Source organism: Vigna angularis, chromosome 9, assembly GCF_016808095.1.
Source record: "Vigna angularis cultivar LongXiaoDou No.4 chromosome 9, ASM1680809v1, whole genome shotgun sequence".
NCBI lineage: Eukaryota > Viridiplantae > Streptophyta > Magnoliopsida > Fabales > Fabaceae > Vigna > Vigna angularis.
The window spans coordinates 3,732,931-3,877,109 of NC_068978.1; the positions used below are offsets into that span (position 1 = coordinate 3,732,931).

Consider the following 144,179-nt stretch of genomic DNA (forward strand, 5'->3'; position numbering starts at 1 on the left):
ACAAAATGCCTCTTAACTATAAAATAAAAAAATAAAATAAACATATTAAATATGTTTAATTTTATAAAAGTGTAACATCGTTATGTACGGTACTTTAATTTAAGAAGGTAGAGATAGAGAACACGGATACCCCGTGTTTTTTTTAATAGCCCGTTGTTGGGTCCACTAATAATAATGTTATCCTATCTGTTTTTATGTTTTTTATGCATTATCTTTTTTTTCTTTTTTTTTTCATGTACCATCTATTATCAAAATCTAATATATAAGAAAGTAATATGCTTCTTGTATTGCTTTTTATAATATTATATATTCGTCTCTATATTTATTTTTTAATTTTACTTTTCAAATAATTTGTTTATATAAAAATATATTTTATCAGTTTTACATTGTGTTTTTTTAATTTAACTATATTTTTAAAATTTTATTATTTTTTAATTATAAAATTATCTTCAAAATATATAAAAACTATTTAGAATAAAATTATAAAAATATATTTATATTTAAATTTAAAATTATAATAATAATAATTTTATTATCATAAAAAAGTAAGTAAACCCTTTTCACTTGTTTATTATTGAAAATATAAGGACGGGTAAATATTATCAAAAGAAAAAAATTGAAAAAATATAATAGATAAGTCTCTTAAAATTACATTAAAAATAAAAATAAATAAATAATTTTCTCAATTTAAACAGAAATAACTTTATAAGACTAATGTAAAGAAGCAGATTCACCAAATTAAATATATTATATGTAACAAATTAACAAAATTTTGCAAAAAAAATTAAACTTAAAAATAATGTTATTAGTTTATAATGAAAGAAATACACGTTTAATGTATTTTTATTAGAGTCTATTCCAGCTCATGCAACTGAGACCATAGACGCGCAAAACGGGACCCGCAGAAACGCGGAAATACATATTTGAAAATAATTAATATCTGTTTTATTTTTCCCGAATGTATTCCTTATTTTCCATTTGTTTTTATGCTTTAGTTTTTAAAAATAAATCGTATTTTTCATTTTCCGAAAATTTAATTGATTCTTCTTAAATATAGATTGTTTAATATATATCTCTCCTCAGTCATTGAAAATTAGTTAGTATCAAATGTAACATTTTACACAATTTAAACACGAATCATTACATATTCAATAAACTATACCAGTTAACAAAAGAAAGTATATAAAAATATTTGAAATTATAAGTCAAATTTTTATATGCACAACACTAACATAAAAAAATATAATTATAAGTCAAGTTTTTATGTACACAACATTAATATAAAAATATGTATGCATATATAAAATGTATTTTCAAAACAATCAAAAGAAACTCCACTATATCATTATTTGTTCACACCAATTAAGTAATCATTTCAAAGAACAGAAACAAACAAAACATAAAAGGGTAAAGCTAATATTATAAAAAAATCAAATCATGCAATTATAAATCATCATAAAACACAACCAAAACAAACCTAAATATATAGATAAAGTTTGGACTTGATCATCCGAATACATGTATTATTGTCGAGGTATGGCAGGTTATGCACTTGTGGTGGTCTCAACTGTTTTGTAAAGTCATTGCAAATGAGTTTTACCTTACCACACACAAAGTTAGTCTGTTAATGCCTTAAGCCAAGGTAAACCCCCTATACTAGGACCTCCTGCCACCACATGTCTCACCCTTCTGTACTTGAGTGTTGATGGTCATTAAATTGTCTGGATAACCCCAAAGTTAAGCTCCTACAATAATACATACAGTACTTGAAACAACCAGCAAGAATTTATTCTTGGAATTCTCTTCACATCAAAGTTCGTCATATTCATAGTCTCGTTTATATCTCAATATACAGTGAAATAGATAGACAAACATAAAATTACTAAGACAACTCAGAGTCACAAGAAAATAATTGAAAGAAACCTCACTCATGATTTGAAACCAGGCTCTTAGGATTGTGCGAGAAACCTTTCTCAACCAACGAGGGAACTTTTCATCCAATGAATACGAAAATAGAGAGTTCTCTAAGCCTAATGAGAGCTCTCACATACCCTTACAACATCTAACCACATTCATTACTGACTCACCCAACAACCATAGGCTCGCCCAGTTCTTGCAAAAATAGTGGGTTTTGTTCGCGAGCGAGTCTGCACAAATCTACACACAGTAGTTCTACATAATTAGGCTTAGCCAACTTTGAATTTCTAACTCCTCATACCTTCAATGTACACACAACCTAAAGTTGATATCTTAGACACTATATTTAATCTACCAGCATGTTTATAACTAAACTTAGACACTACTATGGTTATTTTAACATGAATTCAGACTTACCAAATAAAAAATCACCATTTAAAAGCTCACCACCCAAACCTACATATTCAACCAATCGTCAATCTCACAATTTATCAAGCATAAATTCATACTCCTTAACATGAAAATTAAATCAATTATTAGTTTCCCTTACTCGATGGAAAGCTCAAACAACTCCAAAACGCAAACAATCCTTGTCTCGATTAAGATAACTATAGTTGTACCTATAGAGTACAAAATTATGATCAAGGTAAGTCTTTAGGACTACTATCGACAATAAACTAAAAGGGAAGATCGCACATGCAGCAAGACTAACTTGCATGCGTCTTAAAACTGCTAAACAAATGGAAAAGGAGTAGAAATTAATTTACCCTATAAAAAAACTGATCAAATAAAGTTGAGATCCCATTGCTATGATCACCTACATACTTCTTAATTATCAAAAAGATAACTCAGAAGTTAAAAAGCTTAGAGATAAAGGAAGAAAATCTAGAGAATTTTTTTTTGAGAGATTTACATGTTTTAATTTCATTAATTTTATTTACAAGTATATACATATTTTAATTTGATTAATTTTATTTAAATTCTAAACATATAATTTAATAGTAGTAATTGTTATGTATATTTATTAAAAAAGTATATTGACATATTATTAGTTTTGAGAGAAATTTTTTATTCTTTATTTTCTATTTTAAAAATTAAATTTTTAACAATTAATTTAAAATTAATTACATATTAATGTTAATTTAAGGAAATAGAACTTTTGTAAAGATGGATTTAGTCATAGGGTGGGTTTATTTTTTAAAGATGGATTTCGGAAAATAAATTTAAGGAGGTTTAGGAGAAAAAAACTAAAAGTAAAATTGTTTTGATTAAGACAAAAATGATAAAAATGAAAGATTTTAAGATGAAAATATTAAATAATATGATGAATTTAATAAATAAAAATTATTTTAATTGATAAAAATAAAAAAATATATTATTATTTATATTGTTATTTTATTATTTTATTAAAAATTAACTTTATTTAAAAATAAAACTATTACACTTTTTTTTTCAAATCTCGACGTTATTGAAGAGAAAGTTAACTAAAACCTTTTTTTTGATTTGCATAGCTATTTTATTTTATTTCGTGCACTTTATCTCTAAACAGTAAATAAATATTTACTATAAATGCGTCATACATTTATTATTTATACATTATAGATAAGTTCACACTAAGAAGAAAATATTAATTATACATTATAAATTGAAAGGATTAATTATTTTGGGACAAATTAGAAATAATAAAATGGTAGATAATTTTGGGATAGAGACAGTAATAATATTAGCGAACTGTACGTTTAATGTTATTAATATTAATTGATATAATTATAAATATAAAATACTAGTATTAATTAAAATACATTATTTAGTCGACATTGACTTGTGTATAACTTAGTGATAGTCTTTTTATATCTAAATAAAGTGGTTCATGATTCAAATTTTGATGATGTCATCTTGAGTGTGAAACAAATTTTATTTATTGAAAAAAAATAATAATTAAATTAATTCGTAGAAAATACAATGATTAGAATATTTATCGACAAATACGTAGAACATACGTGAATAACGTAGAAAAGCACACACCGTAGATGGTTTGTACTGTACATACATTGAAAATGGCGTAAGAAGAAAGGAATATTTGAAGCATTGCTTATCACGTGCTTGTTTGCGAAGGAGTCACGACACGAGTCTCGAGGAAACGTGATTCAGCCGCTCACGTGGACCCCACACACGCGCTTCTGGTTGTCGGCACGCAATACCACTCTCCTCACGTTGTTACCTAACCCACTTAGTCAAACTTTACTTTTACTTACTAAAGAAAGAGTATCTTGGGACAAGAGATTAATTAATTTTAATTTAAACATGTTTTTAATTGTTAAACTTCAACTTGAATTTCGTTTCAATTTTAAATTTTAATATCTTTAATTTTCAAAATTTTTAAAAAAATATATATAAATATTTTAATTTAATAATTTAAATTTTTAATATTTTAAACAATATTTTATATTAATATTATATAAAATAGTATAAAATTTAAATGACAATTTAAAATATGTTTAATAGGTTAAAAAAATTCAATTATATTACATAATTTTATAATATTTTTAATTTATTTACCGTATTATATCAAAGTTTTCATAATGATTGAATGATCAATATTTCTAAAATAATGATTTTTTCAAACTTAGAGGAGATGATAATGGATTGGGTCGAACACATATATTGTTTATCCGCAATCCAATCTGAAAAAGAAAATTCACCTCTTATTTGATCCCTACTTGTACGAATACCTGCTTAAAAAATATTTGTAGATATTTTAAAATTCGCGGATATCCATGTATACCCGCGAATACTCGCAAATATTCAAAAATATATATTTTTATAAATTCTTAACACAAAATTTTAAAAAATATATAAAGTATAATATAAATTTAATTTAATTTTATATAATATAAATTAGTTTTGATTAAATTTCACTTAATAAAATATAAATTTAATTTTTATTTTAAACTTTTATAGATATAGGATATCTGCGAGTACAAAATATAATACATGTATCTGACCCGTTGATAAGGAGATATTAAAATACTCACTACCAATAACCTACAAATAATAAATATCCACAAGTATTAACTATCCGTCACGAATTTTATCTATAAATATTTACAGGCACAAATTTTTTTTTTCATCCAAGTTCACTGATCGGTCAACTATAATAACATTCCTTTTGATTTAGAAAAATTAGTTCTTCTAAAAATATCGACCGTTCAATCATTGTGGAAATATTGACAGAACCATTTTATGAAATAATTAATTGTTTAATTTCTTTTACTTTTTTTTCGGTTTAATTTGTTTATTTTTTCATCAAAATAAAAATTATGAGTGAGTAAACTAACTTAAATCTCATTGTTTGTCTAACTCCAAAATATATTTATGTGTGTACGGTTGTAGACCTGGCTTTAAATGGCTGGAACCATTCAGCAACTATTCAATTTAAACTCGTCTTACACGTGACATATTTAATTTACGATATATAGGTGCAAACAAAAAACCGATTTAAATAATGACTTATTTTAGATCATTGTCAAATAATTACATCTTCACCCAACTCCTAAACTACTTTATTCTTTAATTTACTAGAATAAAGTAATTTAACATATATTATTAGAATAACATAATTTAATTTCAAGTTCAAATCACACTCATGATCTAAGACTTTTAGAGCCGATTTCTTATTTCTTTTTTAAATTATTTATAAAGTGAAATTTATATTTAATATACTAGGATTTGATTATATTTTTAATAGATGTATAATGTTGAATAAAATAAAAAGAGACACCAAGAAAATGTGAGTAACCTTTAAACTAACGACAATTTCTCCTAACTCTAATGTGGGTCTCTTTGTTGGAAACAACCACTTTCTGGTTCATGTGTTTTGGTTCTGAACAACTTGCAAGGTTTGGAAAAACGTAATTGAAAAGTCTTATCAACATGTGCATAATATCATAAGATACATATGTGTAATTTCTCCAATGCCAAGTCATTTTTCAACCACTTTCCCACCACTCAAATTTAGGAAACAAATAAATGCATGTCCACAAAACTTTACTCTCATTATTTTAATATCTCATCTACAAAATTCCTCTTTTATACCATTTCTATTCTTTTCTTCTTTCTACAATATGTATTTATTTATTTTTTCCTTTTTTTAAGGTTATTAAGATAATTCTTAATATTTTACTAATAAAAGAAGTGTTAGTGAGAAACTTAGAAAGTGAGAGTGATTAATCATAATAATAATTATTAATATTTTCTATTCTGGTTTGATTTGTTCGCTAAACGTTTTGTATTTATATATGATATTTGAATTGAATATATTAAAAAATTTAGTATAATTTCATAATAATATGTTTGATCTGTGAATTAGGCACCTCAAGAGTAAGTTAGGACTTTCATAATTTTGTCTAATTTTTAAATCATTTCTTAGATGAACACAAAACTTGTGATAGGAGAAATTGACTTAAAGTATTATTAGAGATTAATAATTTATTATTTGAGCATAGTCAAGCTCCATTAGTCTAAGTTATGTTTATGGCATTCAAAATTTGAAACTTGTGTTGTTTTAGATTCACCGTAAATTCTCATTTAAGTTCTCATCACTTAAGATTTTAATTTACATCATTTAAGTACTTAGCTAAGTCAAGATATGTCTACTATAAACTATACTATTTAATACACAAATTTTAATAATGATTCATATATCATCTTATATTTGTTAAATAAATTGTTATACATTTCATTTATATATATTACAATAAATACTGTAATCTTATTCATATACATTCCAATTCAAATCATATTTCATCATTCATCATACAAAATTTACATCAAACATTATTTACATCGTTATTAATCATGTAAACTATCACTACTTGCTTATCAAATTTGTGATCAATAACTGTATTCTTAACATAAAAATAAATTTTAATTCACCATTCATGACATTATTTGATAAAGATAATTTTTTTTAGTGAAATATAAATTAGTTTGACTTTTTAAAACAATTAAAATTATATTGCTTAAAATCTAGAAGTTTTCGTTCAACCACTACTTTTGCTCATTCTTAAATATATATTTAAATTTGCTCAAACGCAGTTATGCTAGTTGAGTCAAAGGGCTTTTCACCCAATAATTTATAGTCTCCAATAAATAAAATTCTATATTTTTCACTTAATTGAATTTCTTCCAAAAAATAAAACGGTCACCTAATGTCTAAAACTCTTAGATTTTTAAATAAAATAAAATATGAATATTTCATTAATTTTGTTAAGAAGTTTATAAATAGAAAAACTCAACCATTCAAACTTCATTACACATAAACGGTTCTTTCTACAATTAAATTTTCTCTACTTTCGCTCTAAAATGCTTAGTGAAACCATTAAAGAGGAAAAGTATCTTTTAGGTCAATTTTTTTATTTAAAATAAGTTTTTATTTATCAGTTTCTTTTTACACGTTAGTAATTTGCATGCTTGGAGATATTTGTTCGTGTGGAGTTTTAGAAATAAAGATACTTATTTAGTGATGATTGTAAAGACCTGAAAAATGGACCAAGAGCAGTTGAGTCTTATGTTGAGGCAGCCAGGCCCATAAAACTAAGAATATCATGACCTTAGAAGGGACTTTTCAAAATCTGAGTTCATTAGTCAACTTTTCCTTCTTTCTCTAGAACTCTTATTTTCCCTAACCATGCTTTGTCTTCTTTCTACCATTCCCTCACATTCAGCCATTGCATGTTGGATTAGGTGGTGCTCAAGTGACCGCGGTGCAGTGAGTTTCGCAACCATCCGATTAGATTTTTCTTCTTCAGAGGGGTTTGGTCGGGTCCTTGCTGTGTGAGGCATTGTTAGAGCATTCTAGTGGGTTGTACTGCTCAACTCCAAGGTAAGGGGAGCTAGAATACTTCTTTGAATTGCTTGCATGAAGTGTATGTATATTGGATTCTGAATTGGTGCACTGTTTGGAGTTGTATTTTTGTGTTTTGAGTATGTTGTAATGTATGTGTTGATATGTGAAATCCATGAAACTGTGTTGAGCTGTTTGGAATTGATTTGGATGGGTTTGAATTGCTATAATTAACCAATTGGAAGTGATTTAAGTGTGAAATCTGGTATATTTTTGGTTGGATAGAAATTTGGAGTTTTGTGATTTTAGGTCACTTTGAGAGGAAGTGAGGTAGTGATTTTGGGCATTTGAGGTCTAAAGCGCAACTGGGTTGTTGGGGCAGTCTTAGCTAGTGTATTATGACTTGTTTGAGTCACTAAATTGATCAAAATAGGTGCAAAGCAGTAGGATTTGGTTTTGGATCCCTAAGTTGGGAAAATTGGTGTTTTAGAGTTGAAATTGAGTCTTAATCACTTTAGAATGGTAGTAGGAATGTTTAGAATCATTTAGATAAGTTTAATTAAGTATAAAACAAGAATTAAGGGTGATAGAAGTTAGTAAAAATGGTTATGTTAGGTGTTGTTCATAATTCTGCATAAATTCTGCAGAATTATGCAGTTTCGCCGAGAGTGAACGGATAATCGTTCGGCCATGCGCTGTTGAGCGTTCGGTCTTAGTGGGTGGTCTTGGTAGCGTTTGGTCTTAGTGGGTGGTCTTAAGTAGTGTGCGGTCTTAGTGCTCAGTCTTAGGTAGCGTTCGGTTTTGATAGTGCTCGGTCTCAGGTAGCGTTATGTCTCTTAGGTAGCGTTCGGTCTCTTACGTAGCGTTTGGTCTCTTAGGTAGCGTTCGGTATTGATAGTGCTCGGTCTTGGGTAGCGTTCGGTCTCTCAAGTAGCGTTCGGTCGTAGTAGCGTTCGGTCTTAGTGGGTGGTCTTAAGTAGCGTTCGGTCTCTAAGGTAGCGTTCGATCTTAGGTAGCGTTCGCTCTTGATATTGCTCGGTCTTAGGTAGCGTTTGGTCTCTCTTAGTGAGCGATCCTGACTAGTGTTCGGTCACTTCTTCAGTCTTACCTCTTATGGACCGTTCGATCCTGTCTTTGGGAAGAGAGATACCGTTCTGTCTCCACCATTCATAGGGTGTTCGGTCTTGCTCATTATGTGTTGATGTTTTTTGTTCGGCCTATATTCCTATTTATTCCAGTATGCTATTTTAATTAATTGTTCCAGTTGCTTTAAGGTCTTATGTGTGCATTATCATGTTGGTGTTAAAGTTTAAAGTATTAGTATTGGACGTAATTCCATGATCCTCAAGGGGGATACATGGTGGTGCCCTTTCAGTGTGTTTAGAATGATTTGCATGGTAGCTCAGTCTTGGAGGTTTTCCTGACGCTCCAATGGTCTTTCATTCTCAAGTAGAGAGGATTGATCCATGTAGTGAGGAGTAGCAGGAGATCCTAGTCTTGGATGCTACCAGTATGGCCCAAGGTGAGTGATAACGGACTAACTTCGTGAGTGTGGTAGGGTGAAACCCATTGGCAATGGCTTTGCAAAGCAGTAGAAGCCACCACGAGTGCATAACCCGCCATAGCTCGACAATCATTCTAAGTCCGGACGAGTCAAGTTTAAGTGCAACAGGTCATGTGGGTGTAGTGTATTGTATCTGTCTTTGATTACATATTGTCTGTGACTGTTATAACATGATTTTTATATCTAGCTCACCCTTGCTTGTGTGTTTGTGTTTGTTTGTATATGCTTTCTTTTACAATGTTTATCCACTTGGATGTGAGCAGAGATGGACGAGGTGCCTCTGGAACAGGCTTTGGAGGGAGACGATGCTGCTGCTTAGTCTCCTTAGGATTCTCTTAGTATTTCTTGTATTTTGAATTACTATTTAGTTGTTGAGGATTTTCTCGGTGATTCCTATCCTTCTGAAATACTCTATTTGCATTTAAATTTTAAATCATGTCTCATTTTGGGATGACTGTAAGCTTAACTACCTTATTTATAGTCTACTTGTCCTCTTTTATATAAATGTGGATTTATTATATTATATTTTACAATAAATACATTTAGTTTAACAATTTAGATTTTCAGGATTCAACAAATTCGTATCGGATGCTGAATTTTATAAAAGAAAAACTGTCTGAGAATTTCACAAAAGTATTTGCAGATAAAGTTTAGGTTATTTTACAACGTTTTGTTTAGTATCAATACATTAATTTAAATCTTTAATTTCTTTCACACTTAAACTTATTCAACTAACATACTATTTACAGATGTTAACAAGTTTTGGCTTACGTTATAGAAGAAGATATTTTCTTTATTTTTGGACTACCAAATAATATCAAGTGGTTGATACTTTAAAAATATCCTACTTACCCTCCTTCTTCATGTGAAAAAATAAAGATAAATGTAATTTATTAAACTTGTCACTTTCTTTTATTTGAAACCAAATATATATATATATATATATATATATATATATATATATATATATATATTCATTTATATTTTTACTTTCCATTTTTTTTCGTTTCAATAAAATAATATAAATGCAAACACAATTAAAATATACTATATACATTTAAAATTATCGTGTATTATGCTTTAAATATACACATTTTATTGAATTTGCAACAATTATTTAAAAATTTATACTTTAAACTAATCAAGAGTATAAAAACTATTATTGAACTTAAAAAATGTATTTCTGCATATTAATATCTGTAAATTGAAAAATCCATTGAAATTTTAATTTAATAATAGCATTCACAATTTTAAACAGAGAAAAAAAAAACAAAATAACGAACGCTCCATTAATCTTTCTTTTATCTTATCCATTTATTTTACTGGTAATTTCATATTTTTTATAAGTAGAAATTAAATTTTAGTTCTTACTTGTATTTTGTTTAAATTGAAGGAGAGTGAAAAACCAAACAAAAAACAAAAAATGTCTAATCACTCTTTTAATTTAGTTTTACTGTTCTTATCACAAATTATTAATTTAAAATGATGGTTCACATGTATTTGTTATTCTTTTATAATAGATTTTGTTACTATTATACCCAATACTCAATATTTAACTGTTTCACTATGTGTAATTTAAATACTCTTTCTTTATTTCAGCCACCAAAATTATTGTAAAAAATAAAATTATAACAAAACTTTCGTCTTTAAAACAAATAATTTTTAAAAAAATTATTTAAATTACGTTTGATATTGACTCGTAACTTATTCGTCGCACAAATAATTATATATCAATATAATTAAATGCTTCAGTTTAACAAACTAATATTTCCTATTCCTCTTCCATTATGCTAAAGTAATCATTATTAAACCTAAAATATTAGTCACGTTTTAATCGCAGATGATCGAAGTCTCTAGATAATAGGATATTACGAAGTGGGAGGCGTTCCGTGTAAGTTGAATTTTATCCATCTTTTTTCAATGCATTTATATATTCACATTTTACGAGACTTATAAATAATTATTAATCGAGAAAATCAATTATTAAAAGACCAAGATTAAATTATAAAATCACAAGTCTCATTAAAAAAATGAGACATTTTTAATCAATTTCATCACTACTTCTTCGATATGAACCAATTTTATAATTATTCTCTAATGTGTCAATTATAATAATATCTTAGAGAATGCATAACAGAATAGTAAATTTCCGAATGCTATAAGTTTGATTGAAGGAGCTACTACTATACTTAAGTAAACAATTTATTTTTAAATATCCGTTTAATATGGTTTAATCGTTTAAAACTTAAATAGTTGATTTTATTTTGTTGAACTTAAGAAACTGACAACAAATAATCTATTTATAATACATTTAATCGATTCATACCTTTTTAAAATTACATTAAGACGTCAAATATTACTCTTAAATTATTGTTTTTTTTTAACTCCAAATTTATGATTTTATTTTTAAAAAATGTTGTTTGTGGAGACAAAAATTAGGTTTAAAAAATAAATTCTCATTGTCCAGGAAATTAAAATCCTTTCTTTTATTCCTCAACCGAAAAGACTGAAAAAGTGGTTTTGAAGACGAATTATCGCTCTTCTTAGACTACAGCTTGTTGTGACACGTATAATATTTTTATATCTTTTGAGAGTCGATATCAAGTCTAATTCAAATATATTTTTCTTTTTCAATTCTTTTAGTCATCTTTTAAATTCTAAACCGTGATGAAAGCTTTTAAATGGACAATATTTCAAATTTAGTAATTAATCATAACAATATTATATAAATGACTTTGAAATAATAATATAAAAAAAATTATTGAAAATGAAATACTATCTTGAAGTAACTAATTGGAAGTTAATTCATGATAATTAATTGGAAGTCAATTCATGACGAGCTTCCACTACATATAAAATTAAAATAAATGCTATAAGATTAAAATAATATAATAAAATGTTGCTTATATGTTTTGAATTGAAGTATAATTGATGATAAGATTTGGAAATATGTTCAGTCTAATTAGTTTGTTTTTAATCTATATTCCTGTGTTGTTTTTTAATCTATATTATATTCCTGTGTTGATATGTGATTGAGTTTTATATATTATTATCGCATTGTAGGTTTTAAAACTTAAAACTTTATAATATGATATTTAGGTCGAACGGTTAGCATTCAAGACCGATAAAGCTATTTATTATAGTAGCGTTCGTTAACCTAGTCAAACCGAGATAATGCTTGTCAACCAAGTCAAACTGCGACAGCGCTCGTTAACTATATGTTATACTTAGTAGAGATCGAACAGTATATACTCAACACCGTTCGGGCACCATTGTGGCCAACCAGGACAAACGGTTCCATTAAAGCTGGGCCACAATTGGCCCAACGCTTATATTATTATTGAGCCTGATGTCCAGGCAGATGATGAAATAATCAAAGATATATGATTAAGGATCTTGATAGACAGTTTATGAGCAACCAACCAGAGTTTAAGGGAAGTCTGTTTATATTTTATTGGACTTCTGTCATTTTAGGGTCCATGAAATAACTTATAAATATGGGATCAAGGCCAACAGTTAGGTAGGTTCCATTCACATTCTACTCACATTATATGCACTCTTCATTGCGTCCAAATACTCAACAGTTACAACAATTCACTGAATATTCTATTGTGAGCAGACGTTAAAAAAGTTAATGATTTTGTTTTATATATTTCAAGTTATTGAGTGAAGATGTATTAAAATATGTAAAAATATATTTTTCATATCAAATTCTTGTATGTACTAATTAAGCTTTTATACATGTATAAAATCAAAAATACTTCAACTATATTAATTTTTGCTATTGGAAAAAATATGTAATCTATTTCCTATTACCTTCTTTACAACCTAAACAATTTACCAATTATGATGTTTCATATCTTTGCAACTTTCTCATTTTTCTTATTAATAACATTATTCCATTCTAAGTTAACTAAATCTTGGTACACACTGTTAGAAACAAATACTAAATTATAAATGCAATATTTGACTTGAAATTTTTTTAGTTATAATGTAATTACTCATAGGAGATCTAATAGTACTAATGAAATCAAGATCATAAATAAACTTAATGATACTTTTAATGACTCATATGGACAACACTTTGTTAGGTTGGGTTTTTTAGGGAACAATATTTAAATTTTATCAAATTTTTAAATAATAAATTTGAATTTTGTAAAAAATAAATACAAAGTAAGTAATATTTTTATTATAAATGTATTAGATAAAAAAATCACATCATTTAATTATCCAATAAATTAAATTGCAAAAATAATAGAGTATAAAAACTTTGGAAATATAACTCATTAATATTATTTATATTATTTTTTGAAAAATATTAATAAACAAAAATTTTCACGCTTTTAAAAAAATATTTATTTTTTAATCTGATTTAATCAATAATATATATATATATATATATATATATATATATATATTTCGATTTGTGTTATATAGAGATAAGTAGCGTATTTAAAAAAATTACATTAATAAAAGTTAAATTGATTTTATTTTAAAAAATATTGATCGAATTCATTAAAAAATTATGCAAAATTCAAATGAATGATAATCTTAAATATAAAAACCAAATCCTTTTAATTTTAAAAAGATAAATAATCATATTATTATACTAGAAACTAAACCAGAGAATGTGATGGAAAAGTGCTACAGACGACTCTAGAATACTTTTTTTCTCTCTCTTAGGTTAGAATAGACTTTTCACAAACCACTTAGTTTAAAGCAAAGACAGAGTTAAACAGTCTGAACAAATTCGTGCTTTTCCCCCACAAAAAACACGTGCTTCAAACAAAAAATTTAAAATTATCATGACGATTATTATTATTATTATAAATCTGAATTTTGAAAATTAAAAAAAATAATTAGGAAGATAAAGACCACATGGTCTCACCCTCTTTCTCAGACCATAGCAGATTCAAGGAACATGCTTGGAAAACTGCCAACCCCGTCCATATTCCCCTTCTCAAACCTCTTCCTTTCGACTACGAACTGAACAAGGATCATCCACCACCCAAAAGAGATCACCTTTACAAACATTCGTCCACTTTCACAGCTTTTCTTGTGAAAATTTCTTGTTGGGCATCTCTTCAAAATGTCAAGTTTCCCCAACACAGTGTCGGAAGGCCGGAGGTTTGGCAAGGCGCCGGAAAAATCCTCTTTTTCTCAGACTTGCAGTCTCTTGAGCCAGTTCTTGAAGGAGAAACGAGCTTCTGGTGATTCCACCCTTGGAATGGGTGGGAAAATGGAACCTAAAGGTATAATCTTTCTTCCTCACGGAATCCTGTTTTGTTACTACTGTTCTTAGCCTGGGTCTGTAAGATTTTATCACCTGGTGTGTTTCCCATCCAATTTTTGTTGTGAGTAGCTTCTCTGTCACAATTGATGGTTTGGTTTGGGAAAATATTTAGCTTAATTGCGTGGAAATAGGTAGAAAGTGTGTGAAATTGCTTGTGATGAGAATTGCTGATGGGGGTGTTGTTTGTTTGGATTTGGAAATTCCAGCTAGTACGAAGGATTTGTTTGGCAGCCTGCAAAACTCAGATGGGGCTTTGAAACTAAGCGCTTCTGCCATGGATTTTCTTCCCCAGCTTGTGGAAAACCCCTGCATTAAGAAGCCTAATCTTAGGTGTGTGCTACAATTTTTGTTCTGTTCATTTTTTTTCGGAATTCTAAGCCATAAGGGATGGATTGGGATGAAAAAGTGGGTTTATTTTTGTTTTTATTTTCTGGGAAATAGTTTAGGGAATGTTCAAAAATAAAAAAATGACCCCAACAGTTTGAGCCTTGTGAAATTACCTGTATACCCATGCTTCCACCAAGTATTCACACAGAAAATTGTAGGAGACACCATGCGCTTGGTTTGGTGATGCCTTTTATATCTTGAAGGGTATGCAAGAATAAATGAACCAATATTTGTGAGGATCTAAATCATCTCTAGGTGATGACGATCTCTGTCATGCAGAATATGTGCTTTTTATGAAAAACAAGTGTATGCAGCTTGAAGTTTTTGGACCATTAGCTTGTGACTAGAATCATGCGGCTGAAAATTGAAGTCTTTATCCCCAATTGTACTAGATCTGTTTAATTTATGGGCATGTGTGTGTTACATCATGATTACTTCATCACATCTGCTAAATTTGTTCGGGTTCATGTACTGATAAAGTTCCTATTATGATTCTCGTACTGTAGATCAGCGGTTCCTGAATCTCCTCAAATGACAATATTCTATGCTGGAAAAATGTTGGTATTCGATGCTTTTCCTCCGGAGAAGGCAACAGAGGTGATGAAGTTGGCCACCAAGCTGGCGTTGGACAGTTCCGGCGGCGAAGAAACTCCCCCGAGTGCTCCGGTTACCACCAAAGAATTGGCTGAGACCAAAGTGCCTCAGACAAACACCTCAGAAGCCCCTAAGCCAGGAAGCCAAGGGGTTGGTTCAGGTCAGTGTCCCCCATCTGTCATGTGAACAAAGGAACCTCTAACGCATGTTCAAAGTTCAGACACTAATTCTAGCTACAACTTATTTTGTCTAAACAGATATGAGGTATCCAAGAAGAGCTTCACTTCTAAAATTTCTTGAGAAAAGAAAAGAAAGGTAATTTAGCTGTTTTCTGTTTCCTACTTTTAATCATTGAAAATGATGATCTGTGCCTTATGATATTGGTTAAAGAAGTGAAAAAGTATGAAGTTTTGATTTCAAAACCAAAAGAACTTATTTTGGAAGGTGATTACTTGAAAATTAGTATAAAACTGGTGAATTCTGGGTATGGCCCTTTATTCATTTGGGTAATTTTTTTTGAAGGTTTTTGTGTTAATAATAATGATTGAATGTTGAAACTTTGTAGGGTTAATGCGAGAGGGCCTTATCAAGTGAACAATCAGAAACCAGAGGGAAACAGTTCAGGTGGTGATCCTGAAGATCAGTCTTCTAAACAGTTTGACCTTAACTTGTAGATGTTTACTTCATCACGAACTTAGGATATACAGGCTCTGGTCAACCAAAAGCACCTAACTACATCAAAGATTGCTGAGGCCTTCATACGAATTTATCATATAATATTATATATATTTGTATGTATTATTATTATTATATTATTTAATCACCTAGGTCCTCTTCTGTGGACCAAACCAGAGATAAATTTTAGATTGATTAGCTTAAGAATGTTTAAAGTTACTACTGAATGCATGATTTTGATAACTTTCGATGATTACAAAGTCGTTTCTACACCTGACCCTGTCTGCATAATTTCATGTGTGGTTGTATCCTACGGGTAAAAATCTTGATTTTTTCATTCCGTCTCTATTTTTTAATTTATTTAAAAGATTATTATTATCATAATTCATCGTGACTCACGGGCCAAATATATAAACTCCATGGTCGGAGTTTGAAAAAAAAAACATTTTTATTTTTATTATTATTTTAGTGTACATGGTTTTCACTGTTGAAAAGCAAGTTCTGGTATGAAGTGATGGATGGTAATAATAAGAAAAAATGAGTTGCGTGAGACAATAATGCAACGTGAAAAATGCGGATAGACACCGACTAAGAAAAATGCAAGTGGTTGTGTTGTGTTTGTCGGTATTATGGTTGGAATGAGGAATAGCACTAACACTCAAACCTTTTCCCCATATGCCTATCCTCTTTTATGCTACTCCAGGGACCAAGCTTCTATCATATATACTATTTTTAGGTACCTCACCCAACAAATTGTTGTTTATTCTCCTATTTTACATTTCTACTTTTTTTTCTTTCAATTTTTTTCTAAGTACAGCTTATTTTCAAGTTTTGTAAAATAATTTACAATAGATATTTTAGATTTGTTATCATCACAGTGAATAGATATTTTAGATCCATGTAATGTAAAATATCATTGTTGGTCTCTCTCCTCCGTAAAGGAAAAATCGGACAAAAGCATGATGCAATTTTGTTCTTAAAATTATCAAAATGTATAATTTTAAGAATGAAAAACGTGTGTAATTTTTGTATGATTTTAAGAAAGTCGTGTTAAGACGAATTTGAATTATTAAATTGATATAACTTTAATTAAAAATAAAAAAAAATTACATTGAATTCATACTAAATTTATATGATTTTAGTTTATATTATAATATACTGAAATTGTATTAAGTCGATACAATTTCAAATTATAACAAGTTTTACAACACACAGAGGTTGTACCAAGTTGCCATCACTTTTCAGAATGAAGTTATACAAAATTGACCCAAATTGTCTTTTCTTGTAAATATTTTTTAAATCTTCATCATTTTGGTAAATTTGAAAAGAAAATTGCACTACTTTTGTGCTTTTGTCAGAAAAATCAGCCGGTAATTATAAAGACATTAAGATGATATATAGACATATTTTTATGCATTGTATTATTATTAAAGGAATTTTAGGTTTTGTTTAATCTTATAAGTAATGTAAGGTTTATATTCATTTATATGTTATAAATTGATTTTTTTTAAATATGAGACTAAATATTAACAAGAATAAATAAAATAATAAACTTAATTAACAAGAATTTCTAGATTGTATTCACTTGAACATAATTTATTATTCAAAAGCAACGATGCAAATAAATTACAAATTTAAATCATGTTTATTATTCAAAAGGAACGATGCAAATGAATTACAAATTTAAATCATGTTTGTTTGAAGTGATTTGGAAAGAATAAAAATCACTAAATAGTACGATCCATTTTTCTTTTATGAACCACTAAAGTGCTTGTATTTGAAGAAAATTGACAAAAATTGTTATCTTTACCCTCATCTAAAGTGTATTTAATTGATTCCATCTTGTAGTAAATTTGGAATTGATTCCAACATGGAGGTAATCAATTCCATTTGCGATTAGAATTAATTATAGCATTAACATACCTGATTCTACATCTTGCATAAGACTTTACTTGAATAAAATATTTTTTAACTTATTTTTTTCTATTCCTTAAAATATTTTTTACCAATAAATATGTTTTTTATAAATATCATTTTATATTGTTATTACTAATAAAAATTTGATAATCATAATTTTTATTCACTAAAACGTTTTTTTTATCTATAATCAAATCTTACAGAAATTTTACGTTCAAATTCATTTCAATCACAATGAATTCTTTCAAAAATACAAAACACAATTTACTTTCAATCCATAAACTCTCACATCGTCAAATCATCTTCGGACACACTCTTACTAATATTATAATTTGTAACTCACATGCCATATTAAAATATAAATTTAACTCTTATTCAATTTTAAAAGCTTACAAAGTCAGACTTGTACATCCCTCTTATATATACTGGAAATTAACTTTATTTTTAATATATTAGAGACGTCAGTACTTTTAATTAATTAGCTATTAATTCTAGGATTTTATAATTGTCGTGGGTACTGCTACAATTATGACCTAAGAGTCAAACTAAAAATACAGTGTGTAGGCACGGGAATAAATCGAAATAATTCCGTACAATGCGAAATTATTAAAATGAATATTTTATTAGCTTTTGAGAAAGAAACATTCACAAGCGTCCACGTTTGACCACATTGCATCTTATTTCACACTCTTTCAAACGCTAAACACTCTTATGTTATGCTAATTTATTATTCAATTTCACGTCTTTTTTATTTTAATAATGTTATCTTTTGTATTGGACTTTTCTTTTTGGTGGCACCTTAGCATTAGATGTGAAAGAAAGAAATAAAGAGTTCAGAAAAAAGAGAAAGAAAATAAAAGTAATACCGAGCGCAAGCATCACATGATTTTTTTTTCCTTATTAATTAATCTTAAGGTTTTTAATCCGTAAATTACGGTATCTTTTACCGTACTTCAGAATTACTCCAGAAATTGTAAGGGTAACGAGTAAAAGATTTAATTCCGTTTTAATTAAAAAAAATTGAGACGTTATATATATATATATATATATATATATAGGGTTTGTTAAGATACGTACGTAGTTTTGTTTAGTTGGTACATTTTAGCAAGATGTATCGAATTTTAGATAACAAAAATACTCTTATATTATTTATTAAGAATATTTGAATAATTTTTATTTTTAAAAATTAAAAAATCAAGAAACCCTCAAACACTTACTCATCTCTCTCTCATCCCTCATTCCTATCAATCATTTCTCTTTCATCTCTCTCACTCTGATAATCTCTCTATATCCCCTACAGTAGCTTTAATATATATGAAGCTATTATATTATAATTTTATTATAAAAATATACTTAACATCATATAATATTGTTCAACCATCCATATAGGTAACATCTCAACAACAAAGAGGTATCTCTATACATGCATTTTCACATGCTAACATGAATGAGGTGATCATTAGAAAATAATAAAATAAACAAAAAAAAAACATATAAGAATGATAAGCTAATGTGCATAAGAATTTTTATACAATGAAAATAAAATTAATCTCACATACATAGTCAATCATACAAATCATTGGTAAAGACAAGCATACCATATACAATGACTTAAGCAAGACTCAATTATCCGATACAAGAATTGATGTGAAATATCAAGTACACTTGTGGTAATCTCTATTGCTCTACATAACCATTTCAATTAATTTCGCTCTACCACACAAGGTTGGTCCATTAACATATTTGGCCAAGATAAATCTCCTAGACCTCTTGCACTCTCACCACATACCACATTTTTCTATACCCGAGCTTGAATGATTATTGGAGCGACAAGATAACCTCCAATATCTAAACTCTCACATCAATGCGTACATTAACAAAACCAAATCCTAATCCTCCTCAGATAAATACCAATCATCCTTAATAACTTATAAGATCATATTAAACATACAAATCATTAAACATGGAAGATTTAAATCCCCTATTAATCCAGCTTAGTGAGATTATCCACTAGCTCAGCAAGTAATGCTTGAAAGCATACTCACCCAATGACTGGATATATTGTCTAGCGATTAGACATCTTGCCTAGTGACACAAGCATTGGAACTCATAGAGATTAAATAACTCATAATTTTCCCAACGAAGAGTTGTCATGTTCAACGACAACCAAGTCAGTGACTTTGGAGTCGCTTAGCAAGAATATCCACGCCCAACAACTGCCAAGTCAATGGCTCTCTGGCATTAGCTTTGCCCTACGACACAGTTTTGCCCCTAGAGAGTCTGCATAGTTCTGTAGATTTATGCTATTTTATGCTACCGATTCAACCTATACCACGTATAAAGTTCAAAATACACCAAATACAAATTATTACACCACATTCATAGGCTCAAATAATCACATTTGCAATACCATATAAACAATATTATCAAATTTCATTATACAACCTAATCATGCAATTTGAGGATTTAACCCCAATTTATCAAGTAAAATTCATCATACACTCAACCATTTAGGAAAATCATAGTACAATGATACAATTAGTAATTTCAACATATATATATAACTTAAAACAGTTTCATTATCTTCCCTTACCCGTGACTCCACTCAAACGACTTTAAAAATACCAAAATGTCTCAAACTTCACATGATGTTTTATTTACACATAAAAACATTACAACAATGATTATGACATACCATCATGACTAATGATCAACATATACTCTCATAAAAGACCAAATGAACATATGCAAGTGAAAAAAGGCTCACATACAACAAAAAAATATTTGACCCTAGAGAAATGGGTAAAATATCAACTTACTTTATTAGAGATTTTAATCCGTCATCCTTGAACAAGTCAAGACTTTTATTTTCAAACAAATGAACAAAGAGGACTCCTATAAAGAAATCAAAAAATTATAGAAAAATGATTTATATAAAAATTGTGTGTTTTATAATAATGAAACAAGTTCATAAAAATATTTATTTATACTAATTAGTCTTTTAATATTAAAATAATAAAGTTTTGTTATTTTTAAACTATTATTAATTTTAAAATAGCATTTTTTAAGTTTATACAAATTGTATAAAAGAAAATAGATTTTAATGTATTGTATTACATTAAATAAATAAAATAATTTTAATTAAATAATATGAAAATTTCAATTACTCTTTCGTTATATTGTAAATCATTACATTTGTATGTCTTAAAATTGAAATATAAATACAAGCTGTTTATTACAATTACTGGAATCGAAAAAACATTTAACATGAATATGTTCACTAGTACAAAAATCGCGTACAACATTAAATATTTTTGGCATTTAACTACGTATTCTCGAACGACGTCATATCAGGAGACCTTAAATTGACATCGAATTTAAAAAATAAATCAATTTTTTTTTTGTTTTTTTAACTAATTGTGATCTTTTTTACAACTTAGGAGACCTGAAAAACATAAAAAAAATTTCAGTTTTTTGGTATTTTATAAAGCAATAACTTTTAACAATTCGACATTAAATTAAGGTCGAATTTTGTCAATATACAACGTTAATCAGTTTTTTTTTGTTTTTTTTAATTAATTGTGATCGTTTTTTACAACTCTACGACACGTGAAAAGCATTAAAAAATTCAGATTTTGGTATTTTATAAAGCAAGAACTATGAACGTGTAGTGTAGTATCAACAACAAACAATAATAACCAACAACAAACTAGTTCAATCAAACAACAACAACAAACTAGTTCAATCAAACAACAACAAACAAGTTCAACAAAAAAAACAACAAACAAGTTCAACAAAAAAAAAACAAAAAACAAGTTGAACAAATAAGTTCTTCAAAACGAAAATGAAAACTAACATTCAAAAGGTGGGTTCGTCGGAATAAAGTGTTGTCACCAGTGACAGAGAAAGCATAATGTGCCTATGAAGGACAAGAACATGAAAATAATCGGTTAAAATAAACGAAAATCATACATAAAGTAATTAATTAACATACATTTGTATCAAATGAAAGAAAAATTACATATGATGGTCGTCAAACTTCATTCGAGTAAAGTTTGAGAAGGGAACAGGGTCTCGAGCGCTAAGATAAAGTAAATAAATTTTCAATCTCCCGCTCAAATTTTTATTGAATTCACTAACGTGTGACATTATACGTTGTTTTTGTACTAGTTACTATCAATATTCGTTTATCACGTTTTAATTTGTAAATATGTATAAAAATTAAGAACATTAAGCTTTATTGTTCCAGTTTTTAGCTTAAAACTTGTTAGATTTTATGTCTTGACTAATAGAAGTTCACATGACTGTACACTATAACATGTGTGGTGTGGCTATATTCTTGAGTGGGTGTTTCAATGGAAATGGGAGAGTGGATAAGGGCTTTTTTTTTATCGATATATTTGTGGAGACACTCATCAACGAAGTCATGGAAAAATCAATTCAGTAGTCTTATTTACATCAACAAACCTATAAAGGAAACAATACGAGAAAATAGTAGTACTTTCCATTCTATATAAATACTAAATATTAATGGGAGTTGAGTTAAAATCACATAAGTAATTAATTTTATAAGATAATATTTTCAAACTAAAATCTTTAAGGTTGAATTTGTAGTTATTGTTTTACTTTCTCAATTTTTAGACTCAAATTTAGATTAGTAAAACAGGCAACAAAAAAAGAGAGCAAGGAGCTTGAGGAAGATTTGTATTATGCTATACCTCATAGTTTCAATCTTTCGCTTTGTAAATTTTGGTTCAATTTTAGTTTCAAAACTTGTTTTAGTTATGGAATGGATGTTATAAATTCATTAGGTATTGAGTGTTTTAATATTTGTTTCTATTGTCATTCCTCTTTTATTTTAGGTTAAGTGGTGAGAATATAAATAAAAGATGTCCTGATGTCAAATATTCCATAAATTTAATAATAAATACACAATCAATTCAATCACCTACTTCATTATCTCAAATTTATATTTATAAATTTTGAAATAAATTTCATAATATCAACAATTTAATGACGGTTTAACTATTAATAATTATATTTTGATGTAAACTAATCACCTTCAAACTTAATTTATTGATTAAAAACGATCATTTAATCTATAAGATCGAGTCATTCGGTCTTTGAGTAGTTAAATAGATGTTTTTCACTATAATACAAACCTACTTTTTATTTTATTTTATTTTGGTAATCACTTTTGCCATGACAATCTTTACAGACATATTGTGATGATTAGGTAGTATTAAATTTTGATATATAAAGAATCAAAATAGAAAAATAATTAAAAATAAAATTAATACGATGAACATGTTATATATAGATTACGAGCATAGTTAAATGTTTTAAAACATTAGACCTTGTCGTCCTCTGTTGCCAGCTGTAGCACTAATGTTAAGCAGAACTGGTGCTGCCTAACTCGATTATTCCAAAGAAAAAGGGGAAATTTTCACTGTTTTCATTTTCATTTTCGCATAAACGTTGAAAAGACATGAAAAATGTGAGTTAACAAATCTTGTAAAAATAATTTATGGATCAAATGCATAATATTGTGGAATAACTTACAGATTTACTTAAAATTGTCTAGCACACAAATAATATATAAAAAACTGAGTATAATCACAAGTACTATAAATAATAAAAGGTACCCAGAATAACAAGAAGAAAAACAAGTATACATATGTAAGATTTTAATAACTTTCTTGTGACACAGTGAAAATTCCTGTCTCAAATATGACTCTAGCAATTTTTTATCCAAAATCTTAAGATCATGAATTAACAGATTTTCATCTTTATATGATGCTTCACTTTTCATTGTGAGATTTAGACTCACATTTGAATTCCCACTAATTTTCTCCCTCAAGACTGAGTTTTTTCCACATTGGTACACACCCTTTCCAACGAATATTCTTTGTTAGGAAGACTTTCGATATAGAAATCATTGTACTCATTTGAGTCTAACTTAATCACATAAGGATTGATATCAATTTTTACAAAAACTTTAAAAAATGCTTTCCTAAATGAAGAGATATTTAAACGAAAAAATATTTAAACGGTGTTTACTCTATGTTCTTACAAAATATAAGACTATTAAGTAAGGAAAATGTCTTTTTAACAATTTTTTTACAACAACTATGAGAAAATTCGTGATTGATGTGTTTCAAATATAATGACCAATGAAATAGTGACACATAATCAATTGTCAAAAAATTGTTAAGAAAAGTTGTTAACATATTATATTCTATTAAGTAAGTAAGTGTTGTAAAATGATATATAATAATAAAAAAAAGGAAAAAGACTTGTCTGGCTGCGAGTAGCAGACATGAATTTGAACATTGAATATAATGAAAAGAAGAAGAAGGAATATTTGAAGTTTGGCTTTAGGGAGGTGGCTAATGGTAGATGGTGTAAAATGACATCATGGTCATATAAACATTTAATGATTCTGTTTGGTTAATATTTTAGTTAGGACAAATGCGACAAATGTTTGTTTGTTTTTTCCTTCGAAGACCATGTTATTATGCTCCAATACCATCTAAATCAATCACACATATCTTGAAATTACTAATATTTCTACCATGAAAAGAATAAGTACTCATTGGAATTAGATGGCTGAGGGGAGAAAGAATTCCCATATTTTAAAAAAAATAATGATACTTTGATAACATTTTTTTGATAATATTTTAATATCATTTACGTGTCATTCTGTGATTGGTTCAAAATTACTCCACAATCAATAATAATAATCATACACACCAACCAATCAGAGAATGACACGCAGATGATATTAAAATGTTGTCAAAAAAATGTTGTAATAGTATTATTATCCTTTTAAAAATTCGAAATAACCAAAATTTCATATGTATAATATAGAAAGAAAGAAAATATTAATAACATTCTATCAATACTTAAATTAATAAAGATGTCGTTTCACAAATTTTTACAAGATTGAAGTTTCAAATTTGTTTTAAAATTTGGAAACAAAACTCATGTTTGGAATGAAGGAATATATGTAGCAGCTGGAATGTACAGGCATGGAATTAAGAAAAAAAAAACTAATGTTTGAATTTTGTAAAAATAATAATGTAAAAAAAAAACTTATCACAATGTACTATATTCGCTGCTTAGTCTCAGTCTCTTTTGTTAAATTTGTGATGCATTAGGTGGGAAAAAGAAAAGGTTTTAAGGTATCAAATAGCTATTTTTAATTTGTAAGTTTTACATGGTAGTTAAAAAAAACTTAATTAAAATTTAAGCTTTTTATCAATTTCTATATTTTTAATGAACTTTTTATTAATTTTTTAATATATTAAATATCTAAATTTTATATTTTTAATATATTTATCATTATTTAATTTTTCTTATTAAATAGTATGACTATTATTTTATTTTTATTTAAATTATTTGCATTGAAAGAATATGGAATGATTCTTTAGGCATTTCTTTCAATTCTCTTTTGCAAATCCAATGATAAGCAAAATCCTACCACGATAGTATGGATATTGTTCCATTAAAAACTGACAAAATTATGAACAAATAAGCACTATGCATTCTACTTTATTGTTAACATCAATCGATATCTACTTCAAAAAATCTGCAATCACTTGTGTTGTATCTTGTCGAGTTGGGTTAGAGCATTCTGAACCACAGATTATCATATTAGAATATTGGTTTAAATCATTTCTGAATTTTTAATATGTTTTTTATTTTGAGTGTGTATTATTTTTTTCTCTTTAAATTAGATATTTTGTAAATATTTAATTATGTTAAAACTTCTTGTGAAATATTTGGTTTATTTTCTTTTATTTGTGTTTTCTGTTCATATTTTATTTATTTTTCAATTTTAGTAATTTTCTTATTCCATAGTCAGTACACAAATATGGACTTTATAGTAAAATTGGCGTAATTGAGTTGCAAGTGAATCGTTAATGGAAATGCAACATTGTTTTATTTGTTTTAAGAAACCAAATAATGTATGACATATGTGTGAGAAGTGATGTGGCAATTATGACATGGTAATCTGTTACCCTTACCCTTGTCTGAGGCAATGTATATATCACATATAAAAAAGAAAGTACTAAAATAAAAAAAAAATTATATATAAGAAATATGAAAAGAAAAACTAATAATTATAAAGAGTAGTTGTTCTAACATAATTAAACATTTAATAAAATAAGAAAATTGATTTATATAACATCCCATAAATACAGTAATAAACCATACAAATAGAATAATCACATTAATTAACATATCTATTCAGTCTTACACTAAAGCTAAAATACGCTCGTGACCGAACGGCCTTACAAGAAGCGAGTTACAAAATAACGAGATGTACAATAAGCTAACCTGACCGAACGGTTTACAAAGCAAAAAATATCGAACGGTTAAATCAAGAAAAAAAAAGGAAAGTGGTCATTCTAAGACAACTCGCTAAAATAACTAAACTAAACAATTAACCGAACGGACTACTGTTCGGCCTTCACTTCTACATCAACGAGGTTCTCTTCCTCTAAAATTCCTTCTTCCAGCGTCTCCTCCAGTAACGCATCACCATCTGCTCACATCCACACGGATGATCATTGCAAAGACAAGACGGACGTACAGATACAGAACAACACAATGAAAAACGCAGGGTAAGCTTATTTAATTTAATTCAAGTAATAACATGCATTTCTCAACATATCAAACATATCAAATATATTCCAATATACAATTCAATCAATTCCTGATACTAGACTGACTGTCCGGACTGTATGAATTCTGTGTAGTTACGACGTTCGTGCACCCGGATGGTGTAGTAACTGGAAATCCTCATCAGCTGCCACCCGAGGTTAGTCCGTTCCATCCAAAGTACCTCTAAGGACTAGGACCTCCTGCCGTTCCCACACATGACATACTTCCCTCTACTTGAGGATGAGTACTCACGGAACATCAGGATGAATCGCCAGCTAAGCTTTGTCCACATTCATACTTTACAAATTCCAACTTTCATCCAAGAGTCGTTCCTCCCTGGAACGCTCGTTCAAAATCCACAATCGTTTATTCATCTCATATACTGTTCATCATTTATAATCTTTCAATTTGATATCATTTTCGTCATCCATTTCAAGTGCATAAAATAACGAACGTTCAGCCCTCTTCATAACGAGGACGAACATGAGGAACGAGACCGAGAAATCCCCCGTTCCAGAACAGAATAAAACCGACTGCAATAACACCGTATATGACGAACGTTATTTACCACTTGAGTCAGTTGAATGAACTGACTCTCGTAAGTTCAGATCAATACTCAAAGAATAGTTTAAGTACAGAGGCTCTAGGCCGGATCCAATGGATATAGGCCCCTTAAGACGATTAAAGAACCATACTTAGATTAATTCAATTACAGAAACCGACTGCCAGTCAATGACCGAACACGGTAAAAGGATTTACTGAATTTGGACGAACGCTATTTCCACAAGTTTAATAATTAAAGACGAGTACGAGCGTTCGGTATAAGACCGAGCGCCACTCATAACGAACGCTTTGGGTCGAAACCCATCACTGATTTGAACTCGTGATAGAAATATTAATATTAATTAAATATAACACGGGATGGTGAAGAGAGGGTTTAAGAATGACTAAGTGTCCATATATATGTTTACAAGTTTCTCAATTCCTCACATAACACTCAGGCCATCTACGCTTGGCCGAACGCTCAAACGTAGAACTATTATAAAAGGGCGTTCGTCCTCAACTAGAATTCTTCCCAAATGAAAGAATTCAATTTCAAAGAAGTTTACTTAGAAATCACCGAACGGTCAAGGACCGTTCAATGACGAACGTTCATTATCATAGGGAATTTATATTCAAAGTTTCATTTACATTAAACTCATTTCTCAGCATAAAATTTCATATTTTCAAATACTCATATCATAGCATATTTCATAATTCTCATACATCAGCTCATAATCATAACCATATACCAAAAATCAAATATCACAAATTCATGCTTCATACAACTCACAGAACGTCCATACAGCACAATACAAACATACGAATTAAATTGAATAAGCTTCCCTTACCTGGATCAGTGAGTGAACGTCCTAAACGTAAGATTTTGGGTTCGCCCGTCTACAGCTTTCTACCCTCAAAGATCACTTAACTCTTGCAACTAAATCTAACCACATAAAAAATCAAGAATAACTTAGACTATATCCCTGCATGCAACCAGAACTTGGTTTTGCATGTAACCCAAGAACGAACGACTAAGGGAAGAAACTTACCACCTCAAACTTGAAACTTGTTCGGTTTAAGAGGAAGCTTGGGACGCCGGGAATGCTCCTACGGTGCTTGAACGATGATCGGAGCAGAGAAGAGTGAGTTACAGTAGAGAGAGAAGGGGAATTTCTAGAGAGAAGGAGGAGGAAATGGAAAGTCAGAGTTTGGAAGGAGAAGGTGCATGCAGAAGAGAGTGGGCAGGGTTTTTCAGAAATCATGTTTGTTTACCCCACGTCCAAACGGTCGTGCACTCTCCTGTTGACACCTGCACTCCACTAACTGATTTCCGAATCTTCCATTATTGACACCTGGCGTTAGTGCGTCAGAGTTGAGTGCGTTTTTAATGCATATGAGCAGGGTTTTGGGGTGCATTTAATGGGATTAAACAGGTGGGGTTTGGGTGCATTTAACGAGGCCTAACAATTTATGTATCTAATGTTATATATTTAAGTATTTTTAAGTTGAAATATTATGATATAATTTAGAGAATTAAATATGTTTTTTTTCACTTTAAAGTGAAATTAATTTTTTTTTGTTTAAATTTTTCCTACAATTTAATTTTCAAACTTTAAAAATTAATAAATATAATTATATTAACTTAACTACATTACATTTTATTTATGCATCTTTTAAGTTATTTATAATATTTTATATTTTTCAGCTCAAATACTCATATGCAATATTATTTACCATGTAAAAAAAAATAATAACATCGTCATATTAAAAAATCTAATCCATTTATTTATAAAGTTTAAAATCTAAAATATATCAAAATTTTAAATAAAAACAAATTTTAATTTTGTGAATAAATTTATAAACTACCATCATATTTAATCCTAACACTTAAAAATAGGGTAATTCAATTTCAGTGTTTCCTACACTAACAAAACATTCAACCATATGGCAAAAAATATATTCATTATTATGATATAAGTTATATAAGTTATGGAACCAAAAGATAAATATAAAAATATCTTAGTAAATAAATCTACATAATATTAAGGATAAAATATAAATAAAATTAAATATATTTTTATCCTATGAACTTTTATGTAATATTAAATTGCATCTGTGTTATAAATTTTGAAAACCTCAAACATTGTTAATCAATGGATAAAGCTCTCATTATTTACTAATATTAAGAATTTATTATATTTTTGCTTAATATCAATTTTGGTTCCTTTATTAGTTAGTTTTGTTCAAAATGATCCTATTTTTTTTAATGTTCCAAATGGTTTATTCTTTTGTAAAAATTGTTCAATTTGGTCTCTTCTACTTACAGCGTTTAAAATGATATCGGCGTAAAGTCCATAGCCAATATTAAATCAGCTATTTAGTTTTGAAATATGTGACTGTGATGAGACAATGTTAAAAGTTTTTATTTTACTTTTTATATTTTTATTTTTATTTTATTTTTAATAGATTATCATGTTCTTCTTGTTAAACACATCCTCACACCCAAACCACCACTGAAAACTCCAAACCAAATCACAATAGGAAAACCACAATGATCATCCTCTAAACAAAAAGTTTTCACAATCCTAAATCAAAACCCTAGTTCCAAATCGTGAGATAAAAATAGGTAGAGAAGAATAAAGAACATAAACCCCAAATAACATAACCCAATAGTTCAATCCTGATTCGAATAGCTAATTCTATCCAAGCCCTTGCAGCCGGGAAGATGCTGAAAGACGAGATCCTCACATCTTGAAACGTCGCGCCTACCCCTAGAAACTCGCATCGAAGACACTGAAGCACCAACTATCACGAAGAAAGCGCTGCACTTGAACCATTGGAAAACGCCTCTTATTCCTTGCAAAAACAAACCCATGACAGAAAAGGAGAAGGGAGCTTGCCCTTTCAGCCAATCACAACTCCTAATCAGAAAAGGAGAAGACGAAACCTCCTACCTAGCCACTGTTCCTTGCATGACGACGAGTCTCACCCAAAACGCCCAATGCAACGTCCTCATCCTCCTTGTGCCACTAGGATTTGCGAGTTCGAACCAAGATAAAAGAGAAGAAAAAAATTCTATGAAACTCGTATGAGTACACCAAGGTTGGTCTATCTAAAAACCAAAAAACAAAGAGGGAAAAACTTTCTAATTAAGATTTCATGATAGTGAATTGAGAGTTCAATTAAGGTAAAGAAAATTTAATTGTAATAAAGAGAATTTAAATAAGGTTAATGACTTTTAATATTATTAGTAAAAATGACTAAATTAAACTATTTTTCCAAAAGAATGAACTATTTTGAATATCAAGAAAAGTTATGATCGATTTAAATATCTAAAATATATATGAACATTTTTTGACAAAAATAATTAATAAAGAATCGGTATTAAACTTTATATTTTTTTAAGTATTAAACACTTAAAAAAAACATGGATATTTTAATATTGTTATCAAATCTACTTCGTATGCTTTAATATTCAAATTAATGGCTACCTACCTTTTTGATCCAATTATTATGAGTGCATATAAAAATATTGGTGATTGATTAATATTTTTATAAATGGTAACTTTATTTATGGTAAAGAAAAAAAAAAGAGGTTAACTATATAAGAAGAAAAAATTGGGGTACAACTTGTTAAAAAACCTTTTAAAAATGAAATTACTTTAAATTTGTTGAAAATTGTTTATATAAGCCATTATTTTAGGTTATGAAAATGCATTGATGACAAAGTTGATAGTGATTTCCATATTGATAGTGATTCACTTATTGATATAAACAAATACTATGTTTGTGAAATATTGAAGGCACTTGAAAGTTCACGGTGAAGGAAACATAGTCATTATAGATTAAATTAAATAATATTTCAGAAACAAAAAAAAATGTATAATAATCTTTATTGTCAATAAAAAAATATAATTAATTCATAAATTAGATTTTAAATTAGTTTTTAATATTAGCCACCAATGTTTAAGGATTTAGTCTTTAATGTTATGTTTGGATTTGAAGATAAATTTGAAAAATAATTTTGAGGAGAAATAATTTGAAAAATAAATACAACTTCAAAAAAATTTATTTAAATATTTAAATTTTATTACATTTAAATGTTTCATACTTAAGTATTTTTTTACAACTTTACTAAATATTTGCTTTTATAAATTTCTTAAATATTTATTTTATATTAAATTTATTGAAAGTAACATTATTAAAATATGTTATTTTTATAACTTAAACATTTACATATTATTTATAATATTTCAAACAAATTAATTTTACTTATATGAATTTGTATAATATATTCCATTTATTTTTTTATTTAAATTTTGTTAACTTTATTCAGTATTTAAGAAATTAAGAACATGCTTATTAATTATTTTAAAAAAATTGATATTTTATATATCTGTTTAAAATGGAAATCGTTATTAAATAATTGTACATATTTTTATAATTATCTTAAAAGATATTTATTTGAGGCAATAAGTATAAGTTTTAAAGTATTTATTTTATTTTTATTTTTAAATTGAAAAAAGAAACTTAAGTCAGCTAACATAAACAATAGCCTATTTTTAACTGGAAACGAGTTTGTTTCGGTAAATAAAATATCAAAATTGAAAATATATTTTTTCTTTTTCTTTTTAATTTATTCAGGAAAAATTCTTATTTAAATGTTAATTCAAGAGGATGGAAAAGATTGAAATGAGATCACAAAAAACTTTTTATTGTATTATAATTACTAGAACGAAATGTAAAGATAAATTATTTAAAATTTTGAAATAAAAAATATTGATCTTTCTTTCGAACTTTGAAATAGTTAATTTACTGAATTAACTGCTATTTTTTTCTTACTGAATTAGTTTTATTAAATAAAATACATTATAACTTTGTAGTCAAAGATTTTTACACTAGTTACCACCAATAAACTAAATTTTGGATTCAGAATTAAAATATCAATTATCCAAAAATAGGATTTAGATTTTCTAGCTGGCTTCTTTTTTAATCATTCCCATTTAGGATGGTAACAGGTCGGGTCGGGCACGGATAGTGACTACCCGCAACTCGACCCGACAAAAAAAAAAATTCACCCGCTATCCGCAGAGATACCCGGTTAAAAAATATCCGCGAGTATTTTAAAATCCGCGGATACCCGTGGATATCTGCGGATACCCGTGGATATCTGCGGATATCCGCCGCGGATACTCGCAAATATTTAAAAAAAATATATTTTAATAAAATTTAAATAGAATTACAAAAAATATATAAAATATAATATAAATTAAATTAAATGTAAATTTAAATTCAATTTTAATTAAATTTAATCTTGTAAAATATAAATTAATGTTACTTTTTAATTAAATTTAACTTAATAAAATATAAATTAAATTTTTATTTTCATTTTTTGCAGATAGCGGGTATCCGCGGGTACACCCGATCCGTTTATAAGCGGATATTAAAATATTCGCTACCCGCGGGTTGTGGGTAATAAATATCCGCGGGTATCAACTATCCGTCGCGGATTTTATCCGCGAGCGCGGATTTTTTTGCCATCCCTATTTCCATTCTAATGCTGTGTTCGCGTTAAAAGAATTTATTATTCACAATTGTTTGCACAATTTTTAATTTTATGTGTGTTCACTTTAAGACATGTAAAAGGAAAAGGAGTAGATTTGCACATGATTAATTCCATCTTTTGTATCCAACAAAGATTGGATAGGATTTATCTAAAAAAACCAATTTTATCTTTGTAAAACTATATATTTTTCTGATATTTATTGAAAAATGCATATTGCATGGTAGAATAAAAATGTCCCAACTAAATTGAAAAATTCATTTATTAATTTTATTAATAATAATATAATAAAATAATAATAATAATAATTATTATTATAATTTAATGGAATTTTAAAAATTAATTTTTATTTATTTTTGTCTTTATAATAATTTTTATAATTATATATAATATTAACAATTATCATTTTATATTACTTTTATTACTAAAGTTATTTTGATAATCTTTAATTTCTATCCATTAAACTATTTTTTTATCTGTCAGGTAGATCAAATACTACACTTATTTTTAGAAACTTTATTTTCAATTTCACTCTCATTTATCTCCATATTAACTCAAATAAACAATAATTAATTCACTTTTAAATCTTACTCTTAAATCTCTTCAAATCTGTTCACTCACTTTTCCCACATCTTTCCTTGTACAGAGCCTAAATGATGAACAATATAATTCTTCAATTTTTTTTTCTACTTTAGTTCATAATGTATTCATATAATATTTTACAAGCACTTTCCAGAAACAAGAAGATAAAGAGTAATTTTATAAAATGTGTTGGAAATAAAAAAAATGTATTGTTGAAAATATTTTCAACAATTAAATAAAGTTGAGACAGTGTTAAGAGAAGAAAAATCATTTTGAGATAATATAAGACGAACAAACTTGAATATTGTTTCTAAAAGATTATGTATGTTTAAATTATTATTTTTTATATTTTTAATTAATTGCTTATAAAATAATAAAAATTTTATAATCTTTAAAAATGATCATGTGATTGTATATAATAAAACTGTACCTAACACATCATGAACTTTTTTATGCATGTATTTTCACTAACTTTAAATAAAAAGAAATAGGAAGAAAGTGTAAGAAAAGAGGAGGAGAGATGCTTATCGGGTTACCTCGAGTCTTTGAGTCCATACTTTGCTTCATTTGGGTTTTCTACAGTTTAGTAAAAAACTTATTAATTGTTAAAATTAAAAACATAACTAAAAATATAAAATTGAATATAGAAAAAAGTAAATGTCACAGTTTTTAAATATTTAGAGATCAAATCAAAATTTTATTATTTTAAAGACTAAATTATTTCCTATTTACACATTTTACAACCAAAATAGTAACTGTTTAAATATGTTTGTAAATTCTATTTTTTTTTCGAATAATTTAATATTTTTATATTTAATATTAATAAACAAATTTTAATTTTCAAACTTAAAAAAATATAATGATTTAATTAGACAAACATAAGAACAGTTAAGTTAAAAGTTCCTCTGAATTCAAGCATGTTACAGTGTTCTATTGTAAATTTGAAAGAAAAAACATTACTTTCCATCAATTCCAAAATTTACTACATCTTTAAAAATTTAAGATTTTAATATCTTAATTTTAATGACCAAATTTATAAAAATAAAAGTGAATTTTCTTATATTATTATTATTTTTATTATATATATTTTAATTTTAATATTTTTCCGATAATAGAAAAAAAAAAGAAAAAAGAGAATGACGGTATATAAATAGTGGTGGATGGGAATCGAGTAGAGTCCTCTGGTTTTTCTGAGGCCTGTGCTCTTTGAGGGCCATAGCTTGGGACCCTTTGAACCCTAATCTCCACCGAAACCCATTTTCTGGGAAAATTTTCCGGACAAGAAAAAGAGAAGAGGAAAATGCAGAATCATAGGCTGAAGCAGCAGCAGCAACAACAACAACAGGCTCTGATGCAGCAAGCACTTCTCCAACAACAGTCTCTCTACCACCCTGGCCTCCTTGCTCCTCCTCAGGTTGGACCCTACTCTCTCTCTCTCTCTCTCTCTCTCTCTCTTTCTCCTTCTACATCTCTATTTCCGATCATTGTTTTTGATCATATTATGTTGTCTCGATCTTCGAGTTTTGCATTTTATCTTCACGGGATTGATTGCTATGCCTAGGGTTTTGTTGCTGACATTAACTTCTCTTATCCATATAAGAAGCTGGTTTTTCATTCTTTTTTAGTTTTCTCCATTTTTTTTACTTGATGTCTAGTAGTGATGTGTTGGTCTTGTGGATAAACCTAATTGTGGAGTTATTTGGTTTGCCTGCCGTGTGAGGAGGGTTTTGCATTAGTCGGTCCAACTCATCAGAAACATGTGTGGTGGGAAATGAAACTTTTGGGTTGAGTAATGTTATTCTGAAGTATAAAAGGATGTTGTGTTTTTTCTTTTGGGGTGGTCAATGTCTATAAACTTATGTTGAAGTCATTTTGTTTCTGAAACATCTTTTTAAGTAACTGAGAATCAAGCATTGGACAATGAGTAATGGTTAATGAACCACTTGTCATCTCAGACTCTCTGGAGGAATTTCAAGTAAAAAATGATTTGAAGTGTCCTTCTTTGCTTCCTTTTCTGGCGGTTTTGTTTTTGTCTCTGTGGTCTTAGGTTGTGTTTGAAATAACATCCAAAATGTAACCAATAATTTATTTCAATCCATCAATACTGCAACTTCTCAATTTTGTGTCCTAGAACTGTAGTTGTTTGGGAAGTGGTTATCCAAACATGCTCATAGTCGAGTAATAGAGTTTAGGTGGGCAAGCTTGCCATGTTATAAACAGTATTAACTACAGTTCTACATGTAAGAAACAAATCATTAATTTATTAAACTGATTAATATAGTCAAGTTTATTAATTTTAAGAATTTACAATTTTAAATTTTATTTCAGAAATACTCATAATGAAGTAGTGGTCATATATTTAATGACTATACTTGTATATACTGGTAAGTCAAGGAGTGAGTTTTTCAAACTATATATGTGACTTGACCTAAATTGTTTACAGATTTCACAATAAATCAAGTGTATAAAATAAAGTTAACAATTAATACATTTGAAATGGGTTTATGCTTCCTATATATTGGGCAAACAATTGCATCTATATGTTTCTTAACTAGAGAAGGTATGTTTTTATTGAAAGTTTATTTGGGAAATGAATCTGAATGGTCGAGGGGGGGTTATTGTCTGATTTCATTTAGATGTTTCTAAAATATAAAGTAGATTTAGTATTGTTTTATTGTGGGTTTTTTCCCTTACTGCATTGGTATTAATTTGTATTTTACTATGTACTGAGTGGTTTGGGTAGCTATGGAAACATTCTCGTTAACTTTTGTCAGGCTTAGCAATTAACTCATGCATGCAATTTTTTGGTACTAGTTGGGCTACATGCTTTCTTCATTCCCATTCACCCCAGTAATGTTTTGTCATACTTGTATTGGTAGATGCAATACAAATTTTCTCTCTTGATTTGCCCCCCTTTTCCTTTCTTTCCTTTTTCACTTCTTCATTTTGCAGATTGAACCAATTCCAAGTGGAAATCTGCCTCCTGGTTTTGATCCAAGTACTTGCCGCAGTGTGTGAGTGTTTGTCTAGACAATTTTTTTTTTCTCCTTTTATTCTTTTATTTTATATCCCATTTTTGTTTGTTTCATGATTGTGATTCAAACAATCTTAGGCTACTTTGATTTTCTATTTACTTCTTTTCAAATAACGATTGGTGTTAAATGCATTTGACCATGCTTAAAAGCAATTTTAGTGTGCCAAAATTATCTGTATGTTATTTTTTAATTTTTTATTCTATTACTAATATTAATTACTGTGTTCCGTAAATTTTTCTTATCTTTGTTTTTTTTAAATTTATAGCTTCCTTATCTTTGAGAAAATGCAGGTATGTTGGGAACATCCATACACAGGTAACTGAACCTCTTTTGCAAGAAGTTTTTGCTGGTACTGGCCCAGTTGAAGGTTGTAAACTTATCAGAAAGGAGAAGGTATATCTTTTTAGCTTAGTTATTTTGAATTTTTATAATTGCTGATAATGGAGCTTTATAGCTATCATCTGGTGCCTTTGTTTTGCAGTCATCCTATGGATTTATTCATTACTTTGATCGCAGATCTGCTGCTCTTGCCATATTATCTCTTAATGGAAGGCATCTGTAAGTGTTTTTCTTTACAAGTTAAACCAATTTTAATTTCCATTCAAAATTTAATTCAATGTTTTGCAGATTTGGCCAGCCTATCAAAGTTAATTGGGCATATGCCAGTGGCCAGCGAGAGGACACATCAGGTTGGTTCAGATTTTAAATTAAATAAATTGATATTAATGTTTAAACTAAGTCCCATCCTTTGGGATCTTTTGACTCTTATATACCGTGCTCTTTTATTTGCAGGTCATTACAATATTTTTGTTGGTGATCTAAGTCCTGAGGTCACTGATGCTACACTATTTGCATGCTTTTCTGTCTACACCAGTTGTTCGTAAGTTTCACTCATGATTTCTTAGTAAAACAGTCATCCTCTGTGTATTTCATTTTGAATCATTCTATATCAATCCAAAATAGAGAAAAATTATACTTCTCTCATGATATTTTTTCAAGTTCGATTGTAATGTAGCTTGGCTCATCAATTATTTATTTTGGTGGCCCAGAGATGCAAGGGTTATGTGGGATCAGAAGACTGGGCGTTCAAGAGGATTTGGATTTGTTTCATTCCGCAGTCAACAGGTCCAACTTTGGTTCTTAAACTCTTGAATATTTTAAGGAACAAGGCTCTATGATGATTTTGACTTGGTATTTTTCTTAATTTTTTGTAGGATGCACAAAACGCTATAAATGATTTGACTGGTAAGAAATTTGTTATTAACTTGACAATCTTAGACTTGAACCACTTTAAATTCAGATTAATCTCCAATGATTTTTCAAAACCACTTGATGCAAAATTGATGTTACAGCAAGGAATTGTGCATTGAGTTTCTTCTATAGGAATTGATATCTTGACTTGTAGTGTTCTTTTTGTATTTTACATTCTAGACGGAAAATTGTATTGTCGAATTTTTAGAACTACCTCTTACGAGTATATGCATTTTGTAATTGCACGAGTCACAGGCTCACATGTTCTTTCTTATGCACATGTATTTCTTGTTTTGGTCCAAAAACAATTTACGTTGTCCTTCAGGTAAATGGCTTGGAAGTAGACAAATACGCTGTAACTGGGCAACTAAAGGTGCTGGTGGTATAGAAGAGAAGCAAAACTCAGATGCAAAAAGTGTGGTGGAACTAACAAATGGCTCATCTGGTCAGTATGACATTGTTTGCGAAACAATGATAGAGATCATTGAATTAAAATATTTTATTTTTAGCTTCTCTAATTCTTGATTAGAGGGTGGATGTGGGTGGTTTCTAGCATTTTGTTGCAACCTTCGTACTTGTCAGTTTTATCATTTTTTTTTCGAGCATTAATTTTAATATCTGGACCCTTATTCGTATAAGGCTTTCTTATCTCTTTTAGAAATAAGATGTTTTAGAAACTAAAATACGAATGCTTAGTCATTGAACATGAATTTGTGTTTTTATGTCTTTTATGCATATAAATATTATCTTTTATTAATGATTTGAATCAATTCATAATACAATTCGAATGATTCGAAAAATAGGTCTTCCAATTCACAATGTGTACCCTGATTCAACTATCATGCCTCAGAATGATTTTATGAATGATTGAGCTTGTACAAGTTGTTGTCTGTTTTCCCAGTGAACTATGTTATATAGGCATGATTTAACCAACATGTTTTATCCTATTTGTCCAGAAGATGGTAAAGAGGTTTCTAATAGTGATGCTCCTGAGAATAATCTTCAGTATACAACGGTTTATGTGGGTAACCTTGCTTCAGAGGTAAAGAACTTTATCTGTCTTTTTTTATTAGAGCAGTACAATTTCGTTAAACACCATTTGCTTGAAAAGTTTGCGAGCTTATTATGATTTATGCACAAAAGCAATAATTTTGAACGTCATTGCCTATATTTGCATTGCCCAAACATCACTTATTACCTCTATTAGCTTTTTTTATCACTTTTGACTATTCGGTTATAAATGTAAGAATATATAAGCTTCCAAATACTTTCCTTAACACAACTTTCATGTGTACTTGTGTGCTGTTATGTTGACTTCTATAGCAATATCTGGTGCTATTTTATTCATTATGACCTTGGTGATTCACAGGTAACTCAACTCGATCTCCATCGCCACTTCCATTCTCTTGGGGCTGGCGTGATAGAGGAGGTTCGTGTCCAGCGTGATAAAGGGTTTGGTTTCGTGAGGTACAGTAATCATGCTGAAGCAGCTCTGGCTATTCAGATGGGGAATGCCCAGTCTCTTCTTCTTGGAAAACAAATTAAGGTGTGGATCTCATTGAACTTTTGATGCTGTTGCTACTTGCTCTGTAATTTTTCTGTACCTTGTTGTGGGTCATGGTTCTTATCGTTGGCATACTTTGCTGGCTCTAACTTTGCTTTGTATATTTTGTTGTTTTAATTCTTTTCTTTTCACTGGGAGAGGGACAGGGACGGGGGAATTGCTTAGCTTGATTTCCTCTTTTAGTCTGTCATGAGTTACCTCCAACTCACCGAGTCAGAATCCATCCTGTGGTGTGTTTGAAATCTACAATTGAATTTGAACCGCTGACATTTATACCATTCTGTTCTGGTGTTTCCCTGTTGTGTATGGTAGTTTCTTGCATATTATTTTGTTAATTGTCTGGACCTTTGAGGCTTAAGCTACTTTTTTTACCATATCTTCATTTCCTACGAACCCTTTTGGCCCCTCTCCTATTCATTTCTTTTAGTTTATTTTATACTTCATTTTATTTTGATCAGGTGGTTTTTGAATAACGGGTTTCAAATTTTCAATGAATTTAAAATGCATAGGAATTTAACTACTTAAAGTAAATTGCTTTCATTTATAAAATATTAGTTTGGATAAAGCTATTGAAGTTCTTTCATTTGATAAAGTGGTTTAATTTCTGTCACTGTAAGTGTTATTTTGCATTTTGCATGAAAAGATTTCTGCAAAATTTCGGTTATTTTAAGAACTCTTCAGAGGTTTTTGTCAAACAAGTAATTATTAATTATCAAAATTCTCAACTTTCCACCTCCGAACACTCCCAGTTTGCATATTACACTGCAATTCTGACTATTATTATTTTGTTAAAAATGTAGTGCTCTTGGGGGAGCAAGCCCACTCCACCTGGAACTGCTTCAAATCCCCTTCCCCCACCTGCTGCTGCATCTCTGCCTGGGCTGTCTCCAAACGATCTTTTGGCATACGAGCGACAACTAGCCATGAGTAAGATGGGGAGCGTGCATGCTGCCTTGATGCATCCCCAAAGCCAACATTCTCTTAAACAAGCAGCGGCCATTGGAGCCAGCCAAGCAATATATGATGGTGGGTTCCAGAATGTTGCAGCTGCACAGCAAATGATGTATTACCAGTAACACTCCGCGCTTCTCTTGATGTGGTTTATGCAACTATTATATATCCTGCCTGCTGCACATTGATTCCTGTTAAACTTTAGGGAGCTTTTACATTTTACCCTTTTTCACTTCACGGTGGTTTGGTAGTTACACCTGCCATATTAGATAATTATGAGCAAACATTTGTATGGGTTTGTATCATGTATGCGGTTTTCTACTTAGTAGTGATGAGTGTTTATGATTTTAATAGGGATTGTCTACCCTGACATTTTTCTTCTCACACCCATTTGGGTGTTACTATGCGATGCTTGTCATCAATATCATCATCCTGTCTATAGATGCTGTTATGTATTTATTAAATATTTCAATGCACAATCACTCTGCTAGTCGTAAGGTGGGTGTGGCTTCTTCGTTCTACCACTAATAACTAAACCCAAATGAACAATTTACTTTCTCTAAAGTTTTTACCAAATCATATTTATGTCACAGATTTTTCTTTACGTATCTATTGTTTCTCTTTCCCCCCGATGATTTTAATGTAATAACTTGATTTTAAACTATTAAATTATTTTTATTTTAAATGTAAAAGTTAGAAGAAAATCTTAATTTTTATAATTAAGTTTATATATTATAATATTACATGTACTAGAATTTTAGTCTTTTGTTTAGATAATGTATGGAGAGCGGGAAACTCATTAATAACTTTATAAAAAATAGTACAATAAAGTAAAGTTAAATATAATTTAGAAAGTTTTAAAAACTCGTGTACTAGAAAGTTTTATAACTTACATTAGTTATTAGAGTTCTCTGAAATTTAATGGCACACTTTTTTATAAGATTGTTAATAAATTTGTATTCTGTTATAAAAATTAAATGAACTCTTTAAGATACCGAAATTTTTATTGAAGACAAAAAATTGTATTAGAAATCTTGGTAAAATTATTTCATCATAAAAAATATTCCAGTAATGTATTTTTAAAATTTTCAAAGAACAAAAAACAAAGAAAAAGAAGTCTTGCTTTCGTTTTAACAGTTAGTTCAATTGATTGTTTTACTTTTCAATCATTAATTATAACTATTCTTAATTAATTTTTAAAATGTTCTTTTTATCATCAGTCAAATTTAAAAATATGTTTAATTAAGTTTAAAAAATATTCATGCTCAGACAATATGCAATTTTCTCTTTTTATAAACTAATTTACTCTTATTTTTTCTATTCAAAATTATTAATACATTATTTCTGTCTAAATTATCGAGACTTAATTATTATAATTCCGGAATATGAATGTTTTAAGAAAAGTATTAGAGAACCGTATATCTACCAACATCAATTAAAATAAATTATATATTTTAAGGTTTGAATTCTTTAATAAACTTCAAGTTTTTAGAGGTATTTGGGAATTCAGTAGAAAAGAAGGAAATTGAAACCATGCTCTCCGCCACATACAACTATAGCGCCCGCTCGAAGAAATCTCTCTCAGCATTCATTCTCTCGTTCTGTTCACTGTCTCTCTGAGAACGCTATCTCTCGTCAAAGGATTCATCTTGATCCAGGTTTTTTTTTTTTCCAGTTTGTTAATTTATGTTTTCTTCTTTATTTCGTTAAATCTCATATAATTGCCCTCCTTTAAGGTCTCCAAGACGGGCACTAGGTTTCGCCCCAAGTCAATTCCCCAATCTCTCGAAGGCGCATCTCACAATTCCAAGTCTCAGGTAAGGTCACCAATGCGCAACCGTTTCGATTCGATTTGATATTCCTATAAGCAATCGCAATTTGAGTTCGGCGTCTCTCGATTAATTCACACTTTTCTGTTTTTCTTGTCATGTGCATGATTTTGCTGTTCTACGTGTTTTTCTTAAACCATTTTTGGGAGAGGTGTTCAACTACATTAAATGTGCCTAACTCAACTGATTTTTTTATACCTATGGAAGAAAATAGAAAAGCTGCATTTATTTATTTATTTATTTTCAAAGGTGATTGATGTTTCATCCAGTGTTATTTTTCGTTTCGTAGAGATTATTACACACAAAAGTAATGAAGAAGTAGTTGCGCTAAGGAATTTATGGGGAGGAGGTTAGATGTCAAAATCATTGTCTACTAACAAAGCTTTAAAGTCTTTTGTTTTATTGCCACTATTTGGTTACAATGTAGAAAAGTAAATAAGTTGCATCAATTGGTTGGATTGGCTAATGCCGCACAACCATAAAACTGATACGTATCTGTTCTTCTGATTTTCCAGCTTTGGGGATGGGATCTAATAATAATACGTGAGTTTTCTGGATTTAGTTGGCTCAGTGATTCGTAGATTATTCTATTCTTTTAAGGATATATAACCCTGTCTTATGTTGCAATTGTCTGGCATAGTAACTCTAGTTTGATTAATAATTTCGGTTGAAAAATCAATGTGAACAATGGAAATTGTTACATCTTTGGAGTTTTTTTTGTTGAGTTCTGTCATGGATTTTTTCTCCGGTCATCTAGATAAGAGATCTATTTCATTTGTGATTTTGACTTACTGTTTAGACCATGTTTAGGTTATATTCCCTTGATCTTTGGGATTTTTTACTCAAAACACAATCATTCCATAGTTACAATCGTATATTTGCGTTTGAATGTTTTGTGTACACAGTTTCCAGACTTAGTGTCATCAAGAACGATGAGCATCTTGCAAGGGAAACGGAAGCGCCAAGACCTGGCTTCTGCACTCTCTGCGTCGATGACGAACGAGGAGCGGGTGATTTACAATATCATTCGCGGGAAGAAGGAGATGGGGATATGGCAAGGGGACATCAAAAGAGAAACCAACATCCCTGACAGCATATTGAAGAAATCGATCAAGTTGCTAATCTCCAAGACTCTTATCAAGGAAGTTGTGAACATCCAAAACAAGTCCAAGAAGGTGTTGATGGCCATGGAATTCGAGCCCTCTAAGGAGATCACTGGTGGAGAGTGGTATACCGAAGGCAGGCTCGACACACAGCTCATCGATGCTCTGTCTGATGTCTGCTTGAAGCTTATTTCTCGGAAAAAGATCGCTACCCGCGATGCAATCCTCGAGTGGACTAGAACCTTAGGAAATGAGGTTTTTCCTGGTGGAGTCAGTCCAGGACAGGTGGAACAAATTTTGAAAGTTTTGGTTATGGAAAATAAGTTACAAGAGGTGAACAGCACTGGCTTTGGGGATTTTTCATCTGTTCCTGCTGGTGAAGTTTGTTTTAGGTTGGCGAAAAAGGTAGGCACCAATGTTAAAGTTGGTGCCATGGCTTCTATTCCTTGTGGGGTTTGTCCTAGGATTAAATTTTGTACACCCAATGGTATTATATCCCCAACAAATTGTCAGTATTATCAGAAATGGTTGGACTTTTAATTGTGTGTTATCCCCAGTTCTTTCTTAGTTTTAGGTTTTTTATACGGCACTTTTTAGTTTTGACTTTTGGGTTTCTTCTACTATATAATCAATCTTTTTGATTTTTTTTTCCTCAATGTGGTGCTTCAAAAGTAATTGATTTTCCTTTGCATTAAAGTGAAGTTCTTTTGTTGTGTTTTGTTCAATAAATTGGAGACATATGCTTGATAAATTGGAGACATATGCTTGATAAATTGAAGATGTATGCTTGATAAATTGGAGATGTATGCTATCTTCATTCAGTATTTTTTTTTTCAAACGCCTACTGATAGACATACATAATATATTCTTTCAAACAAATTATGAGTTCAGTTTAACCATTTAGGTTTTCTGATCCAGATAGTTACAAAGTATTTTTAATATATTATCTATTATGAATTTATAAACTTCAACAATGCACCATACCTTTTCCATTATTTTCATGCCATGGTATGACTTATTCGGCAGCATAAATAAAATTTTGAAACTTAGGCTGCACAACAGGTATTATCATACCATTTTTTGAGCTTGAATAGGATATGTTGTAACTTAATTTCCTTGTCTCAGGTGGGTTTCCTCGGTTTCAATCTGGAGTTCAATTGGAAATATACCATTTGGATGTTTTGTATTATGGCTTGAGATGCCTAATCCTCCGCTGGGAGGGGTATGTGAGATTGCACACTGAGTAAGAATATGATCAAATTATAGTATATAAGTGAATGCTAACTTCATTTTACAAATTAGTGTTATGAGGTTAAGTTAGATTTAAAAACATACAATCACCAGGTAGAGACTTTTGTAAATAACAGACAACAGATTGTTTTGAAACAGAACTCAAATGATGAAGTAAAAAGGTTTAAAACCCTATAATGTTTCATCTTCCTAAAATGGGGGAGATATCACAAAATATTTTAAAGGGTTGGAAAATTCATTATAGCATCTGTATGCAATGATGTGATACAATAGTCTTAGCCCCCAAGCTGCTACATCCTGTTCTTTAGGGAGCTATCGACTAGCCTGCCATTCACAAAGCTTTACGTTAAAATTCCCACTGTATAATTGCAGAACTTTGAGGCTCTGCATCTCTCAATGCCCAAAGCCCTCAATCATCTCAAAATGACAAGACGAAATTCCTCTCACTCCCTCTTCTATTTGCATACAGCTACAAGTCTTATAGCATAAACCCACCCTCAACGGGTTTGATTAGCTACCGGAACATTTACATATCACATTCTATTTCTTAGACTCACATAACTAACTGCTTACCTAACTTTATCTTCCAAGGATTGATGGTGGAATTTCAATTACTTATTGTTCAGTGTTGTACTTTCTTATTACTTAACCTTGAAGGAAAACTTGGAAAATATAATTAGACCAAGCAACTTAATTAATCAACTTAAACTGAATATTGGTTTTCATGGACCAAAATTTTTCTCTTTTAAAGATGCTTTACCATGTCTATTTAATCTTTTTATGTCTTTCTTGACTTTTACTGTTGAAAAATTTTATATTGTTTGACATTCCATTTTTACGTAGAATTCCACATTTGATTCATGTATGATGGTTTTAGTGTGTCATTTCTTAATCATAGTCTCTGTTTTTGGTTTCCTTAGCCAAGTATGGAGCTTTATTGAATTTATCATAATGTCATGTTGAAGGTTTGCTGGTCACATAAGGCTTTTTTCCTTGTCTGTGTTTTTTGATTGGAGCTTCTCCAGAATTGATTCCTCACCTTTTCTGACATTTCTTTGTCACTGTATCTTTTAGGAATACATTCTTTAGTCTTTTTGTTGAATGTTGGGTGTGACTGTAACCTAGGTATTTAAACTAGACCAATTTTTGGTGATTAATTTTATAGTTTAAATGCGTATTCTATGCTACTATTTGTTACATTTGGGTTGATTGCAATGCGATTATTTTTAAGTAGGTTTCTTTGGCCCAGCATTTGAAATGGGATAACATTACATGACCTGCTGTTATTTGGTGTAAATACATAATACTTCTGTTGTTTTATTTACCTTTTATTCACTATGAATGACTCGATATCCTCCAAATTTCTCTTGCATTCTCTTCTGTTCATATTAAGGATTTTCTTATTTTACTTTCTATAAAAGAATTGAGAAACAAACCATGGGGATTATTTGAAGGCTTTATAGGACGTTAATACCTCTGGGTGGGTGCATCAACTTGGCTTATATGGATTTTGATCCCCACTAAACATGTCTGAGTGGCAGGATTTAAAACGATTAGAGTTTGAGTGAAATATGTCTACATGGTAGACATAGTTAATCCTTGAATGATAGATTCTAATTCTAATGTGTTTCACTCCATGTGAATATGAAGAACTGTTTTGTTTATTAGTTTTTTCCATTGTACTATCATTGTTGGAAGCCTTATTTACAGTGTATCACCTAACCTTGCAGTCAGCATGCTGGGCAATGGCAAAGTCTTGGATAGATGTGCAAGTGGACTTGGAAATCACTCGTTCACAGCCAGGGGGAATTGTTCAACATTTGGATATGTAGTTGATGGATATCAATGCTTCTTCAAATTCAAGAATCAATGCTGCAAAACCGTCTAGTAGTTTGGATATCTACATACTGTGGAAGTCTGGAAAACAATTACTCTAGAGTAAAGGAGATGGAGACTTTGTTGGGCTCAAGAGAGTGTGTATCTATATACTCAAGCCTCATGATTCAAGATACACTTTCTTGGACTCAAACCTTGTGCAAATTTTGATTTCATGTAGAACCAAGGAGGTTTCAGCTTGGGTGGGCTATCTTAGTCTTAGTAGTGTTGACTAGGTCTAGCTTTGGACTAGTGACTTGAAGGTATTGAAGTCAAGAATCATGGAAGGTTTTGTGGAGGCTTGGGAGAGGAGGCAACTTTGAGGTTTGTGTTGTAGAAGCTCATTTGGCTTGGTTTTTGGTACCTTGACTTCATATGGATAGGGAGAGAGCTATGGAGTGAGTATTTGGTGTGGATTAGAGTAGGTTTTCTTGGTATTTAGTTATGGTGGCCATGGTAGCTTCTTAGTTAGAGTGTGGCAATATTTATGGTGGTGACTTGGGGTGGTTTCCATGGTGGTTCTTGGGGGCCAAGGATTGTTTAGGAATTATAAAACATAATACCTACTTGTCCATTCTGTATATCTCAGTTTTTGAGCCAATGACATTTCATTACATGAAATATAATAGAGAAGAGAGCCTGCACCTCCCAAGCTTTCTTCCTATACCTCCAATTTTTTCACCTTCAATTTTTTCATAATGTAAAAATTATCTATGGTAAAACTTTTTATTTTGGAAGTCGACTTTGATAAAATCAGATTCTGTCTTCATCGAATTTTGAAATAGATTAATTTTATTTTTTTAATTATTTAATTTTTTTAATAATAGATTTATAATTCATATACAAAATTATTAATCAAATGAAAATAAATAAAACATATAGATCAAGTATAAAATAAGATAAATTTTAAAATAAGAAAACTTGAAGGTGTGGAAAAAAAACTCCCACGCAGAAGCTATGTTGACTCAAAGGAAAAATAGCTCTTATTTTATTAATTTGGGCATCAGTGAATGCTCATCTTTTCATAATCAATTATCCTTAATATTATTTGTTTTTGAATCTGTCTTCAGTTACAATTTTATTCTTAAAATATCCATTTTAATTGGTTTAATATTCGGTAATATTAATTTTCCATTTTAATCGGTTTAATATTTCGTAATATTAATTTTCCTAGCTTACAAGTAATGGTAATTAATCATAGAAAAAATGTATAAAAGGGACATTTTTTCAATTTCTTATCACTCTTATTAACTACATAAAATAAAGAAATATCAAGCCAAGGCAAGAAATAATTATAAAAACCTAGTTATGAACTATATGCAAAGGACGAGTTTTACAGAATTTCATAGAGCGAAGTAAATAACAATAATTAGTAAATTTAATCTTAAAACCTATACATGTTACATTCGTGAAATGAGGGCTAAATTTGGTTTAGTCTTTAAAAACATTGGCGCGTGAATGTGAACGAAGAGTGTGAGGGTGAAGTTGACGCGACTTGAATCCACGAGACGCAACGTAAACGAAGAAGAAGGGTTTTAGCCAAACCTCACCATTACCTTCCCGCGCTGAGTGAGGGTTTAAGCTCACTCACTCACTCACTGAGTCACCTCAAATTCTTAATTTCCAATGGAAGAAGAAATGGCGATGGACACTTCTCCGAATCCCGGTGATAGTTTCTTCGACCCTCGGAATCTCTCTTCGCGACAGCAGTTCCGCAGATATGGGTATCGTATTTCATTCTCTCGATTCAAACCAGTGTCACTCTCTGATTAACGAATTCTTAACTTCAATCTTCGTTTATCACATTTAAACAAATTGCCGTATGTTTTACTTTTACTTCGGAGGCGCCGGGGTTTTGTTCAATTAGGGTTTATGCCTCTCACCAATCGAGCAGGTTTAAGTTGAGTTTTTCAGTTAGAAAAAAAAGGGGCAAAATGTTCAAAGCAACAGTTCGTGTCGAAAGTTTTTTCGAATCTGAACACTTGATATAATTTTAATTATTTTGGGTTTTTCTGGGCAAGTTTCTCTGTAACGACTTCTAGGAGAGAAAGGGAAAAAAAAGGAAATGTACTTCTCCATAAGTTAAAATTCGTTATGCGTACAGTAATATGTAGCTCTCTCATCGAACTTTTTCTAAAGTTTTGCATTTAAACTTGTTGATAGACTAATTTTAGCCTATAGACAAGTTTGTCCAAACATTGGGAAAGCCAAACAGTGAGTGTTGAAGGATTGACTGGAGGAAAGCTTATAATGACGCTCTGATAGTTTCTTGAGTTGTTAAATTCGCCTACATTTGTCATGGTTTCATCTTTTGAGTTATCGAACTGCATTTTGTGTATTGTGGAGGGTTGGTGTGTTAGATGTTATATGGAACCACCGAATGTTTTTTGGAATATAGAATGCATTATATAAACTATATGATTTTTTTTTTTCAAAGTAGTGGCTATTCAACTACAGCTCCTTTGGGGCTGACCACCCTTTAAAACACTGAGAGAACATCGTGATTTGATCTATTGCTTCATCTTTACGTCTTCTGTAGCTGCAAAATGTTGTCCTGCTTGGATTTTAATAGTATTCTGTAAACTTGTGTCAATTTTTTATAATGCAACTTTGCAGGAAGAGGCACTCAACTTCAGGTGCTTCAATCCCACTGGACAACTCGGCTTCCAAGTTGAGTGAAACTGGGTTGTTATATGATGGCCAAAGCATCCATAGTCCTACTAATGCAGCACTTGTTCTTGAAAATATTAAACAAGAGGTTGAGAGTTATGATGCTGAATACTTGGAAGAGAAGACACCATATTCCACTAGGAGGAGGTTGTCCACTGGCGTTCCTGGTGTCCCTGGTATGGATGCTGGTTTTGATTCTGTTCGCTACTCATTAAAGGCTTGTAAGACAGAGGGTGACACATTGGGAGATGGTGCGGACACAATATTTACTTTGTTTGCATCTCTGCTTGATTCTTCGTTACAAGGTAATGCAAGTATGTTTTTATTTATGTACCCTAGTACCCGGAAAAAGTTATTTCATTCATCTTCATTTTCTCATTCTGTAAATGTGGATACAAAATTATCGATTTGAAGCTTGAAATTGCAAATAAGGGAGCCTTTTTCTTATCTTTTGCTCTTATTTGTTTGGAATCTGCTGGAGCATAATGGCTGATATTATAAGATGAACACTATTTCTTTCTCTGTTATAATTTAAACTCTGTATTATTAACAAAGTAAAAGTAAAGCTTGTCTGTTTATTTCCTGGGCATTTTAGTTGCTCCCATTTCTCTCAGGAGAAGAATGGATCTTGTTGATGCAAATGCAATTTTTTTGTCATCATTCTATACCAAAAAAAGTAGAAAGAAATCGTGTAATTTTTATTGTATTTTTTTTTACAGGACTGATGCCTATTGCTGATTTGATACTGAGAGTCGAGAATGCATGTCGAAATGTTTCAGAGTCTATAAGGTTTGTTTGCTACTAGACAACATAAATATTTGCATATGAAGTTGTATATCACAAACACTCAACATAGATATTTTTACTTAATTTCTACATGCTTGCTTATATTTATATATATATATATATATATATATATATATATATATATATATATATATATATATATATATAATTTAGGAATTATGTTAGTTTTTACTTCCTGATGATGTCTAGGACTGGTTAGGAACTGTTTTGCGGTATCTATCTTTACGTATTTTGTTTTATGATGCTGCCAACTTATTACTGTAAATTGTGACATTTTTAGTATATAGAGACATAATAAAAAAACTATGAATATACTATGAACTTAATGTTGTTAAATAACTTTTATGGGGTGCGACCATAGTGCTATAGCAAAGTGTTTTTCAACCCCTCTACTATAGGTAATTTGTGAAGAGAGGCCCAGTACAGCTGTGCCATAGGCCATAATGACATGCTTATTAGTTGAAAATTTGTCCTTCTGCCATATTCCACCATTGATAGCCTTGCACAATGTGCACATATTGGACATTTTTGGGAGATGTTTAAATAAGAAAAATATTTTTCTATGCATAAAGTTACCATTGTTCCTTTGCAAGATTGGAATTTTTTCTGTTTGTAAATTTGAGATGAACATAGGGTATAGATATAGAAATATGTTGCTTCCAGAAACTAGGATATTAACTGTTATTATTCGCGTATTAGAGGTATTGTTGATTCTATTTTGTAGCTGTATTTGAAAACATGGATGATATTCAGTAATATTGGATTTTTTTTGTTTTTGTTAAGTTGAAGTGTAAACTCATTATTTACTTATTAATGAGGAGGTTTGTTGTAATTGATGCATGCCTCTCTGGTTAGCTGTCTCGGCTGTTTTAGAAGGACTCTTATTCTCACTCTGAATGTGTTTCTCTTTCTTTCCCTAATGAATTTTTAAATACAAATATTGTTGGAAATTCCATGTCAACTTGAGATATGATCAAATTATAGTATATAATTAGGTGTTATCCTTAGCTTACAAGCCAGTTTTGTGAGGTTTGGCTAGGTTTTAAAGTTCACTTTCTAAGATAATATCAAAACGTATCTCGGCAAAATTTATCATTTTATATGCTATTTTATTACCCACAAATATTTAGTCTCATGCTCACAATGTTGATTCTCGCAGCAGAAAGTGTTGGAAATCCCATTTTGACTAGATATATGACTAAATTATAATATGAGCAGATTTATAAGCTGGTTTTGTAAGGGTGAGTTAAACTTAAAGTTCAATTATTAAGAAATATGAATGAAAAATGAGAATTAAATTGAACTTTTAAACTATACTGAATAGTGTATAGACCAGAGAAGTATAGTACGAGTACTTAATTGCAAAACAACTTTGATTATAATATTATTGTGGCCTTTCTATTGTAGGTATGGTTTGAATGTAAGGCATCGTGTTGTTGAAGACAAGTTGATGAGGCAGAAGGCTCAACTTTTACTTGACGAGGCGGCAACATGGTCTCTCTTGTGGTTCCTCTATGGGAAAGGAAATATATTTCAACCCATATATTTTTGGGATTTTAAGTATCTATTGTGTCTCTAACTTATATTGTGTTTTCACTTTTGGTTATTCAAATCTATTTCCTTATATTAGTTAGTTCATTCACTGACGTTCTTCTTTTTGTCTGAATCAACTCGTTCAATGATTAGGCTTTGCATTTGATTATGATAATTTTGAATTTAAAATATAAGGAAAACTCAATGTGGTATTTAATGATATCTTCATCTCAATCTGTCATATAATTTGCATTTTGGGAGAGAGTCTATTCTATTTATCACTAGCTCACTATGAACTAGATAAAGAATTCCAAAGTTTTCTCCAAAGGAAATAATTCCACCCATATATATATATATATAAATAGTCTGTGAGTTCCTTCAAATACTTGCTATATTGTTATAGGAGATACGTGAAATTGAGTGGCTCTACCGCTATTGTTCATTTTCCCACATGTTAATAGCGGCCTTTTTTCTTTGTTTTTTTTTTCTTTTTTCTTATAGTTTGTTTATATTTCAGTGACTGAAGAACTATCTAAAGATCAAATACTGGTAATACGTGTGTGATTCTACTTTATTTAACCGCCTAAATGAAACAATCTAGGAATGGGCTTATTGAAATCTGCTAACTTATCACAGGTGTCGGGAACCTCACATGTGGTGGCTTGTGAGTTTGTTGTGGAGGATCATACAGCTCAATTATGCCTTCGCATAGTCCAGTGGTTAGAAGGTTTAGCTTCTAAAGCACTTGACTTGGAAGCGAAGGTAGCTTTTGGATATTTCTGCATGGAATTTTGCTTTTTTCACTAATATTATTTTTATTTTCAATTTAGTTGGACACACTAACAACGGAATTTTTTTTACACTATCATGTAATCATGGACTATCATATAATTGGAAATTCTTGACTTTTGTGATGATTATTTTAAAAAACCATATGTATTGTTAATTTCTTATTGGTCAACAGATATTTTTACTATAATGTTGTATCAAAATTGAACTCTTGTACTTTTTTAAATGATTCCTATTTATAAAAATGTGATCATCCATAGTAATGTATGATGCTATTTTTGATAAAAAAAAAGTTAGGTAGTGAACAAGGAAGGATAATTTGGGAGAGGTGACGATATTATGTCAAGAAACTATGTGTTCACCTGATTGGATAGTGAAACCCTTGAAAATGCAAGTATTCCACTTCATGCAAATGCACTAAAGAATTATTAGTTAAATAACACACGTCCCCATAAATAAAACATTGCTTCCCTGTATTTGTGAAGAAATACAACTGTTCATAAACTATGGTTGTTAGAGTAATTTTGGAGATTCTGGGATATAGTTAGATTATAATACACAAGTGGATTCAAATTTCACTTATCAACTGATTTTGTGAGGTTGAGTTAGGCCTAAAACTTACACTTTCTTAGATGTTATTAGGACCTATTTTAGCAAGGTTTGTTAGTCATATTGTGTGGACAATCCATAAATGTTTAGATGTTATTACGTTGCTACCAGACAATCCATAAATATTTATTTTCATGTGAGATGTTCAGTTCTTGACATGGTAGAATGTGTTGAAGATCCAACATTGATTAGATATATGACCAAATTATAGTACATAAGTAGGTAAACCTTTCGTGAGTTTTAGTTATGTCTAAAATCCACACTTTCTAAGAGTTATCATTGGCTCACTATTGTTAATTAAACTAAATGTTCAATGATATGGCAGACAGTACTTATTGTCAAAAAGAAAAGAAAAATTAATCATGGCTCAACTTATGGTTAGTATAGAATTGGAAATCATTTTGTTTTTTTATTAGGTATATGACAAAAACCACCTTTTGATACACTGTTAGTTTGTAGCTTTTGTTGGAAGTCCACCTTTCAAGTGAAAGTCAACTATCTCTATTTAATAGTTTATATTGTTTTACTTTATTTGCATAAATATCATTGTTTGATTAAACATTAACTGTTTTGGATTCTTCCTATATTCATGCAGGTGCGTGGATCTCATGTGGGTAGTTATCTCCCTAACTGTGGAGTTTGGCATCATACTCAGCGTTACCTGAAGAAAGGAACTCTTGACATGAATGTTGTTCATCACTTGGACTTTGATGCCCCAACTCGTGAAAATGCTAATCTTTTACCTGATGACAAGGTATTGGACAATCGCTGCTTGCAATTCTTTTGCACCTTTAATTTGGTTGTGTCTATGATCTATATTAATGGATATGCTAATTTATTTGTCTTGTATGTTATTAGCTTTTGACCGTTCCTACTGAAATTTAATTGCTCTTATGCTCATTGTTGGTTCATAAACAAATTATCTTTCTTAAGCAATATGCATTCCATATTTTTGATAACTGTACTGAGTACTTAAAACTCAGCAAACTTGTGCTAGGTTCGGGTAGTATCTGTTATATTGCAATAATTGGTAATACATGGATTTTTAATTTGTTCATTTAGTTATGCTGTGGTGAACAGACAGTGGTGGTCTGATAACAATGCTCTTGATTCAAACTTGATTTTGAATGATAAAATTCACTGAGTTGTTGTACTTAGCAGATGTGTGTGTGTACACACACACATATATATATGTTTAATAGCTTTTTTGGTTTGTTATGTTGATTTTTTCAATGCGTCCCAATATTTTGAAAGTTCCTAGTTTAAAAGGTGAGTCAAAGTAAACCCTTCCGTCAAATTTATGGTGATGGTGTTATTATAGTGGCATGTGACATTCGGTGCTTGTGGCACATGCCATTTCCTTATGATAGAATATTCTGTTTTATACTTTTATAGGTTGTAATTTCCTAATTATTGATGATGACATAGAATAGTGAGGGTGTGTGCACTCTCCTAGTTGGTTAGTTCACAATGTAGTATGCCAATGATGTTTTGTTTGTTTTGATATAGAAACAAGATGAATCTCTTCTAGAAGATGTGTGGACTCTTTTAAGGGCTGGAAGGCTAGAAGAGGCTTGTGGACTTTGCCGGTCTGCTGGACAGGTAACCATAACTTTTACCCTGATAAGTTTATGGACTTCATTAGTCTATGCTTCACATATTAGCATCTTGTTATTTTGGCAGCCATGGAGAGCTTCTTCTCTTTACCCATTTGGAGGCTTGAACCAGTTTCCTTCTGTTGAAGTTCTGGTCAAGAATGGTAAAAATAGAACTTTGCAAGCTGTTGAATTTGAAAGTGGTATTGGTCATCAGTGGCATCTTTGGAAATGGGCTTCATATTGTGCATCAGAGGTAGGGTTCTGTGTTTGCACTGATGAAACAATCTTCTTTGTTTTTTTATTGATGTTTGTGCTACCTGTGTTTTGATACTTTCCTCCCCAGATTTTCTCTTAAAAGTTTGATTATTGAAAATAGAATTTGTTATGCCTAATGTGCTCTCTTAGGTAAATCTTGTATATCTTTTCCTAAAAAGTTCGTAGGACCTGATTGGAATTTCATGACATCATAAGGCCTTATTGATAGAGTATGATATCCTTTAATTCTATATAGCATTTGATGCATCATTTCAGAAGGTAATGTATTGTATGAGATAATAGGATGATATTTTATTATGATGATTATAGAAACATTGGACAGGACAATAATTATTTTTTTATAAAATTACTTTTACCTTTTTTATTAAAAGACAAAAATACTTTTACTTAAAGTATACGAATTGAGTTTTGTGATTTTGCTTAGAAATAGACCGTGGACATTCAATAATAATAAAAAATTATACTTTGGATACTGATATTCACAATTAAAAAAAATATAGATCCCGTAGTTAATGACAGCCTGGCTGGTTTTAGGGGATATTATTAAATCACGCTGAATATGTAGCCAAACAATCCTTTGTTGTACAATAACTTTTTGGCAATGAATGGCATACGAGTGTATAAAATATCTTCAAAATAAACTTTCTTCCCTCCCTTTTTTCACGCTTTTTTTCTGTGCTGTCAACTTTTTAGATTTTAGGTTCTTTTTACCAGTTCATGAAGTTATTTGATTTTAAGACATTTTCAAACTATTTTTCGTTCATTGAAAATGAAAACCTCCTAATTGCACTTTTGTTTTCCAGAAAATAGCAGAGCAAGGAGGGAAATGTGAAGCAGCTGTATATGCAGCCCAGTGTAGCAACCTTAAACGGATGCTTCCACTCTGCAATGACTGGGAGGTCTCTCTCTCTCTCTCTCTCTTAAAATTGTTTTGGAAGTTTTTTGTTCTTTCATCCATAGATATGGAGAATATGCATTCTAGGAGCATACTGGCATGCAAAGACATCGTCATGGGACTGAAAACGAGCTAGTTAGCTGTAGTTAGCTGTAACAGTTCATTAAACTGGTGTTTAGTGCTTTAACGTAGTTGTCAACCCCATATAGTGGTATGTAGTAATTGAACCCTAAGATGCTTTAGTAGGATAGTAGAAAGTGGGATGCTACTGTTGCAAATACGATAGAGAAAAGACATATAACACATATAAATGCTAAACAAGCAGTATATTCTAAATTTGAAGACATGTTTGAAAGAATAAGAGGTACTGGACAATAATCATGAGAGGTGGTGAATTCTTACAGAAGTGTTCTAACAAGAGCCTCTTCTAACAAATATTCCTTAAATCACTTGATGACTGTTTTGAGGAGCAGTCTTGATAGTCATAATGTTCCAATAAAAATTTGAGGAAGATGAGGGACAAGCAGGAACACAAAATTTAGACTGATTTGATTCTCATTGGTCTACATCTAGTTCAATCCAACCATTTTGAGATGAATTGTTTTATTATTCTTGAAATTCAACAGTTACATGAACTCAACAACAAATAATATGCAACACACATGAGGATGTGATCTCTTTTGAAACCCTGTCAAGAAAAGACTAAGTGCAGAATATATAGTATGTAATTGTAAACTTCACCTTTAAACCGGTTTGAGTGAAATATGTCTACATGGTAGACATAGTTAATCCTTGAATTATAGATTCTAATTCTAATGTGTTTCACTCCCATCTGAATCTGAAGAACTGTTTTGTTTATTAGTTTTTTCCATTGTACTATCATTGTTGGAAGCCTTATTTACAGTGTGACACCTAACGTTGCAGTCAGCATGCTGGGCAATGGCAAAGTCTTGGCTAGATGTGCAAGTGGACTTGGAAATCACTCGCTCACAGCCAGGCGGAGTTGATCAACTTAGAACATTTGGAGATGTAATTGATGGAAGCCCTGGACGTGCCGATGGTTCTTTTGAGCCTTCTAATGGACCTGAAAATTGGCCAATTCAAGTTTTGAATCAACAACCTCGACAGCTCTCATCTCTTCTTCAAAAACTTCATTCTGGGTAGTTGTGTAATTCCTTTTGCTTTGTAATCTTTGTTATGGTTATATGTTACAATTGGTTCTTTTTCCGTTCTAGGGAAATGATCCATGAGTCTGTTACTAGACAATGCAAGGAGCAACAGCGTCAAATTCAGGTATTTTTTCCATTTTTTAAACTTTCATATTGAAACATTTTATAATTTTATATCATTTCTACTATCATAAGAAAAGGAAATAAGGGGAATGCAAACTTTGGTTTTCTAATTCCAACTATATGTAAATCTGTGGCTGCTGATTAGAAGATATAGAGCCTTTTACACAAAGGATGATCTTTAGCTTTCTTTTTAATTTTAATTACATTGAAGAAACTCGATAGTGCAGACAGAACAATTTTACTTTTTTAATTCTCTTTAACTTACTGTATATTTTTCTTTACTGATGTCCTGAGGGTATATTGCTTCACAGATGACTTTAATGCTAGGGGACATACCACGGGTACTAGACCTTATATGGTCATGGATAGCTCCTACTGAAGATAATCAGAATGTATTTAGGTAAGTGTTATTACTGCTCTTCATGCCATCTTGTTCTGCTTGCTGTATGGGAAAAACTAATAGACTTCCCTACAATCTTACGCTTTGCCATTCTTCTCAGCCAAGCCTCCTTACCTCTGAAATATTGGGATCATGCTTTCATTACTGCAGTTTATCTCATTAATAGATTACCATCTGCATCTTTGAATTCTTCTGTACCCATATACATTGTCGTTTTAGTATCTGTTTTTCATTTAATACACTACCCCTGGGTTGGATCACACTGACCTGAGGCTTCTTCCTCACGACAAAGCATGGGTCTGCTGTTGGACAATGCCATTTTGCAGTGTCCAAAGCAACCACAACGAGCTGCCTTGGAAAACCCAATTCATACTGCCATCTTACAGGAGCCTATGAAATTACACTGCCGATGGCAGACCTGTGATTGAGCAAGTGTATTTTAGGAGGAAGTAGTTGGGCCCCAGCAGGATGGGCCTGCGTAAGGGTAGTTTATTTTATAAACTGTAAATATGTTAATGGGGATACTGTTGACCAAAATATTTTATGCACTCTCACAGGCCGTGTGGAGATCCTCAAATGATACGATTTGGTGCACATCTGGTTCTTGTGCTTCGATATTTATTAGCTGAGGAAATGAAGGACACCTTCAAGGACAAGATTCTAAGTGTTGGTGATAATATTTTGCACTTGTAAGTAATTTTGTGTAATCTTTCTGCCCTTTTTCTCTCAAATAATATTAGATGGAAGATGGCCATATTTTGACATTACCTTAGCGTTCCTGCTTGTTGCATGACTTCCTGGTCGGTGACTTTAAACATAGTTTTAAGTATAATTGAAGCAGGAAAACATTGTGTTGAGTGAAAATTTGCTTTGCTATATTCATTTATTGGAATGGAAAAACATTAGGTATGCCCTATTTCTCTTTTCAAAGGAGCATGAAGAGTTGGTGGGAATATATGCTTCTCAGCTTGCATGTCACCGTTGCATTGATCTCTTTGTACACATGATGGAGCTTAGGCTGCACAGCAGGTAATTTGGACTCATTCCTTGTTACCCATTCTGTGTTTTTTTTTCTTTTTTGCATTAATCATGTCACCATGTCTGTTGTTAATCTAACTTCTTTTTTTGTTGATGTGGTTGTATTATAATATATGTTCTTATATACTTCATGGTGATTCTGTCAACTGAACATGAAAGTTGATAACTGGCAAGTATGGACATTCATGATTTTAGACATCATATTTATCTATTTTTTGAAGTAATTGTAGACAAAGGGTTCATTAGAAGGGAAAAGAAGTACAAAGAAAGAGGGTTGAAGATATTTTTCTAAAGCAGAAAAAAGCAACAGTGAAGAACATTTAGTCAAAACGCAAACCTGTCCTTTTCATCATACTTAAATGAAACCACTTAAATAAAGCCGTGAGTTGTAACCTCGATACGACTATTGAAACAAGCCTGTAACATAAAAGAGGTGACGAAAAAAATTGCTGAATAAGTACATCACAATCCAAATACACCGAACACCAGTAATCAATTGTGCCTGTAAAATGTTTGTAATCCTAATATTCTATGAAGGAAGAAAGTTAACATGCTTGGAAGAATGTAGGGGTGAAGTAGTTAGTCTTGGCTAATAGTTGGTTAGCTAGATAAACAAATAGGGGGAAATTTGGGAGGGAGGTTATTCAGGGAATTGTGTTAAGTGAACTAAGCAAGCGAACAATTGTGTTAGAGGAATCTTTTGTATTAGAGCAAAGATCTTTCTCCTTTTTAAGTTAATTTTCAGTCAAGCATTAAAATTGTTTTTCCCCACTATTTCCTTGTTGGTTCCTAACAACTACGATGTATATTTTAATTAAACAGTGTACATGTCAAATACAAGATATTCCTTTCTGCTATGGAATATTTACCATTTTCTTCTCTGAATGATTCCAAGGGAAATTTTGAAGACATTATTGAGAGGTATGTAAGCTGTTGGTGTAGAATCTAATCTTTTATGTACATAGGAAGCTATTCCTTTTCATAATATATTCATTTGGAACAGAATTTTATTGAGATCCCGAGAGATCAAGGTTGGCAAATACGATAACTTGTCAGATGTTGCAGAACAACACAGACTGCAGAGTCTTCAGAAAGCTAAAGTTATCCAATGGCTTTGCTTTACGCCACCATCAACAATTACAAATGTCAAAGATGTCAGTAAAAAGCTTCTTCTTCGAGCACTGGTTCATAGGTAAATAATGCATCTACTAAATGTCTCATCATATGAGATTTTTCTGACAAACTGCATTTGTGAAAGTTAAGCAATTGAAATTAGTGAAACTTGTGAATGATGTTTGATCTTTCACCTCCAGTTTCTAAAAAGATGTTAGCAATATCTTGTGCCAATTCTTATTTTGTACTTAACACTTGAACCCACCTAGTGAGAATAATGCCTTTGTATTATGTTAATTTTCAAGATTTATTAAAAGAATCTGATCTTTCCTGTCCTCCTGTCGGCTGTTTTTGTATATAACTTGTATGTCATAGAATTTTTAATCCTTCCCCGCATTATTTGCTCTGCAATTTAGTTTTACCCCTCCATCTGAATTTTGCAACCCTTTTCGTCCCTCTGTAGCAACATGCTCTTCAGGGAGTTTGCTTTGATTTCTATGTGGAGAGTGCCAGCAATGCCGATAGGTGCCCACACAGTACTTGGCTTTCTTGCTGAACCCTTAAAACAGCTTGCTGAAACTCTTGAGACCTCTGAGGATTATAATGTTTTTGAGGACCTGAGGGAGTTCCAAGACTGGGTATGCTGAACTAAGCTTTCATAGTTTAAGTTTTGGAACGTTAATCCCATAATTTCTGACTTGACTATAGCACTTAACATTTAAATTTTTCCTGCATTCAACTAGCGTGAGTATTACTCTTGTGATGCAACCTACCGGAATTGGCTTAAAATTGAAGTGGAGAATGCAGAGGTTCCTGTCACTGAACTATCACTGGAGGAAAAGGAAAGGTCCATTTCAGCTGCCAAGGAAACACTGAATGCATCCCTTTCACTCCTTCAAAGTGAGTTAGTTCACAACCTTGTTAAAAAATCTGATATTTTAGCAATATATTGATTGTGAAAGTTCTGTTCCTGTTTCAAAATTATTTAGTACATTGACATTTTAATAGACTTGTAATTGTCCTTTATGTAGGAAACGAAACACCTTGGTTGGTTTCAACTGATCGTATGTATGAATCAGTTGAACCAGTTTTCCTTGAACTTCATGCAACAGCAATGCTCTGCCTGCCATCTGGAGAGTGTTTGTGTCCAGATGCTACTGTTTGTACTACACTTACGAGTGCTCTCTACTCTTCAGCTGGTGATGAGGTCGTCTTAAATCGACAATTAATGGTATGTTTTTTCAACCATTGACAGCTTAAGCCAGCAAATATACTGTTGTTTCTTGAACCATTTATTCCTGTTTGAATGCTTAAGTCAACAAATATACCGTTGTTTCTTGAACCATTTATTTCAAAAGACAAGTTACATGCTTTGCCCCTGTATTTTCTGGGAATCTTTAAGTAGGTACATATATGATTTAAGATGTGTAATGAGCCCTATAATTTAAAAGTAAATGCTTGTTTCAAGAGCAGAAAATAAATACTTAAGAGTAAATCATTTAATTCAAAGATTTTCTTGGATACAAAAATTAAATTTGCTTAGTATGTGTCTAATTGGTGAATGGTGTACCTTGCAATGATAACTGTTGTATGGACTGGCGTTATCAAGCTTCCATTGTTCTCTTGGATAACTGGCTTTTCCATGTTTACGATCTATTACTTAAGATTGAAACTGTAAAATAATTCTAGAGGGCTTAATTGATCCCTCTCACAATCTTCTATTTATAAGAATAAATTAATACACAAGTACATGATAAATAGGGTAACCCTAGACACAATATAATCATGATAAATAGGGTAATCCTAGACACAATATAATCATGATAAATAGGGTAACCCTTGACACACTATAATGATGATAAAATAGGATAAATATCCTAACACTATTAATTTTGCAGGTGAATGTTTCCATATCTTCAAGGGATAGTTATTGCGTTGATGTTGTTCTTCACTGCATAGCTATTACTGGTGATGGACTTGAATCACATGAGCTCAATGATGGTGGTATTCTTGGCACCATCCTGGCTTCTGGTTTCAAAGGTAGAAATTTTATTAAATAATGGCTAGCTTTCATGAAGTAGAAGGTGTTACCTGTCATTAAAATCCCTCCCATATCTTGATATCATACAGTAATTAAGGGAGTTTTCCAAATAAATATGCAAAGACATTTAAGTTATATTAATCTATTGATCTTCAGTTGTGGAGTTGTTATCTTAAAGTTGGGTTAACGCTTTGCGATTTCTCATATTTTTATTCACTTCATTCCTTTTTAAGTGTAATTATTGCTCACAAATTTAGAAATTTAATTAATATCCTTATTTATATGATATTATCAACTCAATTTCTTAATATGCCTATTTTAATTCATATATCATTTCTCTTATTAAACATAGCTTTTATTGGTGCATTGAAATTGAAATTGAAATATTCAAAGCGTGTGGGTAAATAGTTAATAACATGTACAATGGTGGCTTGTATTTGGTCTGGTTTTAATTTTGGATTTGTCTATAATTTATTGTTTTTTATGATAAGTGCGTGATGGTTATTTGAAGCAATAGATTAGCGTTTGCCAGCTGTAGTTAGTTATTCTAGCTGTCTTATCTGTTACAGGAGGTTACAGAAAACTGCTTTGTCTCTACTATCAATACTTGAAAATTTTGTTGAGTGGTTCTGAAAATAAAATCAAATAAGAGAACCTTCTTCTCTTTCAATTTTCAGTTTCTCTAAACTGTTCAGAGTGTAAAATAACTAATAAAAATATAATTGAAAAAATAGTGGTTAATATTATCTAGGACTTTAAAACCACATAGAAATATGATTTTTTTTCTTCCGAAACCTTAATTGAAAAGTAACAGTAGCGTTTTGGTTGGGAACCCCTTCATGTGACTTCTAAATTTTGTTGTCCTAATAAAACTGACTTTATGTAATTCAGTTCACACCTAGAATTTGGAATTGTTAAGAATTATTAAACCATGTCTTGGTCTGATCTATTGTTTATATCAAGAGCCAGTCCATAACATGGTATGAAGCCTTTTTGTTGACCAGATAATCAGTAGCATGGCTTCGCTGTTACTTCCATTCTACACTGTTGACTTAACTCACAAAGAATGGTACACTGGGTCTTTGTTTCCATGTTCCAAGCCTAAGAAGCTGTTCCGTGAAAGGTTTTGTAAGAAATATAAAATCCATTCTTGGGATAAACTGCCTAAACACCTATAGGCTTGCTTTCAGGATTAGGCGGTCATTCAGAGAAATTTCAAATATAAGTGTTTTATGATTTGAAATTTATTGTTATATTTGTTTCTTCCATGGAATATAATACTGGATCATACCATTTTTAAGCTTGAGTTACAATCAGAGACCTGGGACAAATGGGTAGAAGATCCTCTAACTTATTTCCTTGTCATAGGTGAGCTTCCTCGGTTTCAAGCTGGAGTTACAATGGAAATATCCCGTTTGGATGCTTGGTATTCTGACAAAGATGGCACCTTAGAGTGTCCGGCAACCTACATAGTGAAAGGACTTTGTCGTAGGTGCTGCCTTCCAGAAGTCATTCTTCGTTGCATGCAAGTAAGTCAACAGATTGTACTGACATATTTACATTTTTTGTGGATGTAACCTGTTAAAAACTCAAACTGTTGAGAATTTTTCCAATGGGAGTTCGTTGAATCACTCAGGAGTAATTAATCAAATGGGTATCATTAATTAGTTGAGTAGTCAATTGTTTCTAAATAAAATATGTTCACAATGATTTGTTTTTTTTTTTTAATTTTTTTGGAATTTTCAGAGTTTTATTATTTTCAACTTCTGTCTTACCAACAGGTCTCTGTTTCTCTAATGGGGTCGGGAGTCTTACCTGACTGTCATGATACTTTGATAGAGCTGGTTGGCAGTCCGGAAACTGACTTTCTTCACTTGTTTAGTCAACAACAATTACAGGCAAGATTATAGTTTCGTGTTTCTCAAAGAAACATTAGGCTCTATGCTTTAAACTTCATCCTTCGTCTATTAGCCTATTTTATGTTTGCGCGGAGTCATGAGACTAGTTATATGGTTTTCATTATTGGCTATACTGTAGCGCACAGAAGTAACTGAGGGAGACAGACAAGTCATTTTTTGCTATTTTTTTAATGTTACTGAGACGCCCATTTTGATATTAAAAGTATGAAAAAAAATGAAATTGAATTCTAGCTCATAGAACTTGTTATGAAGATGTTCTTTCAAAAAGACCTAATGACTTTTCGTCAATTTCATTATCGCAAAGTGCCATAAGTTGCTTAGCAATAACGACATACACCTAGTTTTCCATTCCGTATATTTCTATCTAGATATGTAAGTCATTGAGCCACTGGTTTATATGTACATGAAAAATATTAGAGCTGGTATGTTAGTTGCAACTAAAAATAGTTCTTATTTTGTCAATTTAAGCCTGAATGGATGTTTTGATCTTTTCACTTGTAGGAGTTTTTATTGTTCGAGAGGGAATACTCAATCTGTAAAATGGAAATTACAGAGGAATGATTTCTGTGTCCTCTTGAGCTGAGCTTTGTTCGGTACTTTTTCTGGAGCTACAAATTTTTAAAGGATGAACTGCCCTATAAACGCTTACACTTTCTTTATGTAGTTATTAATTTGCTTTTGGAAGAAAGAGCGAGGATGAAAGTGTCTGGTGCTGATTGCACAAAGTGGCCGAACTCGAACCTGCTGCAATTGTATGCCTTCGCTGTTACCATTATTCAGTATCTCAGGTTCGAGACTCGGGGTATTCCCCGAAATGCAAAATTGTTGAATAAAGTGTATCGGGAATTTTGCTTTTAGCCCTGTTCTTAAATTGTTAAAAAAGATCCTTGTATATAATTTGTATTATTTAAATCAGGCTTTTTTTTTTATATATATCATCATTGTTCTCCTTTCCGCATTGCTTGGTTGTCTTTTATTTGCTTAATATCATGAAAGAGAAAAAAAAAGAAGGGGAAAAGGTCATTTGAATTGATATTAAGTTTCTTACAAAATAACAATGGTTCTCTTTATATGGAGGAAGAAAAGGAATAAAGCTGTGAAACATCAGATGATAAACAGCCTGTAACAAATCTAATACAATACTGAAACCTTTTGCAAACTTACGCTGTGTTTGTTTCAAGTTGTGTATTATATTATTCACAGTGATTGAGAGGTGAGTGAATGTTTCGTATGTATCCATTCATGATAAATAGTAATGATTTTTTGACATACCTAAATATTTTACATTTGATATTATTTTTACTTTTTTTTAAATAATACAAAAGTTTGTACTTTTTTGATCATTTTATTTGTAATTTATGTCAAATGAATGTAAAAGTGTATCATGATATTATTAATCTTTGAGAAATGAGAGTTGATTTGTGGAGATGGTCTAAAATTGGCTTCTTCTGCATATGGTGGGGCGTTGTGTCTCTCTTATAATGATTCAATTTGTTCACTTGAATGGATTTGAGGGAGAATGATTGAATGAATTTGAGAGGATTTGAATGTAACTTTTGTTGTTTATTTGAGTTAATTTTGGAGGTAAGTGAGAGTGAATTTGGAAGTAAAGTTTGTGAGAATTAGTATAGAATTTGATTGATGTGACAGATTAAAAAAAAAAGATTTCGTAGATGCAAAAAATAATTCTTCTCCATGCCTTCTAAATCAATTTATTTAGATTTTAATTGATCTTTTGAAAACTTGTAATTTTAAATTAATTACATAGATTAAAACTATTCTTTAATTTAATCACGCATATTTTATTTTAATAGTAATAAATTTTATTTTAAATTGATTATAAAATTAATATCTTTAAAAATTTTCATAAATAATAACCTTTGTTTTTTTTAAAAGTTACTCAAATAAAGTTAATAGAACATTATTATATCAAATGGACGAAAATTAAATTTTTAATTGATTGTTTTATGTCTGATGTCAGAAGTTCCTTGGACTTTTTAGAGAATGAATTGTGGGAGTTTTTTTAAGAAGAAAAAAAAAGAAAAATTAAATATTGAAAATTAAAATAAAAGAAAATTATATCTTTAAAATTTTTCATAAGTAATAACCTCTATTTAAAAAAAAGAGTTACTCAGTAAAGTTAATAGAACATTATTTCATCAAATGGATGAAAATTTAATTTTTAATTGATTTTTTTAGGTATGATATCAGAAGTTCCTTGGACTTTTTAGAGAACGAATTGTGGGAGAGTTTTGTTTAAAGCAGAAAAAAAAGAAAAATTAAATATTGAAAATTAAAATAAGAGAAAAATAATTAATTAAAAAAAATTTGAGATTACATTTTAATTACTTTAAAATGTAAAAAAATGTAAAGAAAAGATTTAACGATGATTTTTTTTATTGTTGTAATATTATTTTTTTAATATAAATTAGAATAAAATTTGTTATCAAAATGATAATTCGTAAAAGATAATAAATTCGAAATAAAATATAATTTTAAAATTTTATAACTTTATTATAATAATTGTTGTTATTATTATTGATTATAAGTATGTTTTATAATAATATTTTTAATTTTTGAAAAAATAATAATACCAAATTTAATATCAAATTATATTTAAAAAAATTATAAAGTATTTTTATTTTATTCTTTCTCTTAAAATAATGAGAATTTAAATTCAATGTTTTTAATTAATTATTTTAAATTACTTTTCCATTATTTTAATTTTAATTTTTTTCTCTATATTTAGAAAAATAAAAAATAGTAAAAAAATATAAAAAATAAGATAGCTTCATTTGGAAAAATAATATATCCATGGGTCTAATTGATAAGATAATATTCTAAAAAATATATTCAAATAATTTTTTTTTTAAAAAAAGAGATTATTTTGAGAGAAAAAAAATCATAAAAAATATTAATATTTGTTTTAGATAAAATAGTAATATATTTTTTTAGGCCAATGTTTATGGCGGAAGGGACAAACTTACAAACTCAACACAAATGGAATCGAAGGAACATTTGATGTTGTGTGCGACACTGCTCGTCTCTCTCTCTCTCTATTTCTATATCTACATATGTTGTGTTGAGTTGAAGCGTTTTAACTCAACTCAACACAGCACTTTTGACTCTCTCTCTCTCCTTCGTTGTTTTTGTTTTTGGCTAATTTCTAGGGTTTTGCTGTCTTTACTATTCCCATCAAAATTGTGCTCCCACAGCATGGGGGTCTCCTTCAAGGTCTCCAAGACCGGCACTAGGTTTCGCCCCAAGTCAATTCCCCAACCGCACGAAGCCGCATCGGACAATTCCAAGTCCCAGGTAAGATCACCAATACGCAACCGTAATTGGATTCGATATTCCTACAAACAATCATAAATTGAGTTCGGGGTCTCTCGATTAATTCACAAATTTGTTTGCTGTTCGACATGTTTTTCTTAATCTTTTTTGGGTGTTGTTGTAATCTACAAGTAAAATTGAAGAGTAGTTCCACACTGTGGAACTGAGGTTTGAATTCCCCTTCGGCAGGTGTCTAACTACATTAAATGTGCCTAACTCAACTGATTTTTTTTGGTTCCGAACCAATAATTCAAACAAATTTGGGCCGGATGATAATACCTATGGAAGAAATAGAAAAACAACATTTATTTATTATCAAAGTTTATTGAAGTTTCATCCAGTGTTATTTTTCGTTTCACTGATATTATTACTCCCAAAAGTAATGAAGATGTAGTTGCGCTAGGGAATTTATGGGGAGGAGGTTAGATGTGAAAATCATTGTCTACTAACAAACTAAATTCTTCTGTTTTATCGCCACTGTATGGATACAATGTAGAAAAGTAAATAAGTTGCATCATTTGATTGGATTGGCTAATGCCACACAACCATACAACTAATACGTGACTATTCTTCTGATTTCCAGCTTTGGGGATTGCATCTAAGGGAGCTAGGCTAATAATATGTGAAATTTGAAAATGTCGAGTTTTCTGGATTTAATTTTTTCACTGAATTGGTAGATTTTCTATTCTTTTAAAGGATGTATAACCCTGGATTATGTTGCAATATCCTGACCTAGAATCTGTAGTTTGACTTATAAGTTTAGTTTAAAAATCAATTTAAACAATGGAATTTGTTAAAACTTTGTTTTCTTGATTTCCTTAACTATATTTATACAGAGTGGTCTTGTTGAGGCTGGGGAAAAGATTGCTCAGATTCCACAGTCATCTTCATCTGAAACTCTTTCATTAGCAGGTCAGCCATCAAGTATATAGCTCACTTTTGTATAAATCCTGAGTTTTGTGGTGTTTACTTAGTTACTTGTTTTGACAGAGAGGGAAGCTTCTTTCACATTGAACCTGTTTGCAGATGGTTATTCTATTGGGAAACCTTCTGAGGTTTGTTTAAAACAACAATTAATATTTTGCTATAATTTAAGGAATGACAACAATGTGATAGAATCGTGGAATTTGACCTTGTATGCATTCTTATGAAGTTAACTACTTTGAGAATTTTCAGAATGATGCAGCAAATCAAACAAAATATCAAGATTTTCCAAAGTTGTTACATCCCTATGATAGGTCATCTGAAAGTCTTTTCTTGGTAATTATCTCGGAACCATGTAATTTCTTATTCTTTCAGTTTTAAATTTTAAATTCTAATGCTGACAATCATTGAGTGTGACAATCAACACTTTCAGCATATGTATAGTAAGCATTTCCAATCACTGAGTGGGGCATTCACCACTCTGTATTTATTTAAAATATGCATCACTGTATGCTTGTATCAAAATTCTCATGCTAGACTTTAAGATTCTTGGCTTGATTCAATCAATTTTTAATGACATCATAATTGAGTTTCATAATTTGAGTTTAGTGGCACCGGATTTGATATTTGTTTGACTGTCTTCACCTTCTTTACTCGGCACCTAAATATGGAAAGCATCATTATCAATCTTGATATTGGCTGACCCCAAAAACACTATAATGGGATAGCACAAAGATGACTGCTATTTGAAATATTTCTTATACATAATCTATACTGTTATTATAGAAACAAAATTAGGAGCTGATCCTATGTAATCAGGAATATCTATATTATATATGTATTATTAGAAACATTTTTATTTATTTCTTTACTACATCTTTCTTATTAGAGGATATAAAATCTCTTCTATTTATTGATTGATTCATTTTCTCAATATAAATAAAGCACCCATGCTGTGTCCAAAACACACGGTTTCAGTTCAATGTTTCTCTCTTCCTTAGAGTTTGACATATACTATACACATAATTACATGTATAATGCAGATAAAGTACTCTGAAATCAGCTCATTTATAATTATTGGTAAAAAATCTTGCATTTATTAAGCAAAACGTCCAAGTAAATTACAAAGAGCAAAAGCCACGGGGATTTGGTGGTCTCCAGCATGGTTGAGCTGATAGAAGGCATGTTTGGTTGGGAAGAGAAAGGGAGAACTGATGAATTTTTGTTTTTTCTGTGGAAATGATAGGGGATTAGGGATTTTTCTTTTGGGCCTAACCAAGGCTCGATGTCATTTTTACTCTAAAAAAGCCCAAAGAAGATACTGCAACAGGGACCAAATTGGGTTTTGTTACCCATAAACCTTACACCTCTATCATGCATTACAAACCTTACACCGCTATTCAGCTCCAGCAGCAAAAACACGATGGAGTCTTTGTTAATTCCTGGTGCTGCTTACGTGATATTAATAACTCTGACTGGAAATAGAAGTAGAACCAGACATTTGCTGTTGTCTGAGACCTTTCCTTGTGTAGCTTCACATTCTGTGGCTTATCCAACAGATTATGTTTTTTGTAATTTTGTTATCAATTTCAGTTGTATGTTTGTGTTGAGAATTTCTTGTACATACATTCCTTTTTATATTTATATATATAATGATGTATTTGCAGGCCATCGAGTCAGGTCACTTACCTGGGGATATTCTTGATGATATACCTGCCAAATATCTAGATGGAGCACTAATATGTGAGGTAAGCCTTTTTATTTTTTAGATGCTTTGCTTTCAAAGTTAACATTTAGAGTTTATTTTACTTTCTTATGCAAATTTATTAAAGGGACATGAATTTTCTTCTGTACTTTAGTTTGGTTAATTGGTTCTGTTGTTCATATGGATATCATGTCTTATACTTTTCTTTATATTGATTATAGACAATATAAAGAGCTTCTTATGTGTTCCAATATGTAGTTTTACAATTTTTTCCCACTTCACTAGTTGTTTCTTCGCATTTTTCAATTGCTATATAATATAAATTTTGATGATGCTCATTTTTTTTATAAGATTGATCTTTAAATCTATCCTGTCACTCTCCAGGTGCATGATTATCGAAGATGCTCTTTTGAAAAAGGGAGTAGTGTGTCTGCAGAAGGTTCTCCTACTGTTAGCAAAGTATGCCTCAAGATGTCCCTAGAAAATATTGTTAAGGACATTCCATCAATTACTGACAAGTCTTGGACATATGGTGATCTGATGGTAAGTATGATTCATCATTCATGATGACCAATTCCTATAATTTTTTCATTGATCTCACTTAGCTGTGTTCACATTGATGATAGGAAGTTGAATCAAAGATACTGAAATCATTACAACCAAGACTTCATCTAGACCCTATTCCAAAGTTAGATCGGCTGTGTGAAAGTCCACTTCCTGCAAAGGTATACTGAAGTTATTTTTGCCCCTTTATGAATGTAGTTCAGTGTTATGGGCATCTTAATAGTCCTGAAGTTAATGTTACAGCTCAATTTGCCAAGAAAGCGATTAAGGAATATGCCAGAGTTTGCTGTTACTTCTACCAATAAAATTCATGGGAAGAAAGTATGCATAGATAGAGTGCAAGAAGCTTCAATTAGCAGGTTAGGCGATTTGGGAAACACATCTTCCAATGCTATTGTACAGCAGACCCATGAAAATCCATCCATGCAAAATCTTACTCCGAATATTGCCATGGCCTTGAGACCTAAGAATTTTATACCTGATTCTTCCATCCCTAACTTTCCGATGATGTCCCATCAACAAAGATATGCAATGGCAGTTGGAACTACAAGAAGTTTGCAGGAGCAGGGACCAGTTCCTTCTATTAATTCATCCGGGGCTTCTCCTTCTGCACAAGATGTCATGATTTCATATGCTGATCATGCAAACTCAAGTGCTTCTCTTCATGGAAAAAGGGATCAAGATGGACAAGCGTCACCTTTACCCAATATTGCAAAAAGAATGAGGCCTACGGCTGCTGTTGTTGAAGCAATGCAGCATCAGCAAATAGGTTCACATGTTGAATCTCTTCAAGGAACAGATATGAATTGGCAGAATACATTGCAACAACAAGCTTTGGCCAGAGGTATTCAGTATGGAAGTGGTGGCATTCAAAAGTTTCCTCAGCAAGTTTTTGAAGGGGGGATGAACCAAGAGATGGGGCCAGTTTCCTTTACTTCTGGTCAGCAGGGCATGAGATTGGTTGCAAAGGAAGAACAGTTTGAAATTGACAAAGTAGATAGTGCAGAGACAAACCGCAATAGGAGTGAGATTGAAATAGAAACAAACATATTAGATCCACAACAGTTACGGCTTCAGCAACGATTGCCACAGCATGCATTCATGAGACCCAATTTTCCGCAGGCAGCCTGGAACCTGGGTCAGCATATAGAGAAAGACACAAAAAAAGATGATCAGCATCAGAAAAGGAAATCAGTTCAGAGTCCTCGGTTATCGACTGGAGCGTTACCTCACTCCCCATTATCTTCAAAATCAGGTGAATTTTCCAATGGTGCAATGGGACCAAGTTTTGGACCATCTTCAATGGCTGCTGTGGGAACAGTACAGAAAGACAAGACTGCAATGGTCTCTGTTCCTACTACTGTTGGAACTCCATCTAGTGATTCTACACAAAGACAGCAGCAACAGGCACAACTAGCTGCAAAACGAAAATCTAATTCCCTTCCTAAGACTCCAGCCATGAATGGAGTTGGCTCTCCTGCTAGTGTTGGTACAACCAGTGTCCCACTGAATGCAAATAGCCCCTCAGTTGTGACATCGAGTTTGGTTGATCAAGGCCTTCAAAATATGCTTGAACGATTCTCTAAAATTGAAATGGTGACAATGAGGTATTCTGTTTTGAATTTTAAACTGCATCCCGATGTCTTTTATATTCCACATATTTATTCTTAGAAAAATAATGCAAATATTCTGTGATTGCGTAGCTTCGACCAATATTTAATCTGTTATCTTAGTTTTTATTTTCTCTAATAATCTGATTTATTTTAATGGATTAGCCTTTGCTCTTTATTTGAAACAAATGTTGATGTCATGTTTCGTGTTGTGTTCTTACAATTATGGTGCGGACTTCTTCAGGCATCAACTTAACTTTAAGAAGAACAGGGTCGAGGATTTTCAGATGAAGAAGCAAAATGCATATGTAACAACACATATAGCACCACATATTGCCAATTCAACTAATAATGAGGGAGTGATAGATGATTCAATTTCTTTGTCAAAGTCACTTATAGGTGGGAGTATGAATGCGTGTAAAATGAGAATAATAACTTTATGTGTGCCTGAGCGTGTAGTTCAAGGTTTGTATCAATTTATCTACCTTCTTGGAAATATATATTTTTTCTTCCTTATTTGACATTCCATTTTTATACAGGAAATCATGTTTCTCTAGTTCCAAGGTTGCGAACTAGGATGATAATATTTGAGAAATCTGATGGTACTGTGGCTCTGTATTACGGGGATGTTGAAGACGCTGATTACCTAGCTGCAGAGGATTATCTCCTCACTTTACCAAATACTGTAAGTTCCACTGTAGGCATATATATATATATATATATATATATATATATATATATATATATATATATATATATATATATAATCCTTAAAAGTAGTTTTATGAGATTGAGATAAGTCAAATTTACATTGCAAGACTATGTTAAAGCCTATCCTAGATTCATTAAAAGGGGTGACCTGCCATCTTTTTATCACATCAAAAAGTCCAACAGTGTTGGGTATATCGAAAAAAAAAAAATCTAAGTGCCAAATTGAGTATGATAGATTGCGTGAAGAAAATATAATTGAGGGACAACCCTTACCTGAAGATGGGTTTTGAGGTTTAGTTAAGCTCCATCCTTTTTCCTAACACAAACACTAAGGATGAAGTTAGATGTGTATGTTCTGCTTAAATTATTTCATATTTTAATCTATTGTTCATTTTAACCTTTTTGAAGCCTTTCAATCCAAATATTCATTTCCTACCTATTTTTTTTATCTTATATGCTCTTTCTTCACCTAGTCAAACCTTACGCATTTGAGACCTTTTGGGGAAATCTAATTTTTTGTTGATTTCTTCCCATTGCTATTTCCTTTCATTCTATTCCATGTACAAAAGGGGCATATTGTCATAATTTTGTCATATATTACTTCCTTTCATACTGGCACGGTTTATCTTGCTTCCAAATTATATATTAACTTGGATTGTACTTCTCCATTGTCATTTTGGGAGGATAGTTTTTACCGATAATGTGTTAACTCTGAACATTAAGTTAACAGTTCATTGGTCGTTGACATGAATTTGTTAATTTCTTAATGAACTTGTTAAGAGAGAGAGAGAGAAACATGAGAGCACAGGATAAATTTCGTGTATTTAGACCACAATCTATAGGTGAAAAATATAATTATAAAGTATTTAGTGATCTTATTTTAGGCTAATAAATTAAATATATAATCAATCAAATTAATTTAAGTATCCACCATTACTATGTTTACAAGATTCTAACAGAACTGTTAAAGTAGAGCAAGCATTTGATTTATGTATGGGATTTTCTGTAAGTTTATTCCTCTGATTTATATAAGGGGTTTTCTACAAGTTTATTCCTCTGATTTATATAAGGGGTTTTCTACAAGTTTATCCTCTGATTTATGTAACCTTTTTGTGAATCAGCATTCTGCGGATTTGCTTGCTCAACAGTTCTGTTCACAGGTATGTCACTCTATATAAAACATACATTCGTCAATTGGTTTTCTGAATATTTTAATCTTCCTATTGTAGATGATACGTGAAGGATATGTGAAGGAAGATGACCGGATCCAACTTAAACCAAACCTTGTTAACCTTCCATCGGGCAATCAATCTACTGCTCCTAATAATGTTGTAGTTGAAATGCAACAATATGGAGAATCCGTTCCTGGCCAGTCATCTAATGAAATTGCCAAACCAGTTTCTGGAAATAATGCATCCATAAACCTATCCCAGAATCTTGTAACAAACTCAAGGATGTTGCCACCTGGAAACCCCCAAGCCTTACAGATTTCTCAAGGACTTCTCTCTGGTGTTTCAATGTCTTCAAGACCGCAGCAACTGGACTCACAACAAACTGTACAGCATCAGCAGCAGCAGATGCAACAAAATCAACACACACTCATTCAACAGCAGAATTCCCAGTTCCAGAGATCTTCTATGATGCTTGGGACAAATCAGCTTTCACACTTAAATCCAGTCGGACAGAACTCCAACATGCCGTTAGGTAATCACATGCTCAACAAGTCTTCAGCTCTCCAGATTCAGATGTACCAGCAACAGCAGCAGCAGCAGCCACAAATGCAAAGGAAAATGGTGGGACTTGGAACCAATGTGGGAATGGGTAACTTGAGAAACAACCTAGTTGGGCTTGCACCCATGGGCAATACTATGGGGATGGGAGGTGCAAGGGGAGGAATAGGAGGAAGTGGAATCTCAGCTCCAATGACATCTATAGCGGGCATGGGAAATATGGGTCAGAACCCAATGAATCTTAGCCAGACTTCAAACATTACTAATTCCATAAGCCAACAATTCAGGTCTGGATCGCTAAATTCCACATCTGCTGAGATTTTATCCAAGCTTAGATTGGTACCGACTCGAAGTATGATGGGTTCCCCTCAGTCAAACTTAGCTGGCATCTCTGGTGCCAGACAAATGCACCCTGGTCCTGCTGGTCTTTCAATAATGGGTAGGACTAATGCAATGCAACGGCCGATGGGTCCACCAAAGATGATGGCCGGGATGAATCTTTATATGAATCAGCAGCAGCAGCAACATCAACAACCCCAACAACAGCAGTTACAACTACAACAACAGTTGCAGCAGCAGCAACAGCAAGAAACAAGTTCACAATTGCAGGCAGTTGTTTCTCCCCCACAGGTGGGATCTCCATCAATGGGAGTTCCACAGTTGAACCAACAAACACATCAGCAAGCAAGCCCTCAGCAAATCAGTCAACGAACTCCGATGAGTCCCCAAATAAGCTCAGGTGCAATTCATGCCATAAGTGCCGGTAATCCCGAAGCTTGTCCTGCCAGTCCACAGTTGAGCTCTCAGACCCTCGGCTCTGTTAGTAGTATAACAAACTCCCCCATGGATATGCAAGGTGTTAACAAGAGTAATTCTGTCAGTAATGCACAATGAAGTTACACTGCCCCTCCAACCTAGGTTGTTGAAACCTTGGAACCAAGCACATGATGTTGAATATTTGTGCATTAAAGTATGCCGGAAATTGATAATTATTTACTTATTAATAAACATAAAGCATATTGAATAAATATGCTTATGCTTTGTAACTATAGGGGGATCACATGTCTTGTGTCTGTTGTAAATAGTTTATTGTTCTTTTTTGCACCCATTGGACACATCAGTTAAAGTTTTAACGATATTTAGGCCAATATTAGCTATTTTATTCTATTTTTATAGTTTTGGTAGGATTATTCTTTAGCTATTTTATCAAGCATAGTAACAAGTTATGTTTTTTGAAAGTACATCAATAGCAAAAGCTTGTATTCGAAGCTAACGTAATCATTATTAATCACAATCACAATAACTTAATGTAAATATACACTAAAATTTCCAAATATATGAAACAAAAACTAGTAAATAGTAATGAATTTTGTATTTTTAATATTGGGGGATACAAGTGTACCCTTAGATTTTTGTAAAATTTTAGGCTTTAATGCATCCTCATAATTTCTTTCCGCACTCCTCAGACTTTTGAAATGTCCATTTTACTATCTTGAAAAGTTACTTTTGGATTCCATATTTAGGAAGTTTTTCGAAACAGACTTCTCAAAAATTCAGAACAATAATTTTGGAACAATTTTCGAAATAGAACTTTTCAAACGAAATTTCTAGAATATAATTTTCGGAACAGAATTTTTAGAATGTATGAAATGTGCTTCAGAAAATCGAAACTCAAAAAATACCTTTTAGAATGTATGAAATGTGCTTCAGAAAATCGAAACTCAAAAAATACCTTTTAGAATGAATTTTTGAGAATATTCATATATGAAATATGTTTCTGAAAAAAGTTTTTCGCAATACGTTCTGAAAAAAAATAATTCGGAATCAATTCTTTTGTTGCGTCAGTAATGTGGTGAAAGAAGCAAAAATGGTGGCATGATGTGGTATAAGTATGAAGGGTGTTTTAGTCCTTTTATAGTATTGTAGGAGTGCAGTTAATAATTGTGGAGGTAGATAGCCAAAGTTTAACTTTTCATTTTACTTTAGAATCTGGAACCTTTTGACCTAATACTATTTTACTGGATTAATTGAATCAAATCCTATATATAGTTCATCACTACGTGTGTTAGAAAAAAAATTCTTTTTGAGTTCCATAAATTTTAAATAGTCATTTTATCCCTTTTTTTTCATATAACGTGATGTGGAAATTTTGTCTTGTTCGGAAGTTTTTCAGATTATGCATTTCATAAATAAGAATAACGTGTATTCCAGAACTTAAAAAAATATTATACATTATATATATATATATATATATATATATATATATATATATATTATATAATTTATTTATTAATGTGGAGTAGCTGTGCTGAAAGTTTTTTTTATCAATGTTTTAACTCTTTAATAACCATTTTAATTTTAGAAAATTGAAATTGATATGAATTTTTGTTGAAATATAATAAAATAAGTTTAACATTATTAAATTAAATAAAAAATTGGGAATAGTAAAAAAATATCAAATTTATACCGTTATTACGTACCAGAGTACCTAATATTTATTTTGTAGAATGTGACTATAGATAATAAAGAAACAAGAGGAAAAGCTTAAGCCTTAGAAAAATATTTAACAAGACTGAAGTGAAAAGAAACAAGAGGGAAACACACCACAAAATCTTGTAACGACAGACACAATTTGTTCTATTTTCCAGTTAAAAAACCCAGAAACATTTGAATGGCACAATATATGAAATCATGCCCCCATAATTTTTCTTTAATTCATGCATTCCCTTTGTCTCTAAGATCATGTAAGAATTTGCATTTGTCCCCAAAATAGCACCTTCCACGGGAATAATGTCTGCACACTTGATTTATCTTAAAGCTTTCTCTGTTGGGGGCCATAAATGGGTGAGAATGGTTTGCATTTGCCAAAGGTATTCTATGATGAGTGCCCATTTCAGCCATGTTAGGGTGGCAGTTCACAAATCTAGGGAGGTTTTCTCTGAAATGGGGGTCTGCATAATAGTTTGCACCAGTTTCTGCTCCTCGCACACGACCAATATCAAAAGTATTCCTAAAGTCACTTGTGTGATTTCTATGCATACTGTGAACAGCAAATGATGTTCCTCCAAAAGTTGCTGCTGAATTATTTAAAATACAGTATCTTTCTTTCATCATATTGACAGATAAAACTGAATTTCGAGATGGAAATTCAGGGTTTTCTGGATTAATGACTACATTTGTTCCTTGAGGTTGATATTGTGGCCTTGTAATGTGTGAATTTGATTGACGTTGGTTCCTTGCTTCCTTTTTGGAGACCCTGAACATATAACGCAGAAAGTACATGAAATTATTTTGTAATCATAAGTAGTTAGTACACTTAACAGTGGCAGTGTAGAAGACAAAATACTTTAAATCTGAAATGAAGTACCTATTTTCCTTAGTATGTTTCCTCTTCTCCTTTTCTTGAATCCTTTCTTCTCTATCTGCCCTAGCAAGAGATCCCCTTGAGTGTTTTTCCATCAATATTTTTTGCCTTTCTGCTTCATCTTCCCATTTCTAATATTAGGGACACAGAACATATTAATCATTTAAGGAACCTTTCTCAAAGGGAAATGAGGAGATGGTAGCAAATGAGGAACCTGTCTCAAAGTCTTCAGCCTGTAAAGGTTTCGACCCTTAATCAGTAGGGGGTAAAGGGGAGGGAGAGGCTTTTCTCCTTTACTCCAGAGCACTTCAATCTATTTATGAACAGGATAAGTACAGAGCATATTGTTACTGGAAAATCATAATAATAGCAGCTTAAACTATCCTGCTATCCAAGGAGAGATAATATGCATCTTCATTGGTATTTAAAATTATACTCCAAGAAAAGGAAACCATAGCTCTAAAGATTTTCTGTAGTCTGATAGACCAGTGACCAGTACCCTTGTGTAAGAGAAACATACTTTGCCGTAATGTTAGTATCCATCAAAGAAAACTATCTAAATTTATTCTCACCGTAAATGTATGCTGTTGTTTGGCAGCACCATAGCTTTCTTTCACTATGCGGCCTGCAACAATCCTTTTGCCACAAGGTGGACCACTAGCACTTCTGGATGCGATGTTAAACCTGAGAAAACCAAATCTTATAAAGAAACTGGAAGATGGCAGTAATTTAGAATTGAACTTCACCAATATCATTAATCTGTCATCGCTGAACAGTATATCCAATGACATGTATATTAGTAGCAGTAAGCATAAAAATACTGTGTTTGTCAATCTTTATGCATATATGTACGCCCTCCAAAATGTTTCAGTGTATAAAATATAGCATGTAAGGTCTTTTCCATTTAAAATGAATTGAGATAGAAAAAAATATATAAAAAAACAGCTTACATTTCATAGACATTTTGCTCAAACAAAACTACATCACCAGTGCATGCATCACCTGCACAAGCCAAAGTATTTTCAGGTTCTGAAGCATATGGATGATAAAATAAAATTAGACCAACAGAGTTTGAGGCCACATAAACTAAAAGACGATGATCGCATATCTAGAGGATGTAGCTAACTGCAGAAACTGTTAAATAGATATAGAAATCAGGAAAGTAAATGATACAAACAAGAAATATATTTAATATATTAGCAATAGGGATACAGGTGAATGCTTAATATTAGATTTCAAAAACAGAGTACTTAATTAAAACTTTGTCTTAGAAACAAAATGTTGGAAAAAAAAACAACTGAACTCCAAATATTCTTGTGGTTCGAATTATCACAATAATCCTTTCAAACTTATGAGGAACACGATGAATCAGTTTACATATTATTTTGATCCGAACAAGTAATCTCATAGCTTTTGGAAATGCTTCATTAAAACAGCATATTTAAAAAATCACAAGAACCCACCTTTACAATTAAACACAAAGCTAGAAGACGGATACTTCTTCTCCCCACCATTTAAAATCCTGAAAATTATACAATTAAAGAATTCATACAACTTCTTTTTTTCTTTTTTTTTTTTGAAAAACTGCTGGTTGAAGTGTTTCACAGAAAACGTCAATTACTCCAAGTGCTCCCTTATGCGTTCTATAAGTGTGTCCTTGTTTCCAGTTAGCCTCAGACCATTCTTCCTCAAATACAACTTGCATTCATCCACTTTCAATTTCTCCAACAATCCCTCTGCCAGCCAAAACAAATGACAGATGAAAATGTTCAATAGAAAAACGTAAACACTGCAAAAAACACGCATCATGTTTATTTCCATTTCCACTTCTACATAAGAACACGAAGGGTTTAAAAGAAAGATTTGAAAAGAGTAGCTAACGATTGTTAAAATCTTCATAGTAAAACCCAAAATGAAAAAAAAGAAAAGAAAAAAGGATTAACCTTCGATTAACTTTTGAACTTTCCCAAAATTCTCTCCATCGTTTACAGATGCAGTGACCACCAACACTTCCTCACCTCGACCCTTCTCCTCGATAAAGCTGATACACCAAGCTACGACCAAATAAAGCTTAAAAGTTCAATTTTAAACAATGGAGTGCAATCGGTTCAGGATTTTACCGCGCTTTTGCCTTGTGCTTAAGTGAGAGGTTTGAGAATTTGCTATGACTTTCTTCAAGCGCGTCGTAGTCGGGGTCTTCTCCCGAGTCCTCCCAGTCGGAATCGGAGTCGGATCCATCGGATTCCGTAGAGATTTCGTACAGTTCCATAGGAGAATCTTTGGTCTCCATTGGTGAATGAAAGTGTTGAGAGTTTCAGCAACTCAAAGGGAGTTGAAGAAGCTCTTGACCGTTGCAAAGGCAAGGTTTTCGATGTGTGGGATTCAAAAACAAATAAATAAATAGTTGTTATTATTAATAATTAATAGTATCATAAAGAATAATTAAAAGAAAACAATACAATATATAATACCTCTTTCATTTCCTTAAAAACGTATCTATTGAAGTTTATAGTTTATTTCTTTTATCTTCAGAATTATTCACTTGGTTTTCTTTAGGTCCCTTCTACATAAAATCAAATAACCACATCAATTTACGTTTTTTACTTAAATTGATTTTTTAATTATAAAAACAAGAAGGAATTGGGTTTATATATACAAGTCAAAACACACACATGTATTCACTTTTTTTTTATAGAAAATAATAAAATTATAATCATAAAAAAAAATATAAATATTTTTTGATAATTTAATTATAAATAGTTTTATTTATTTTATAGATTATTTTTATTTATTTAATTTTAAAAAATAGTTAAAATTTTAAAGAAAATAAAATTTAAAAAATCAGTCAAATTTAAATAAAATGGTAATTAAAAATGAAAAAAAAAAGGCAAACACAAAAAGGATAATTCCTTTTAAGATACTGACATTTTGACACTACATTTTTTTATGATTTTTTGACATTACTATTTCTCTTCCATTCTCTCTCTTTGTTTTGGAAATACAAAAGTTAACTTTTGACAAAATCATTTTATCTTTATAAAAATAGTCAAAGATAATGGTAATGGGGTGAAATAACTTTATTTTCATATTTAAAATACATAACATTTTAAAATTTGACTATGGAATATTTTTTTTATCAATGCATACTAATTAAGTTAGAATAAAAGTGGAGAAAAAAACAGGAAAACCATATATTATATAAATAAATAAATAAATAATTCTTGACCGTATGTACAATGCGTTAAGAAAAATATTTGGTTGACATTTTCAAATTTTTTTATCTATCATATTATTTATTACATTGATATTTTTGTAAAGTAAGGATTGATTTAATCCTCTTTACAGAAACTGCATCAAATGTTAAACAGTAAACAAGTTAGTGTCATATATTAAATGATAAAAGTATATTAATTAAAATTTTGAATCATTAACTTTTTTTATCTATTGTTGTCATGTATAGCTTACAAATTTTCCACATTGTTTTTTCTAATATTTAAATGTAATTTTAGTTGTCATTTCATTTTTAATAAATTTTATAATATTATATTTTTATTTTATTTTTTAACATAAACTGAAATAAATTAAAATTTACTGGTATCACTCATCCCAATTTTCACTTCTTTGCTCTTCTCCCTTATAATCCTCATTCATTTTTTTTTTTCTTAAAATCTATTTTCTTTTCATTCTTTGTCATTTGTTTCTACTGTAAACCAAGTTTCTCAACATTATTGTAAAATAATGAATTTTACAAACAGATATCATCTAATTTTCTCCAAGACAAAAATTAAATAAGAATTGAGTTCTTATCTAAGAACTTAGACAAAGAACTAAAACTGAATATGTCTTAAATTCTTTCCACGCTTGTTTTTCAACTCTAGGGAATTCAAATTTGATTTGTTGTGAAATACTAGAAAAGAAATAAAACTAAATATAATTAAAATACGTGATACAATGTGATTTGAAAAATGTTGTAATTAGAAGAAAAATTTATAAAATATTCTATTAGAGAAAATATTTATAAAATTAGAGAAAACATGTATATGATTTTTTAGATTATTTTGTCTCTTTATTTCTCTTTTTTAGAAGATTAGATTGGTACAAATAGAGATAAGAGAATATAATTAATTAACATGAATGAAAATAATAAAATCATTCTCTTTTTTAAGTTGGTATTAGAACTCCCGATCTTGGGAGATCCGTTTTCGCTGCAACAATAGCCACTGCTATCGTTGTTCGACCATCGCGGTTGTTGCAATAGCCAATTGGGATCATTGATAAGGCAGAAAGGTGTGCCCAACTTTAGTGATCACAACACCGAAAATGGCTCCGAAATAAAAGTTGTCACGCGTCGTCACCGTCGACGACGCGTGTAACCCACATGCCTAGTTCCGGCGAGACCCACTCATCATCGTCACAGACAAGGTCGTCAAAGCCTCCTTAACCTTTCCATGGGCTGGTGACATCCCGTTTGGCTTTGGCCAAGATTTGAGTATATATGAGTTTTAAGTTCTACTCCTTTTCCTGGTGTAACCCACACATCATCATCGTCTCGGATAAGGTCACCGGAGACACCTGATTGCGTTCTACGTGATGTTTGAAGTAAAAATTATTCCTTTGGGTCCTAATGATCTACCCAATATGGTGGGTGCCTATCGGTTGGATGATCAAAATTTCCTACAATGGAGCCACTATATTCGAAGTATTCTCAAGGGACGTTCAAGACTAGATCACATAGATGGAGGAGAACCAGGACCAGACGACACTCATTTTCCAATTTGGGATAATGAAGATTCACTAATTATGACTTGGATGTGGTTGTCCATGATTCCTGAGATAAGTAGAAATTATATGTTACATTCTTCTGCCAAAGAAATATGGGATGATTTACAAATTACTTTTTAATTAAAAAAGGATTTTACTGCATGCTATGACATTGAAAGCAGGATATTTAATACAAAACAGAACTCCCTTTCCATATCAGAATATGACAAAATCTTGAATGGACTTTGGATTGAATTAGATCAAAACCAAACAATAAAGATGTGTAAAACAGATGTTGTCGTACTTGTTGAAATTGTGGAAATTTCTCCATGGCTTGAATCATGAGTACAACCTAATCCGGGTACAAATCTTAGGAAGAGAAAAATTATCATCCCTATCAGAAGTTTTTTTTATGGTAAGAGGAGAAGAAACTCGGAGAATTGTCATGCTTGATGGGGGACCTCCAACACAGGCTCTGCCATGACAACTGGAAAGGGAGTCCATAAAGGAACAAATGCTGGAGGAAAGTCGTTTGAAAAAGGTACTCATGGGGTCTATTGTTCATATTGTAGAAGATTTGAACACACCAAGGAAACATGTTTCAAACTCCATGGAAGAAAGAATGTTCTCGAACGCATGGGAAACAACAAAGGGTCTACTCAAAGATGGGTAAATCATACTACCTCAAAACACGAAACCATCAATCTCTCTAGTCGTTCACAATCTAGTCCTTCACCATCACCGAATCTTGATATGAAAGCTTATAAGGAGGAAATCGAGCGCTTGAAAGCAATGGTTGAATCAATGAGTAAGCCCTATGGATCATGTATTCTTCCATGAAAGGTAAGATTTGCCTCAATATTGTTGGTCATGTGTCTTAAGGTATTTGAATCCTTGATTCAGGAGCAACTGATCATATGACACTTTATTACAGTTGTGAATGGTCAGGGTATACCCATATGCGGCTCTGGGAATATAATTTTGGATTCATTTATTGTATTAAAGGATGTTTTACATGTTCTTAAATTAGCAAATAGTCTTATCTCTGTGCAAAAACTCACAAAGGATTTAAATATTTTAGTAACATTTTTTTCAACTTATGCGTTTTTCAGGACCTTACCACGGGAAAGACGATTTTAACTTCTAAGGAGCAAAGTGGGTTATATCTTTTGGAGTTTGATGACTAAAGTAACACAAAAATCATAAGTCAATAATCTATATCTGAGACGTGGACAAATTGCCAAATATGGTTACATCATCAAAGGCTTGGACATCCTTCATTTAATCTTATCAAGTCCTTATTACTCCATTTGTTTACCAAGGAGTATGTTGACTCTTTTAATTGTGATATTTATCAGTTGTCAAAACACCATTATTGCATCTTATCTTATTAGTAATAAAAAGAGTACTTTTCCATTTGATTTAATTCACTTTGATGTTTGGGGTCCTGTCATAGAATCTATTTCCTGAGGCAAATGGTTTGTTACATTTATTGATGATTGTAGTCATGTCATGTGGACATACCTTATGAAAAATAAATCAGAAGTTTTTCAAATTTTTGTTAATTTTTTCCATCTTGTCCAAAATCAATTTGAAAAAATATAAAAAGAATAAGGTTTGATAATAGTACTGAATATGTGCATCATGAATTTCTAATTTTTTTGTCTCATAATGGTATTCTTCATAATTTAACATGTGTAAACACCCGTCAATAAAATGGGATTGTAGAAAGAAAGAATCGTCATTTTCTTGAAGTAACTAGAGATCTTTTTTTTCAAATATCGGTTTCAAAAAATTACTAGGGAGAAGATGTGTTAATTGCAACATATATCATCAACAGGTTACCCACTCATATCTTAACTGACATTAGTCTTATAAAGTCTCTATTGTCTTTTGTTCCTTCTTCTCCCCTAATAACGAGTCTATCTAGTCGAGTCTTTGAATGTATTATTTTTGTTCACTCTCATCATCTTAACCATAGTAAATTAGATCTTAGAGCTCTTAAATGTGTCTTCATTGGGTATCCTTCTAATAAAAAGGTACAAATGTTATCATCTCAGAGTCGTCGCGTCTTTATCACCATGGATGCCACCTTTTATGAAACACAATCATTTTATGTCAGCCCACCACTTTAGGAGGAGAAAGCACTTAAAGTGGATGAACTCTCCTTCTTGTCATTACCATGTTTGTCTTAGCAAGATGCCCAAGATCTAAGCAATAAAACTACCATAGTCCACAGTGAGGAAGAAGACAATTTTTTTGACAAAAAATATGAAAGAAGAAAACAATCCACTTCGACTCTCTAGTGAGAAAAAATGTCTAATATGGAGGTGAGGATCCTGAATATATTAGTGAGGAGGAGGTAAGTATTATTGATGATTTACTCGTTACATTGAGAAAGGAAACAAGATCATGTGCTAAATATCTTATTTCTCATTATGTTTTCACTGACAATATCTATGATAAGCATAAAAGCACTATTGCTGCCATTGATGCCACAAAAATGCCTACCTCAATCCAGGAGGCCATGAAACTTGAACATTCATGAAAGAAGAGATTAATACATTAGAAAGAAATTCAACTTGGGAGATTATTGATAAGCCAAGAGACAAGAAGACAGTAGGATGTAAATGAATATTCACAGTGAAACATAAGATAGATGGGACAATAGAAAGATATAAAGCTAGATTAGTGGCAAAAGGATATACCAAAACTTATGGGATTGATTATGAGGAGACATTTTCCCTAGTGGCAAAGATGAATAGAGTTCAAGTTGTTCTTGCTTTGGCTGCTCATTTTTTGTGGAACTTACACTAGTTGGATGTAAAAAATGTCTTCCTTCATAGAAATCTAGAAGAGGAAGTGTACATGGAGATTCACCCAGGTTTTGAAGTCAAAAATGAAAGAAACAAAGTATGCCTCTTAAAGAAAGCATTGTATGGTCTTAAGTAATCCCTAGAGCATGGTTTAGAAGATTTACAAAAGCAATGGTTTCCTTGGGATACAAACAAAGCCAAGAAGATCATACTCTATTCATAAAAGCACTCTTCTACAAGTACACTCACTTTATTGCTTGTCTATGTGGATGATATGATTATTGCAGGAAATGATGAAACAAAAAAATTGACGTTAAAAGAAAAATTGGCAGCCAATTTGAAATGAAAGACCTAGGAAAACTTAAATATATTTTTGGAATAGAAATTGCTTACTCTAAGAATGAAATTTTCATCTCCCAAAAGAAATATGTACTTGATCTCCTCAAAGAAATAGGAAAGTTGGGATGTAGAACCTCAATATTTCCTATAGAACAAAATCACAGAATTGGAAGTGAGGAAAGTGCTCCTATAGAGATGGCCCAATGTTAGAGATTGGTAGGAAAATCGATTTATCTATCACACACAAGACCAGAAATTGCTTATACAGTTAATGTAGTGAGTCAAATTATGCATGACCTAAGAGAGACACGTGCAAGAAATTGACAAAATTCTTCAATACTTAAAGTCAAGTTCAGGAAATGGACTATTATTCAAAACGCAAGACACATTGACTATGAAAATATATACTGATGCTGACTATACAGATTCTATTATTGACAGAAAATCTACTTCTGGGTATTGTGTGTTTCTTGGAGATAGTCTGGTAACATGGAAGAACAAACATAATATAGAGTATCTCGTTCTAGTGCAGAAGCTGAATTTCAAGCTCTTGCTCAAGCAATGTGTGAAAGACTCTAGATGAAAATAATTTTGGATGATCTTAAAGTCAATGTGGATAACCCTGTGCAACTACATTGTGCCAATAAGTCTACCATGAACATAGCTCATAATCCAATATAACATGATAAGACCAAACAATTGAGATCGACAAACATTTCATCAGAGATAATCCAGACAGAGGTTTTGTAATTACAACTCATGTTCCTACAAAACTTCAAATAACATACATTTTCACAAAAAGAATTTCTCTAGATAGATTTCAAAATCTTGTAAGCAAGTTAAGAATGATTAATATTCATTTACCAAATTAAAGAGAAATATTATAATTAGAAAAAGATATATATAAAATCTTTTCAATTAGTGAAAATATCTATACAATCTTCCTAACTAGAGAAAACATGTTCTTTTAGATTATTTTGTTTCTTTATTTTTCTTTTCTAGAAGATTAGATTACTATAAATAAAGATAAAGAAAATGTAATTAACATGAATGAAAATAATAAAATCATTCTTTTTTTTTTCAAGTAAAAGAAAGAAAAAAATTAAATTACTTAGATGTACATGTATATCACTCTTTCCATCTATACTAAAATATGTTTGTATTCATAATTTTTCATAAAAAAATAAAAAGGAAGCCATTTCTAGAACCGAACCGTTTCAAAACAATTGTTCACTTTGGTGTTTTTAAACAATCGAATGTAGTGTGGGATACATTCTTGTTTGTTTCCTTCCCACTTTCAAAATCTTTAATGATAATTATTTGTTGTTTTAAACAAAAATCTTACAAGAATTCATTGAAATAACAGTGCTGTAACACAGTTAAAAAAAATATACTGGTAACATACTACTCATTATCATTGTACTAGCTGTATATAAAAAGCAAATCTAATTCGGTGGCTCAGATGGAAACAATACATCGAAGAGGTAGTATATTTAATCCATTAACACAATAATCCTGAAAATAATTGATAAGTATAAAGAAGAAATTCCTATATGGATCCCCAAGGGGATATAGTTTTCTCATATCCTGACTCCTTACTATAAAAAGTTAAGGGTTCCTGTTTCAGAAAGACTGATCCAGTCATGCTAAGATGTCAGAGAGGATATAGTCTTTTTTTTTTTCTAAACCAAAGTTGTCCAGAAAAAGTAGACATCATCTCATGCATCCAGGTTTTCCACCAATCTGTTCAAAATCTGGATTAACAAGGGAGAAGCCACAGTAACGCAATCCAGGATTTAAATGTCAGACACTGAGCTCGATCACCATATTTTATTTTTGATCCAGAAAAGTACGAATACAACTCCAAAAACAATAGCAACAGGGGCCCACTTCCGAATCAGAGCCTACAGTAAATATTTTATTTTAAATTATTTATCCATGATACAGAATATAACTAGAATCCAAACATAAGCAAGAAGCTTCAAAGCTAATCATTACTTCATAAAACTGGGCACGGCAATACAGACTTCAACCATCAACTTATTCTCAACTTATTCTCAGCTTATTCTCAATTTATTCTCAACTTATTCTCAACTTATTCTAGATACTAGAAGGCCAACATTTTGCATTAAAGGAGGCATGCAAATATTGCAAAACATCATGGGGATTTCATAGAAATGGTAAAACTGTTCTAGGGTGTCCATCTACATTTGATATTGATTCGTACCATAACCCAAATACAGTGATATAGGAATATAACCCAAATACAGTGATATAGGAATATAACCCAAATACAGTGATATAGGAATATCTCTAACTTGCATTTCAAAACCCCAAGAAACTCATTATATTAACCTATACAGATTCTGCGGCTGTTTATGAAGTTAAAAAAATAAAACCATCAAATGATCCAATATAATTTTCTGTTTGACAACCAAATGCTACAAAATAACCACAGGTTACACAAATTAAAACCAGCTCTTAAAAAACTTACATTTCAAAGTTAATGCAAGTGAAACATTTAAAAAAAAAACACAAAATACGGGTACAGCCCCAGCACATAGAACAATGTTACTCTGTTTTCCAGTTAATGAAAATATTTATACAAAAAAAGTAAATGAAGTGTGTATCACGTTTCCAATCTGCGCCATTATATTTTAGTAAAAGCCAATAGAAAATGTCTTAATTCTAATATTGTAAGCTTCTTCTGTCTAAATTATAGAAGCAGTTCCTAGAACAAAACAATTTTTCAATTACAGTAATATATATCAGAGGTCAAAACCATATTCACATGGTAAAATATAATCATGAAGGAAAACTGAAAATGACTAACCTGCCTATTTAAATCTCTAGCCTTATCAGCATATATGCGAGATTCTGATGATAAGCGACTAGACATTTGACTGACCTCTGCAAATTAGAATTTAAAATCAAATGTAGAACATAAATTCCATAAAATAAACCAAATCATAAATACAAAAAAGAAACTGTATTAAAAATGGAAATAAAGATCATCTATCAGAATAATAGAGATGGAAGTGTGAACATTGGTACATCATCTTTATCTCTTTTCAAGTCAATCTGATGTAAACCTTAACCAAGTTTACTACTAATCCTAAGACCCATAGTTATCAATCTCGGATAGTTTTTACATAGCCTGCAAATTCTGAAAACCCTAAAGTAGGATAGCAGCAAGGGCTACAAGAAAACTACACAATATAAAACTTTAAAGTATAAGTTTGTGGGTCTTTACTCAACCTGGTCCTTTATACCCCAATTCAAGACTTCACATTCACACTTGCACTTTAGCAAAGTTTCAGACACTATTATGTTTCTGAAGCAAATGCATTAAAAAATGAGAGAAGTCACAATTTGTTTTTCAGGAGTAAAAAATGTTTTGGAACCCAATACAATTGTAGCACCACTATAGCTCAGTACCACACAAGATGGCACTACAGAAAGCTTTTTTGCTATTTGAATCCCATAACAATCAAGCACCATTCCACTCTGCTACTATGCCAAAGCACACTAATGACATCTGTTTCTAAGATGACGTTTATGAATGTATGTCTTAGAATAAGTGCTAATTCCACCATCTTAAAATTTGGGTTTGTATTGAACCCAAGCTCACAAAAACCAACTTATAAAGTGAGAATTGACCACATTAATAGATTGTATTTTATTCATATCTCTAGTTGATGTGAGACCTTTAACATTGTCAATCACTCTAATATCAAGGGGGAAAAGGTACCATTTTAGAGCTCCAAAGCATGTTTTATCTCTTTAAATAAATAAATGAATTTATTAAGAAAATCAGGAAAAGCCAACTACAATGGATGCATATATAATAGACGCCTCAGTTTCTATATTATACTCAAATCAATGAAGCTCATTCCTGCAAATTTACTGTTGCAATCCAAGCAATCAGGAGACAAAAATGATAAAACTAAAATTATTCAGATATTCCAAAAATCTTACGGTCCAACTGTTCACCAACACCAAGAACTTCCTGCACATTACGAGTCATTATCTGGTGGACTTCATATAGTTCGTCATTCAATTTAGCAATATTGCGCTGAGTATGGGTATCCTGGTAAAGTTTCTTTGTCTTCTGCATAAATGTATCTTTTAAACAATTAAAAGGAAAAGAAAAAAAGGTAGATTAAGAGCCAGTAGAAAAGAACAAAAATGCTAAAAATGATAATGAAGGATAGAAAGTGATATCTACCAAATTTAATGAAGGCATAAGGTCGGGCAGCAGTTTCAATTTGTGACCCATTAACACGCTCAAACTCATTCCTGAGCTCTTCAAGATACTGAAAGGCTAGTTTCTTAGGGTATGCACGGTCACACATTGTCAAGTAACAGACCCGTCCTTCTATAATATAACTAATGCTCTGTCAAGGTCATTTTAGGCTGTGAAACTCTTTCAAATAAAGTTAAAGCATGTTATTTAAAAGTGAAACTAACATAAAATATGATAAATCTCAGGAACAGTTTAAGACAAGGAAATAACTAATGATCTAGATAAGGTTGCATGGTTGTGGATTGACAAGATAGTATCCCAAGTTTCACATGCATATAATATATACAAGAACCATCAGAATCATAATTCAAGAGAAGGGAAATATGTGCCAAAACACAAAAAAACACAGACCTTACTAATGTCCAAAACCCATAGATTTACTGATACAGCAATAAAAATAAGCACATGAACAACTAAAGTAATATACAAGCATCTTGTGTCTAGCAATGAGATATCTTCCGTTAACTTGAAGAAAACAGCACACAAACAATATCAAAATATAGGCATCTCAACAATTTTAATAATTAAACATCACTCATTAACTGAAAATAATCTCTAAATCGTGACATTAAACAAACTTAAATTAAAAAAACATAAATAATACACCATAAGATCCAAATATAATAAGGTAGTCTAAAATTATAAAGACAATGAGGAAGAGATCATAGAACTAGTGAGAGAAGGCAAAGAAGAGACTGAGTTTGAACCAGCAGGATGTTCACAAGTTTGCACTATGTACAGCCAAGGGGGGTGGCAGCAGCATTCTGGTGAGACAGTTGCAGTTGAAAGTGGCAGGAGAAGTTTAAAGATGAAGTGAGAATGTCAAAGTCCAATGGTAGATGACAAATGAAGAGAAAAGGGTAGTTAGCGATTTTAAAAACTGGGTCAAAGGGATTTGACTTGGAAATCTGGGTTCACTCTGCCTCGATAGGGATTGATAATCCCACACGTTCATGATGAAGATCACAATCCCACCCCGACCTGCATGCTGATGATCCCATGAACGATTCCACATGCAAAGGACCCCCTAAACTCATAGGATCGTAACAATCCTCTGATTTAACTAAAACTTTTAATAACAGATTATTACACACAGTTGTAATTCCTGAATAGTGACCTGAAGAGGCTGACCCACAAAATACTTTAGTGGATAGCAAGATGGCTGGAAACTCAACTATAGCACCATGGGTGGGCTAGAAACACGACTGGGAGCTGTGGGTCAGATGGTTTGCTTCAAAGAGATAAGGGAGCAAGACCAATAGCATTGGAAAGGAGTGAAAGTGGGAGGATTGTGACGTAACAGGGTTCATCAAGGCAACCTATAACGACATGCTCTGTAGCACTGCTACAGTGGTTCTGTAGCACAAGATTGACCACTTAGATTAGGCATTGTACAATACACTAAGTAGGATAATCAAGCAATTCTTATTTGACTACCACGAATATATTATGCAATAACTATGATTCCATAAGGATACTGAAAAACGTAAGGTCCAGTTTCAACTGACATCCTTGATGCTTCATAATGTCCTCTTGAGAGATTCTTAAACAAAGCCTTGACTTGTTGTTTGTAAAATTCTGCATCTTTAAGATCACGACCATCATCCAGTCCTTCAGCTAGCGGAAGACCATCAGTAACACGGGCAATCATAGTCAACTTCACCATGTTTCTTTGCAACCAACCCAAAATACACTGCAATAACAAAAAAAAAAAGAGACAGACAAATCGAAGTTAAACAGATTCAAGCAGATAAAAATAAAAATCACAAAAGAAAATTACACAAACAATATTTACATTCCCATGATTCCATATTATATATGTCACTAAAAATTTATTAAATAATTAAAGAGTAAAAACCTCATTCATACACTGCCACCAAGCATCCACAAAGGCCTGACACTACAGCATTAAACAAAGTTGATCCGTCAACACAAATAACCAAATCAACCCAACTTTACAATCCAACAATTTGCTCTTTCTTCTCTCGATAGAAACTCGCTGTTCCAAACATACTCTTCAAATTGCAAAACATTAAACAAAAAATGGCATAACTAACACGTCTTTAAAAAAAATGAAAAAACGCGTATAGTTCAACAATGAGGTGATTGCGGTCTAAACTAAACAAAAATCATGGGAAAGCCCATGCATGGCACACGATGTAGCAGCTCATATGACCAATTCAGCTAATACCTCGTTATTGCAATTAGGATTTACGAATTAGATCTGACAAATCGCAATAGAAAAACAATAAACAAACGGCAAGTAAACCTCATATACGTCAACCAGATCTTGCACGCTTAGATCATCTAATTTATTCTTAGGCAGAAAACAACGACATTAGGTTTTTTGTTCTTATTTCAATTTCCGAAAGGAGAAGAAAAGCAACGAATAATCATTGATTGAAGTAAAAGGAAGGGACAATGGGAGAGAAACCTGAATGGCGATGAGAGGGTGGCCGGAGCTGCCGCGGAAAACGGCGGCGTGGATAGTCCAGCCGAGTCGATCGATGAACAGATGATTGAAATTGGAATGAAATGAAAATGGTGTTAGAAATTTCGGCAAATGCCACGTCGTTTTAAATCAAAAGGAAAAGACAACAACACAGTTGGCCGTAATGAGCAGTTTAAATTCAATTTTAACTTTGAGTAAAATAAATAATTGAAGCTGTCGAGAATTTTTTATAGTGACTTTTTAATTTTTTTTCTTTAAGTATTTTAAAATTAAAAATATACCATTATTTCCGATAAAATTAAGTTGAATTTTACATTTAATTTTTTGGTTTGGATGGAATAACATTTTGTTTTTATAATTGTAATATCTTAATTTAATTTTATAATAATTAATGTCCTTTCTATTAATATTTTAACAGGCATGATATTTTTAAATGGAATATTAAAATTTTGATCAGAATAATGTGCTCTAAATATTTATATCTAATGCTTATAAAGATTTTATAATTTTAGGACTGTAACTGAAAGAGTTATAAAACTTATATCTTTATTTCTACTGAAATAGATAAATAAATGAATATATATATATATATATATATATAAACCAATGAAATATATTTTAATTATTTTAATTTTAGAAGTATATTACAAATATATTTTTAATTTTATAAAAAATTTAAGAATATATATTTATTGTGTAAAAAATATACGAGAGAGCATCGTGAGAAGAAGAGATTAGAGAAAACAATTACGCATTAGATAATTATCCAAATTAAGTAAATAAAATAATTAGTTTAAAAATGTCAACCTTTTATTAGTAAATTGGCATAGCATATATTAATAACATATTTAATGAATCAGTGATAATATTTATAATTAGTTTGTCCAATTTAATTAGTTTGTCATTATTATTATCATTATTATTGTTATTATTATTATTATCACTATTATTCTTATTATTGTCATTAAAAACTAACCAGTGATAATATTTATAATTAGTTTGTCCAATTTAATTAATTATAATTATCAAATATTCTAATAATGTTTATGTCGAAGCTCCGACATCACTATGTTTTTTTTTCTTTTTCTTAATCTTTTTATTTTGAATAAAATTTGTTCATGTTTTTAAGTATTCTTATTTCATAAATTTCCTTACCTAAATATTTTCTTGGAATATTTTAGCAAGTTATAATTTTCATTTTCACAATAAGGGTTTTCTGTTAAGGAACCTAGGATTTTTTTTCATAGATTTTGTATTATTCTCATTCTTAATAGATTAAAATTGTTGTTCTATTATAATAATAAATTTATGAAAAAATATATTAAAAATAGTAAGTATAAAAATGAAGCTGCCTAGAATGAATAAAGTATCAAAATTTCCAGTAATTTTTACTCTTTCTTTTCTTTTCTACTCTCTCACTTTTCATCCGACCTTCCAAACAAGCTAATACAAATTATTTAAATACTATTAATGATTTACTTTGTTCTTTCAGTTTTATTTCATAATAAAACCTAGTTAAAAAAACTTTAGATTTAATAAATTAAATTTTAGTTATTGTAATTTAGTCCTCCAATTGATTTAAATAAACCGTTTTAATCTAACATTAATATATCATCCAACAAAAAACTGTGTTTATAAAGGTTATTGTTAAACACTTCTGGTATTAATTAACAATTACTATTGATGAACTCTTTTACATTTTTTATTATTATTCAAAGCACGATAACATAGAAATGTCGATGGGTTTAAAATGATAACAAACGTTTTAACAATAGACCAAACTGTTTAGCATTAGAAAATTAAAGGATCAAATATATAATTAAACTTTATAGGATTAGAATTATACATTCACAACACAATGAGAACAAAAATTACATATAAGTCATGTTTTTATTTTAAACATTTATGAATCTTTTTCAATTGAAGGTTTCAATTTCTTAACTCTCATGTATATTATTTAAATAATGATTGGATGATACACTTTTACATTGATTTGATACACAGTATAAGAATAAAATAGTTATAAAAAAAAGTAAATTTTTATATTTTTTTAAAAAAGAAGAGAGTAATGTGAAATGAAGATAAATTTTATGTGTAAAAGTATCATTTCTCGTATTATTTCATCCTAAACTGAACTGTGTACTTAAGTGGGTGGGTCTGTCACATTGTAGGGCTGCTAATTTTTGTTGGCATTTGGTAACATCTCACTTTACCTTTCAACTAAGCACTCACAAAACTCTTATTTGGTTGCCAAACTTCAACAGTACATGAACAAAACTATGATGATTAGCTTGATGAGATAATATAAACTTCTTTTATTAGCATAAGAAAACACAAGTTGAACAACCCTGGTCACCAACAAAATGGTTAACAACCAATGCATATGAGTCATGTCAAACTTAACTCCACTAAGTTATATAAGTTTCTGCTTATAAAATGCAACCTAAACATGTGTATCACATTACTAAGCAAACTCCTATTCCTAGAGAAGTAAGTAACATGTTTCCATATTCTCAATTCAACTCTCTGAGCCCATATGTATGACAAGAAAGAAGACAGAGATTGAATTATGCTGGAGAAGCAGGACACATGCTTGATTTGTGGAAGTGTTGAGCTTGTGTCCTGCTTTTCCAGCATGAATTCTTTCTCTGGGTAATGTTGTTATACAAAACAATTTGTAAGCCACAAGGTAAGCTTTTCCACCTGCTATGTGTACATGTATTAAGATTCCAAAAGGAAACAAATTTTTCAGGAAATCATGTTACAACTAAACTTCATTTGAACAAGTCCAAATTCTCTCTTGAGTGTTTTCTAATGTTGTGCTCTGCTAAACATTAAAAACACTGATATTGGTATTTTAAAACATCAAAATCAGTATGTATCAGTGTATTTTAAAGACAATAGAAAGGAACAACACAGAAAAACTCAACAGAGAATCTGAATTTCATTTGAACGCCGTTCAAAGGGTGGTCTTTATTGTCATATCATATAACATTACATTTTGAAAAATATGTTGGCCAAGCTTCCATTAACCATGTCTGTCTCAACCACACAAGATAATTTAACTTATAAATAGCTTTAAATAGAATATAAGCTTTAAAACGTATCATTATCCAATAATCAAGCTCGGTTTTCCAAAGCAAATGCAGCAGAATCAACATGTAGGAGCAAACAAGAATAAACTTTTTGCTTCAATCTGTCAACAGTTTCCAACAGCTCTTCATTTTCCATGTTTGAAGTGTTTCTCAGTTTCTCCAACCATTCATTTGCTTGCTTAAGGAGTGACAATGTGAGAGCTATATGATTGGCATGATTCATTTTCTTCCCCGCAGGGTCCTTACTCGTCTTTCCTCTCTTCTCTTGGGAGCTTATGGAAAACCAGACATCCAATGTTTTTTCCAAGTATTTCAAAAACCATGATTTTGTTTCAATCAAAAGGACTTCTCTCAGTTCGTTTATCTCTTTTAGACCATTTACTGTGGCCCATTCTTGTTTCTCAGTGTCGGATAAATCTGGTGAGTATTTTGGAGACTTTGATGAAATTTTCCCAGGCATTAAAACTGATTTCTTGTCATTTTTGTCTGTTTCTGAAGGAGAAGAAGTTTTATATAGATGATATAATTTATCTGTGTGTGGAACTGTACTTGTACCATTTGACTGGTTGATGAGTTCTTGGAAGGAAAAAAACTTGTTTAGTGTGACATGAGGATTCTCTGAGGCAGCTGAGCTGCAGATGTTGGCAAACATACTGAAAAGGAAAGAGAAGTAAATAATTGAAGAATCTAAATGGAAAAAATGTTATCCTTGTATTTGACACCATTTTTGAAAAGTTAATCCAATGAAAAAGCTTTACACTTTAATCCCTACATAAAAATAGTTATTACAAGTCAGTTTGAGTGTCTGCTAAAATAACATCTTTAAATTTAGTAATATAGAAACAAATTTTAAAATTTCCCAAGTAACTAAACTTTGACTGAATAATTTGACAATATAATACAAACGAATAATGTACCTTAACAACTTGGCAAGGACTGCAGTAGCTGTAACTTCTTTCTGAGCTTCTACAGCAACCATGGAGGCTAGATGTTTCCTTCTGAGCAATTCCTAGTAAAATGAGGAAATTTGTATGATTGCCATCAAAAATTCATGAAATTGCTGAGATAACTTTGCTTTACTCAAAAAAGACACATGAGATGAAATTTGATCTAATCTGTTAAACACAATAATAATAATAATAATAATAATAATAATAATATGCAGTGTTATAAATACTTATGGTAGTGTTCTCTAAATAGTTTTGGAGTTTCACTTCAATAATATTTGGTGGAATCCTTTATTACATAGATTACTGAGATGAAACTCCAATTTGATTACAGAACAAGATCAACAAATTGCATCTATGTTTTATGGTAACATCTGTCATTCAAAGGAGGGATTAAATTGCAATGTACCTTTCCAGGACTCAAAAGTTTGTCTGGCAGAGAGGACCATGGAATTGCCTCTGTGCTCCAGCTTTTATCTTCACTGCTTGGCAAAATATTCAAGTTTGTAGTTTCCACTTTAGCAGAATTATGTTTGATAGATATGCGCTTAGAAGGTGACATGGCAGTCTCCTGGATGTTAGATTGAGCAACCCTCTGCCTTGGTGAAGATGTTTCAAGTAGTAGAGTACGAGTTGTATTCACTGAGAGTGTCTGTGATGCTAAAACTAATCATTCTCAATCTCTTAATTTTCATTATTACCTATTTAGCATGTAACACAGCATACAATTCAACACTAAACTTGTTACTAGGTATTGGTGGTTACGTAGTTAAGATAAGGAACTTATTTTCTAACAAAATTGGAATTTGTCACTGTTCCAAACTTTGATATATTTTAGTTCTTAAACTTTAAAATGAATGGATATAGTCTACCTAATCCAAGGATGGTAATATTTTTTAATTGTTAAATGGTGTTTCATGCTAACATTTGATATGAAAGTTGTAAACAACTCAAAACATAAGCCAGAAACGTCATTTGACATATCAACAAAATTTAACGCAGTTAGATTAATAAAAATATATTTATTCTTTTTTGAAGTATAGGATCAATCTGTATCAAAGTTTGGGAAAAGGACAAATTTTAATTTCGTGTCAAAATTTAAAAACTAAAATTATATTTAATCCTAAGTTAAATAAATTATTCATTGTATGGGGTAATTATAGTTGTTCCCATGCTGCTTTCAAATATTGGGCATACTATAACTCTATAGAAAGGCCAAATACTTAATCCATATATTCTTGAGCCTTAAAAAGTGCATATCAAAGACAAGAATCATACCTGACCTGTAATTTTTGCAGTTTTACTTTTGCAGATCCCACCTTCTTACTACTGTCTACATCATTCTGAAAATCATTTCCTTTTCTTTCTTCAGTAGCATCATGCACATTCACGTTTGAGGTTGAACTTCTAACACCCCGCATGTACCTGGATGCAACAGCAGATTTTTCCTCTTTAATAACAATTTTCTGCCATGGACTTCTGCTTTCTTTGACAGAGTTCATGGATTTTGAACGAATAATTCTATGATGATTATCAGATTGCACAGGACCCTCTGATGGCTCTAACATTTGCATTAAATCCTTAGGATTTCCAATAAAAGGGTGCCGGCCAGGAACCGGTGTAACATCAACAAGAATAGGAACTGGTGTTCCAGCTTCTATCCTATCCGCATAAAAAAATTGTCCAAGCTGCAACTTGTTGCTCAAGATAAGCTCGTTATCTTCCTTTGAGAGTGAAACATAAGTTGAATGAGAAGAGTCAGAGACTTTGAGGAAGAAACCTTGGTTAGGCCATAATTCAGACCCAGTTATTGCAGGCACAATGCTGACCACTTGCAGAAGGACTGATCTATATTCTCCATTAACTTTCACATTAGAATCCATACTCTGGAGAAGCTTCAGCAGAACCCCAGGAATGAGGGATGCCATGCCTCTTCACTTTCTTCTGTTTTATGTATTATATTATTCAGGGGGTCAACAAATTTGCATGTCTGCTATTTTCAATGCAAGGAGCTGCACACCAAGTAAAATTAATACATTTTGGTAGATCCTTCCGTAATTCTGTACAAATGGACTTACTTTTTATGAGTCCTAACTCCTAAGCCTATTGAAGGTGTAAAATGCAAGCAATTTTTGAGTTTTCTAATCCCCTGACATGCCAAAATATTGTGCAAAGATGTAGCTAACTGGAATAGTTAATCGTTTGATGTGATATCCAAAAAAGGAAGTTAGCAGCAAGACTTGAATTTTCTTGATAGATAAAAAATAAGCCAAGAAACATTGGAAAAAGTTTAACATACAGATAACATATACAGCAGTGTGTTTGCATGTGAATTTGTATGTATGTGTTTGCATATGTATATATATCATGTTACCTAATTCAGATTTGAAGCATGAAGTGACAAGAGAAGTGTGTAACAGAAGAATCAAAGAGGGTTGTAAGAAATTCTGCAGACCAGAAAGGACAAACTGCAATAGTAGGCTTCCAAAAAATAATGCTTCTGATTGCTTTTCCAGAGGATTAACCAAGATTATATAAATATCTTTTATTGAAGGCACGTTAGCATCATATTCTCTTGGTTTGAAAACTATGGAACAACAACACCCTTGAGCGTGGGAAATATGAAGCACTTTTTGTGAGACATGAAATGATAAATCAGTTCCTTTACCAAAGAATTATGCCTGCTAACCCTGTTAGCAATTTAATGAATATTATAGAATACATGATGTTGGTGGGGCTCAATCTGGTCATATGTCGTTTTTAGTTAGAGCCAATGTAACCACTGAAAGATTTAAGGATATCCTCGTGCCCATTTATTGTGGCTGGTCTTACTTGAATCATTATTAGCCTCCTCCATATTGAGCATGCATTTGCATTTGCATATGCATAATCATTCTTTTGCCATAATCAAGAAAAAGTGCTATAGAAGTAAGTAAACAAAAATGTTTAAGTATTTCCTTATCAAATTTACATAATCAAGTGGCACATAATATGTATTTTTTGTTTATTTGAAAAAGAAGAAATCTGACCTAAAAGATAGAATAAAATGACTTTTGTTGTGTGACCCACACTTCAAAACAGCCCAAACCAGTTAAAGTGGTCCTTTCTTTTCTAGTTTTGACCAAATTATTTAGGCCAATGGGGGCATTCTTTTTAGTCACAATTGCTATATGCTGACAATAATGTTACAGGCTCATGGATATGATCAAGAAAAGGCATTGGCTTCTGTCTCAGCTCGAACTAGGCTAGCATACAAGCCATTTTGATTTGAAGCCATGAGAGTGTCATGGCTCCCATACTCCACCACTTCCCCGTCTCTCATAACTGCGATCTTATCAGCTTCTCTGATCGTGGAAAGACGGTGAGCAACTATTATGGTTGTTGCATCTTTGGCAACATTTTTAAGGGCTTCTTGGATGTGCTTCTCTGATTCCAAGTCCAAGGCACTGCTTGCTTCATCAAGCAAAAGTACCCTTGATCTCTTCAATATGGCTCTTGCTATAGCAATTCGTTGTTTCTGGCCACCTGATAACTGGACCCCACTTTCACCAACCTAGTTCAGAGAAAATGAAAAAATCAATCATATGTTTTGCTTATAGAAAAGGGTGCTGGGAAAAAAATCTGTAAAAAAGTGATGCAGCATAAATTAGTATGAACTTGTGATTTAGAGTCAAGCTACAAATACAATTCAATAAGTATATGATGAACAAAAACTAGAGTAAAAAGTGGTTTAGCATAACAAGATATAACCTAAAGTAAGAGAAATACTAGCAACACATTTTCTTAGTATTGCTATACAGTTATTACCTGCGTCTCATAACCCTGAGGAAGGCCACTGATGAACTTGTGGATGTAAGCCTCCTTTGCAGCCTCTTCAATTTCAGACCATGAAGCATTTGGGTCGCCAAATGCAATATTCTCCCTTATGCTCCCAGCAAACAGTGCAGGTTCTTGACCCACCAAAGCCATTTGCCTCCTCAACCACTTTACATCGATCTCTCTCAAATCTCTCCCACTCATCATCACCTTTCCTTGGTCAGGATCATAGAACCTCTGAGTCAACCATATGACCGTTGACTTCCCTGATCCACTTGGTCCCACCAGAGCCACTGTGCTTCCACCTTTGACCTTTAAACAGAAGTCCCTCAACACAGTCACTTCTGGCCTAGATGGGTATGTAAAAGTCACCATCTTGAATTCTATGTTGAATGGCTTTGATCTGTCTACTTTCCTACCTTTTGTTCTATCATTGTCAATCAGTGGCCTGCGTTTTATGATATCTTGAACTGCAGGAATTGCCGTAGCCGCCGTAGAAGTATCTGGTGCCAAGCCAGCTAGTTGTCCCACAGAGAATGAGCTCAGAACAAGAATGAGAAAGATCTTAAACACGTCTCCAAGTTTTGCCTTGTCATGTTGTACAAGGTATGCGCCAAACCAAAGTGTTAAGGTGTATGCTCCATACATGGAACCTTGAAACAACCCAAACATAAAACCTTGAAGTTGTGATCTTCGTAATGATTTTCTTCTAGGTTCTGATAGGGCTCTATCAAAGGACTTAACTATCTGTTCCTGGGCAGAAAATGTGGTAACTGTCCTTATGTTCGACACTGCACCAGAAGCAATGTTACTGGCTTTGCCATAAGAGTCGTTGTCCACACGCGGCCCAACGTTTATGATCAAGTTTATGTAGCTTGCACCAAGTGCAAAAGGAGTTACAGCAGCTGCCACAAGCGTTAGTCTCCAATTGAAGACAAAGGACACACCAAGGCCAACAGCAGCTGAACTCAACCCCATAAGAAGGACTGAGAATCTGTCACCGAGTACTGATCGAAAACTAACACAGTCGAGGGAGAGCCTTGATACCAACACTCCCGTAGAGTTTTCTTCAAAGTCAAACCACCCAGGTTCTTGTTTCAGTATGGATTCAAACAAGATGTATCTAACTCTTTGTGTCAGCTTTGATCCAGCCCAACCACACAGACCTTGTTGTCCTGTCATGGAAAGTATGCAACCAATTCCAAGGCCAACAAGTGTTAAACAAAGGTGTGCAACATCTCTTTTCATCTTATGAGTGTCGTGGCCAAAATATACTTCCAAGGATATGCCTAAAACCAATGGGAAAAGGGACAGAATAGCACCAGCAAACATTCCCATAATAAGTCCTGAAAATAGCATCACGAGCTCTGGCTTTTGCAGTTTCCATACTTGAGAAAGGCTGTATTGTTTTGCCTTTGTGTCTTGTACATCATCTTCCATGTCTTCCTGTTTCTCCACCCCATGCATAGATATTAAGTCTATAGGCATAGGGATATCAACCACGTATCTTGATCGTGATAAAGCAGCATCAGATTTATCATAGATGGATAGATCATTGGCTTTTTGTATGCCATTCTCTATAGCTAGAGGTTTTGGAATGGCTTCGGTAGCAAGCTTGACAAGGTTGTGGTATGCTCCTGCTTTTGACATAAGCTGTCGATGGTCACCAATCTCAATGACAGAACCATTCTCAAGAACCACAATAGTATGAGCATTCTTCACTGTTGCTATCCTGTGAGCAATCACAATGGTTGTTCGTCCGGCAGAAATCTTATCAATTGCCCGTTGGACCGCAGACTCTGACTCAGCATCAAGAGCACTAGTAGGTTCATCTAGAAGAAGGATTTTAGGATCTTTCATCATTGCTCGAGCCAATGCTATTCTCTGCTTCTGACCTCCGGAGAGTTTTGTCCCCCTATCTCCCACCTGCAGAATATAGCACTTCCTATGTAAGATCCAAACATCATACCATAAATTCTTTAGAAATTTGTGTATGCAGTTTTGAATGCCACACACACACAGGGTTACATAACAACTACTTTGCAACCTAGTTTAGTTGAATACATATTACTGCAGAAAAGGAGAAATATCATTGTCATTAGTTACAACACCTGAGTGTCATAGCTTAGTGGTAGGCTAGAGATGAAGCTGTGAGCATCAGCAGCAATGCAAGCAGCAATTGCCTCTTCCTTTGTGGCATCATCTTTCCCCATCATCACGTTTTCCAGAATAGATGTGGCAAAGAGGATTGGCTCCTGACCAACCATCCCAATCTGATCACGTAGCCACTTTACTTGCAATGTCCTCAAATCATGACCATCCAAGGTAATAATCCCTACAAAGATATTGAAACTCAACAAAGTTAGGAGTATGAATAACTTCCTTAGCTTTCAAAAGATCTTTTGCAAATAATCATATAGCTACTTTTACCTTCAGTAGGGTCATAAAACCTCTCTATGAGAGCAAAGATAGTGGACTTTCCCCCACCACTGGCACCAACTAATGCCACAGTTTTTGAAGATGGTATTATCAAACTAAGGGAATGAAGTATCAGAGAATCAGGACGTGATGGATATGCAAAACTAACACTTTTTAACTCAACCCTTCCACGAACACCAGAAAGCTTCCTACCCTCAGGGCTGTAGGGATCAATCTCAGGGATTCTCTCTATAACATAGAATACACGGCTTGCTGCAACAGTCCCTTGAGCAAACTGTGCAAAATATGAAAGTGCCAGTGCCAATCCTCTGTCAATGAAAGAAATAACTTTCACTTCTATACAAGGTCAATATAAAACTTTTTACAGCATTAATCAGTCAGAAACTATAATTAGTATAATTTCTGATAAACTCTCGCTAAACAAAGAAAGTCCAAGTAGTCCTTAACAAAATGCTTGAAGAATAGTTTCCTTGTATGAAAAACATGGTTGAATATTATGGTTTTCCAAATCGAGTATGTTGTAATAAGTTAAAGAGAGAAGAAGGCACACCTTCCCCCAACATTGACCCCAAAGAAACAAGCAATAGCTGAACCTCCATCAAGTTCATTCTTGGCAATTAGTACAGAGCCATACCAGAATGCCAGTGCCCATGTTGAATAGGTTATTAAGTAGATCACACCCATGCCTATACCTTTAGCAAAACCAACTTTTGCCCCAATTGGAGCTGATTGCTGCAGTAGTTCATCATATTTTCCAGCTAATTGGCTTTCTGCAACAAATGAAAAAACTGTCCTAATTGAGCTTATGGCTTGCTCCGCAACGCTACCAGCTTTCCTATAAGAAGCCTTCAGAACAAACAGTTAATAAAAAGGATTAACAAAATGTTGAGACATGTAAAACAAATGTAATAAGGGATATATATATTTTTAATCTCTCAACTTTCATATAAAATTTGAATTCATCAATATTCTAAACTTTGATATAGTTTGATTCTCAAATTTTAACAAATAAATAGATATAGTCTTCTTAACTTATCTGTATTAAAGAAAATTACATGTTAAATAGTGTTTCAGATTGGAGTTATTTACTCACATTTCAGCTTAACTGTCAGTTTAGAATGTTTAACACAACATCAATGAATTAAAAGGACTATATTCATTTATTTCTGGAACCTAAAGAAAAATGTATAGAGAAAAATTGGCGATCCAGATGAATTTCAATTTTAGGTTCAATAATAATCTATTTAACCAATTTAATAAAAACTGAAGTTTCTGATTTATTTTTTATCTTACTTCCTCTTTTGCTGTTAGGCCTCCATAAAGTGCTTTGTAAGCCATGCCACAAAACATTGTCAATGGAGTGACTGAGAATACCACAAGAGAGACTTTCCATGATCTTTTAAACCCAACTGTGTATCCACATATGAATGTAAATATATGATGAATGAAGTGTGCCATCTGCAATGTCAGAAACAAAAATTAAATGAAAATGAATACAACGATCAATCTCAACCAAATTTGGAGCATAGAACTTGTTATCATTCTCTGGTGTCACAGAATATATGAAACATATTGTATTAACAACTTTAACTGAAACATTAAAGTCAATTATTAATAAGATATAACAACAACATTCCACCCTATCTAATCAAGTCATGAGTGAAATTTATATAAAAGATCTAATTGTACCTTTTACCTAAAATCTTAAAATAGTAACTCAATGACATCCTTAAATAAGGGAAAAAATGAGTTAAGAGGTAAATTAAACAAGGTTAAGTAATAAAAAATTATGTATAATTTCTTTGCTAATTAAGGTTGCACACTAGTTAAGGAATTAAAACTGTTTTTATTTTATATTGAAAATCATATAAGAACATACTAAAAAATCATAGTAACGGTATTTTTATGCATTTCAATAAAGAAAAGTCATTTATAATTTTTTAATCAATTTCATACCATGATGTTAGCATTTGCCTTAAATTAATACTATAGTCCTAACCATTTTTTTATTTTTATTTTTAGAGTGTTTTATTCGTTATTTAAATACGTTCTTATTGCTTAAAAGAATATAAATCAATGCCTAGACTTTTAAAATTGATTAAAAAAAAAGTCCCCCCTTAGCCTACAAATTATAGGAACCTGTTTAGAAAATGCAATTTGTAAAGTTTTATACTCAGTTTTCAAAAATTTAGAAAATTATGAATGGATTTCTAATGCTACTGGTAAGAAGGAACTTATTTCCTTGAAATTATATATTGTTCCAGATGTAAACTTTTAAATTATATGAATTCGTAAAAAAGAAAAAAAAAATCAGGGCAATGTTAGGAACCTATATAATACAATTTAAAATTAGTTTCATTTAAAAATTCAATTTATATTAATATTATTGAATATCCTATACATTGTGTATACATTTTTAAATATAAGCAAAATTAAAAATAAACAATATAAAATGTTTAAATAAAAAAAGGCACAATTAAATCCAGAAAGGTGAATTTAAAATTAAAAAATACCATATGTCATTCTTAAAGTAAATTATTTTAAAGGAAAGAGTGTAATGTAATCAATATTATAAATTAAAATCTCTAATAAATTTATTGTTGTTTTCAATCTCTATAGAGATTTTTAACACTCTCCTCTCATATTGAAAAAAAAAACATTTCACACATATCATGTAACCAAAAAATATATCTCACTTAACATCTTTAATTATCCTCATTTTATCCGAATATGTATATTCTGATTTTAATTCGCAGTCTACTATTTAAAAATAAAAAGTTTTATATCAAAATTTAAATATTTTAGATTTATAATATAAATGTAACTTGTATGTTTAAAAACATTTATTTACTATGATTTAGAAAAATCTTTAGTATATGCAATGCATACTAAAATACTAATATATATATATATATATATATATATATATATATATATATATATATATATATATATATATATATATATATATATATAGTTTATTTGTATGAAAAGTTTGTATCAGAAGTTAAAATTATATTGCAGTTTAGCTAGCAAGTAGTTTGTGAGTAGAATAGGAGAAAGAAGAAGCAACCTTCTCTCCCATAACTTCTTGAATCTGTGCAACATCACTTGCAATTCCATGCATAATATCACCTGTGTTGATATCTGTATCAAAGAAAGTTATGTCCTGTCTAAGAACTGCTCTCAGATACTCACTTCTAATTCTCTGTGCAGATCGCTCCCCCACTAACCTCCAACATGTGATCTCTGCCAATTTCAGTCATTAACCAAAGTTATTGCAACACATCAAGATCATAACAAAGTACAACTTAAACATCACTCGTGTCTTAATCTCCTTACGCAAATATGCTCCAACCACCACAACAGCAGCTAGCCCCGCCATAAACAGGCATATCTGAAAACCACAACAGGTCAAAGAGAATAAACTTCAACTCCACAGCACTGTGCAAACACAAACATTTGACCAAGAAATGGAGAAAGAAATAAACAAGGGAAGGTTTTTTGTTAACCTTTTCTACATCCTTCATCATCTGTTTTTTGTCCTTGTCTGCTTCTGAAATCTTGTTGATCAAGTCTCCAAAAAGATAAGAGTACCAAGGAAGTGATCCTCCATTTATGAGGGCCCCCAAACACCCCACAAACACAAGCATCCAATCCCACTTTGTTGAGTACCTAAACAAGCTGAACAATCCAACAGCCTTTGGAGGACTTGCATCTTCCTCATCCATGTCCTCCTCACCTTCTTCATCGTATCCTGAATGCTTCTCAATGTGATGGTGGCGATAAGTATAGCCCCCACCACTTCCACTTAGATGGCTACCATCATATGATGGTAGTCCGTGACCGACATAGCAACTTCCACCATAATCACCATGACCATGTTTAAGATATGGGGATTCAAGACCATGATCATTGCCATTAGGTAAAATTACACGTTCTTCTGTTATGCTATAATCTATCATACTAAGCTCATCTTCTTCGGCCAATGGACTACTCTTACTTTTTCTACTACTCTGCTGGTGGATGAACCCCGATGTAGATAATCCATGATCAAAGTAACTATGATCATTGTCCCTCGCAACATAGCTCTTAAGTTCAACTCTACCACCGCCAGAATGTTCATAAGAAGAGCTTGCGATACCTCTGAACCCACTTGTTCTTGAAAGGTAGAAGTCATTGGCTGATCGTCGAAATATTCGGCTGTGATCAGAAGGGGGGCTGGCTGCCCATGGAGTCAGAAGAGAACCATAGTTTGTGCTGTAATGGTGCCACCTTGTGGCCTCAAACTTCCATGAAACCTCTTCTTGCCATGAATGGTCATCGTCTGAAGCGAAGGGTGTGGTAGGAACTCGGTTGCGGCGAGCTGTTCTGGTTGTGGAAGTAGCATCGCTGTGAAAGCTGGATGGTATGAAAGAGCCAGAGCCAGACACACTGTGATAACTCGCTGGTGTTGGATAGTAGCGTCTCTGGTGGCTTGAGAAGGAGTCTCCATCAAAGGAAAAAGAACCATCCATGGCTTGCAAGCAACTAGTTTGAAGAGAAGAAGTAGTGGAAAGAAAGGAAAAAGGAATGAAATGGGGGTAAATAAAAACAGGAGTTCTACTTTCTGATTACAGGTCCATGGAGATTGGTACAATGTATCAGACAACTTAGATTGTTCCACCCATGTTTTCTAGCATAGTCAGACAATTGAACAAAACACCAAACAGGTAAATAGGCATATCTTTGGCCTCCTTGACTATATAGAGGGTGTGGTCTGGTTTATCTTTTTGTTTGGGAATGCTTTATACATTGATCCTTATGTGTTGTGCATGGACGGCATGTAAAGCTATGTGGCCGGCTGAGCATAGTTATGACTGGGTTTTTCCAATTTTAGCCGTTGTTGTTTAGATGACATGTTGGTTTTGAATTGACTCGTGTGAGTTTTTTTCTAACATCAATTCAGTTATCCGTAATCAGAACAAAAACTAACAAGGAATATACATTTGTCATGTAGAGATGATCTTCTGACTGCAAAGTATGTTTGTGGCATCACCTCTTTGACTAGGTAATAGGTGTGTCGTGCCATGTAATTAAGACTTAACCAAGTAGTGCTTGAAATGAATATTTCAGGAGAAAAAGAAAGGAAATAAACAATGACAATAAAAGACTCATTTTACAGTGGAATTTACAAAGCGCAGTGTTCTCCGCAAGGACACGAGTACATAAAAGACGGTAAGTTTTATTGTAAGTTTCACACGATGCCAGCTTATTTGATGGGTGAAACTCAACTTGAAAAAAAGAAAGTACTGTACAGAAAGGAATCTGGAAAACAAGGTAGGGTACAAGGTGCATTATTTTGCTGCATAAATAATAATAGAATAGTACGTTTAATCCAAGAAAATCAAATGACAACATTGGTGCCTTTATTTATTGTTGATTGGCCGAATTGCTTCCTAGAAGTGATCAAATCATAAAAGATTGTGTCGGCTAATATTGGTTCGTCTGTTTCTTTTGTGGCTAGTAAAGATTATCTGGTGCCTTGTCCTTGCATTTTCCATTATCATTCCCGCTTTATTTTCCATTCTTTGCCGTTAAGCATTTGATAAATTCCCAATAACGTCTTCGTAGTCACTAGTTAGAGCATTAATTAACAACTTAAATCGCTTTTAAAGAAATTAAATAAACTTCTTAATCGTAAGCATTGTATAGTTTGTTTCACAGAGCATTGTATAGTTTGTTTTATCCAAAAATCAATATAATAAATGGAATACAATTAGCGTTCTCATTCATTACTGCAATCGGACGGTTCCATGTTCACAGGGCCTAAAGCAATAAATAATGGATGCAAAATCATAAGGTAAGAAGGATCGACGACCATGTTTATTTACTGTGTGATGATTTACATTAAGTAACGTGTAGCTGTCATGAAAAGGAGCATTAATAGCTGAAAATTCATACAGCTAAAAGCAACAATAAAATGGCATAGGATAAGTAGCCAATCATTCTTATTCGTTCTTTTCATGGGGAGAGGGAAATAATCTTTTGAAAGCTACTATTTTGCTCCGCAATCACATTACTCTTCTTAACTCTGACTGTACTGATTCATTCTAACAGGAGTTCAACTCTGATATACATCACACAAGTAAATCAAAATAAACGAGCAAAAGAATGCCACTCCTGCCAAAATTACAATGACACTGCACCAATAGGCGACTCTTCATTGACTACAGAATGCAGCATATATCAACACAACCATGACTAACTAAATCATAGGGGAAAACCTGAGTCCAAGAAAATATACATAACCCCAATCACATATATCTTTCATATAGATCAATGTATCGAGCCTACCTCTCTTTTCTGTATCATATTTAATATTGTCCTTTACACCTCTACTACCAGTGAGATGATCCGAATTACTTGCCAGGCCCAATCAGTGAAATTTCATCTGGTTTTCGAGTCACTACCCTTGCTTCGGAAAGTCGATAGTGAAAAAAATGATTTGGGAGCTGCAAAAATTGAAGTTAACATGTAACTATGACATCGTGTAAAAGATACTAAATCTGTAGCAAATCAAACGTTATCATTCTTGAAATCAGTGAAGAGAAATCCAAAGCATATGTGAATCCCAAGTCCTTTTACTAACAAAAGCATAATACTACTTTGGGGAGTCAAGGTTTTACATTCTTAGCAAAAAAATTCCAAAGATTGGCCCCTAAATCCAAGAATCAATGAAATGCAAACAAAGAGGACACATTTTGAGAACTCCTGACAACTTACAGAACTACTTCACCAACCTGACAAATGAAACTACACCAAAAAAGGATGAAAAATTGACCTATAGTATACTATGTTACCCAGGCATCACCTTTTAATGAACTTCCAGACATGTGATCATCCCTCAGTTTAAAATGAGCAGGAGGTGCAGGGATAGAGCTTTGCAAGGATTGGACTGTAGGAATCAAGAACAAAATTATCAATTAAAAGTTGAGTCTACTAAAAAACGAAAGTTAAGAAAGACATTAATTGAAATTTTCCTTGTCCTTCCACATCAATATCTATGGACAGGTATAACTTTTTTAAATGTGCAACCAACAGTGGAAAGACATCAAATGAATAAATTAAAGGATCCACTTCCTAATAGCAGGAATAACACAAGATATTGGCAAGATCAAATAATAAAATAAAAAATATATCCACTTAAATATCTAGATTTTAAGCAATGACAAGGCGTATTGATCAATAACAATAAATCTGAGAAAATAATAGGTTACCCTGTTCGTTGAACAGCTCATTTTCATTGAAGCTGTCATCAGAAGGATGACCATGAGAGAATCCCATTCTTGATTTCCTCAGGTCTTCTGATGACCGATTGGCCAAATCTCTTCCATCTTCAGTATCATCATCTCCTTCAGATGTTGTTGCAGAGATCCAATCAGGCAAACCTTCGGATCCTCGAGTTTTTCTACCAAACTTTAGCAATCGCTTAAAACCTTTAGTGACATCTTTGCGGGGTTGATTTTGGGATGAATTAGCAACAAGAAACGGTTTTTGAGCACTTCCCCACTTTTTCCTCATTCGGGCAGCATCATTGTCACCCTGGTTAAGAGAATGAGAATTCCAAGAAGCGGGGCTTCCAATTGGAGAATCTACGGAAGCATCAATGTCAGATGACTCATGCGGGTATGAAAAAGGATGAGGCACGCGTGAATTCCATGACACGGGACTTCCAATAGGAGAATCCTGCACAGATCTTACACCGTTGAATGTGGATGGAAACCCAGAAGCCATTTCACCTCCTGAAATAGGGTCAACCTGGGCAAAAGACCTTGTAGAATCACCAATTTCAGATCCAGAATTACCAGACTTCCCGGATTCCTGGCTCAGACTCACCTTTCCATTATTATTATAAGCAACATCTTTGATAACCATAGTTTCAATGTCATCCTGTTCCTCTGTGCCCATCTGCAAAGAATCATCCTCATCAAATTCAAGGTCATCAAATTCTTTATTATTTTGAGTATCAGTTGCCATTGAAGCTTTCATCCGGATAGCATTGCCAACAGAACCAGAACCTATGTTATTACCCTTTTTAAGAAAAGATCTAGGCGATTGATCATAAGGGCCTAGATCAGTCTCGTCCATATCAAATTTCAATGGAGACAAAACAATCCCATCTGGGTTCAAAGGGGACAAATCCTTAAACTCTGCAGGATTAGCAGAACTTTTCCTTAAAGACTGAGCTTGCCTCGACTTCTCTTCCTTGACTCCTTGCATCTCCTCAGTGGTGCTTTTGCTACGGGAATACGTCCTTACCTGAGAACGGGTTGTTTTACCGACTCCAGAAGAAGGCTTTGTATTTTCTTTTCTTAAATCAGAAAAATTTGGAACAGACTGAGCAAGTGGGTTGTCTCTTCTCCTTCCAGATGAACGTGAGACCGACACAGCTGTTGTTCGAGGGGTAACTGAAGATGTATGTCTATTAGGAAAATTTTTCCTACTTTGCCTAGAAGAGCCATAAGTTTTCTCTTCTGAGAATTCAGAAACATATTCATCATCTTCATTCTGAAGGGAATCTATCGGATGCTGTCCAAAAAGAAGGGGGATTTAAATCAGAACTGAAAATGAAATTTCATGTTTTTAATTTAACACAAACTTTGCATTCAAAAAATTAAAATTCTGCAGTGATCACGAAAATCATAAAACAAGCCAATGAATACCTGCTCCCTCTTAATATTTGATTTGAAATATCTAAGTTTCTCGGCACGATGAGCACCTGATGCTAAATCTTGTTTGTTGCTAGAGCCCGAAAACTTGGCCTTCATTTCAGCTCTACTCATCTCAAGGCTATCTTGCATGGCCTTCATCCTAGCTTCCTTCTCAGCTCTGTTCATACTCCAATCTTCTCGAAGCTTGGCATTCCTCTTCTTCATGTACTTCTCATAAAACTTTCCTCTAGAATCTTCACTCAAGTTAAGATCAGAAAAATTTTGCCCCAAAGCATCACCAGAATTGTGACTGTCCACCGTCTTTGCAACCGACTTAGCATCAAAGCTTGCCAGACTGCTTGAACTCGCAGTCACTTCAGTCACATTACTTCTGGAAGGTAACTGAGGAGTCGACTCGCCTACTCCAGCTTTCCTATACTGTGACTGTTCTATATGTGCATCAGCCGGCTCAACTCTCCTCGCAGAACCAGACTGGTCCCCAGGAACCCTCAGTTTATGCTCAGCAAAAAGCTTTTCAAGTTCATCAGCCTTCATTTTCAGCTCATCATGCAGTCCTTGATTTCCTTTAGCTTGCCTCACCCTCTGATGTTGCTGCTCTAAAGGTGGGGTTGAGGATGGACGTGCATTGTCCTTAGTCTCTAAAACTTGTTTCATCTTGCTAAATTCATGAGCACTTTTGTTGGTTTCCTCCCTTTTACCCTGTGTCATGCTCAACTGTTGTTCACTTCTACCAGGTAGAGATTTCTGGAACTTCATTTTTGGGATTTGGGAATCCTCATCCTTGTTCGTGAATGAAGAAGAGTCTTCAACCTCAATCTGTGAAGATTGATCAACACGTACAGAAACATCCCTCAATTTGAGTCCATTGCCACCTTCAAACTGTGCTGATAAGGATCGAGAATGACTTCGGGGTCCCCTAATAAGTGACGGTGCAACCACATGATTTTTCACCCCACCATAAACCTTCACATCATCATCCCCAGAAGACAACATAGAACCACCAACAACAACCTCGGATGAACCCTTCTTCACTGCTGCGGCCTCCGGAACACCACCCACCTGATCCTTAAACCCCCCGTTCATGTCCTCGTCAAAAACGGAAACTTTCCCTGTCTCCTGAGAAGACCCTTGATCAGTTTTCCCAAACTTCTCCGATTTGTTGTCGTTTCGATCCTTCTCTTCCGAAAGAAGGGACTTCGTCTGAGAAACAGAGGACGACAAGGGGCTATCCGATTCCTTCTTCTCCCCGCTGATGTCGATGCTCATGTCGCTCGCACCGCTCCACCGCCGCAGCACATCGGAGGAAAACCTCCGGAGCTCCGGTGGCTTCCCGGAGGAATTCTCCTTCTGCTTATTCTCGAATAGGTTGATCCGGTCCTGCACGCTAAGCCTCCGAGACGCCGGAGCCGTCGCCGCCGTGGTTGCCGACGCCGGCGACTCCGTCTCCTCTTTGGCAGGGGCGTCGTTGGTGTCGTCCCTCGAGTTCACGCTGGTGTTGCTTCTTCGCAGCGAAGCGAAGCTGGAAAAAGGCTTGGGCTTTGGTGGGTCTGAGAGTTGATCCTGGGCCTGAGCTTGGTTGGGCCCATCGTCATTGTCGATGGACATGTCAGAACTAATTGATGATCGGAGTTCCCTGTCATCGCCACCTGGCCAGTGACTGATAAGGTCCGGTCTTCTTTCGTACAGTGACATGTATTTAGTACACGCTTCACTGCACCGCAAAAATAAAAACATTATAATTAATAATATTATTATTTTATTCAATATTTTAATTACGAACGAAAATAAAATTTGCTTACTATTATAATTACTACTTTTATTATTTCATTTTATCTTAATTAAGGTTATTTTAGAAGAGTTAAGAAAATGACTTACTTCAATCTATGAGCACCGAAAGAATGAGCGAAATGTTTGAGATGAGTGATGGTGTGGGGATTGAAACCGGAGGCTGATGCACGAGCACATGCTGTGGTTAGGTCTTGCCTAACTGCACTCAATCGTACATCAATTGCCCTTAGGAGTTCCTTCCTGTGCAAGTAACTCGTACCAACAAATCAATCAATTACATCTGTAAAATGAACATGCAAAATGTTGCCTAGGTAGATGAAATCTTACGTTGTAGCATCTGCCACTGTTACGGCTCCTGCTCCATTCCCACCTGTCCAAATTCACCGTAAATTTTTATCAATCATTCAACAAATAATATACTGATCAAAACTATTACCTATTTCATTTCAGCATGCTGGTTTTTATTTTGTTATGAATAATAATACTTTATGCAGAAATTCAAAACAAAAATTTAAAGATAATGGGAGTTTGTTCTTGTTTAGTTTTCTCCTTCCCAGTTTTGTTCACTTCAGATGAATTTCATTCTTCATTTCTACTTCTATGGTAGGCATCAGCATTGAACCCTCAACCCATTTTGCCACGCTCTTATCAAAGAAGATAAGGCAATTCTGTTGGGGCAATTATGATGGGAGCATGTGGCAATTAAGAACTGAGAATGGTTTTCTTTTTTACTTTTTTATATATCCTATCTGGCTACATTTAATTTCGTTTTTCTATCTACTCTCTGATTTAGAAGAACCTACATCAACATGTCATACAGTATAGGCTATCACCGAATTGAGCAATAATTAGACAAACTATTACAGACAAGAAAACATTTTAGAAGTGCGCACATATCTAAAATTAGAAGCAAGTTCATAAATATTTCCTCAAGATTGTATTGTAATAATAGTTGCATTTAATGGTAAACAATGTAGAGTGTAAAATACGTCAGCTCCCATTACTGTAACAGTAAAATGTGTTCCAGGGAGAAATAATAGTGAAAGAAGTGTGAGATTAAGTAATCAACATTGACAATAATCAAAGTTCCATATATGGAAACATGATGACAGCCAATATAACTTAAAAGTCATAACTGTGCAGTAATTTTCAATCGATTTTGTACAACAAAAGAAGAAACACAACTTTTTTCTCCATGACTACAAGATACTCAGTAGGGAAATGCAGCATAAATGTCTTAAGAGTTAAGAGTTGTAATTGATAAGACAAATTCATCAGAGTGGTTACTGATGAGTAGTGACACGATCAAAAGAAGTTCCAAATTGTCTTGGATTATAGGTCTGATTGCAAAGAGACCTGTTATTTTGGTTATGTGTCTATTAGCAAAGAAAACATACCTTGTGGATCTGAACGCTGATCCCCTGCCCCCTGAAAGAAGACATTCCAAATATCAACAAAAGAGAGAAAAACAAGTGATTGCTCAGTTCAGTTGTCTGCACCAATCTTCTCTCTTTGATCATAACTGTGTTGTTACCTGAGAATATATTCTTCGTGCTGCTTCTAATTGGGACATTTCTGCATCATAGGTATTGACCATTTCCAAAACTTCTGGTGTGCTAACAAACCGCACAAACCTGTAAGCACCAAAACCAATCAAATCAAAAAGGTAAACCAAAATGCTCGGTGCATTCAATCAAAGGGCAGTGTTACCTCTCAAATGTTCCTTTTGTAAACCACGCCTCTGCATTTTTATGTCTATCAATTTCTAGCTTGATTGATGAGGCAGCTAGAGCAACCTGCTCTTCTGCAACCTTTAAATTGGTCAAGAATGGCTTCACCAATCCTGATGCTAGTTTCTCAGTGTTTCCATCACTTGAAACCAGCAACTCACATCTGCCCAATGATAGGGAAAAAAAACAAGAAAACACGATTACAAACTCTAATAATCAACAGAAAAGCACATCCCAGCAACATGAAAATTCCATGGATGAAGTTGCCCGCACCTTGAACGCCTTGGAGACAATTGGAATACCGCATAATCAAGAAGCGTATCAGACTTCATTTTCCTATATTGAAGGTAGCACTACTCTCTGTCACTCTTCGGATCATTTCACGCAAGCAAACGCAATCTTAACCATCGTTTCCATTTGGAACCAACCATAATCAACAACACTACACACGAGAAATCCCAAAATCAGAATGTAGATTCTGCAGAAGCATGGTTAAAAAAAGAAAAAGGAAGAGAAAACTCTTGCAGAATTCAGCGTCGAACAAGTACGTTGAGTGAGTCATTTCCCTATTTGCATTACATTATAAATCTACATTCTTTATCAAGTTCGAAATTGAACAAAATCAAGTCACAACCCAGATGCACTTAAGGTAAATCCTACTCGTTGCAACCCTCAACAGAACCATTCCACGCCATAGATCCCAACCCATGACTCAAAGTTCAAGCTTTTTCAACAGAACAGAAACACAAATTTGCCTCAGAAACTATTAGAAGTAGATCTGATTCAGCAAAAGACTGAACTTGACTAAAGCTGCATCGATACCAAATAAACCCAAAATCCAATACCAACCAAGCTAAACCAAAAAACTTACTAAAAAACACAATAATCAAACAAACAACAGGGAGTCAAGCAAGCATTATCACGGTTGCACACAAACAAACACCCATGCTGCAAAACAGGAAACAAAAATGAACAAACCCTAATAACTTTTTTACATTGAAAATTTGGAGTGAAATGTGGAAGTGGCGTGGAATTGAATGTGAAGTGCAGATACGGAGGTCCGAGATCTTCGATTGCGTGACCCGATCCTCCAATTTAGAGTTCAAAAGGGTACCAGCATTTGGCTCCTTTGTCTTTTATGTTCTTCTTTCTCTCTTCTTCTTGTTCTTCCCTTTTTGTGTCTCACTGTGGAGGAAATGAGCCTCTTTCTTTTTCTTTCTCTTCTCTCATTTTCTTTCTCCTTTTTTTTTTTTAAATTGAAGTTTTACGAAAACCCCACAATGAAAAAGATGGTTTTTGCTTTACTCGTCCTTCATTTCAAATCCCCTCTACTTTCTCTCTCCACACCGTCCCTCTCTCTCAGTAGAAACAGAGAATGACAATGTTCAGACAAAAACAAAAAAACAAAAACGTTGTCACATTTGCACTTCGTAAAACGCTAATTAATTAGCAGATGACACTGATTCAACTCAATCCATTTCAAAAAAAAAAAAAAACACTGTGCTCTGGTGAATAACGGTGATGATTGACCGCGGCAGACTCCAACGTGACTGAAACTTTTTACTTTCAGATAAATTGTTCTTCAACTGATGGTGGTTAACTTTCAAAACGTGCTATAACCAAAAATTAAAAATTAAAATTTAAAATTTAAAAACCGAATCATTGGCAAGAAACATTAACCAGGTTGCATTTCCCATGTTTTTGTCATTTACTAATTTCCAATAAATAAATAATAATGGTTTTTCAAATTTCGTTTCACCCTTTGATTACTTTATTGTAGTCTATGATTGGGGTATTTGAAACTGACGCACCTATTGTATTGGACAGAAGGGACATTTTCGTAATTTTTGAAGCCGTGGTCAACACCAGTGTACATACACTGTTGTATTGTATTGCTTCAAAGTCTTTCCATAATAATAATAATAATAATTACGAACACTCATTGTACAGTTATATTTAAATTGAGATTAGATGTTTCTTAGTGAAGTATATAAGTTTGGAGAAATCTTATTATCCTATTGATACCTTATGCTTATTAAAATATATATATTTATAATATATAATATTCATTGAAGTGTAAAATAATCTTCAGGGTCTTTTTCTAATACGTGTAATTAATCTTTTTATTTCTGATTAACTCGCAGAAACAAACAGAGAAAAACATTTTTTTTATTTCACCAATCAAATCAAGTGTGTTTCCTAACTATTTGATAATTTTGTCGTTTTCTAAATTTACTTGTATTTTCCGTCTCTCGTTCTCTTATGGTCCAACCGTATATGTGAACATTAAAATAGTATTTTATTTTAATATTTAAATTTAAATACTTTGCAATTAAAATCAGCTTTAAATTAAATAACTTTTAAATTTTTATCTTTTGTATATACATTTTGAGAGTAAACTTCTCTAAATTAAGATAATTTAAATATTTAAATAAAACATCGCTCATATTATTCTGTAGTAAAATAATTCGAGAACTTGATTGACAAACGGATTAGCATTACTGCCGCTGTTTTTATTTTTCACTTAAATTTAAAGATCAATTAGTGATTTATTGATTTGTCAAATAACATAACCAAACCAGCCTGTAAACAATAAAAAAAAATCATAATAAACCAAAGTCGTATTTTGAGGGCCTAAAAAAGTGGTTGAAAAGAAAAATGACAAAAAAATATATTTATTAATAATATTATTAATAGTATTATTAATGACTTATTATAATTTCTGTTGGAACCCACTATTGGTGAGGCTGCATATTTGAAACTTGTTAACTCATCGCATTTTTCAAGTTAATTAATTATCAAATAATTCAAACTATGTCTAACATTCATTATAATGAATCGTGTACGTAAATCACGGTTAAAACATTAAGCATGACTTAATCATTTCTTAGCTTTTATTTATGGTATGTGTATTTGTATAATTTCGAAATGATGTGTGCATAAGTTAGTGAATGGTGAAAAAAAATATATATAAAAAAAAAAGAAAAACATTATAGTAAAATTACTTGTATTTGAAGATTGAATTGGAAAGGGATATTTCTTAAGCAACACTTATATGTAAAGAAAATTGAAAAAAAATGAAAATTGAAAACCGAAATTGTGGATTGGGGAATAAGTGGCATGTCGTTTTGTCTTATTGATTAGGTTTTGTAACGAATTTGTCCCCAATCACAAGGCAACGAGTTTCATCTTAATTTTTGTCACCAAATTGAAATCATAAATCTCGTAGGAAAGTTGAAGTTGAATGAAAGGTACCCAATAGTCACAAATCAGAAACCCTAGGTGGGGATACCATCACCCATACTTGTCATTCATTTGTTACTATTCCAAGATAGAACTTAGAAGGGAACAAAATACTATATAAAACAAAACAAGAATGAGAAAGATCAATACAAACAATCAATGTGAATGGAAGAAAATTAAGTAATAGACAAATTTGAAAAAAAAATTACATTTATATGAAGATTTAGATGAATATAAAAGTGAGCCAAAGTAAATATATAAATTATATAAAGATGTATTTATTATTTATATTTTGTTTTGGTATACATTTTAGTTTATATATTTTAAGAGTCGAAATCAGTCACAATTTAAATGTATTTTTCTTACTTAATTCTCTTAAATGTTTTTTTAAGAATAAAATTATGACTTTCAAAATGGATAATATATCAAATACTATTATTAATCTTAATTAACACATATCAAATGCTATTATATATATATATATATATATATATATATATATATATTAATATTTTTCTTATTTAAGTTTATTTGTACATAAGGTGTTTAACATTTTTTCCTTAAAAAATATTCCATTTTCAAAAGATTAATAATTTTTTATTTTTAATCTTTTCTGTTTAAGAATAATATTACTTAAAATTTAATTGTTCCGAAACTTTTTTTTTAAGAATAAAATCATTACTTTCAAAAAATGCACAATATATCAAATACGATTATTAATAATTCAACGGACTTAACTCATATATATATATATATATATATATATATATATATATATATATATATATAAAGAAATTACTCCGGACAATAATTTAAAGCTATCTTAACTCTCTCTTTTTTTCTGAAAATAAATAAACTTTTAAGCTAACTTTTCTTCAATCATATAATTATAATTTTTTTCTAACTTAAGTCCGTGAAGAAAATATTAAGAAGTCAAATATTACTTTTAAATTGTTGTTTGTTTTCTTGAATTCCAAATTTATTATTTTGTTTTTAATAATTGTTATTTGTGGGAACAAAAATTAGGTTTTAAAAATAATTTATCATTGTCCAAGAAATTAAAATTCTCCTTCAGCTGAAGAGAATGAAAAAGTGATTTTGAAGACCAATTATCTATCTTCTTAAATCTTGACTAGATAGTTTGTTATGATACATTTAATATTTTTATATTTTTTAAGAGTAGATATAAACTCTAATTTAAATATATTTTTCTTTTTCAATTACTTTAGACATCTTTTAAACTCTATATCTAAAATTTTAAAATCGTCAGTATTTCAAATGTAGTAATTAATCATAAAATATTATATAAATTACTATAAAATAATAATATAATTTTTTTTTGTTGAAAATGAAATATTACCTTCAAATAACCATCTTGTGATTGAAAGTTAATTTATGATGAGCTTTCATCTGCATATAAAATTAAAATAAATGTTATAAGATTAAAACAGTATATTCTAAATAACATAATAAAGTTTGGTTGTAAGTTTTGAACTGAATTATAATTGATGATAAGATCTGGAAATGTGTTCAATCTAATTGATTTGCTTTTTATCTTTATTTTCTTATTACAAAAGTTTATGCATTGAGTTGTGGTTGATCTTTATGTATTATTATCACATTCGATTGTCTGTTTTAAAATTTAAAACTTTATCATAATTTTGTTTGTAAAATACTATTTAAATGGTTGAAAGAAGAAAGTGTATTAAAATATGAAAAAAAAAATTTCATATCAAACTGTTGTATGCACTAATTAAGCTTTATATATGTATAAAGTTAAAAATACTCAACCTATACTAATTTTTGCTATGGGAGCAAATATGTAATCTATTTCATGTACTGGTGTATATCCTTTTAACGCTAATTAATTTTAAATATAGCATTACATTAAATTTCACAATATTCATCTTCTCTTTTTACAACTCTATCAATTATGATGTTTTATATCTTTGTAACGATTTCATCTCCTCACTAATAGCATTTTCCACTCTGAGTTAACTAAAATTTCTTACACCATATTAGAAACAAATACTAAGTTATAAATGCTATATTTGACGTAGAACAAATTCTAGGTACAATGTAAACTTATTGATATCTAATTTTATTAATGTAAACTTAATTCTACTTACTCATAGCATATCTAATTTTATTAATGAAATCAAGATCATAAATAAACTTAATGACACCTTTAAAGACTCATATAAACAAAGGTTCTTTAGGAAACAATTATTTGTTTGAATATGAATTTTATCAAATTTTTAAATAATACATTAAGTTTTGTAAAAAAACAAATATAAAGGAAATCATATTTTTATTAGAGAAGTATTATATAAAAAAGTCACATCATTTAATTATGAAATAAATCAAATTACAAAAATAATTGAGAGGAAAAAAACTTTTGAACCAACAGGAGACATCATGTGCTTGGTTTGGTGATGCCTTTTATAAGGGTATGCAAAGAAAAAATGAACCAACATTTGTGAGGATCTAAATCATCTCTAGGTGATGAAAAACAAGTATAAGCAGCTTGAAGTTTTTGGACCATTAGCTTGTGACTAGAATTTGAAAATTGAAGCCTTTATCCCCAACTGTACTAGATCTGTTTAATTTATGGGCATTTTTAATGTATGAACCAAAAGAACTTGGGAAGTGACGAGTTGAAAATTAGCTATCAGTATAAAACTGGTGAATTCTGGGCGTGATATAATAATAAGATATTACTAATTCTTTGATAAGAACATGAAAATTTATTAAATTTTTTTGAAAGATTTTGTGTTAATAATAATGATTGAATGTTGAAACTTTGCAGTGATGGGAGAGTGCCTTATCAACTGAACAATCAGAAACCAGAGGGAAGCACTACTTGGAATGAGGAAAAGCTCTTTCTGGAAGACTAAGTTTGTGTTTTATTTGAGATCAAATCTCAACTTCAATAACATGCAGTAAAACAATCAGTAGTACAAAATGGAATATTAATTTTTCTCTTTTTCCCATTATTCATTACATCAACAAAAAACCACTACTTTTTATTTAACATGAGCAGCCACAATTTCTTCCGCACTCTTTTTAAGGCAATGAAGGTAACTTCTCATTTTTTCCAGTTATATATATATATATATATATATATATATATATATATATATATATATATATATGGGGTTTGTAACGTGTGTACGCCTGTTTTTCAGTTGGTACATTTTAGCAATGTGTACTGGATTTTAGTAGACAAAAATATTCTTATATATCATGGATTCTAAGTTTTAAGGTCAGGGGTATTTTAATAATTTTCATTCTTAAAACTAAAAAAAAAAAAAAAATCCCCCAAATCTTTACTCACCTCTCTCAACCCTTTCTCTTTTGTATCTCTCCCTCCAACCTTTTCTTAGCCCCAATTGAAAAAAATCAGAAACACTTGTCGTTAAACATTTTGTCTTTGTAAAGAGTTGAGTCATTGACATATTCATCTTCAGGCAAAGGTTCATTCAAAATCTCTTCAATTTCACCGTCTTCACTAACCTCTCTAATTTCATCATCTCCATACGTTGAATCATCATCTCTAAAAAAAACCCTCCAATTACCAATTCCTTCGGAAGTCATTATCCTTCTGAAAATTAGACAAAAATTATAACATGAAAACTCATTATAAAATCATTTTTTATAAGAAATTGTTTAACAACGAGGCCAATTACCAATTCCTTTGATGTCATTATGTTTGTGAAAATTAGATAAGACAAAAATTATAAAATGAAAACTCATTATAAAATCATTTTTTTGTAAGAAATTGTTTAACAGCGAGTATTTCTGATTTTTTTTCCAGGTCAATTACCAATTCCTTTATGCTTGTGAAAATTGGATAAAATTAGATAAGACAAAAATTATAAAATGAAAACTCATTATAAAATCATTTTTTGTAAGATTGTTTAACGAGAAGTATTTCTGATTTTTTCAATTGGGGCTACAGTAGGATGACAGAAAAAATGTTGGAGTGAGAGAGATGAAAGAGAAAGGGTTGAGAGGAACGAGAGAGGTCAGTAAGGGTTTGGGGGTTTCTTTTTTTTTTAGTTTTAAGAATGAAAATTATTAAAATACCCTTAATCTTAAAACTTAGAATCCATAATATATACGAGTATTTTTGTCTACTAAAACCGGTACACATTGCTAAAATGTACCAACTGAAAAACAGGCGTACGCGTTAGCAAACCTATATATATATATATTAGTTTAAAATTTAAATATTAAGAAATCATTAAAATCTTATTTTTATAAATATTGATAGATCATATATTAAATTAAATAATCATTATAGAAAATTAATCTAAACAAATCATTTAATATATAATAGGTTATTTTATCATATTAAAATTTAGATCTTCCCCTATTAATTTAATGAAATTATTTTAATAAAAATTATTATTATTTATTTTCTTTAAAAAAAAATACTGAAGAATAATTTCATAAATAAGGGATTATATAGTAACAAAAGTAATTAAAAAAACAAATAAATATTTTATCTACAAGTTATTATTTACCTTTATACACTATTAAAATAGATTTTAGAACATATTTATTTATTTTTAATAAAATAATTATTAAAATTATTTTCTATCCAATATAATTCTGTAATATATAAATATGAATAGATAATTTTACTTATGAAATTTAAATATACAATGTAGAAATTTGGTTAATACATCTCATCAATAATGTTTTATATGTTATTTCAAACTTGTAACTCAACTTTTATACACTTCATTCATGTATATCACACTATATTGATAATGCACTTTTATTTATATACATTCATGTATATCATATTTCCTTTTTATAATGTAAAATTTACATAATGCATAAATTACTAATTCATTTTATTTTAATTTCTTTGATAAAATAATGATAAATAATAAATTATATGTAACATGATAAAAATAATTCAAAAGACCATATATATATATATATATATATATATATATTAAAAGTTTTTCTTTAATATTAATATTATTATGTATCTTTAAATATAGGCTATTAAAATAAATTTGTACTGTATATGTATTTGTTTTAATAAAATAATTACTAAAATTATTTTCAATCAGATATAAAATTTTAAATAAGAATCTACATATAAAATTTTGAATTTGATTGGTTTTTAAAATTCAATTTAAAATTCAATCCAATGTAGTAAAATATTTTGATATTTAATTGAATTAAAACAATTTACCTTTTACACTATACACATTTTAATTTTAACTTTTAGTTTCACCGTCATATTATTTTGAATTGGTTTAATGCATAAAATTGTCTTCAAATAAAACTTACAAGAAAAGATGTTTTATTACTTTTTCTTTTTCAAAAAAATATGTTATTAGTTGAAATTAAGATGTTCCACCAGACTCTCTTTTTTCTTGAAATTTTATATATTTTCTTCCTATTTGTCCGAAATGTTTTCTTTTCTGAATTGAAATACGGTGCTTGTAAAGACTTTCGTGTTTAATATGATATATTATATTTACATTATAAAAAAAATCTTACCTTAATAAATAACATTTCTTATATATCTTTCCTCTTTTCTAATGAACTTTGTTTAAATGAATTTGACTCAAATATATTAATTTTATTTTAAGAATGTTTAGGACATGGACATTGATTAACAACTTAGAGTTACTTTTCTTCAGGTTATTAAAGGATAGATAAACATCATTTTCTTCATGATAAAGTATTGGAATAGCAACAATTAAAAATTTCATCCCTGAAAGGTAACAAAAGTTTGAACATGACTACTAATGCACAAACAAAAAATTTAAAACATTAACAATAAAAACATATGGTTTAGGACGTGAGGTCGAGTCATTGACATCTGCACAATTTCTCTTAGGATGTTGTCTGGTATCTACTCTTTTAGTCCTCCTTCTTGCTCCACCGTTCGGATGTGTACCTGTCAAAGTTAGTTAATTGTCCATACGATATTTCAGTGTAATGGTAATAAATACACAGTAAATACGATCACTTACCTCTTACCTTTGACCTATATTTATAGTTTTTTGTATAGGTTTGAGATTAGTGGAATCTTAATCACCACCCAATCTCAGCCTAATACCTCTAATTACCGTTTACCTTAATCTTTGTATGAAACTTGATTGTTGATTGTGGTCGGCCGTTCTGCTCATGATCGTCCAGTCTTGCTTGCTGGATATGTCATGTTCAATCAGTTTTTAAATGTGTCTTACTTTCCAGGACCATCCGAGTGATTTGATTATGGGATAATTGTATGTTCGTCCGGACCATCTAGTTGGCTTGATTATGGGATGATTGTAAGTCTGTCCGAACCATACAATACACATCAATTCAGCAAAAAACAAAATAAACACAAATACAAGAACTAATGACCCATAAATAAAAAGAAATGTCGAATTTTAGGATCTACGAATGCACAAACAATAAATTTAAAACATTAATAATAAAAAACATATCAAACCAACAGAAAATAAACACAGATACAAGAACTACAAACGTCCGAAAAATGGAAAAAAGTTGTCCAACTCGTTCTTTTTAAAACAAAAAATATTTCAATTAAAACAAAAAATTTAAAACAATATTAACTTAAAAATATCAAAGAATCAAAAAATAAACACATATGCAAGAACTACAGGAAACGAAAACAAGAAAGAAGAGCTTACTTTGTGATATTGCTTCGGTTCCTTTCTCGAACTTCAAGTTCTCCAACTTTCGCTTTCTCGAAGAACTTCTTCAGTTGTCGCGTCTCTTCAATTTTTTTCCCTTTCTCAAATTCAGTTATCGCGCCATTTTAAGATATCGTCACCATATATACATATATATATATATATATATATATATATATATATATATATATATATATATATATATATATATATATATAATAACAATAATAATAATAAAATTAATAATAATAATAAATGGTATGAGAACTAATAAAAGGAATGAGAACTTCATCTTTCTCTGTCCTAAACTCATTCTAAATCTATTATATTATGCCTTTACTCTTTTTATTTCCCCATCATATACAAAAATTAAAAAGATTAATTCATATATGAGATATATTAATTACTAGCCATTTTCGGTCATAAAAAATAGTTTTTATTTTGATAAATAGTTATACTAAACAATTTCAAGAGATAAATATAGAAAAAAAATTGTCATTAAACATGAAGTATCATTAAATTTAACGTCACATAAATTTTTAGCGACATATAACTGAAATAATGCATTAAAAGGTTACAAGTTAAACCGTGATGCATCTACATCAAAATTTTAATTAATGCACTAAAAAAATACAATAAAATAAAGTGTTTTTTGTATTTAAAAACGAAAAATAGTTCAACCCTATTATACGAAAAACGAAAACATTTTCATTATCCACTTCAAATAATCCATAATGCAAACCCAATTAACAAAAAATTGTTAAAACCCATAAGAAAAAAACTGGTGATAAGTGATTTATTATTATTATTATTTATTTTCCTATGGTATTGGCAGTAAAAAGAAAAAGTTATCAAAACCCTTTATATGAGAAAAAAATATTTTATCCGTTATATTTAAAAAAAAATGGTTGGAATGATTGTATTCTAATTAGAAAAGAAACACAGCAAAAATGAAAAGAAAAATATTTACTCAACAAAATTCTAGGATATATTGAAGTGAAAAATAATAGTTACAATAATGAATATATTAATAGTTTGTGAAATGCCAAATAATTAATTATGTTGTTAATATATAAGGAAATTTAAAATATGTTTTTCAAATACAATTAATTATAAGATATTTATAATCCATTACGAGTGTATGTATTTTATTATTATACACAATTCTTTTACATAAATTTTTTTATTTTACCTACTTAAATCTCATATATGCTAATAAATAAAAAAATGTATTCATGTTAATTATAATTATACTATAGATTAATATCTATATATAGGATTAAGAAAAATTATGTATGTATGATCGTTTTGTCAGGTTTGAATCAAATAATTATTTTTGAATAAGTTATCAGTAAGTCTAGATGATTATGAAGATGAATCGATCTATCATTATTAAGATAATTATAAAACTAACTAATTTATAAGTAAAGTATAATTATCTACAATTGATATCGTCAAATATTCATTTTAAAATTTATAAATATAAGTGTGATTCACATCTCTTACATTGAAATTTTCCACCTTTGATATGACTTTGTTATTGAAATATTTTCTACAAATATCTTCTTAACAACTTAGACGAACAATGAGAAGACTCCGAATAATTTAAATACATTAATCATATATATATATATATATATATAATATAATATACGTATAAGGAGAGAGAGAAATTAAATAGAGCTTATTTTTATTATATTATTAATTAATCTTCATTAATAGTTTTTATAATTGTATGGAAGTAGGTTTAATAGAAGAAGAAATTAATTAAGCAGAAGTATTGGGTAGAATAAAAGGAAAAGAAGAGTGTGATAGTGATGGTGTTATTCCACCAATAGTAACTACTTTCCTATTTGGGACCACCATTTTTCTTCTCTAATAAACTCAAACTCATCATATTTTTCCAAAATATATTACTTATTTCCACATCTCACTACCACTCATTTCAATAATTATAAATTTATCTACCTCTCATGTTTAATTAATCTGTTCCTTTTAATCCACTGCTACAACTCTGTTATTTCAGAATTCAACTCTTCATATTTACTTGTATATTTAATGTTACATGTGATGTGATTCCTATATATATAAAGAGAATTTCCTTTTTAATGTTCACATTTATTTTTTAAGTATTTTTTTTAAATTAAAATAATTATTTTATCCTTTAAATAACTGTTTTTTAAATTTGACTATTTTTTAAAATTTAACTATTTTCTTTAATTAGAAAATTACGTATAAAAGAATTAAAAATTATTCATCATGAAATTATAAAATTATTTACAATTTAATCTTATAAATATAATAACAACAATAATAATAATTTTATTATTTTTTACTATCGCGTATTTTTTATAGTAATATTTAATTATATTTTTATCTATGAAGTTTAAGGTAATTATTTTTTTTCTCTAAAATTGGAAAAGACTTTGTTAATCTCTCAGTTTATGTTTTTTAGAAATTAGTGTCTAAACATTAAATTCAAAAATTTTAAACCGTTTTAAACCTTGAAATTTAAATCTTAAACTTTAAAGTTTTAAATCCTACACTTTAAAAACTTTCTTTAATTTGTAAAATTTAATTTGCATAAGCTCTTTTTTCAGTTGGTACATTTTAGTAATGTGTAACGGGTTTTAGTAGACAAAAATACTTCTTATATTATGTATTTTAAGTTTTAAGATCAAGGATATTTAAATAATTTTATTCTCAAAACTTAAAAAAAGAAACCCTAAAACCCTTACTGACCTTCCTCATTTCTCTCAACCTTCATCTTTCTCACTCTAACATTTTCTCTGTCATCCTACTGTAGTCCCAAGTGGAAAAAATAAGAAACACTCGCCTTTAAACAATTTGTTTTTGTAAAGAGTTGAGTCATGGGCATATTCGCCTTCGAGCAAAGGTTCATTCAAGATTTCTTCAATCTTATCATTTTTACTAAGCTCTCTAATTTCATCATCTGCAAACGTTGAATTATCATCTCTAAAAAAATCCTTCAGGCCAATTACCAATTCCTTCGGATGTCATTATGTGTGTGAAAATTACACAAGACAAAAATTATAAAATAAAAACTCATTATAAAATCATTTTTTTGTAAGAAATTGTTTAACGAGTGTTTCTGTTTTTTTTAGGCAAATTACCAATTCTTTTGATGTCATTCTGCTTGTGAAAATTAGATAAAATCAGATAAGACAAAAATTATAAAATGGAAACTCATTATAAAATATTTTTTGTAAGAAATTGCTTAACAGCGAGTATTTCTGATTTTTTCTATACCAATTACCATCCTTCATATGTCATTATGCTTCTGAAAATTAGATAAAATTGGATAAGACAAAAATTATAAAACGAAAACTCATTATAAAATTATTTTTGTAAGAAATTGTTTTAGAGCTTCTTATTTTTTTCAGTTTTGGGGCTACCATAGGGATGACAGAGAAAATGTTGGAGTAAGAAACATGAAAGAGAAAGGGTTGAGAGGAATGAGGGATGTAAGCAAGGGTTTCGGGGTTTCTTATTTTTTTTTAGTTTTGAGAATGAAAATTATTCAAATACCCTTAAGTTTAAAACTTAGAATCCATAATATATGAGAGTATTTTTGTCTACTAAAATCCGATACACATTACTGAAATATACCAACTGAAAAAAGAGTGTACGCAAGTTAACAAAGCTATACATATATATATATATATATATATATAAGGAAATGTTAATTTTCTTAAAAATTTATAATGTAATATAAAAGCTTAATATATATTATTTGTATGGATATTTGAGAGAAACTTATAAATATATTAGATTATTAAATATTTTATATTTATTTTTTATTTATAATTAGTTTATTATTATTTTTTATTTATATTTTAAACTTAGTCTATATTTATTTTATTATAAATATAATACCTTAGATATATTTAACAAAAAGATATTAAACTATTTTATTTTATTATTATGGTGACAAAATATCAATCTTTACTAATATTAAATTTCTGTCATGTTTTTATATTTTCACTATGTTTTATATTTTCTCAATATTAAATCTCTATCTTATATAAATGTCCAGTGATTTTATTATATTAAAATAAATTATATTTAAAGATTTTAATAATAAAATTTTATTCTAATTTTGTTATGCTTTTTTCAAGGAATTCAAAAAATATATTTTAGAACTATTATTTTTTACATGTATCTTGAAGATTACTCTTCTATTCTTTAACATTATAGTAAACTTTCAAAATATAGTGAAAACATAATAATATTATTATTATTATTATTAGACTTAACTACTAATTTAGTAATTAAAAGTGTAATTGGATAGTAAGTTTATATAATTTGTGTATTAAATATCTTGTTGGTATTTGTTAGATATATTAAAAGTGATAAATATCTCACTTTAATCCATGTATAATAATATTTATTATTAAGAGAATGAAATTATTAAATAAAATTGTATATAAAATCATAATAAAATAATTCATGATGGTGAGAAATATATTTAGAAATTATGACACTCATTATTTAAATTACTTTAAATAGTATTAACAATATTAATATTGTCATAAATAATATTATTAACATTAATAATAAAAAATAAAATTATTAAATTAATTATTAAGTGTAAGTGGTAGAGATAAAAAGAAAAAAATAGAAATAGTAAATATATCTCTTTATATATATATATATATATATATATATAGTTTTATATAACTATATTAAGTGATAAATAAATCATATTAATTTTATCCTATTAAAGTATTAGAAGATATATGTCAGACCTCGGAAAAACCCACTGCTTAATCTCATTAAATGCACCCCAAAACCCTGCTCAGATGCATTAAAAACGCACTCAAACTCTGATGCACTAACGCCAGGTGTCAAGAATGGAAGATTCGAAAATCAGTAGTGAAGGACAGGTGTCTACCAGGGAGCGTACGTCCGTTTGGACGTGGGGCAGACAAAAATGATTTTCTAAAAACCCTGCCCACTCTCTTCTGCATGCACCTTCTCCTCTCCAAACTCTGACTTTCCATTTCTCCTTCTTCTCTCTAGCAAACTCCCCCTTCTCTCTACTGTAACTCATCCTTCTCTTCTCCGATCCCATTTCAGAAACCGTAGAAGCGTTCCCGGCGTCATAAGCTCAATTTTGAACCGATCATTTCCGAGTTCTGAAACTGGTAAGTTTCTCCCCTTAGTCGTTCGTTCTTCTGTTACATGCGAAACCAAGTTTTGGTTGCATGCATGGGGTATAGTCTAAGTTATTCTTGATTTTCATGTGGTTCGGTTTAGTTGGAAGAGTAAGTGATCGTGAGGGTAGAAGTTGTAGTTGACGAACCAAGTTGCAGTCTGTAGAACGTTCTTTCACAGATCCAGGTAAGGGAAGCTTATTCAATTTAATTCGTATTGTTTGTATTGTGCTGTATGGACGTTCTGTGAGTTGTATGAAGCATGACTTTGTGATATTTGATTTTTGGTATATGATAATGACTATGAGTTGATGTATGAGAAATATGAAAATGTACTATGAAATGAGTATATGAAAATATGAAACTATATGCTGAGAAATGAGTTAAATGTAAATGAATTTTGAATATAAATCTCTCTATGATAATGTACGTTCGTCATTGAACGGTCCTTGACCGTTCGGTGTTAACAGTAAACTTCTTTGAAATTGAATTCTTTCATGGGAAGAATTCTAGTTGAGGACGAACGCCCTATTGTAATAGTGTTACGTTGAGCGTTCGGCCAAGCGTAGATGTCCTGAGTGTTATGTGAGGAATTGAAATTCTTGTAAACATATATCTGGATACTTAGTCATTCTTACCCCCTATCTTCACCATCTCGTATTACATTTATTTCTATCACGAGTTCAAATCAGTGATGGGTCTCGACCCAAAGCGTTCGTGATGAGTGGCGCTCGGTCTTATACCGAACGCTCGTACTCGTCTTTAAATATCAAATTTGTTGAAATAGCGTTCGTCCAAATTCAGTAAAATTCCTTTTACCGTGTTCGGTCATTGACTGGCATTAGGTTTCTGAAATTGAGTATTCTAAGTATGGTTCTCTAATCATCTTGAGGTGTCTATATCCATTGGATCTGGCCTAGAACCTCTGTACTGAAATTATTCTTTGAGTATTGATCTGAACTTACGAGAGTCAGTTCATTCAACTGATTCAAGTGGCAAATGACGTTCGTTATATATGGTGTGTTATGGTAGTCGGTTTTATTCTATTTTGGAACGGGAGATTTCTCGGACTCGTTCCTCACGTTCGTCCTCGTTATGAAGAGGGATGGACGTTCGGTATTTTATGCCCTTGGGACTGAAGATGAAAATGAAAATAAAGTGAAAAATTATAAAGAATGAATAGTATATGAGATGTTTAACCGGTTGTGGATTTTGAACGAGCGTTCCGGGGACGAACGACTCATGTATTGAATATTGGAATTTGTAAAGTATGACTGTGGTTACGCTAATGCTGGCAGTTCATCCTGATGTTCCGTGAGTACTCGTCCTCACGTAGAGGAGGGTAGGTCATGTGTGGGAACGGCAGGAGGTCCTAGTCCTTAGGGGTACTTTGGATAGGGCTAACCTCGGGTGGTAGCTGTTGAGTGTATCCCAGTTACTACATCACCCGGGTGCAAGAACGTCTGTAGCTACACAGATTCATATAGTCCGGACAGTCAGTCTAGTATCAGGGTTTGATTGAATCTTATATTGAAATGTATTTGTTATATTTGAATGTGAGAAATGCATGTTATTACTTGAATTAATCAAATAAGTTTACCCTGTGTTTTCATCGTGTTGTCCTGTATATGTACGTCCGTCTTGTCCTTGCAATGATCATTCGTGTGGATGTGAGCAGATGGAAGCGCGCTACTTGAAGAGGCGCTGGAAGAAGAAGTTTTGGAGGGCGCGAACCTAGTAGATGTGGAAGTGAAGTCCGAAGAGTAGACCGTTCGGTTATAGTTAGAACTTTTGTATGAATTGACAGTTCGATCATTTCCTTTCTCTTTTGTTATTTGACCGTTCGGTAATTTAGCTTTGTAAGCCGTTCGGTCATGTTTCGCTTAACTCTTGTACTATTCGCTCTTTGGAAACTCTATGTAAGGCCGTTCGGCCTAGAGAGTTCGTTTGTTTGATGTAAAACTGAATTGGTTTATCATTAAATGTAATTAATTCTATTATATGGTTTTACTGTATTTTTGGGATATTACAATATATAATCAGGTTAAATTCTAAGAAAAGTATCTGTGTCAATTGTATCAATCACTCAAAGTACTATAAGATGCTTGTGCCATCCTGATATTAAATATTGCTTTTAATGAAGCAAAATAAAACTTTGGTTTTGATAAAAAAAATACTAGTAAAGTTTTAATTATCTTACTTTCATTTTAGGTGATTTTATTTTTTATTATTCCTATAAAACACTAGAAAAGTTTTAATTATCTTTTCTTAGGTGGTTTTATATTTTGTTATTAATATGGAAAGTTTTATCTTGAACACTAAACTTTTATCTTGTTATCTTATTTTTTGATAAAAATAACAACCAACAAACAGTAAATAGTCTTCCATAATTTAAAACTTACAAACTAAAATAAAAATAATTTTAGTGTAGATTTTTCTCTTAATTTCCACCACACTTTTAACCCAATTTTCAAATGAACAATGTATTAAATATAATAATTAAGTAGGTGTAAGAATGTTTAATTGGGTCCGATTGTGGCATATGGTGTTGCTTACTTTGGCCAAGAAGACTAAATATATTTTTCAATTACAAATACAGTTTCTGTTGTAAAAAAAAGTTGAAACTTAAAATAGACAGCAATATTGAAGGTCAAATAGTGATCACAGAACAATATAAAAGAAGTACATAATTTAGTTTGATCTTGTTAAGTTATCTGTGTTCCTTATATGCGGATAGCTATGAAGATGTACTTTATTTGGAGACTTCCATCATTGATAGAGACTTGAAGGATTTTATACAACAAAGTACTTCACCAAGGCAAGTTATTTGATTTCATCTACTCAATCTCAGCCAAGGTAATGAAAAACCAGCATGCAGAAATGCTGTCAGAGAGGAAATTAATCTTAAACATAGACACTGTCAATTACCTCTCTCTCTCTCTCTCTCTCTCTCTCTCTCTCTCTCTCTCTCTCTCTCTCTCTCTCTCTCTCTCTCTCTCTCTCTCTCTCTCTCTCTCTCTCTCTCTCTCTCTCTCTCTCTCTCTCTCTCTCTCTCTCTCTCTCTCTCTCTCTCTCTCTCTCTCTCTCTCTCTCTCTCTCTCTCTCTCTCTCTCTCTCTCTCTCTCTCTCTCTCTCTCTCTCTCTCTCTCTCTCTCTCTCTCTCTCTCTCTCTCTCTCTCTCTCTCTCTCTCTCTCTTCTCTCTCTCTCTCTCTCTCTCTCTCTCTCTCTCTCTCTCTCTCTCTCTCTCTCTCTCTCTCTCTCTCTCTCTCTCTCTCTCTCTCTCTCTCTCTCTCTCTCTCTCTCTCTCTCTCTCTCTCTCTCTCTCTCTCTCTCTCTCTCTCTCTCTCTCTCTCTCTCTCTCTCTCTCTCTCTCTCTCTCTCTCTCTCTCTCTCTCTCTCTCTCTCTCTCTCTCTCTCTCTCTCTCTCTCTCTCTCTCTCTCTCTCTCTCTCTCTCTCTCTCTCTCTCTCTCTCTCTCTCTCTCTCTCTCTCTCTCTCTCTCTCTCTCTCTCTCTCTCTCTCTCTCTCTCTCTCTCTCTCTCTCTCTCTCTCTCTCTCTCTCTCTCTCTCTCTCTCTCTCTCTCTCTCTCTCTCTCTCTCTCTCTCTCTCTCTCTCTCTCTCTCTCTCTCTCTCTCTCTCTCTCTCTCTCTCTCTCTCTCTCTCTCTCTCTCTCTCTCTCTCTCTCTCTCTCTCTCTCTCTCTCTCTCTCTCTCTCTCTCTCTCTCTCTCTCTCTCTCTCTCTCTCTCTCTCTCTCTCTCTATTTTTAATGTACGAGGGAAACAACTAAAACTTCACCAAAGATGTTATCTTTTTTGGTTTGTTGGTCTTATGAACCCACCAGAATCCAATGCTTTAAATATGAGCTTTAATGATATCATTATTTAAACTCGAGGCATTTGAACATTTTTTTACTTATTTCTAGTCAATTGATTGCAGATCTATTCAATAGTACAATTTCGATCTACCTAACATTCAGCATTTCTCTAGATATAAGCACTTATGATTAAATATAATATACTGGGCAATTCGAGGAACTGATATGATATGATTGGCAGCGTGGACAAGAGTCTAAGCTTTGAAATTAGGCAGAGTGCAAGAGACGTCAAACCAATATTTACCCATATAAGAGTTAAGGGATGTAAGAATTAGTGTAGGGTTTAGAGGCTGTATCCAAAGAATCCAAAGAATCCAAAGTTGAAATTAGGAAAGACATCAAAAACCAATACCAGAGTGTCACCTTACAAGAATTCGTCATTAAAACTTTCATAGTAGTCATTAAATATCTCCAAGATTAGCCCAACTTAGTGTTTGGTAATCTGTCAATGCTGTGTTGAATTTCAAGGTCCTGTCTGAGATCAAAATCACTTCAATGAACTGTGTATAGGAGCAACACAGTTTCAACAACAAAATAAATTGAAGAAACGGGATTTGACTTCCCAGACGCAAGATACCCCTGTTAGATTTAGAACTCGAGAAAAAGCATTTGTATAACAAATTTCTAGCTTTTGTTTATAAAAAAGTATCAATAGAAAGTGTTTTATAACTCACATCTTAACAACTTCATTTATTTACTATATCTTAATAATTGGAACTTTATGTTGTTATAAAGTGCATTTTAAAGTCGTCTCTCACTTTAAAACAGACAAACTCCAAAGCAAAAGATGTCTGCTGTGCACTCATTTGCTAAGGCAGATAATGTCTGTGATATATAGACTTTTTAAAGAAACGTCTCTTCAGATGGTGATCGATCAACCTTAATAGACATGAGTGTGTCTCCAGGAAGAACAGAAACGGCTCAGGAATTCATCTAATAATAAACTTTAAGCTATTGCATGAAATTCAAAATGCACTAAATTGGCATCATGAGGTTGCATTTCAAGTATGTACAAACAATAGTTTATGCTAGAGCTACGAATAATGAATGATGATATGATGCCTGATACTAATATAACCCAGAACGGTGTTACACATTATGAGAACTGATACATCTGCTGCAAAGAGATTATTAGATTATTCACTACTCAGCACATACTCCTGCAAGTTTTCCTGCTCTGTTTTAGGGTGCAGCAATCCGCTTAAGTTAACTGTAACAATTAAGGGATAAATAATAATAAAAACTAAACTCATACACCACATGCTAATGCAATTCAATCCTAACCTTAACCTTAACTTTAAGCTTAACCTAGTTATCCCTCACTCATTCTCACATTCACTCGCTGTCGCTATTATTGTTGTTATGATTGTTGTTATTGTTATTGTTCGTGGTGCTATGGTGATTGTTGCCAGGATTAGCACCTTTTCTTCCAAGCTTGAGTTGCGAAATCTCCAGTTGTGTCTTCATGAAAAACTGCATCCTCTGCAACTCCAAATCCTTCGCGAACTTCATCCTCTGCTTCTCCATCTCCACCACCTGCTGCAGCTTCGAGCTCTCCGCGTGTTCATACGCCTCGCCAAATTTCAGAATCGCCTGCGTCAGTTCCCTCACCGCGCTTCCCCAACCCTTCGCCCTCCGTCTTCCTTCACTTCCTTTCCCTGCGTTCGAACTCATCACCCGCGGCCTCTTCCGCTCGAAACTCTCCGGGGGAAAACTGTCGCTCGAAGCTGGCGATGACGCGCCACGCTCGTCCGAATCTGATTCCAACGGTGGACCGCGGCGCCGGAACTGAATCTTCTGGTTCTTCAACGGAACCGGCTGCGGTTGTTGTTGCTGCGCCGGCCTTTGAGGACGGTGATACTGATTCACGCCGTCGCGAACGCCGACCGGAATCCCTAACGGCACTTTGTGCGACTGTAAAATACTGTTTCCGGCAGCACTGGTGCCGGCGGTACCGGAGGAGGCTCCGGCTCCGGGGATCTTGGCGCTTGGACCGATTAATTTGTCCAAACGGTCGAAGAACGGCCACTTGCTGGTGGCGCCGGCGGCGATCTTAGCCTTCTCCGATTTGTACTTCTTCTTTACGGTGTCGATCCGGTTTTTGCACTGAATATCTGTCTTCGGCGCCTTCGTGTAATCCTCTCTGCCGCTCACGATATCCGCCACCTCCTTCCAGTGCTTCTGTTTCAGATTTCCTCTGCTCAGTTCCAGATACCTCTCTCCCCACGCGTCGATCAGTACCGCCGTCGCGCCTTCGCTCCAGCAATCCTCCCTTCCTCCGCCGCCTCCTCCACCACCGTTCCCCTTCGACGGCTGCTGAATCGGAAGCGCTAATGCCAAACTATTCGACGGCGCCGGCGCCGCGACAGTCACCGTTATCCGTCCGTTCGCCCTCGGAGAAGACACCGGGGATCCGCTCGCCGGCGACGGATGCGACTGGATCTCTTCCTCATCGTCCATATCCTTCTCGCCGCCGATCTACCGTAGATAGAGAAACCGAAGTTAGAAAGAGACGGAGAAAGAGAAAAATAACGTAGCTAGGGTTTTTATTTATTTTAATCTAATTGAATTTTGGCCGGCGATAATATATCGACGCCTTTTCGTGCCTTGTTCGTTTTTATTTTCATTTATTTAAAAGAAATTTGGGTGAAATTGGTTTGGAACCTTTTTTGGGGTTTCGTTGACGGAAGGAAGTGAGTTGACGGTGACCGTCGACACGTGGTAGAGAGCAGAGGAAGAGTTGGTGACGTGGCAGAATTGAATTGGACGTGTGCAAAAACTCCGTCACCGGCTGAGTTGGTGGACCTTCTCTGTTATTGTCTGGTGTCACTGCTTCACGAGTTTGACGATAAACACAACTCTAACTCTCTTCCGCTGATATACCCATTTTACCCTCTCAAATTCATCTTTTATTTCCTGCTTAATTAAACTTACTTTACGTTATTTTTTTAGCACCGGAGAAGAAAGGAGGACAATAAGGGAAATAAAATTGTAGCTGCTTGAAGCAAAGATGAGGCAAGGGTAAGTGGTAACAGCTTTTAATGTTGCTTTTGTTTCCCTTGTTTATAGGCGTGACGTCATCTTGTTTCTCGTTAAGTAATTTGTTGGTGTGCCTAAGTATAGACTGTCCTGCATTCTCATGCTTTCACTTTTATTCATTCAAGAACCTCGCCTAAACTCATTTAATTTAATTTCAGATTAATTTCACTGAATTTGTTTTCAAGCACACCGCCAATTTCACGGGATTCTATATTATACGTATATTTTTATTCAACCAAATTCTGTTTTTTTTTTTTTTAATTAAAATTCTGTCCTACTCAAATAAAAAAAGGACAGTATTACATTTAAAAAAGAATAAATAATTAAAGGAAAAATATATAAGGAGGTGATGATGATCTCTGATCTGTGAATAGGTACAGTGGTGACCTACAATTGAGGACACTACTTGACAAAGCTTCACCGTTCATTACTTATTTTCCAACACCAGAATCCCACAGGGATTGTACATTAGGTTAAGCTGCATGCCAGGTCTGCATCATACAAACATCACTTTTCTTTTTAACTAAAAATATCATATATCTTTCTCATTATCATATAACTAGTGTTAAATTTATAGGGTTAAATATATGTTTTATTTCTTAATTTTAGTTAAAATTAAAATTAGTTTCTTTTTAATTTTAATCTAATTTAATTTATTAATTTAAAAAATGTGTAAATTTAATCATTTTAACCAAATTTTATTGAATTTATTAAATATTTTAAAATATTTGAGTTATTTACACTGTTTAACACAATTTTTTTAATATTAGTTAAGAAACATATTTAAAATTTCAAATAAAATTATATAAATTTATTTAAAAAATGATTAAATTTACATAAGTATAAAAATAATGATTAAATTAGTTTAAAATTTTAAAAATAAACTAATTCCAATTTTTTACTAATGAGAAAAACATACTTAACCTAAATTTCTATTCATTCTATAAGCAATTAAGTTTACTTATAGAAGATGAGATTACACAAGCAAAATCATATTAAAGAAAAAAGTTTTCCTAACACATTTATAACTACTTTAAACACGTTACCTGTGATAGAACATTAACGCTGGTACTAATATTATTATTAATATTAACTTCAAGTGTTATTATTAATAAGATAGTATTATTTTAATATTAATAATATTATTAGTATTAATATTAACACTGGAACATGCACATAGATTATTATTATTATTTTGATATGTAACAGTAACAAATATAAAATAATATAGTTGTGGATGAAAAAGTATTATTGAAAGTATATATTTTACTATAAATAACTCGTTCAAATATTTATTACGTATAAAAATTCCACACATGCTTCTTGTTAATAATATAATGCATGTTACTATTATATATTTTTTAAAATCTGTACAATATGAGAAACTAGTATAACCTATTATGATTTTTATTTTCTCAAAATCTATTTAATAACTTAATTTTATTAGAAAATAAAATATTAATATAGATAATTTCAAAACTTATAATTCTTTTATTTTAAGAGTGATTTTAAGTGTAACATATTGTGAGAACTTGGAAAATGGGTTAAAAGAGTGGTTACGTGTATTATCCTAATGGACCAGATTTTTGTTTTTTTCAGTATAAATAGATTTTTAAAATATATCCTGATAATTAGCATAAACACCCAACCTCTCTAGAACTCAGTTCTTCCTTTTTTCTTTGTCTTCTCTCTACCACATCTATGCTTTCTCTCTTTCATTCCTCTTCACTAAGCCAATGGATTTCTGATCAGGTGGCGCCCAAACGTCCGCAACGTAGAGGGCTTCGAAATTGACCAATTCATTTCGGGTTCTAGGATGGTAAGTCCCTGCATGGAACCTCTTCTTCGTTCTTAAACCTAGCACATGCAATCTCTGCTGGTTGCATGTGTCTTGTGCTTTTTCCTTTTTCCTTTTCTACTCCATCCTAGCTCTAAGAGTTGTTCCTATCACCCATGTGGTGGTCTGTAGGGTTTTGTTGAGGTTCTTCACCGAGTAGGGTACTGTGGAAGCAGTGTTATGAGTTGTGCTATGACATCTCTGAGGTAAGGGGAGCTAGGATACGTTTTAAATTGGTTGCATGTGATGTATGTATGCTGAGTTTTGTACTGCTGTGCTATTGGTATTGTGTTTTGATTTGGAAAGATTTAGTTACATGTCCTATGGAGCTGAAGTGTAATGTTTGCAAACTGTTTTAGATGTATCTAATTGTTGTAATTACTATGTTGAAGTGCTTGAGGTGAGATATCTGTTGTAACATTGAATAGGTAGGAAACTTGGTGTTCTATTAGGATTTTAGGCCACTTTGAGAGGAAGTGAGGTAGTGATTTTGGGCATTGGAGGTCTTGAGTGCAATTGGGCTGTTTGGGTAGCTCAAATAGGTCAATTTTGACTTGTTAGGAATCTCAAACTGGTATAAAACGAGTTACAAGTAGTAGAATTGGATTTGGGTCCCTAAGTTGTTGATTTTGGTGTTCTAGAGTAGAATTTGAGCCTAAACCACTTTAGAATTGTAGTAGGAACGTTTATAAACATCTAGACAAGTTTAATTAAATATAAAATATGAATTAGAGGTGTTAGAAGTTGGGGAAAATGACTAGAAAAGGTAAAGGGTGTGAGAGTTGCATAATTCTACAGAATTTGCGTTCTGCAGATTATGCAGACTCGCTATGCGAATGATCTCGCATAGTGAGTCCCTACAGAGGGTGCTCTCTGTTTGAGTCATTTGCTATGTGAGCTAGTGCGCTGTGCAAATGATTGGAGGGTGCTACTCTCTGTCTGGTGATTCGCATAGCGAATCCTGTCGCTATGCGACTGGTGATGGTCTGGAACTACTAATATTTTAATTCGAAGGGCGAGTTTGGGCGCATAACGAGACTTTGGAAGGGGTAGTCTTTGTCTAGGCTCTCGCATAGCGACCTGGGTACGCTATGTGAGAGGTTTGAATTCTGGTGCATGCTGCGAGTCAATTCGCATAGCGAATTAAGGGGTGCGCTGTGTGAAACTCTCTTGTCCCGCCTTGCGAATAGGATGCGCTCTGTGAATCCTCTGAGTCCAGATTTCTCTTTTGCTCTTTCTTTGATTGAATTAAGTGTGTGGAATGATTGGAATGCATAGTATGATGGTGGTAATGTGATTATATTGAAAGTATGTGAATGTATGAGACATGTTTGGTAGTTGAATGTAACAAGTGTGGTTATTGGACGTAATTCCATGATCTTCGAGGAGAGGGTCCATGGTGGTGCCCTTGGTCTGTTTTAGAATGATTTGCATGGTAGCTCAGTCTTGGGGGTTATCCTGAAACTCCAATGGTCTTTCATTCTCAAGTAGAGAGGATTGATCCATGTGGTGAGGAGTAACAGGAGGTCCTAGTCTTGGGTGCTTCCAGTATGGCCCAAGGTGAGTGATAACGGACTAACCTCGTAAGTGTGGTAGGGTGAAACCCATTGACAATGACTTTGCAAAGCAGTAGAGGCCACTACGAGTGCATGACCCGTCATAACTCGACAATCATTCTAAGTCCGGACGAGTCAAGTGTAAAGTGCAACAAGTGGTGTTGTATGGTTCATTAACTTTGAATTAAACTTGCATGTTGTATGTGATTGTTATAACATGATTTTTGTATATCTAGCTCACCCTTGCTTTTGTGTTTGTGTTTTGCTTGTGTGTGCTTTTCTTTTGCAATGATCATCCACTTGGATGTGAGCAGAGGTGGATGAGGTACCCCTGGAGCAGGCCCTCGATGGTGATGATAATGCAGCTTAGTTTGTTTAGGAATTTCTAAATTAAGTACTATCATTTTGAAATACTCTAATGTGTTTAAGTTTTAAATTATGACTTCTTTTGGATGACTATAATCTTAATACTTTATTTACAGTCTTCTTCTAACTGTTCTCCTATATTAAAAATGTGGACTGCTATATTATATATATATATATATATATATATATATATATATATATATATATATATATATATATATATATATATATATATATATTGTTAAATTATATTAATAATTTACATTGGTTCATGTAATTTAAAGTATAACTTTAATGTAAGGATTCTAATGTGATGATTATTAGAATATTAAAGTATTAAAGTTATTGGGATTATTTTAGAGTTATTAAAGTTAATCCCTCTCTTCTCACTCTAAAAAGGGCATTTTGGTATTTTATTAAAGTTAATTAAAATATCATAAAAGAGGAAAAAGTTTTACTTCTGTTGACACATTAAGTTTCTGAAGAGATATAGAGAACGTAACGTTCTCAGAAAAGAAGAGAAACTGATAGAGAAAACCATCCTACAACTTCTATATCATCAAGAAGGCATTAAGGAGGAGTAAGAGGAGAGAGAACATTTGACAGGAAGAGACAGGAAGAAGTGCACAATGGACCCAGGTTAGTTCTTCTTTACTGTGTATGAGAAAATAGTGAGTATCATGAAAATTCAAGATCCTGTGTGTGGTTTTCATTTAATTGAAAATTAAAGAAAAGCTTACAAGTGGTATCAGAGCACGGTTCTGAATTTTATGATTCTCCATGAATGATAATTTTCTCAATTTTTGAAACCCCTAATTTTGTGAAACCCTAATTTTTGAATTGTAAAATTTGGGGATTTTAAATTTGAATATGTTTAATTAATTTTATTGGCATGAAAGCCAAGCCGTAAGGTTTTATGATATATAATTTTTTTTTATTCATGAAAGAAACTTCAATTCAATTTTTAATGTGAATTTTACCCAGTGGAAAGTTTAAAAGCAATTTTTTATTCATTGCAAATTTTTATTCATTCATTTTTGGAAGCAATTTATATTGCGGCATTGTTCTTATAGCATAGCAATTTTAATATTGCAACTCCAGTCGCGGGAATTCAAGAAGTTAAATTCAAGGAAAATTTTTTTTTGTGAAGTTTTTCTATTTGGTTTCTGGTGCACGGGATTTGCATTAAAGTTGCATTAAAAGTGTTGCACTTTTATGATTTCATCCAGGCGTAAGTTATATTTTATTTTATTTGATTATAACATTAAAGAAACTTTAATTCCTGCATGTTACGTAAAATTTTGGAATGTGCAATATGAATATGCCAAAATTGAAATCCTACATGAAGAGTCAATTCCCTTAAATTGAATTTTCGAAAAAACCGAATTTTGGTTGTCAAGTTTTTTACGTTGCAGAACATGTTTTCACAAAGCAATTATTGTTGTAACTTATATTATTATTATACTGTGAACATGGTTATTGTTACTGCATTGAATGGAAATTATATATGAATTAAAAGTTGTTGCTCATAGTATTATGAAAATTATTCATAATATAAAAGATGTTTAATTATGAATATATATTATAATTAGTCATTGATGTAAGGATGTTATGGATTACCCAAAGGTGAACCATGGTTTATAATTGATGACATTAAAGTGAAACATTTCATGTACTTAGTATATGTTTGTATATCCAAAGATAGCATACATATAGTCTTAAGTATGATTGATTGTTTATTAAAGTATATATATGAAATTTGTCAGTTTAAGAATCACCCAAAGGTGAACTTAAATGAATGACTTTATTGACTACCTATCAGTTTAAGTGTCACCCAAAGGTGAACTTGAATGTATGACTAGTGTAGTAATTTGTTTGAATCCATTAATTTTATCAAAGCATTAATGTATGAGCTTCTGTATTATTTCCAGCTTACATGAATTTAGCAGGTTTGAGCAACAATGTCGTCAAGTTTAATGGGCTCAATTATGCCGATTGGTCAGAACAAATCCAGTTCCAACTGGGTGTTCTAGACTTGGATATGGCTATTGTGATGGATGAAATGCCCGCAGCCATTACAGAGACCAGTACAAGTGATGAAAAGTCTCTTTATGAGGCTTGGCATAGGTCTAACAGGTTGTCATTAAACTTGATGCGCATGTCTATGGCAGAGAACGTAAAGCCTTCCATGCCCAAAACAGAAAACGCAAAGGAATTCATGAAAATGATCAAGGAATATTCACAATCAGACATAACTGACAAGTCTATTGTGGGAACTCTTATGAGTGAGCTGACTACCAAAAAGTTTGACTGGTCACAGCCCATACATGAACACGTAACTGGAATGGCTAATATAGCAGCAAGATTGAAGTCAATGGGAATGGAGGTGAATGAGTCTTTTCTAGTACAGTTCATCATGAACTCTCTTCCTCCTGAATTTGGCCAGTTCCAAGTGAATTATAACACTATTAAGGATAAGTGGAACTTCCAAGAAATCAAAGCCATGTTGGTTCAAGAGGAAGGGAGATTAAAGAAAATGAGAGATCATTCTATCCATCTCACAACTCATGAGGGTGCTAGCTTCAGTAAAGGTAAATCAGGAAAGAAGAACAAGAAGGACAAAGCCCCAATGAAAGTGAATAAGGGTGGTATCCAGAAGGACCATAAATGTTTCTTTTGCAAGAAAGTAGGTCACTTCAAGAAAGATTGTCCGAAAAGAAAATCTTGGTTCGAAAAGAAAGGTACTTTTTATGTTTCTGTAAGTTTTGAAGCAAATATAGTTGAAGTGCCTAATAATACCTGGTGGTTGGATTCTGGAGCTACTACTCATGTTTCTAATATTATGCAGGGATTCCTTTCAATCCAGCCCATAAAAGGAACTGAAAAGTATTTATATATGGGGAACAGAATGAACGCACGAATAGAAGGAATTGGGACTTACAGATTGATTCTAGACACTGGGTATTGTCTGAATCTTGAAAAGTGTCTCTATGTTCCTGGTTGTGCTAGGAATTTGATTTCTGTTGCAAAGTTGGATTGTTTAGGTTTTAACTTTAGGATTGAAAATGGTATTTTTCATTTGTATAAACTTTCGTACTATTATGGTTCTGGTACATTATTGGATGGTTTATACCGTTTAAATCTTGATGTTAATTTTTCTGAATCCCGGTTTAATGTTGAACATGTTGTTGATAGAAATTCTAGTGCAGGAAAGGAATGTTCTGCTTTCTTATGGCATAAAAGATTGGGTCACATATCCAAAGAAAGGATGTTGAGGTTAGTAAAAAATGAAATTTTACCTCAATTGGATTTTGATGACTGGGATGTATGTATTGATTGTATTAAGGGTAAACAAACAAAACACATATCAAAGAATCCCGCCACAAGAAGCAGTCAACTTCTTGAGTTAATACACACTGATATTTGTGGTCCTTTTGACATTAAATCTTGGAGTGGTGAAAAATATTTTATCTCCTTCATTGATGATTTCTCACGTTATTGTTATATATATCTATTGCATGAAAAATCTCAATCAGTGAATGCCCTTGAGGTGTTCATAAATGAGGTGGAAAGGCAATTAGATAGAAAAGTAAAAGTGGTGAGATCTGATAGAGGTGGTGAATATTATGGTAAAACTGATGAGAGTGGACAATGTCCAGGTCCATTTGCAAAGTACCTTGAAAGTCGGGGTATATGTGCACAGTATACAATGCCCGGTACACCACAACAAAATGGTGTAGCAGAAAGACGAAAACATACTCTTATGGATATGGTTAGGAGTATGTTAAGTCATAGTAATATCCCTTTATCTTTGTGGATGTATTCATTAAAGACTGCTGTATATCTGGTTAACAGGGTTCCTAGCAAAGCAGTTTCTA

The 144,179-nt window shown here is 31.7% G+C and overlaps 11 protein-coding genes across 20 annotated transcripts; 5 read left to right on the plus strand and 6 right to left on the minus strand.

Moving 5' to 3' along the window:
* The first annotated feature begins 14,200 nt into the window (after positions 1–14,200).
* LOC108346917 (jasmonate ZIM domain-containing protein 1) lies at positions 14,201–16,535 on the plus strand. Its single transcript, XM_017585982.2, has 5 exons — positions 14,201–14,578; positions 14,826–14,949; positions 15,513–15,760; positions 15,858–15,915; positions 16,166–16,535. The coding sequence occupies exons 1-5, from the start codon at positions 14,416–14,418 to the stop codon at positions 16,272–16,274; spliced, it is 702 nt and encodes a 233-aa protein (XP_017441471.1). The 5' UTR covers positions 14,201–14,415; the 3' UTR covers positions 16,275–16,535.
* An 18,176-nt stretch (positions 16,536–34,711) lies between these two features.
* LOC108347591 (oligouridylate-binding protein 1B) lies at positions 34,712–40,792 on the plus strand. 2 transcript variants are annotated; one of them, XM_017586940.2, is made up of 12 exons: positions 34,712–34,964; positions 36,503–36,564; positions 36,876–36,978; positions 37,067–37,143; positions 37,213–37,274; positions 37,378–37,465; positions 37,635–37,710; positions 37,800–37,830; positions 38,162–38,281; positions 38,793–38,878; positions 39,206–39,382; positions 40,201–40,792. In XM_017586940.2, the coding sequence occupies exons 1-12, from the start codon at positions 34,851–34,853 to the stop codon at positions 40,474–40,476; spliced, it is 1,272 nt and encodes a 423-aa protein (XP_017442429.1). In that variant the 5' UTR covers positions 34,712–34,850; the 3' UTR covers positions 40,477–40,792. The 2 variants fall into 2 exon arrangements, with proteins under 2 accessions (XP_017442429.1, XP_017442430.1); XM_017586941.2 differs by having other exon boundaries at positions 38,796–38,878.
* Positions 40,793–41,832: 1,040 nt separating this feature from the next.
* Positions 41,833–47,095, plus strand: LOC108347731 (DNA-directed RNA polymerase III subunit RPC6). 5 transcript variants are annotated; one of them, XM_052868516.1, is made up of 5 exons: positions 41,833–42,009; positions 42,088–42,168; positions 43,086–43,675; positions 44,409–44,526; positions 46,265–47,095. In XM_052868516.1, the coding sequence occupies exons 3-4, from the start codon at positions 43,113–43,115 to the stop codon at positions 44,524–44,526; spliced, it is 681 nt and encodes a 226-aa protein (XP_052724476.1). In that variant the 5' UTR covers positions 41,833–42,009; positions 42,088–42,168; positions 43,086–43,112; the 3' UTR covers positions 46,265–47,095. The 5 variants fall into 5 exon arrangements, with proteins under 5 accessions (XP_052724476.1, XP_052724474.1, XP_052724477.1 ...); XM_052868514.1 differs by having other exon boundaries at positions 44,409–44,505; XM_052868517.1 differs by having other exon boundaries at positions 41,835–42,009; positions 43,086–43,688.
* A 730-nt stretch (positions 47,096–47,825) lies between these two features.
* On the plus strand, positions 47,826–64,322 carry LOC108347499 (nuclear pore complex protein NUP107). Of its 2 annotated transcripts, XM_052868589.1 has the most exons (25): positions 47,826–48,133; positions 49,026–49,384; positions 49,799–49,868; positions 51,294–51,407; positions 51,935–51,968; positions 52,056–52,181; positions 53,413–53,571; positions 54,327–54,419; positions 54,501–54,668; positions 55,495–55,590; positions 56,511–56,746; positions 56,822–56,879; positions 57,190–57,278; positions 57,836–57,967; positions 58,185–58,307; positions 59,139–59,237; positions 59,320–59,508; positions 59,893–60,067; positions 60,173–60,329; positions 60,461–60,660; positions 61,328–61,469; positions 62,839–62,999; positions 63,252–63,368; positions 63,891–63,982; positions 64,054–64,322. In XM_052868589.1, the coding sequence occupies exons 1-24, from the start codon at positions 48,036–48,038 to the stop codon at positions 63,948–63,950; spliced, it is 3,255 nt and encodes a 1,084-aa protein (XP_052724549.1). In that variant the 5' UTR covers positions 47,826–48,035; the 3' UTR covers positions 63,951–63,982; positions 64,054–64,322. The 2 variants fall into 2 exon arrangements, with proteins under 2 accessions (XP_052724549.1, XP_052724548.1); XM_052868588.1 differs by having other exon boundaries at positions 63,891–64,322.
* A 2,026-nt stretch (positions 64,323–66,348) lies between these two features.
* Positions 66,349–75,114, plus strand: LOC108347422 (protein PHYTOCHROME-DEPENDENT LATE-FLOWERING). 2 transcript variants are annotated; one of them, XM_017586647.2, is made up of 12 exons: positions 66,349–66,704; positions 67,559–67,634; positions 67,713–67,777; positions 67,899–67,982; positions 69,314–69,394; positions 69,736–69,894; positions 69,978–70,076; positions 70,159–71,522; positions 71,770–71,990; positions 72,065–72,210; positions 73,358–73,396; positions 73,466–75,114. In XM_017586647.2, exons 1-12 carry the CDS (start codon positions 66,390–66,392, stop codon positions 74,858–74,860), a joined length of 4,044 nt encoding a protein of 1,347 aa, XP_017442136.1. In that variant the 5' UTR covers positions 66,349–66,389; the 3' UTR covers positions 74,861–75,114. The 2 variants fall into 2 exon arrangements, with proteins under 2 accessions (XP_017442136.1, XP_052724221.1); XM_052868261.1 differs by lacking the exon at positions 67,899–67,982 and having other exon boundaries at positions 66,363–66,704.
* A 1,463-nt stretch (positions 75,115–76,577) lies between these two features.
* LOC108347092 (zinc finger CCCH domain-containing protein 62-like) lies at positions 76,578–79,702 on the minus strand. The gene is made up of 9 exons (XM_017586215.1): positions 79,451–79,702; positions 79,274–79,371; positions 78,952–79,066; positions 78,794–78,852; positions 78,281–78,332; positions 77,903–78,014; positions 77,545–77,643; positions 77,334–77,461; positions 76,578–77,222 (listed from the first exon to the last, which is right to left on the minus strand). The coding sequence occupies exons 1-9, from the start codon at positions 79,618–79,620 to the stop codon at positions 76,682–76,684; spliced, it is 1,374 nt and encodes a 457-aa protein (XP_017441704.1). The 5' UTR covers positions 79,621–79,702; the 3' UTR covers positions 76,578–76,681.
* A 6,935-nt stretch (positions 79,703–86,637) lies between these two features.
* LOC108347607 (25.3 kDa vesicle transport protein) lies at positions 86,638–92,145 on the minus strand. 2 transcript variants are annotated; one of them, XM_017586970.2, is made up of 7 exons: positions 91,987–92,129; positions 91,411–91,452; positions 91,031–91,245; positions 89,475–89,635; positions 89,225–89,371; positions 88,080–88,156; positions 86,638–87,150 (listed from the first exon to the last, which is right to left on the minus strand). In XM_017586970.2, exons 2-7 carry the CDS (start codon positions 91,417–91,419, stop codon positions 87,067–87,069), a joined length of 693 nt encoding a protein of 230 aa, XP_017442459.1. In that variant the 5' UTR covers positions 91,420–91,452; positions 91,987–92,129; the 3' UTR covers positions 86,638–87,066. The 2 variants fall into 2 exon arrangements, with proteins under 2 accessions (XP_017442459.1, XP_017442460.1); XM_017586971.2 differs by lacking the exon at positions 91,411–91,452 and having other exon boundaries at positions 91,987–92,145.
* A 2,465-nt stretch (positions 92,146–94,610) lies between these two features.
* LOC108347129 (uncharacterized) lies at positions 94,611–98,771 on the minus strand. Of its 2 annotated transcripts, XM_017586269.2 has the most exons (5): positions 98,421–98,771; positions 97,330–98,058; positions 96,456–96,698; positions 96,017–96,108; positions 94,611–95,752 (listed from the first exon to the last, which is right to left on the minus strand). In XM_017586269.2, exons 2-5 carry the CDS (start codon positions 97,972–97,974, stop codon positions 95,125–95,127), a joined length of 1,608 nt encoding a protein of 535 aa, XP_017441758.1. In that variant the 5' UTR covers positions 97,975–98,058; positions 98,421–98,771; the 3' UTR covers positions 94,611–95,124. The 2 variants fall into 2 exon arrangements, with proteins under 2 accessions (XP_017441758.1, XP_052724616.1); XM_052868656.1 differs by lacking the exon at positions 98,421–98,771 and having other exon boundaries at positions 97,330–98,387.
* A 241-nt stretch (positions 98,772–99,012) lies between these two features.
* On the minus strand, positions 99,013–106,981 carry LOC108346394 (ABC transporter B family member 19). Its single transcript, XM_017585480.2, has 9 exons — positions 105,814–106,981; positions 105,644–105,698; positions 105,375–105,550; positions 103,595–103,759; positions 102,852–103,147; positions 102,293–102,609; positions 101,974–102,197; positions 99,854–101,788; positions 99,013–99,599 (listed from the first exon to the last, which is right to left on the minus strand). Exons 1-9 carry the CDS (start codon positions 106,816–106,818, stop codon positions 99,252–99,254), a joined length of 4,521 nt encoding a protein of 1,506 aa, XP_017440969.1. The 5' UTR covers positions 106,819–106,981; the 3' UTR covers positions 99,013–99,251.
* A 1,158-nt stretch (positions 106,982–108,139) lies between these two features.
* LOC108347397 (uncharacterized) lies at positions 108,140–115,914 on the minus strand. The gene is made up of 11 exons (XM_017586602.2): positions 115,529–115,914; positions 114,807–114,975; positions 114,514–114,696; positions 114,338–114,437; positions 114,201–114,231; positions 113,131–113,173; positions 112,891–113,043; positions 111,007–112,726; positions 109,561–110,872; positions 109,155–109,238; positions 108,140–108,795 (listed from the first exon to the last, which is right to left on the minus strand). The coding sequence occupies exons 2-11, from the start codon at positions 114,863–114,865 to the stop codon at positions 108,731–108,733; spliced, it is 3,750 nt and encodes a 1,249-aa protein (XP_017442091.1). The 5' UTR covers positions 114,866–114,975; positions 115,529–115,914; the 3' UTR covers positions 108,140–108,730.
* Positions 115,915–134,474: 18,560 nt separating this feature from the next.
* LOC108346838 (trihelix transcription factor ASIL2) lies at positions 134,475–136,455 on the minus strand. Its single transcript, XM_017585880.2, has 2 exons — positions 136,168–136,455; positions 134,475–135,981 (listed from the first exon to the last, which is right to left on the minus strand). The coding sequence occupies exon 2, from the start codon at positions 135,961–135,963 to the stop codon at positions 134,839–134,841; it is 1,125 nt and encodes a 374-aa protein (XP_017441369.1). The 5' UTR covers positions 135,964–135,981; positions 136,168–136,455; the 3' UTR covers positions 134,475–134,838.
* Between the last annotated feature and the right edge of the window lie 7,724 nt (positions 136,456–144,179).

Bases quoted from the DNA above. Each gene is read 5' to 3' on its own strand.
- LOC108346917 (XM_017585982.2), top strand. From the start codon at position 14,416: ATGTCAAGTTTCCCCAACACAGTGTCGGAAGGCCGGAGGTTTGGCAAG. The intron at 14,579-14,825 runs GTATAATCTTTC...TGGAAATTCCAG, and splicing joins TGGGAAAATGGAACCTAAAG to CTAGTACGAAGGATTTGTTT. The intron at 15,916-16,165 runs GTAATTTAGCTG...GAAACTTTGTAG, and splicing joins CTTGAGAAAAGAAAAGAAAG to GGTTAATGCGAGAGGGCCTT.
- LOC108347591 (XM_017586940.2), top strand. From the start codon at position 34,851: ATGCAGAATCATAGGCTGAAGCAGCAGCAGCAACAACAACAACAGGCT. The intron at 37,711-37,799 runs GTCCAACTTTGG...AATTTTTTGTAG, and splicing joins TTTCATTCCGCAGTCAACAG to GATGCACAAAACGCTATAAA. The intron at 38,282-38,792 runs GTCAGTATGACA...CTATTTGTCCAG, and splicing joins ACTAACAAATGGCTCATCTG to AAGATGGTAAAGAGGTTTCT.
- LOC108347731 (XM_052868514.1), top strand. From the start codon at position 43,113: ATGAGCATCTTGCAAGGGAAACGGAAGCGCCAAGACCTGGCTTCTGCA. The intron at 43,676-44,408 runs GTTGGCGAAAAA...TCCTTGTCTCAG, and splicing joins GCTGGTGAAGTTTGTTTTAG to GTGGGTTTCCTCGGTTTCAA. The intron at 44,506-46,264 runs GTATGTGAGATT...CTAACCTTGCAG, and splicing joins CTAATCCTCCGCTGGGAGGG to TCAGCATGCTGGGCAATGGC.
- LOC108347499 (XM_052868588.1), top strand. From the start codon at position 48,036: ATGGAAGAAGAAATGGCGATGGACACTTCTCCGAATCCCGGTGATAGT. The intron at 52,182-53,412 runs GTAGCTTTTGGA...ATATTCATGCAG, and splicing joins CACTTGACTTGGAAGCGAAG to GTGCGTGGATCTCATGTGGG. The intron at 61,470-62,838 runs GTAGAAATTTTA...TCCTTGTCATAG, and splicing joins CCTGGCTTCTGGTTTCAAAG to GTGAGCTTCCTCGGTTTCAA.
- LOC108347422 (XM_017586647.2), top strand. From the start codon at position 66,390: ATGGAATCGAAGGAACATTTGATGTTGTGTGCGACACTGCTCGTCTCT. The intron at 67,983-69,313 runs GTAATTATCTCG...ATGTATTTGCAG, and splicing joins CATCTGAAAGTCTTTTCTTG to GCCATCGAGTCAGGTCACTT. The intron at 70,077-70,158 runs GTATACTGAAGT...TTAATGTTACAG, and splicing joins AAAGTCCACTTCCTGCAAAG to CTCAATTTGCCAAGAAAGCG.
- LOC108347092 (XM_017586215.1), bottom strand. From the start codon at position 79,620: ATGGAGACCAAAGATTCTCCTATGGAACTGTACGAAATCTCTACGGAA. The intron at 78,333-78,793 runs GTGGGTTCTTGT...TGGCTTGTGCAG, and splicing joins CTTTGTGTTTAATTGTAAAG to GTGATGCATGCACTGGTGAT. The intron at 77,644-77,902 runs GTGAGAATAAAT...GTTCATAAATAG, and splicing joins AACAACAGCATACATTTACG to ATTGAAGTGCTCTGGAGTAA.
- LOC108347607 (XM_017586970.2), bottom strand. The intron at 89,636-91,030 runs GTATCCTTATGG...ACAGAGCATTAG, and splicing joins ACTGGACCTTACGTTTTTCA to TTATATTATAGAAGGACGGG. The intron at 87,151-88,079 runs GTTAGTCATTTT...TATTTACTGTAG, and splicing joins CTAGAGATTTAAATAGGCAG to GCTCTGATTCGGAAGTGGGC.
- LOC108347129 (XM_017586269.2), bottom strand. From the start codon at position 97,974: ATGGCATCCCTCATTCCTGGGGTTCTGCTGAAGCTTCTCCAGAGTATG. The intron at 96,109-96,455 runs GTACATTGCAAT...TCATTTTACTAG, and splicing joins AACTTTTGAGTCCTGGAAAG to GAATTGCTCAGAAGGAAACA. The intron at 95,753-96,016 runs GTACATTATTCG...TTTCCTTTTCAG, and splicing joins GTCCTTGCCAAGTTGTTAAG to TATGTTTGCCAACATCTGCA.
- LOC108346394 (XM_017585480.2), bottom strand. From the start codon at position 106,818: ATGGATGGTTCTTTTTCCTTTGATGGAGACTCCTTCTCAAGCCACCAG. The intron at 105,699-105,813 runs GTTAACAAAAAA...TGTGGTTTTCAG, and splicing joins TGATGAAGGATGTAGAAAAG to ATATGCCTGTTTATGGCGGG. The intron at 99,600-99,853 runs GTAATAACTGTA...TCTCTGAACTAG, and splicing joins CTCAGGGTTATGAGACGCAG to GTTGGTGAAAGTGGGGTCCA.
- LOC108347397 (XM_017586602.2), bottom strand. From the start codon at position 114,865: ATGAAGTCTGATACGCTTCTTGATTATGCGGTATTCCAATTGTCTCCA. The intron at 114,697-114,806 runs GTGCGGGCAACT...ATCATTGGGCAG, and splicing joins TTGTCTCCAAGGCGTTCAAG to ATGTGAGTTGCTGGTTTCAA. The intron at 114,438-114,513 runs GTAACACTGCCC...TGGTGCTTACAG, and splicing joins ACAAAAGGAACATTTGAGAG to GTTTGTGCGGTTTGTTAGCA.
- LOC108346838 (XM_017585880.2), bottom strand. From the start codon at position 135,963: ATGGACGATGAGGAAGAGATCCAGTCGCATCCGTCGCCGGCGAGCGGA.